This window comes from Salvelinus fontinalis, chromosome 7 (genome assembly GCF_029448725.1).
Source record: "Salvelinus fontinalis isolate EN_2023a chromosome 7, ASM2944872v1, whole genome shotgun sequence".
In the NCBI taxonomy this organism is placed as follows: Eukaryota; Metazoa; Chordata; class Actinopteri; order Salmoniformes; family Salmonidae; genus Salvelinus; species Salvelinus fontinalis.
This window is the reverse complement of record NC_074671.1, coordinates 53182462-53326640: the sequence shown is the minus strand read 5'-3', so window position 1 is coordinate 53326640 and position 144179 is coordinate 53182462. Positions and strand designations below refer to the sequence as shown.

The window sequence follows — 144179 nt, the reverse complement described above, 5'->3', positions numbered from 1 at the left end:
ATAGAGGATGAGTAGTGCACAGATGGAACATAAGCACACCAATGGACCAACACACAAACAGTGCAAACATGCACACATCCATAAACATGCAAACACACAAGAGAGCACTTGAACTCGCATGTGCACACGAGCACAAACACTTCTGTCCACCCAGCCACCCACCCAGCAATCCATTCCCATACGTCATTCTGATTCACCTAGCATACAGTGAGTGTGGAAAGGGAGGGGGGGTCTCTGAGTCCACCATTCTCTCCCCCTCTCCAGGCATCTCTCCTGGATGTGGTTTATCAGGATCCAGCCCTGCTCCCAGCAGCTGCTGCTTCCCCAGCTCTGGACTGCAATGAGCTGTGTTTAATGATCGCAAGCCACCTGCAGACTCAGGCTGCATGCACACAACTCCCCCTTTTATACATACGGTGTATACAGAATGATATTGTATAATACATTATAAGGAGAATGTATACAATATGTCACCAGAATGGTGAAAAGAAATCAACAAGGATTACTGGGCAACAAATTTGGCCTGCATCCCAAATTGCAACCTATTCCCTATTTAGTGCACACCAAATATTTCTAGCCCGGCCTAACGGAGGGAAGGTTGTTTCATTCATATTGCATGTACAAAGGAAAGGGAATGGATGAAAGTGTGTTTGGTTAAATGAAACTGGTATGGACTTATTTATTCTGGAGTATAGGGACACTGATTAGGAACATCAGCCACATGTCTAGATGCTTCTAAGCAGAGGAGGCTTCACGACCCAATTGGTATTCATTTATGCAGGAATGGGGCGGCTGTGGAAAAGAACCAGTCTAGTACATAGAATATTGTTTTTATAGTCTTTCTCCCAATTTCAAACTCTTTCCTCTCTCTCAATACATCTTTGCTGTTTCAGTACACATTTGTGAAGAACAATATATTGTTATAAAACATGTTGTTTGTATCCTGGATGCTGATTGGTTGATAGCAGGGATTTATTAATGACAGTCCCTGGGTAATGCCTGTTAACAGGGCTCCTGAGTGGCGCAGCGGTCTAAGGCACTGCATCTCAGTGTTAGAGGTGTCACTACGGACCCTGGTTTGATTCCAGGCTGTATCACAGCCGGCCACGATTGGGAGTCACATAGGGCGGCGCACAATTGGCCCAGTGTCGTCCGTGTTAGGGTTAGGCCGGATTAGGCAGTCATTGTTCTTAACTGACTTGCCTGGTTAAATAAAATAAAAAAAACAGTTTGAATTATCAATGTACATCCACTGTCCTACAACCCAGCCAAGCAATTCATGAACTTAATTTCCCCTGGAAAAAAGCATCTAGACATTTCCCCATATATCCAAAGAAATTACACTAAAAATCAAGGTAAAACAAACTTTAGTTGGCTAGCTAGCAAAGGAGAAGTATCCAGCTTGCATAGCAACTTTTTTTTAGCCTCGAATGGACGACCAGTCCGCTTGGCGGGAAACCATGCCAATAGAATGGACGACCAGCCTGCCTGGCAAGCAACTTTGAAATCTCCAAACTAACTACTGACTTTTTCACGGACTATATTGTCTAGTGGAAGTTTGAAATAAAACAAATGTATTCATTAAAATAAAGTTTTTAATGTAAACCTGTCTTTAAATCTTTTTTTAATATGTTGGCAACCATTTTATAAAAGCAATAAGGCACTCGAACCCGGGGATTATCGTGAATAACATCCTCGTAAGGGCTGTTTTCCTGGCCCTCAGCTTCAGATCGGCCCCGGGTTCTAATGCCTTATTGCTTAAATAATCTCTTAGTTTCTCTAAATCTCTCTCAAGTTCTCTGCAGTCCTTGTAGATATAGCTGTTTCTGTACAATGTTGTGAAGAACAATATCTTAATACTATTTTTCTTTCAAAATGCTCTCTCTCTCCATCTCTCTCTGTTCTCTGAAATCCCTGTGCATGTTACTGTTTCAGTACAATGTTGTGAGAAACAATAGCCAAACTACCTCCAGCAGCCGCAGCCTGGAGCGAAGCTAAATAGCCTACATTAGTCTAAAACAAGGGCACTAAAATCCCAGAGGGAGGGAGGGATGGGGACCACTCTGGCAGAGTCCTCATTTACTCTAGACTCACAAATTGATGTGCATTATGGGAGTTCTCCCTGTGCCTAGACTGTTCTTGCCTGCTCAATTACGGGTCCCATTTTCAAAGTTGGCTTTGCAAAAGTCCCAAATCACGAACAGCATGGGGACGTCAGAGCAGTTCATCTTAGACAACACAACTATAATGGCTGCACAGCCAGCGCACACATTTTTGCAGCCCACTGTATGCGTGTTTTACTGTTGTATCCGCGGTGTATCATGTGTTGGACTAAATTCGTTAAAACAGTTATATTGCATCTGCTCCGTATACAGCAATAATGATATGTGACCGACTAGCTCAATTCGGTCTTATGTAGCAAATTTTTTATTATTTTTTACGTTGGATAAAAGTAGAGACTCAGAGATAGAAAATGGTATATCATACACTACAGTTGAGGAACAATGTGAAAGTAATTCTGCTTTGAAAGTTGATAAACTTGTAACCTCACTTTTGAGAAAATGGACCTTGAATGATTTGGTACCTACTGGAGAGCTCTTCTTTGTCGACACACATTCAGCATCATTCACACCCTCTTAAGCTTTAGCCCAACCCATCTCTGTTTTTATGTTATCAATAGCGTTGGTGACTGCAACTGTGCTGCTGGCAACAATTTAATTATGCTTTTTCCCAAAGTTTACTGACACCAGCCATATTCAACAGGTGTTGAGTGTTCGTAAATTCATCAGTTATTCTACTTTCTGGCACACTCAGATGAGAGTGCTCTGATATCGGAGTAGATAGCCAGAGTGAATTTACCAGCTACGTCTACCGACAGTGGTTGCAGTGTCATCCTAAACATTCTATTGAAATAGTTACTTGCCTAGTGGAGTCTTTTGTTTACACAAATCATACATGTAACCATAGCTAGTAGCCAGCCAGCTAACGTTAGCTAGCTAGCTAACAGTACAACTTTAACTTGAAATGAAAATAACTTTCTGACAAAATTAGAAACGTGTAATATCTGAAAATGTAGCTAGCTAGACTCTCTTACCCGTATACATAGATGGATGTAATCCAGAGACAGGTGTTTTATACAACAGCCTTCTGTGTGATCTCTTTTCGACTCCGTCTGCATATTGCAATCAAACGCCACAATTCTCCATCTCCATCTCCTTAGCTATCATACTCTAATTCCACTGATTTCAAAACTCGGTCCTCCAGAAAGTGGAGAGCAACACTTATACAGTTCTATTATGTGATATCTTTCAAAAAAGCCGCGTTTGAAAGGATTACCATCTCATATTATAGACAGAAGCGCGCAACATGGCATATCAATCCGAAATCTTCTCTCCGCATGTCCAGCACACTCATTATCTCAGCCAATCATGGCTAGCGGGAAGGTTGCTGACTTTTTGTTGGCTAAACCAACAAGGCTCGTAATTTAACAATTGTATTCGTACTTACAGATGGCATACAAGTTTGTTATTAAGGCACATGAAAGTTCACATGTTCCAGAAGGCATTTCTGCCCCCAAAAAAGCATTTTGATAAAAAATATATGTTTACGTTCAACTGGCGCTCCTGTGAAGTAGTGACGCGCGACATACGCCTAGTTTCCTAAAACATATAGCTAATCCTTTAGGGTTACCCACTTTATAACGGCAGCCCTAGGCACACTTAAACCTAATGAGACCGCCTACATTATTACAGTACAAACCATGCAAGGCTGTGCCAACATATCACTCTTCTCCAGTGCACCTCTGAATCGTTATCCAGAAACACCTCCACTCAGTCTGTGTCCCAAATGGCACCCTATTCCCAATATAGTGCACTGCCTTATGGTCCATGGTCAAAAGTAGTGCACTACATAAGGAATAGGGTGACATTTGGAACACAGCCAGAGACTAGGCACTGGGCCCCTATTCTTCGTGCAGCATGACGCCACGTCGCGAGGCTGAGAAACGTACTAGTCGCTGACAAGTGTTGTTGATCTTCAAATGTTTTGCCCAAGAAGACGTGAAATGAAGACTGAGTAGAACACTGTAGGCGCAGGAACTAAATCCCTATTTTCAAAGACTGGAATACATGCAAATAGGATGCCATTGTCTTGAGGCATCTTTCACAATAGAAACATTGGTATGTTTCTGTGCATTGTATGCAAAGACAAAGTCACTAAGCCAGTGGGTGTTTATCTACCAATGAATCAAGTCAATGTCCAAGGCCTAGGCCAGTAGCAGCCAGCCAGGGAGGATGCAGTACAGTAACGTTCCAATGACATTCAGGAATGGAAATCTCACCACCAGCCCTCCTTCCCCTTGAATATGGAACAGGGCCATAAATGATTAGACCATTTTGAGAATAAATTAGAGAGCTTACAACTGGAATTCTAATGTCCATGTTAACCAGTCAGCCAAAGTCCATTTGACATTCACTTTTTTGAGGGTCCTTGTGTAATTCCACTATAATGCAGCTCAACCTTTGATCATTTCTTACCCTTGTGTTTTGAGTTTTGCCAATCTAATTGGGAGAGGAAACTTCCAGTGGATGAGAAGATTGAAAATCATACTAAAGAAAATTAATGTAATTCAAATCACAGCCCCCCCAACATCAAGGGCTACAGGAGAGTTTTTTTATTTTATTTAACTAGGCAAGTCAGTTAAGAACAAATTCTTACTTACATTGACGGCCTAGAAACAGTAGGTTGACAGTCTTGTTCAGTGGCAGTTAATTTGCCAGCTTGGGGATTTGATCTAGCAACCTTTTGGTTACTGGCTCAAAGCTCTAACCACTAGTCTACCTGCCGCCCCAAAAACTATACCGTTGTCGGCAGGATTCGAACCTGTGCGGGAAGATCCCAATGGATTTCTTGTCCATCGCCTTAACCACTTGGCCAAAGCTGTATCAAAGCTGTCTGAACTCGTGAGTGTGTGTGCGTGTGTGAACAGCGTATGATTAATATGCGATCATCTGATAGCGTCACTGAGGCATGAATTCACATTCACACCATTTCAAAATTCTTCGTGCCGGGGCCCACACATCACCGTTACATCACTACACCACAATTAGTCTTAACTCAATGATTAACAGTCAACGAGCTGCACACCGACACTTCCAAACGACACACTTTTCGTACCGACAGGATGAGACCTCCTCTTCCAAATGCCCTTTTTTTTATTTTTATTTTTTTATTTCACCTTTATTTAACCAGGTAGGCTAGTTGAGAACAAGTTCTCATTTGCAACTGCGACCTGGCCAAGATAAAGCATAGCAGTGTGAACAGACAACAACACAGAGTTACACATGGAGTAAACAATAAACAAGTCAAGTTTAAGTCAATAAACAAGTTTACGAGGCAAACCGTACAGACACCACACACACACAAAGCAGAAACAATCTCAGGAGGGAGATGGACAGAAAAGAAGAAGACAGGAGTGGATAGAGGAGTGGATCCAGCAGCATGTAGGCTGTGTTGTCTGTGCCTCCAGGTGGGTGCTTATCTATTCCAGGGAGATAAGAGAAAAACAAGCGTGCTATCTCCCCCGTGGGCTGGCCTGTGTTGGGTGGTTAACCTCAAGAGCGCCTCGCTGCAACCCACAGCAAATGAAACCTAGAGCAAGAATGATACAGCTGAACGCTCAAACACCTTCCCTTAGCACACCTATCACCTTGAAATTAGACATCTATGCCAATAGAGCAAAATATGTTTTGTAGGAAAAGCCATATCTTTAACACTCCAAGTAGCGAGTGGACGTTTAGCACCTTTCTGCACTGAATAATAATGGTTTACGATGTCGTGGGCTGTAACATTATAGTATGAGGAAATGATGTTTGTGACAACCCGTGGCTGTGTATCTAGGGAGAGAGAGAGAGAGAGAGAGAGAGAGAGAGAGGTAGAGAGGGAGGGAGGTATGGAAAGATTATGTATGAACAGAGGGATGAATCAGTTGAAAGACTGGCATTTTCATACCGCAAGAACATTCCTGGTTGGATGAGGGTTTGATCAAAATAAAAAAAATACATGTAAAACAATGGATTACGCAAGACTAAGAACGACAGTATGGATCTCTTACCAAAGACCATTGTACTATTTCTATATTATTAGCATATCAATTATCGCCTCATTTTACAATGTTTCAAGATACAGTAAGTCCTGTAGCAAGTATTGGGAATAATAGAGTAATTTTTGACCATTCCAGTGCCGTTTAGCTGACAGAAAATGTCAGCCTGGAGAATACCCTGGTGATTCCACTGTGTAGTACTCAGTTCCCCATCCTCAATTCCATTTGGCCTGGACTACAGACAGTAAGTAACTAAATAAAATCATTTTTTACTGAAAAACACTGGGTTTAATGAAATTCTGCCAGCCTGCCCACACATTTCCCTTCTCTAGAGTGTATTTACATAAAAGAGCTGCCCCCCCTCTCCTTCTAAATAGGAGACGCTAGCTACATCAGTGTGAGTTATGGGTTTGATGCTGCCGGCTGCTAGTAGCCCATCGCTCATAATTCCTGTGTTTAGCTATCGTTGGGACTCGCCTACCACTGAGCTCAGACCAGTCTTTGCATGTGTCTTAAATTGTACCATATTCCCTACATAGTGCATTACTTTTCCATATTTAGTGCATGACCTCTGGTCAAAAGTAGTGCACTAAATAGGGAACAGGGTGCCATTTGGGATACATTATCATCGGCTGATATGGGAATCAGTCCAACACCAACGTTGCGGTCTCCCACGTGCCGATACTAGTCGTGGCCAAAAGTTTTGAGAATGACACAAAAATACATTTTCACAAAGTCTGCTGCCTCAATTTGTATGATGGCAATTTGCATATACTCCAGAATGTTATGACGAGTGATCAGATGAATTACAATTAATTGCAAAGTCCCTCTTTGCCATGCAAATGAATTGAATCCCCAAAAAACATTTCCACTGCATTTCAGCCCTGCCACAAAAGGACCAGCTGCCATCATGTCAGTGATTCGCTCGTTAACACAGGTGTGAGTGTTGACGAGGACAAGGCTGGAGATCACTCTGTCATGCTGATTGAGTTCGAATAACAGACTGGAAGCTTCGAAAGGAGGGTGGTGCTTGGAATCATTGTTTTTCCTCTGTCAACCATGGTTACCTGCAAGGAAATACGTGCCGTCATCATTGCTTTGCACAAAAAAGGTTTCGCAGGCAAGGATATTGCTGCCAGTAAGATTGCACCTAAATCAACCATTTATCGGATCATCAAGAACTTCAAGGAGAGCGGTTCAATTGTTGTGAAGAAGGCTTCAGGGCGCCCAAGAAAGTCCAGCAAGTGCCAGGACCGTCTCCTAAAGTTGATTCAGCTGCGAGATCGGGGGACCACCAGTACAGAGATTGCTCAGGAATGGCAGCAGGCAGGTGTGAGTGCATCTGCACGCACAGTGAGACAAAGACTTTTGGAGGATGGCCTAGTGTCAAGAAGGGCAGCAAAGAAGCCACTTCTCTCCTGGAAAAACATCAGGGACAGACTGATATTCTGCAAAAGGTACAGGGATTGGACTGCTGAGGACTGGGGAAAAGTTATTTTCTCTGATGAATCCCCTTTCCGATTGTTTGGAGTATCTGGGAAAAAAGTAAGCGCTACCATCAGTCCTGTCATGCCAACAGTAAAGCATCCTGAGACCATTCATGTGTGGGGTTGCTTCTCAGCCAAGGGAGTGGGCTCACTCACAATTTTACCTAAGAACACATCCATGAATAAAGAATGGTACCAACACATCCTCTGAGAGCAACTTCTCCCAACCATCCAGGAACAGTTTGGTGACAAACAATGCCTTTTCCAGCATGAATGAGCACCTTGCCATAAGACAAAAGTGATAACTAAGTGGCTCGGGGAACAAAAAATCTATATTTTGGGTCCATGGCCAGGAAACTCCCCAGACCTTAATCCCATTGAGAACTTGTGGTCAACCCTCAAGAGGCGGGTGGACAAACAAAAACCCACAAATTCTGACAAACTCCAAGCATTGATTATGCAAGAATGGGCTGCCATCAGTCAGGATGTGGCCCAGAAGTTAATTGACAGCATGCCAGGGCGGATTGCAGAGGTCTTAAAAAATAATGGTCATCACTACAAATATTGACTCTTTGCATCAACATCATGTAATTGTCAATAAAAGCCTTTGACACTTATGAAATGCTTGTAATTATACTTCAGTATTCCATAGTAATTATACTTCAGTATTCCATAGTAACATCTGACAGAAATATCTAAAGACACTGAAGCAGCAAACTTTGTGAAAATTAATATTTGTGTCATTCTCAAAAATTTGGCCACGACTGTATATACAGTTGAAGTGTATATACAGTATATACAGTTCACATACACTTAGATTGGAGTCATTAAAACTCGTTTTTCAACCACTCCACAAATTTCTCAAATTTCTTGCCTTGACACAAGTCATTTTTCCAACAATTGTTTACGGACAGATTATTTCACTTATAATTCACTGTATCACAATTTCAGTGGGTCAGAAGTTTACATACACCAAGTTGACTGTGCCTTTAACTTCTTATTAATAGGGGGCGCTGTTTTCACTTTGGGAAACAATCGTGCCCAAATTAAACAGCCTCGTACTCTGTTCTAGATCATACAATATGCATATTATTATTACTATTGGATAGAAAACACTCTGAAGTTTCTAAAACGGTTATATATATTATAATTATATCTGTGAGTAAAACAGAACTCATTTGGCAGCAAACTTCCAAACAGGAAGTGAAAATTCTGAAAATGGGGCTCTGTGTCAGGGCCTGCCTATTCAACTGTCTTATATTTATGGATCTGTATGCACTTCATACGCCTTCCACTAGATGTCAACAGGCAGTAGAATGTTGAATGTGGTGTCTAGCTTGATCTGAGACCGAATGAGAGCTTTTGGAGTGACAGGTCCGCTCTTTTGTCAGTATTGAACTGCGCACCAGGGAACCTAACATTGTCTTCTGAAATGCGTTACGTATACACGACGAAATGCTCCGGCTCTGATTTTATTGGATACATATGAGAAAAACATCCTAAAGTAGGATTTTCAACCGAGTTTGACCAGTTTATTCAACGTTTATTGGGAATTTTTGAATTTTTCGTTCAGAACTTTTTGGAGAAATGTCCTCTGGTCTGATGAAACAAATATTTAACTTTTTGGCCTTAATGACCATCGTTATGTTTGGAGGAAAAAGGGGGAGGCTTGCTAGCCAAAGAACACCATCCCAACCGTGCTTTGCTGGAGGAGGGACTAGTGCACTTGTGCACACAAAATAGATGGCATCATGAGGCAGGAAAATGATGTGGATATATTGAAGCAACATCTCAAGACATCAGTCAGGAAGTTAAAGCTTGGTCGCAAATGGGTCTTCTAAATGGACAATGACCCCAAGCATACTTCCAAAGTTGTGGCAAAATGGCTTAAGGACAACAAAGTCAAGGTATTGGAGTGGCCATCACAAAGCCCTGAGCTCAATCCTATAAAAGATTTGTGGGCAGAACTGAAAAAGGGTGTGCGAGCAAGGAGGCCTACAAACCTGACTCAGTTACACCAGCTCTGTCAACTTATTGTGGGAAGCTTGTGGAAGGCTACCCGAAACGTTTGACCCAAGTTAAATAATTTAAAGGCAATGCTACCAAATACTAATTGAGTGTATGTAAACTTCTTACTCTCTGGGAATGTGATGAAAGAAATAAAAGCTGAAATAAATCTTTCACTCTTACTATTATTCTGACATTTCCCATTCTTAAAATAAAGTGGTGATCCTAACTGACTTAAGACAGGGAATTTTTACAAGGACTAAATGTCAGGAATTGTGAAAAACTGAGTTTAAATGTATTTGGCTAAGGTGTATGTAAACTTCTGTCTTCAATTGTATGTCCTATCTATAAAAAACAACTGGAAATGGGGAATGCAATGTAAATGAATTCATTGTTATTGGCGAGATAACAGATGGTGGTGAGTGAAGGTATAGGGTGATGTTCTGGCTATAGGGAGCATCTTTGTGAGGTAGGAGTGATGATGTTTGCACCTCTCTCTCTCTCTCTTTATCTCATCTTTGTTCGAGCTTGATGTGCTTCTTATCACTCCCATACCCCACATCTGACAGTCGTTGTAGGCGAAGAAGCATCACATAGCTAATCTTTTTATCAACTGTGTATGATAATTTGTGAAGGCAAAGTCAATACAGCATTGGAATTTAATCTAATTAATCTTCAAAGACAACATCATAAGGGAGTCGGGTATGACCCGGAGGCTATAAAACAAAGTCATAATGTTATTATTTTCCCATGTGAATAATACAATCTACATTTGACAGTCAGGGATGGTTATTACTGTGGCTTTTGCTTGTGAAAAAGACTAAGCATTTTGGATAAAGGAGTATCAAGACGATTACAACACTAATCTATCTCACAACATAATGAAGGAGCTGTCTTAATACAAGCCTTTCGGATCTTATGTATTTGAGTACTGCTGATTGGACAGCAGTGTATTTAACTCTCCGATACAGAATCACATGGAAAAATAATGCCTGCAAATTGCCACGAACTTCCATCCATGTAATTACAGTGTTGAACATTTCCATGCGAAGGCAGCCTCCGCCATAATGTGAAATTAATACATTTCTGAGACGCAGACGAGACACAAAAGATAATGTTCTTCCATGAAATTACCCGTTTGATTGTGTTTTCTGCTGTGATTCAATTCACCTTGTGAAAACAGATGCCTATGTGCCACATCTTCCTTAATTGCTTCTGTGCAATGTGTTTTTCATAGCATCCATTCATAAAACACATTATATCACAATTAGAAGCAACACTAGTGCATTTATATTTTTGTATGAGGAACTTTCCTACCATGACAGACAGCAGCTTAGAGCTGAATTCTGAAAGAGCACCAAGTATGTATTCGCTCATTCCTCACACAGTCAAGTAGTATGATACCTCCAAAACAGGATGGGTTCCATTGGAATAGAAACAGGAAGAAAGACAGGTTTTTTATTGAAGTAACCCCCTCCCATGCAAGGAGAAGGTCTCAGGCTATGGCTGGGTGACCTGTGTCGTGTCTTTGGCTATGCTGGATTAAGTGATATGACATGCTATTCTATAAAATCTTTTTTCTGTAATTAATATGACCTGATTGAGCTAATCATGTAAATGTAATTAACTAGAAAGTCGGGGCACCACGGAAGAATATTTATAGAGCTGTTATCTTCCGAATAAACTCTTAAAGACCTAGTAATATTTTACATCAATAGCAGTCAATATTAATCGTCACCTTATTTCAGTCTCATCTGAAAGTTGTTGGTTATCTTCACGAACCCTGGCTAACAAGTTGAATCAGCAATACAAAATTGGGTTTAATTACTTATTTACTAAATACCTAACTAATCACACAGAATTACATATACACAGAATTAATCATACCTGAATCATATGTCATAAAGGAAAACGTCCCTGGCGGACGGAGCAGATATGACAGCTGGTTACACAAAGGAAAGTGGGTTGGGTTTGAGTGAAAGAGCGGAAAGACTGAAGAACAAAGGGAGAAGCTGTGCTATCGTAAATACAATATCCTATGCATTCTAAATTACCGCCCAGTTGGAAAAGGAAAATGCAATAAATATTTACTCTGAGCTGCGCTTCAATAGGTTGGTGGTAGATGGATGGCCGTGTTACCCAACAGAGTCCTTTGTCCTTTGAAGAGTGTCTCTGGTGGTGAACGGGATACGTTGTAGTGTCGTCGTTGTGTGATAGACGGGATACTCTGTCTGTCCTTTCCTAGCCCACGTTTACAGCTGCTGTTGCTAACTCAACGGCTAGGATGTCTCACTTCTTTAGTGAATAAGAGTTCAAAGTTCATACCATTCACAACCAAAGCTCACGCTGAGGTTGGCTTAGTTCTTTAGTTGCACATGTTAGTCCTTTTTAACGTATACCGTCGTCCTCACGTCCTCGGAACAGAAGGTTACATTTTCGTCAAGGGCTTATATATGTAACAGTATAACTTTAAACCGTCCCCTCGCCCCGACACGGGCGCGAACCAGGGACCCTCTGCACACATCAACAACTGACACCCACGAAGCGTTGTTACCCATCGCTCCACAAAAGCCGCAGCCCTTGCAGAGCAAGGTGCAACACTACTTCTAGGTTTCAGAGCAAGTGACGTAACTGATTGAAACGCTAGTAGCGCATACCCGCTAACTAGCTAGCCATTTCACATCCGTTACACTCACCCCCCTTTCAACCTCCTCCTTTTCCGCAGCAACCAGTGATCCGGGTCAACAGCATCAATGTAACAGTATAACTTTACACCGTCCCCTCGCCCATACCCGGGCACGAACCAGGGACCTTCTGCACACATCAACAACGGTCGCCCACGAAGCATCGTTACCCATCGCGCCACAAAGTCCGCGGCCCTTGCAGAGCAAGGTGCAACACTACTTCTAGGTTTCAGAGCAAGTGACGTAACTGATTGAAACGCTAGTAGCGCGTACCCGCTAAATTGCTAGCCATTTCACATCCGTTACATATAGTGGAGGGAGAAGGGTGTGTTTTCATAGTTTTATACCCCATGTCTCTTCACAGGGGCGGGCCACTGATTGAGCAGAGCCCTAACCTTATGAAAACCCAAATCTCTAATTTGGAAGCTAAAATTACATTTAATCTTTTCACCAATAATTTTATATTCAATCATTTAAATTGCACAACAATTCCATGTGAATCTGATAACTATAATGTGTAGACTTTCCACTGTACCGTTTATGTCATCCTATCATTGATGAGAATGTCTCAGATGACAACCGAACTGACATCATATTCATTAAGTACCAACGCATATGTTCAACTGGTTGGATTCCCAAAATATGGTTCATTTCCCCCCACCTTCTGATGTTCCCAGAATCTCTGTTTAACAAAGGCTATTCAAGAGTCCCTCTGTAGTCAAGAGAGAGGGAAGGGAGAAAGGTATTTATGGGGGGGGTCATAAACCTTACCCACAGGCCAACGTCATGACACCTGTGAGTGACTGTTCTGAAAAGTCCCTTCTTAAGGACAAAAACCACAATACAAAATTAACATTGCTATCTGCTGCTGCACAGCAGCAGTAAATCCAGTCTTTCTCTCAGGCTATTGTTCCATCTATGACATCATAGCCTTAACAAAAGCTCCCAGTATAAAAGAGGCATAGACAAAAACAGAGAAGGAAACAAAACAAAAACATGAAGGGCTTTCTTCTGTGGAATACAATGGGACTGTAACACCCCATTCGTCAATCGTCGCCATCCTCCATATAAAACCCCAACAGCTTTCCCGGCGAGATATCAAGCCGCTTTAAATGAGATCTGTCTGTGTTTTGTGTGGTGTTCAATTTCACAGACCCAGGCTTCTGTGTTTTCTCACAAAATGGACAGACACTCCAAGACTGTCTGTTTAGAGTCCCGTGTGTGTGTGTTTACACGTTGTGCCTGTTAGGGAACACTGCTCCTCCACATTTCTGTCGGCCAGGGTCACCGTGAAAGACAGGAAAGAACTTGTACGGTAACGTCGTCATAACCAGGCCTGGGATCAATTCCAATTCAATTCAAATTGTCATTATGATCACAAGAGGGGAATGGAGGAAAAAAAACGTATTCCATGCTTCAGAAAATGTCACTGTTGGAAACAAGAAGCATTGGAAATATTCAAATGGATGTTTTTGCCTAAGATCGGATTGTCACTCTCTGGAGCAGGGCTGATTTGCTTGGAAAGCAGGGCTATGATTTGCCTGCTGTCTCTGTGCAGGTGAACAGTCTAATAATGATACTGATTGGCCTAAACAGATACAGTCCCTGGACAGGTGGGTTTAGGCAACACAACTCCTTCGATGAGGTCAGAATGCCCTCTGATTATTATCATATCATAATCACAATTAACAACCAATAAAATCATATGAAATTAGGCCTATAGATGATATTCAGCCAGGTTCAATATATTTTTTGTAGCTGTTTACCTTGCATCAGGATCATATAGGCCTACTATTAATGATGATGCCAATAATGGATTGCACATACAGTACCAGTCAAATGTTTGGACACACCTACTCATTCAAGGGTTTTTGTTTATTTTTACTACTTTCTACATTATAGAATATTAGTGAAGGAATCATAACTATGAAATGACACATAAGGATTCATATAGTATCCAAAATAGTGTGGCGTTCCTCATGAGTACTAGTTTCATCATAGCGCTTGATAGTTTGCGACTGCACTTGAAGAAACTTTCAAAGTTCCTGAAATGTTCCGTATTGACTGACCTTCATGTCTTAAAGTAATGATTGACGGCCATTTCGCTTTGCTTATTTGAGCTTTTCTTGACATAATATGGACTTGGTCTTTTACCAAATAGGGCTATCTTCTGTTTACCACCCCTACCTTGTAACAACACGACTGATTGGCTGAAACACATTACGAGGAAAGAAATTCCACACCTGTTAATTGAAATGCATTCCCGGTGACTACCTCATGAAGCTGGTTGAGAGAATGCCAGGAGTGTGCAAAGCTGTCATCAAGGCAAAGAGTGACTACTTTGAAGAATGTCAAATATATTTTGATTTGTTTAACACTTCTTTGGTTACTACATGATTCCACATGAGTTGTTTCATAGTTTTGATATCTTCATTATTATTCTACAATGTAGAACATAGTAAAAATAAAAAAAAACCCTGGATGAGTAGGTGTGTCCAAACTTTTGACTGGTACTGTTTATAGAAAATGTTTGACTATCAAAACGCATGAAATTGTATGGGGTTGCTCACCCCATCCATCATTTATGTGAGTTTCTGAAATATCCTGCGTTTTCCCAGAATCAACCACATTTCTGAGTCCCTGGAATGAAACCATCCTCTCACAACTGTGGATTTATGAAACAATAACCTCAACGCCAGGCTGCTGTACATTCAACAATAATATTTCTCATCTGTTTTTCACCCCCTCATCCCATTGCCCACACTGTCCTCTAATGACACACCCTCTGGCACCTTGTACCAACATAAGGCAACTATATAACAAGGCAACAGTAAACATGTCGCCCTCCATGAATGATGCAGCGCCCCTCTTAGGCCAATCAGTTTGATTTTGTAAATTACAGATCTCTATGTCAAGACGCATCATTCACCCAAGTTTGGTTAAAATCAGGAAAGTGATGTCTGATATATCGTGTTGGTTAGCTATACTCATATCCCTAAGTATATGTGCCAAATTTCATCACGGTGAGTTAAACAGCTTAAGAGATATAAACACCTGCCTGTTATAGCGCCACCGTGTGGTCGATGTTGGGTCTTGACAGTGTTTGCAACGTGTGTACCAAATTTGTTACACACATCCACGTGAATGTTTATTAGCCAATAGCAGCCATGTTGTTGTAGGTATGACGTTTGAAATGTATCATTTTCAATCTCTTGTTATAGCGATACCATCTTGCCAAACAGTGTAATTTTGTAAATGCTGGATCTCTACGGAAAGATGCTTCATTCACCCAGGTTCCGTCAAAATCGGATCAGTACTGTCTAAGATATTGTGTGTGACCATCGTACGAACGTACTAACGGACGGGGACAGATCCACAGTCCCCTCCACGATTTCATCGTTGGGGACAATAATATCACAGTAAAATGATTACAATAATGCAACAGCAGGTCTGGAGGCAGGGTGAAGTACTCTGTACAGTACAAGACACAGGACCTTGGTGAAAACATGTGGGTCAGCCAATTCATGTTGGAATGCAACCTTATCCAGCCTTCTGTTTTGCTGTGAAGAAGTGAGGAGTTCTGCATGGCTACTATTTGCCTCAGAGGGCAAGTGGATATGTACCTAATGTAGGGGGTTAGAGGTAAGAGCAATGACCCGCCTCGGACGGAGATAGGGTGGGGGGCACAAGGAGCAATGGGATGTTCAGGTGAGGAAAGGAAGCCCTATGATTGGTGAGCTGGGTTTCCAGGTGGGTGGGGCCAGGTAGATGGAGCAGGTGGAAGAGCAGCAGCAGGGTCAGCTCAGTTCCACACCACATTGACTGAGCACTGGGTCATCATGCAGAGGAAGAGCAGCTCCACTGGGCTCTTCGTCACTGCTTTGTGTGCAGTGGCCTCTGGGCTGACCAGCAAAACGTACTACCATGTGGATAAAATATTGACCTGGCACGACGCTCAATAGTACTGCCGTGAGCACTATACTGACCTGCCGTTCATCAGCAACCAGGACGAGGCAGAGCTGGTCTTTAACATTAAAGAAATGGAGCAAGTGATGTGGATTGGTCGGTACAGAGATGACAATGACCCAATTGGGTGGAAGTGGTCAGGAGGGGAGGACTCAGAGTTCAGGCTTTGGGGAAAAAAGAACCAAACTAAGGTAAATCTGAGACCTGCGCCAATGTGCTTGATAATGTATGGATTGACACATCATGCGATAATGAGCACACTTTCGTCTGCTATGGAGGGGAGTGTGTGCTGATCCTGGTTCAGGAGAATAAGACGTGGTTGGAGCTTTGAAGCACTGAGGAATCACCACGCAGACCTCCCCAGCCTACTCTCTGTGACAGAGCAGCTCCAGGCCCAGATCAAGATGAAGGGGGCCCAGACGGACCACTTGTGGATGGGCCTGCGCAACATGCCGGCTACTGGCTGTGGGTGAACGGGGATGCTCTGGAGTACGAGGCCGGGCTAGGGACCGGGGGAATGCTGCCCCAGTGCCCAGGCAGTTACCACTGTGGGACCCTGGCCAAAAAGAAGAGTACTGGGGAGTTAGGGACTGTGAGGAGATTATGAACTTCCTCTGCTATAGAAAGTGATTTGACTCCATTTGCCAACTGTCTTATCCAGATGCCTCCAAGTCAAGATTTTGAAGGTTGAGGAGCACATTTGATTGCTGTGTGTACGAAGTTGTAGCTATTACTTATTTACTGTGTGATAAATATACTGAATGTGTATATTCATAAATTAATCAAGCTTTCTTTTACTATCAGAAAATACATAAAAATATAAATATAAATGAGCTCCAATGGTTTCTGTTTGTGCATGCTTCATATTGTAGACTGAATATTATCGTCTTACCGAAGATACAGTAGACTTTGCTTATGCTGTCCTTTTACGAGGCTGGCAACGCTACATTAGAGTTTACTTGATAACTGTGGCCAGAGTTGCCATACATGCAATATGTTATCGGTGTGGGAGATGTGCTATTCCTCTTCACGTAAGCAAATGGTTTCCCTATCTTCTATAGTAGGGATGGGCAACTTTGATGGGGGTGGGGGCCACAAAAAACGGAACTCATCATGTTTACAGTTTTTAATATGATAACTGATGCTCAATGGGCCCCACCCCGGGCGGTAATTGGACCATGCTTACTACGAGTTTAGATAGCTGGCCGCTGACATGGGCTAATTGAGTGACTGCTGACGCGCAACCAAATTTCGAAATTGCAACTTGTGTATTCTATTATTGTAACTCTCAACAGTGAGTTGAGACCCCGACTGAGTTTCAGTTATTTAAACAATGTATTGGTCCACAGGCCTACAAAAGGGGGGCCCAGTTGACCATCCCTGTTCTATAGCATGCACCAGCTGAGACACAGGTAAACATAACCGGCAGGGCTAGCCACCTGCTGTCACCCTTCCTTTCCTACGTCTCATCCTCCATCTCGCTCCGGGGCCAACCCACTCTGTATGGTAGCAGCCTCATCAGCATTCACTCAGGGGAGCACCTGCTGCTGCTGAGGTGGATGCTCCACCGTTATTGGATCGCTAATCTGTTCCTGGGAGGCCTTTCAGACAGGCGAACGCTGGAGGAAACGGAAATAAGCCATCTACAGGGGCCGTAATGATAAACTTTGAGCACGGCAAGGCGTGAGAATACAACAGCGGCCCAGACACGTTTGGGTTTGTGAGGGAAAAAGTGAAAAAGACAGCCGGTTGGTTGTCGGTTGCTTGCCAGCTAGGCCCGGTGCCTTCCGGAAGCACAGAGTTATTGCTTTTATTTGAAGACTGCTCCGGCTTTCACCCCCAATAAATCACAGCACTCGATATTGTAGCGGGGAGATGGTGGAGGAACCTGGCCTGCCAACCATCTCGTCTCTGTGTTTCACAGACTACTATGCCAATCTCCTGGAACATTGATTGCTTGATCACTGGTGATGAATATACTGTAGCCTAGCTACCAGCGGAGAAAAATGTATTTCTCAAATTTGTTTTCACTTTACTGAACCGAGGCTGCTCTGTAAAAACCTCCTACTGTGACTCAAAGCGATTAATTCTTTCAGTGAAAATATTTCTCATTATTTTCTTACAATGCACCTACAAATGACTGACTCTTGGAGATCCATTACATTTCCACCTCTAATATTCATTACAAACCACAAAGGATGATGCCCTTAGTATTTCTCAATTCGGTAACACTTTACTTGACACCCAGCGTCATAGCACGTTATGACATGGTCATAATCATGTCATAATATGTCATAACAGCTGACATAACTTGTCATAATATGGTCATAACGCTGTCATGACATATATTGAGTTGTTTATATGGCTGGTTATGACACATACATAAGAGTGTCAAAACCCAATTTTATTCAAATTGATTTTTTCCCTGCCAAGAAGTTTCCTTTTGTTTTAAAGTTTGTTTCTTAAATCCCTTGTTGTTGTTGTTGTTGTAATGAATTATTTACAGTCATGTTTTCTTCCATTATATTTTAAATAACTTGTAGAAAATACACTTTATAACACTGTCATAAAGCATCACGACCATCCCGTGTCACTTTACTTGGACTAAGAAAATACACTTTATGACAATGTCAAGAAGCATTATGACCATCATAATCATATATGCCAGATAGGCATATCACGTACATGCCCTTATGTCAGTCATCAGTCAAAAAGAGGGTGTCTTGTCCTGCTCCTGAAATCTGCTTCTGCATTCATCCCAGTCATCAGAAACAGAGCATTGGGGTAGGTACATGTCTCACATAAATGTGTGCGCAATTACAATGATAGTTTAATATGGTCAATTTCAGAAAACATTATATGTATATATATGTATAATATTATAAGTAAACTGTGGTGTAATGGAATGTTTTGCTTTGTGTAGTAGGTTTTGTGGGTTTTGACACTCTTATGTAAGTGTCATAATAACCAACAATAGAATAACGCAATATACGTCACAACTAGTCTAAATATATGTGTCATGACAGTGTTATGACCATATTATGACAGGTTATGACACGTTATGTCAGCTGTTATGACATATTACGACATGGTTATGACACGTTATGTCAGCTGTTATGACATATTACGACATGGTTATGACACGTTATGTCAGCTGTTATGACATATTACGACATGGTTATGACCGTGTTATGACGCTAGGTGTCAAGTAAAGTGTTACCCTCAATTCCTTTCTATATTGCTAGCCAGGCAGGTAGTTACTTTGTCTCACTAAACCTCATCAACAGTAATGATGCAGTATAATGAAAAGAAGATGCCCCAAAAAAGATAATAATTCTAGGAGAAAGTTCATAGAGAAAGATACAATCAAACATCTAAGCGTTGAGCACAAAGCAAAAAACTAAATATTGGATAATAAAGCAGATAGCTGTCATTAAACTGATTCTGCTTGGCCTAATGGCTGTATGTTTGGCTTTTAAACAACAGAACCTATTGGTTCAGTTATAAGAATCACAGTGTGCACACCATTTCTTTGATTCAGAGCTGTGATCAACACTGCAGGGCAGACATGGGCTGTAAAGCACTGGTGGTGTGCTTAATGGCTCTCAGTTGATGTTTCGCTGAGAAGAGTGATGCATGGATGGATCCTTGACAGTGTCTTTTTTACGAGACAAAATGATGGCATGTGGCCTCCGTCCTTTTGATCTCTCTCCAACCCCTGCCAGTCTTTAATGCCCCAAACTGAAATGGCCAATAAATTAATAACACTACACTGTTGGCAGAGTACGGGGTCAATAATGGATCATTCATTATTGTTGAACAATGGTGAAGAGTAGCGCAGTGGTAAATGGCTTGTGGTAAAATGTCCAAGACGAACAGATGGTGAATTAAAGTTGAGATAAGTTTCATGATGGTGGATGGAACATTGTCAAAATTTACAGGTTTGGGATACGGATGTACTATTACTCTCAGAACTGGTCATTTAAGCAGGAGTCTAAGTACAGTATGAAAAGAGAGAAATAAGAATTGACAGAAACAATGAATGACCATGAGTAGAGTTGTTGCGGTGACGGTATTACCGCCACACTCGTTTAGTCACGGTAAATAGGATTCTCCAAGCTCTGATGCTGCTGATTGTCATTAGTAGCCTATCAAACTTGCTAGCTGGTACTCAGCACTCTATTGTCCCTCTAATCAATCTGACATCAATGCAAATGTAATCGAAAAACGAATCAAACACATAATGAGAGCCCGTGAGCTTATGTTGCGCAACATTTCTATAGGCATGAAAATGAACCACAGGAAAAGCGTCCTCCATCTGCTATTTACAGTTGAAGTCGGAAGTTTACGTCCACTTAGGTTGGAGTCATTAAAACTCGTTTTTCAACCACTTCACAAATTTCTTGTTAACAAACTGTAGTTTTGTCAAGTCGGTTAGGACATCTACTTTGTGCATGACACAAGTCATTTTTCCAACAATTGTTTACAGACAGATTATTTCACTTATAATTCACTGTATCACAATTCCAGAAAATTATGACATGGCTTTAGAAGCTTCTGATAGGCTAATTGACATCATTTGAGTCAATTGGAGGTGTACCTGTGGGTGTATTTCAAGGCCTACATTCAAACTCAGTGCCTCTTTGCTTGACATCATAGGAAAATCAAAAGAAATCAGCCAAGACTTGGGAGCAATTTCCAAACGCCTGACATGCTGACCAGACCGGACACGTCGCGTGCGCGAGCGTCGCAAAATAAATGTAGAAATCTATGTTATTCAATTATTGCACCCACACTGCTCGCGCGCGCCAACGAGCGTCTAAGATGTCAAGGGCTAAAATAGAACTCCCTTCTATTTCTGACGCAGATCGCACTGAAAGTCCTGCCTCTCCCATCTTCTCATTGGTTTATAGAAGCAGGTACCCACGTGCCATCTCCTCATTGGTTATACCCACGTGGGTGATTGAAAGACGAAATGTTTTGCCGGTTGTCGTGGTAAAAGTGTAGATGCTAATCAACATATACAGTGGGGCAAAAAAGCATTTGGCCAAAATACCAGCAACAGTGTGTGAAAACCTTGTGAAGACTCACAGAAAACGTTTGACCTCTGTCATTGCCAACGAAGGGTATATAACAAAGTATTGAGATATACTTTTGTTATTGACCAAACACTTATTTTCCACCATAATTTGCAAATAAATTCATTCAAAATCCTACAATGTGATTTTCTGGATTTTTTTTCTCATTTTGTCTGTCATAGTTGAAATGTACCTATGATGAAAATTACAGGCCTCTCTCATCTTTTTAAGTGGGAGAACTTGCACAATTGGTGGCTGACTAAATACTTTTTTGCCCCACTGTATGTTCAAATATGAAAAAGCCTGGAAGGAGGAGAGATGACTAGAAACAATTTGGTTGGCCGTTTTATGTGTGGATTAATTGTCGGGAGTAGAAGACATTGTGCATTTCAGGTAAAATAACAACTCAATGTTTATGTCCCAGGACAAATTAGCTAGCAACAGCAGGCTAGCTAAATAGGACAAATTAGCTAGCATGTGCAAGCTAACTAGCTAAATTGCCATACATTTTTAATGCTTTTCGACCTATCCCCAAATGAATGTCATTGGTTCAGTTTGTTTTGATATTTTAACCTGCATGTCATGATCGCGTTTGGTGTAGGGGGACAAAATAAATGTATGCACGATAGCGCACGCGCGAAGCCGGTTTGGGTTTCGTGTGAAGGTACCACGTTCATCTGTACAAACAATAGTACGCAAGTATAAACACCATGGGACCACGCAGCCGTCATACCGCTCAGGAAAGAGACGCGTTCTGTTTCCTAGAGATGCACGTACTTTGAGGAGAAAAGTGCAAATCAATCCCAGAACAACAGCAAAGGACCTTGTGAAGATGCTGGAGTAAACAGGTAGAAAAGTATCTATATCCACATTAAAATGAGTCCTATATCGACATAACCTGAAAGGCCGCTCAGCAAGGAAAAAGCCACTGCTCCAAAACCGCCATAAAAAAAGCCTGACTATGGTTTGCAACTCAATCCTATAGAGAATTTGTGGCCAGAACTGAAAAAGCGTGTGCGAGCAAGGAGGCCTACAAACCTGACTCAGTTACACCAGCTCTGTCAGGAGGAATGGGCCAAAATTCACCCAACTTATTGCGTGAAGCTTGTGGAAGGCTACCTGAAACGTTTGACCCAAGTTAAACAATTTAAAGGCAATGCTACCAAATACTAATTGAGTGTATGTAAACTTCTGATTCACTGGGAATGTGATGAAATAAATAAAAGCTGAAATAAATCATTCTCTCTACTATTAGTCTGACATTTCCCATTCTTAAAATAAAGTGGTGATCCTACCTGACCTAAGACAGAGAATTTTACTAGGATTAAATGTCAGTAATTGTGAAAAACTTCCGACTTCAACTGTAAGTTCATAGATGACATGTATTTTCCCCCGCTGCCCCTATTTCGAGACAGGTGCACGATAGAGGTCCATTCTAAATCAAAACAAATTTCACACATATATTATTTAGTATATGTAAAGACAAGATTAAATGAAGAATAGTCTGATGGGTGACAATATTAGCATATCACTTGTGAATTATATATTATCACTTGTGAATGACGCCCAGCTTAAGAAGTTGCCTTTTTTGCAACTTTTTCAAATCATAGTCACACACCACATATAGCCTAGCCCATAGTCCTATATGTTTTGATAAGGTTTGTATCACAACTAAAGTGGCCAAATAACTTCTTGAAATAAAGCACATTAATCTGCTTTACAAAGAGTTTAGAGCCTAACTGGCATACATAACCAGCGCATGATTTTCAAGTTTGGGGAAGATCATTTTCACCATAAAAATGCACCTTTATAATAAAAGCATTACATGCATAATCGCAATTGCGGTCAATTTTAATCAGTGGTGGAAATTGTACCCAACAGTCATACTTGAGTAAAAGTAAAGATACCTTAAAAGAAAATGACTCAAGTTAAAGTAAAAGTCACCCAGTAAAATTCTACTTGAGTAAAAGTATTTGGTTTGAAATATACTCGTATCTAAAGTAAATGTATAAATCATTTAAAATTCCTTATATCAAACAAACGAGATGGCACTATTTTCAAACCAGATGACACTCCAACATTCAGACATCATTTACAAACGAAGCATGTGTGTTTAGTTAGTCCGAGAGATCAGCGGGATGACCAGGGATGTTCAGTTGATAAACACGTGAATTTGACTATTTTCCTGTCCTGCTAAGCATTCAAAATGTAACGAGTACTTTTGGGTGTCAAGAAAAATGTATGGAGTAAAAAGTGCAATATTTTCTTAAGGAATGTAGTGAAGTAAAAGTAAAAGTAGTCAAAAATTAAAATAGTAAAGTAAAGTACAGATACCCCAAAAACCTAATGGAGTAGTTGTCACTCCCTGACCGACCCGCACCATGTCCCTGTGGTCATCCCCGAAGCTGGTGTCGTCCCGCAGCACGTTGGGTCGGGGGGTGTGGGGGGGGGGGGGGGGCGGGGTGGGGGTACTGCCACGGATCCCCCCGGTACTGCTGCTCATTCCATTCACCAGCTCCGGAGGTCTACGTCACCGGCCTTCTAGGCGTTTATTTTGGGCTTCGTCCCCGTCTTTTTCATGACATACTTGGGTCGAGAAAAAAAATCCCCCCTTACGTATTCCTGCGCCTGTCTCCTATCATTATATAGAGTGACATAATAATCTAAATGGAGACAGTGGGAAAGGCCGAGCTGGCGACCATCGTAGAGACAGTCCAGCACCTCGAGGACTGTCTCTCCAGACTTGGCAGCGCCATGGACAGCGTGCTTTCAACCATCCTGCATTTGGAGGGGAATGGCAGTCCCTCCAGTCTCCAGCACCGGTTCCGGCACCAGACCACACACCACCACTACCTGCCTCCGTCCTATCTGAGCCGGTTTGCTGAATAACCCTGTCCCTCCCGGAGTGCTTTGACGGCGAGCCGAGATGCAAGGGATTCCTTCTGCAATGCGATGCGTACCTCGCTCGCTACGATGGGGCTGTCTCCGGGAGAGACAGAGTTGCCACCGTCATCTCAGCACCGACCGGCGGGCCCTGGACTGGGGTTCTGCGGTCTGGGAACCGGGCGGACCCGAGGTTGAGTCCTACGAGCGCTTCACCGTCCTCTTCCACTCGGTATTTGATCATCCTGTGGAGGGCCGAGAGGGTGGTGAGCACCTACTCCGACTACGCCAGGGATCTAGGACCACCTCGGAGTTGGCTCTGGAGTTCCGGACCATCGTGGCCTCCACCGGATGGAGCGAGTTGGCTCTGGTCACCGTGTTCCGCAGAGGACTGCGGGAGGACGCACAGATGGAGTTAGCCTGCTGTGATGACAACCTGTCACTCGACCAACTCATCAGCATGGCGATCCGGTTGGACAAACTCCTGGGGTCCCGACGAATCCGGAGCCCATGGCTACACCTGCTCCGTGGCCAGAGCCGATGGAGGTGGGCTCTGCACGTTTGCCCGAGGAAGAGCATAGAAGGAGGAATCTGGGCCTATGCTGCTATTGTGGGGAAAGGGGTCATTTCTCCCCGACCTGCCCTATCCACAAATAGGCGAGGAGATGACAAGCCAGAGAATTCGCCTGCTCCAACCCAGGAAGGATGCAAGATCTCCTCTCCTTTTCTGTTAACAACCAGTGTGTTTTCCCACTAAATTCCATGAATACCCTAGCCCCTCACTCCCGTTAGCTCTGATTGATTCCGGAACTGCCGGGAATCTTTTATAAAGAGCACTGGCCACTGCATTATGCATTCCTTTGGTTCCCCTACAGTCACCCATTCCGGTTCGAGCCCTGGATAATCGTCCAATAGGGACATGGCTTGTACATCACATCACAGTTCCCATTTCTCTGCTGACCCTTGACACTCATTTAGAACAGATCACCTTTTTGATTATAGACAACCCCACACACCACGTAATTTTAAATCTCCCTGGTTGAGTTGGCATAACCCTGTTATTTACTGGTCCGAGAGGAGACTGCTGGGCTGGTCGCAAGAGTGTCAGGGGAGGTGTCTCGTGGTGTCTGTCAACACCACTATGTTGGAAAGTCCGGACCACGCCCCTCAAGTGGATTTACCGGAGGAATACCAGGATCTGCACCGGGTTTTCTCTAAGACCCAGGCTACACGCCTGCCTCATCATCGCCCCTGGGACTGTGCCATTGACCTGCTGTCTGACACAGCCCACCTGAGAAGACACGTCTAACCCCTCTCCTATGCGGAGACCGAGGCCATGGAGACCTACGTACAGAAGAGCCTCCAGCAGGGTTTCACGTCACCAGCCTCCTCAAGGTTATTTCTTGTTAAGAAGAAAGATGGGGGACTGCGCCCCTGCATTGATTATTGAACACTGAATAAAGCCACCGTTAAGAGCCGCTATTCTTTACCCCTCATCCCAACCATCATCGAACAAATGCACAGGGTGCAGTACGTCATGAAACTGGACTTGAGGAGCGCCTACAATCTGGTCGGCATTCGTGCAGGCGACAAATGGAAAACGGCCTTTTCCACGACCACGGGCCATTACGAGTATCTCGTTATGCCCTTTGGCCTGTCTAATGCTCCTTCAGTCTTCCAGGCCTTTATTAACGAAGTGTTTCAGCACATGCTGGGACGAGCGTAGTGGTTTATATAGACAGCTTTTTGGTCTATTCTGCTGACTGCCCCCAGCATGTATCGTTAGTCAGGTCTGTGCTGGGAAGACTGTTGGAGCATAATCTATATGAGAGCAGTCGTGCAGTCCAGTGATTCCTGGGGTTCGCCAACTATTTCCAGATGTTCATCCGGGCCTTCAGCACGGTGGTCGCGCCTCTTACCTCCCCACTGAGAGGAGAGGAGGTCTCCAGTGGCTTCGTTGGACGGCGGAGGCGGAGAGGGCGTTCGAGACACTGAAGGCACGCTTCACCACTGCTCCCATGCTGGCACATCCTGACCCCTCAGTCTCCTTCATCGTCAAGGTGGATGCCTCCGAAGAAGAAGTCAGGGCAGTGCTGTCCAAGCGCACTGGAACTCCTCCAAAGCTGCAGCTCTGCGCCTTCTACTACAAGCGTCTGAGCCCCACACAGATGAGCTACGATGTAGGGGACCAGGAAATCTTGGCAGTCAAGAAGGCTCAGAAGGAGTTGAGGCACAGGCCGGAGGGGTCCAAACACCCTTTCCTGGTGTAGACAACCTGGAGTACATCAGGGCAGCGAAGAGGCTAAACCCGAGACAGGCTAGGTGGGCTCTATTCTTCGCCAGGTTCCAATTCACGCTTTCCTATAGGCCAGGCTCGAAGAACGTGAAGGCGAACGCCCTGTCTCGCCTCTATGACGAGGAAAGGCAGGGAGAGGAGACCCCATCATCCCTCCAGTGCGTGTTTTGGTATCATCGCGCCAGTGGTGTGGGACGTGGACGCCGACATACGGCAGGCCCTGCGCACAGAACCTGCATCTGCACAGTGCCCGGAGAACCACGCCTACATTCCCACAGGTGTGCGGGACCGCCTCCTTAACTGGGCGTATATGGCGCCTGTGTCGGGTCATCCTGGGATAAGCCGTACCATCACCTGCCTGACTGAAAAGTACTAGTTGCCCACCTTGGCTACGCCCGAGTTTACATCTCTTCCTGCTCCATCTGTGCCCAGCCAAAGACACCCAGACACCTCCCTTATGGAAAGCTCCTTCCCCTGCCGGTTCCACAACGACCCTGGTCTCACTTTTTGGTTGACTTTGTCACTGACCTCCCCCCCCTTCCAGGGGAACACCACCGTTCTCGTCGTTGTGGACCGGTTTTCCAAAGCTTATCGCCTCCTTGTCAACATATTTTTAATCATCATTAGAGTCTAATCATGCAGCCTTACAATGTATTAAAAATCAAAACATATTGCTCAATGCTTGTAGAACAACTAAAATTACATAAATAACTCTAAATTAAGCATACAGTATAGGAGCACCTACTTTTTTGTTAACCGCTCAACACAGAATAGCCGCATGTGAGCACTCCCTCAAATCTTTTGGAGAAAATATTTATATTTTATTCAGCTTTGTTCAATTGTATTCTTCATAATATAAAATAATGCCATGGAATTATAAGCAAATCATGTCTGCTAAATGAACTAGTGTAGCACACAGCCATATGGCATAGCCACATCAGGACCTAACATAAGGACAACTCAGAGTATGCTATTCTTTTCTTCTGAAATAGACAACATGTTCTTCATATCATGCTTCTTTAGACTTGTAAAATAAATAATGGATTTATTGTGAAGGTGTAGACTCTATTACATGGATTTATTGTGAAGGTGTTGTCACGATCGTCTTGCTGTGAGAGTTTGGACCAAGGCACAGCGTGTGCAAAATACATCTTTTATTTTAGAAGAGAGAAACATACAAGAAACGAACAACTATACACAAACTAACAAAATAACAAACTGACAAACGACCGTGAAGCTAAATAACGTAAGTGCAAAGACAAGCAACAAACGTTCAACATAGACAATTACCCACAAACAACTAAAGCCTATGGCTGCCTTAAATATGGCTCCCAATCAGAGACAACAATAACCAGCTGTCTCTGATTGAGAACCAATTCAGGCAACCATAGACTTTCCTAGACACCTACACTGAACACTAACCCATCTACTCTACTTACCCCCTAAACCATACAACACCCTAGACAATACAAAAACACACAAAGACAACCCACCCCAACTCACGCCCTGACCAACTAAATAAATAAAAGAAAAAGGAACAATAGGTCAGGAACGTGACAGGTGTAGACTCTATTACATGGATTTATTGTGAAGGTGTAGACTATATTACATGGATTTATTGTGAAGGTGTAGACTATTACATGGATTTATTCGAGTTCTAAAAATGTAGATGTTCCAACGGTCTGCATCAGTGGCTTGTAGGCTGTGTGTGGAAGCCAGGAGATGCTAAATGTGTTTATGGTAATTACGGTCAATTACCGTGAGACCGACAGTTATTTGCTTGACAATCACCGGCAGATGAAATTTCGTGACCGCCACAGCCCTAATCATGAGCTCATCTTAATTTAGCTAGAAGGGTCAGGAGACATAAGAAATTGATTGATTGATTGATGATAACTATCACTGACATTAATAAGAGATTGATTATTTGGACACACATCAGTAGATGATTGGGAATATGTCAGGAAAAAATTATTCAGATGGCACAATTTATTTTGATTTTTAAAAAAACGTATTCTTTGCTAAGGCAATGTGATAAGCACAGTGAACAGAAGTATATTTTCCTATAAGTGAATATAAAGAGATCGATGTGATTCTGAAGTGTAACTTGGTTTATTCTCCATCATGTGGAGTTATCAGATCACTCATCATAATCACTCCATCCCTTCCCAATTTTCTGGGTCGCTGGCAGATGCTCCTTAGCACAATGAGATTAAATCAGTATTATATGAAGATAAAGGAGTTTGCTATCAAAGATTTAATCAAAAAGAGGTTCATCACATATTTCAGTTTCCGAAAGACTCAATGGCTTTACTTACTGATGTACAGTGGTGGAAAAAGTACCCAATTGTCATACTCGAGTAAAAGTAGATGTAATTGCAAAATTATACTTAAGTATCAAAAGTTAAAGTAAAAGTATAAATAATTTCAAATTACTTCTATTAGGCATTCCAAACGGTGCAATTTGATTGTTTAAAAAAAAAAAAACGGATAGTCAAGGGCACACTAAAACACTCAGACATCATTTACAAATGAAGCATGTGTATTTAGTGAATCCGCCAGATCAGAGCCAGTAGGGATGACCAGGCATGTTCTCTTGATAAGTGTGCGAATTGGACCATTTCCTGTCCTGTTAAGCGTTCATAATTTAACGAGTACTTTTGGGTGTCACAGAAAATGTATGTAGAAAAACATACATTATTTTCTTTAGGAAAGCTGTGGAGTAAAAGTAAAAATATAAATAGTAAAGTACAGAAACCAACAAAAAAACTACTTCAGTAGTACTTTAAAGTATTTTTACTTAAGTACTTTACACCACTGCTGATTTATTAACTGGTCCTGGTTCAGTTGACAGCAAGGTGAAAGGTGCACAGGACAAAGTAAGAAAGGAAAGGGAAAGGGGGATACCTAGTCAGTTGTACAATTAAATGCATTCAACTGAAATGTGTCTTCCACATTTAACCCAAACCCTCAGAATCAGAGATTGCTGCCTTAATTGACATCCATGTCTTTGGTGCCCGGAAGGGGCCAAGGGAGCATAATATTTGTGTCACAGAAGCAATCCTTGTTGTATTGAACAGATTCAATTGAATTCCTGCTTTCGTAAGGTAATTGATAGCATCTGATATACATCTGAGCAAAATAGCTGGAGCATTACCGACTCGTGGTAATCATAATGTATAATAGGTATACTCAAGACATAATCCAGTATCTTCCCTTGTGTGAGTTCATCCCATCCAAGGCCCTGTGCTTATTAAATACGAACATCATCCAGAAACTGTAATCAACTGCACCTTGAAAAAAGCATGGGAGCAACAAATGAGAAATGATATTGTGTGCAACACATCACAGTGTGTCAGAGCTACTAGGAGTACTGGGTGGATGGAGTCAAACGCAGAGAGCAGGGTTAAGGAACGTGGATTTATTTCCAATGCACAGGGAAAAAGATCATGCCCTAAAACATACGGGCGCATGAGAAAAGGAGTCCAAAAACAACCGGACTAAACTGTACCGAAGAAATACAAAAAATCCACTACACGATCCAACACCAACATAACAGAAAACAAGCCCGCACAACAGCCAGCGGGCTACCTAACCTTAAATAGCCTACCCCCCAAACTAAACTCAAAACAGGTGCACCCAATCAGCCCAAACTAACAGAAACAAAAAGGAAAGAATCGATGGCAGCTAGTAGGCCGGTGACGACGACCGCCGAGCTCCGCCCGAACAGGAAGAGGCACCATCCTCGGCGGGATTCGTGACACAGTGCCCGTATCATGAAGCAATGCCATTTTGTTTAGCCTGCGAATGGAAAATAAGGACTGAAGGAGACAGATGTTTTGCTTAGAAATGGCTAAATCCAAATATCTGGATTACAGTTGAAGTACAAGCCAGGTCGTATTTACTATTTTTGACCGCAACAGAGATGATGTTCTTTAAAACCTTGTTAAACTACAAAATGCAATACATTCAACATCCCTGTTCAAATGCCTACAGTACTGGGGGTCTTGTCAAGAATAAACTGTGACCTCTATATGTACAGTAGCACCACATGATTAAACAAAAACAAACAACTACAAATGAAAAGGACAATAATATAAGTAGTGTACACAATTGATTTCAAATTCCCTTCAGGAGGGATGACAGAGCATTCCTTCATCCTTAAGTCATAGCTTTTCTTTCCCACAATTCCCAGGGTACAGTAAATACACTCCCCTCCATATTTATTTGGACTGTGAAGCAATTATTATTATTTGTTTTACATTTGGCTCTATACTCCAGCATTTTGGATTTGAGATCAAATATTTCATATGAGGTGACAGTACAGAATGTGAATAGAAGATGTTTCTGAACACTTCTACATTAATGTGGATGCTACCATGAATATGGATAATAATGATGAGTGAGAAAGTTACAAAAGAACAAGGATCATACCCCCTCCCAAAAATGCTAACTTCCCCTGGGAGGTTGGATCAGGGCCGGGCTACTGCATTGGGGCTACGGGGCACCGGCCTCCAGCCAATTTCCTGCAATTCTACACATTTTCCTAACATATACAATCTGACCTCCAGGGGTCACTCAACCCCCCGAAACTAAAAAACTAAAACATTACTTGGTTAGGGGCCCCCTGGAGGTCGGGGGTCACAAGTCACGTGCCCTGCATGCCCGTTCGGTAATCCAGCCCTAGATATGATCTCAAATCCAAAATGCTTGGGTATAGAGCGAAATGTACAGTGGCTCCTCCTTTAAAAGTTGCGAGCTTACACCTCGGTTTTTATATGACCAATCATATCGAGTGGTTCCAATGACGAATTTGATGCGAGCCATCCGTCGCTGGTGACTTTCTTCAGAAAAGATGGCTGACAAAACATTACGGTGGAAGCAAATGTAAGTAATTATAACGTCATAACGAGTCAAACAAAAAAATTACAATTGAGTGGAATATGTTAGTTAATATACAGACAAACGGTTGTGCATATTTTTTGGTCATAAAGTTAATTTACGAATATCCCTATTTAGCAAGTTAGCTGACCAGCTAACATTAGCCAGCTAGCTAGCTAGTGTTATGACATGAGTATGAAATTGTAATTCGTGTTGCTTAATGTTTTAGTGACTCCTGAGAAAACACAGCAAACCAGGCTGTCGTGTTGTGAAACAGTGGATATAAAGAATCTAGCTAGCTAAAACATTTACTGGAAATTGAATGTACAATTGTGTAAGCTTGCCATGCTTATATTTGCCATGCAATGCAGCTAAAGTAACATAGCTAGTTAACTATTTATTTGCTTATTGTGTAGTGGAGGATAACAATAACTGTATTCCTATGGATGTGTAGCTAGCTATAGTATGTAGCCGATCTGTCTATGGACCCTAAAACGTATGGTATGAATATTAGTTCAGAACCTATGGACCTCAGCTATCATAGTTGTTGTATTGACTTCAAGTCTGAATGGCATTAATGAAGCCTATGTGTAACGGATGTGAAATGGCTAGCTAGTTAGCGGGTACGCGCTAGTAGCATTTCAATCAGTTACGTCACTTGCTCTGAGACATTAAGTAGGGTTGCCCCTTGCTCTGCAAGGGCCGCGGCTTTTGTGGAGCGATGGGTAACGACGCTTCGTGGGTGTCAGTTGCTGATGTGTGCAGAAGGTCCCTGGTTCGCGCCCGTGTCGGGGCGAGGGGACGGTTTAAAGTTATACTGTTACATTGATGCTGTTGACCCGGATCACTGGTTGCTGCGGAAAAGGAGGAGGTTGAAAGGGGGGTGAGTGTAACGGATGTGAAATGGCTAGCTAGTTAGCGGGTACGCGCTAGTAGCATTTCAATCAGTTACGTCACTTGCTCTGAGACATTAAGTAGGGTTGCCTCTTGCTCTGCAAGGGCCGCGGCCTTTGTGGAGCGATGGGTAACGATGCTTCGTGGGCGACCGTTGTTGATGTGTGCAGAGGGTCCCTGGTTCGCGCCCGTGTCGGGGCGAGGGGACGACATAAAGTTATACTGTTACATATGGAGTGAGTAGAATATAAAAATGTTATTGTGCCAAAGATGCAAGTCCTATATACATGTACTGTAGTTATTACAACACATGAGATCCCCACATTGTAGCCTGTACATTGAATATATTCACTGATCATGTATTCTTCCATGGAAAATAAAGGTGCGGTTCAGGTATGAATCTCTGTGAGACATTCTTTTTCAGTCATATCCAATACCAGGTGTATCAAACTCCATTCTTTGAATGATGCTGTGTCTGCATGTATGTATTACAATTATACACTTCAACATTGTTCACCACTCCTGCTCCTGGGCCATCAATGATTACACATTGTAACTATGCAGTAGACTAGAAACATGATTTAAGTAAGGCTGATTTGTAATTCATATATATATAGAAACAAAACAGTACACTACACTTCCTATGTATATCTAACTCCCTTCATTTGCATTCATCTGAGGACACAGGATAGGTGTAGTATTTCAGTGAGATACTTCATTTCAACCGGTGGAGAATGTGAAACGCTTTATTGACGGTTCATTATCCAGGTGTTATAAATACATAATACATGCATTATAAATATTATAATTGTAATATTATATTATAAATACAAGTTCAATCTGTTCTTTAATGCACATATGGTATCCTTATCCGTCAAGGTATCCTTCTTCTAAGGCAACAGCTGGTGAGGTGTCAGGTTCACCTCTGTACTTAGAGGGAGATTATTCCAACTCTCAGTGAAATGCTGCAGATCTGCCCGCAGACGAGGTAGGAACACATATCCCACACAGAAGAGGTGGATAGAATTTGACAGGTCAAGGTATCCTTCTTGCTCTAAACTGTGCGGCAAGTTGTAGTACTGACATGCCACAGCACTCCAAACATCTCTCCATAAGCGTGAACACTGAGGTGGGGCCGAGGTTATAGAAATGCAAGTTGTGTGTGCCTCTGTAACAGTATAACTTTAGACCGTCCCCTCGCCCTGACCCGGGCGCGAACTAGGGACCCTCGCCCACGAAGCATCGTTACCCATCGCTCCACAAAGGCCACGGCCCTTGCAGAGCAAGGGGCAACACTACATCTAGGTTTCAGAGCAAGTGACGTAACTGATTGAAACGCTACTAGCGCGTACCCGCTAACTAGCTAGCCATTTCACATCCGTTACACCTCTGTGAGTGGTTACTGACTGTACGTGATGCAGACACCTATCTGAGTGTACCTGAAACATTTAAATATAGAGGGCTGTGTGTCTCACCACTTGGTTATTACAAGGCTAACCCCCAGGGAAATCATGACTTGGCAGCAACAGGGGCTTGATAGTCCAGTGAAAATGGCTTAGTGTTTATGTGGTGTAAATCTGAAAATTAGCAGCTGACATCTTAAGGTTTTTTAAATTAAAGCATGTGAGACAGGTTCCATGTACAAGACAGGCAGAGAGGAAGAGAGAAAAAGAACATAAGTTTAATTACCTCTCGTTATGGACACTTTTGCCAGCAATAAAGCTTCCACGGCCTGTTCCTCGGACAGTGAACATACATCTGTCAATATCTACATTTTTTTACCCTACATCAGCTCGCACTCTGATAGTAAAGAAAAAGCTTATTTTTTGTAAACAATAACTGAGATATGACTGTTCAATCTAAAGCAGCAGATGTCATTTTCAGGATACGTCAATACAGCATAGAAAGCTTAACACCAGACTGATATTGTGGTTGTTCATTGGGTGATGGGAAATATGCAATACGCATACAAAATAATATACTTACCTTCCTTGAAAATCGACATATTCCGCCAAAGATGACAATGTTATACCCTGAAAAAAGCATTAGAATTAAAAGTGAAATGTTTAACCTATTAACCTGCTTCATTATTTATGTATTACCGGTTGATGAAGAACAACTTCAATTTCATCATTGAAAATTTGTCTACGAATAACTAAGAACAAAAAAGTTAAAATAACTTATTAGATTTGATGGAGACATTATTCATCTTAGTACCTTATCAATTTATGATTTGTATCAATGTGGACGAGAGACATGGGAGCATGAACAGAGTATTTTTGCTGAGCAATGCAACGAAGCTGGATCATTCTGGCAATGACACCTGCACCATCTACACGCTGCAAAGACTCCCTAACTCTTCGCCATTGTACACGATGGCCCATTGCTTGGAGACTTCCTTTGACCATTCTAAAGCCTGCATGGGGCATCCTTGCCTTAATGGCCCTGACTTTCTGGTCTAACCCTTCATCTGACATATCAGAATAGCATTCCCTGACAGACATATTGTGTTCTTTCATCCTTCTGTAAAAAAAGCTAACCGTTACACTGTCATAAAATATGAATATTTATTGACTATGAAACAAATAGGACATGGCCTGCTTATGAGTTGCCATGAAAGAAAGTTAGATGAATTCAACTGAAAATGGTGAGAACAGGCGTTCATAGCTAAATGTTTTGGTTAGCTTGAGAATAATAATTGCATGATTTATCATTCTACGGTATGTATGTATGTAATATAGTGAATGTTATGAACCGACACTGAATCGTAGGAGCTAACTACTAGCTATGTAGAAGTTGGATGGAAGAATGCCCAGTGCTGCTTACCTGAGATGCCATCACACAGTCCTTCGTAGGTGTCCGCGATGACTTCCTTTGTGTTGGAAAGAAAGGCTGAACAGTATTGGTTGTAGCCAAACTGACATTCAAAAAATGGCCAAAATGGACGGTGGTTGATAGCGAAATTAGTTGTTTTCATATACATTTTTTTTCTCCAAATATTTTATGTGAATAAATGCATAAGGTTTTGCGCTCTATTACAAAATATTTGTTTGCAAAAAAATTTTTTACTTTGAAACCTCGTTTTTGCTTTCAGAACAATTATTTTTGCTTGAAAATAAAAAAAGTTTTGCTCTCGACAAAAAGCCACAAATGTACCTCCATAGCATAAAACAATTTGCCTGTGAATAACCAGACCTTCATACAAACTTGCTATGCAGAATTCTTGATGCACAACCGAAGTGCTGCCATATCCTGCCAGCACGCCCACAAGCGAGCCACTCTGGTGGAGAATGACGTGTGGAAGAGGGCGAAATAATAATAATAGCGGAAAAATATACTATTCAACCTTTACTAAAGAATAGTCTAATAGCCGAGCTAGGTGTGAAACCACCCCTCCTATCACAGACCAGATTTGCCCTAAATACCAAGGGGGAGTTAAATCACTGATTATGCTTTTGGGTCCCAATGCACTACTGTGTCTAACTGACAATGAATGGGCAATATAAACCAAATAATAAACTGATCATTGGGCACGACTTCAAATGAAACAAGCAGGGAGCAGGTTTCGAACCCTCAACTTTCTTGCCCAAAGTCCAGCGTGCTATCGACTGTGCACCAAAAGCATGCTCAAGCCGCTGAGTCGATAGAGCGCGTACACGCGGTAGCTTGCTACTCAATGTAATAAAGTAATGACTTTTCAAATAAGTTACCTTACACATTATGTTGGCTGACAATTTGATAGCTACGCTGTCCTTACAAACCACATAGCATATCATAACAGCAGTATATACTGGTATGTCAGCTATCTACCTAACGTCAAACCTGCCAGTATATGAACTGTAGGCTATGTAACTACCCAACGTGTATTGACTTGATGATTCCTGTCATTCTTAACTTAGCTAAATGGTATAGTCGGTGTGCATTCTCAATGGACATTCGGGTGCTTTCGTAAATTCACTCTGGCTATCTACTCCGATTTCAGAGCGCTCTCGTCTGAGTGTACCAGAGCGCAGAATAATGAATTTACGAGCGCTCAATAGCCGTTGAATATGGCCGGTGTCGGTAAACGTCGGCAAAAAAGCATAATTAAATGGTTTCCAGCAGCACAGTTACAGTCACCAACGCTCTGGTTAACACGAAAACTGCCTAACCAGCTCTGCTAGGGTGAGTAAAATGGTCAGAGTGGTCTCATTTGTGTCTGGAAGTAGCTAGCAAGCTAGCCAACGTTAGCTTGTGTGCTTGACTGCCGTTGTAAGGCCAGAGCGCTCAAATCAACCCTACTCCTCGGCCCGAATGTCCAGTGTGCGCTCCGAGAATAAAACGGTCTGAATTTACAAACTGACAATCTGACAATGCTCTGAATGTATGAGCGCAGGCACTTCAAATTGAATTTAAGAAAACACCCGAAGTCAAAAAATGTCTAACTAGTAATTTGTTATGCTAACTAGCTAGCAAGAGGTTGCATAGCAACAGCATCAACTTCCGGTAGAGAAGTAGAGAAGGCAAAGAGCAAGTACGCTCAACTGAAAGTTTGGTTACACTACAATTAGGGTGTGGAAATGTTATGCCCCTTAGATATTAATTTAGAATCCTCCAATCCTTTTATGGTGTAGCCTACTCCCGACCGTCACATTGTACAGAGCCATATTGTCCATTCCATCCTAATGGAAACCCAGAGGGTTTCGTTTTTCTCGGAATAGAAACACCATAATATGAATCAAATTAATTAAGCCAAATTTCTTCAAATCAATCCCATATACTATGTTATTACAAAAAAGGTTTTAAATTCAAATTCAAACTCAAAGATGCCCTCTTGTGGTCAAACTAGCACTAACTCGCATTAACAGAAAAAATGGCTGACAAATAAATAACGTGCCACAGAATGCTGCAGCAGCCCACAAGGTGTGCTGCAGTATGACAAACATTTTAAAGGAGGAACCACTGTACACATTTTATCTTCACTGTCCCCCAAAAAATAGGGGAATTTAAATCCTTGGTAAAATGAACTACTTGGAAAACAGGCGAAATGAGGCAAGCCAGTACCATGCTGTTATTATATCTTCAGGACAGAGTGGTACCAAAAGAAGACATTTTGGGGTCAAAATTGTAGCTGGGGAGTCTGACTCCCTCCCTTACAGTTTCTCAGTCGCTTTGGTGCATTTTTCACATCATCCCTAACATGTGCAAAATAATAAGAGCATTTCTCAGAACAATTTAGACAAACTGCAATATACAATAGATATGTTTCTAAAGCTAGTCAGTCACTAAAAATCCTTAGTACATCTCTCAAAGTAAATATTCATGCCAATGATCATGTCAGTGTCATCAGAATGATAAGTCATTGGGTCATTGTTCACGAACAAGGTCGTCAAAATGTTTAGGCATGTTGTCAATGTAACTGTGTACTTTGACAGTATTACCTGATGTAAACTTAGGCTACAGTTTGGATGACAGTTACTGTATTGAAAATGCACAAGGCTGCACTTCTATGGCATATATCAATTTCAACAGTACTATTTACATATTACTGTATGTGGGTTATTGATTGAAAGAGACTGGACAACCCAAGGAGCACAAAGAGAAAAAAACTAAATTAGAAAGAAACACAGGAAACCACCCCTAAGGCACAACTTTGCCCGCAGCACTGTTGTGCGGTCTCTACACATCCAGACGTTCCTGTCTGTCGGCCCACATATTCTCATCCACATCGGATATTTTCCCTTCCAATGCAACGTGGAAAGAATCTTTTGGAATGCCTTATCCATCCTCTGCAGGCGTCTACTGTGATGTCCTCACATGCTGCATCCATTGCAGCCAGCAGGGTCATCTGTATGTGTGGCTGATGATCGTACACCTTCCACCTCCATGCTGAAAATAACTCCTCAATTGGGTTAAGGAATGGTGAATAAGGTGGGAGGAATTCTATGAGCATCCTCGGGTGGGTCACAAACCATTGCCTTATGATGTTTGTTCGATGGAAACTCACATTATCACAAATGACCGCATACTTTGGCAAATCCTCTCTAAACAGACCCCTCTCATCATCAGGGATGAGAGCCCTGTAGAGAGTCTCTAAAAAGTTGAGTAGATGCTGGGTGTTGTATGGCCCTATAAGGGGGATATGGGTTAGGACACCATGCTCCGAAATAGCAGCACACATGCTGATATTTCCTCCCCATTGGCCTGGCAAATCCACAGTAGCTCTGTGACCGATGATATTCCGACCCCGCCTTCTGCATTTGGTCAGGTTGAAGCCAGCCTCATCCACGTATACAAAGTTGTGAGAGGGTTCACTTGATTCCAACTCCATTATACGCTATATCCCAGAACACACAGTTGAATTTGTTTTGGTAAGGAAGAGTGACATAAAATGTACATATATTGCATGTTCCTTCCACAGCAATGGAAATGTGTGCAGTTTATGCTTACTGTACTATGTATCACTATAAAATGTTGCTGTAAAGTAGTTACATAGATATATGTTTTACCTGTACATACTGGTACCGTAGCTCCTTAGCTCTGTCCTCATTCCTTTGGAATGGTACATGGTACAGCTATTTCATACTCATCTGGTTTCTATGCAGCACCCTGTCGATGGTTGAGATGCTAACCGTATGGATGTTTTCAAAGACATCGTTGTCTTCTATAATGGTCCTTTGTATTTCCCTGAGTCTCATGGCATTGTTTGCTCGAACCATGGTGCAAATAGCCTCCTCCTGTTGAGGTGTGAAAAGGCGTCCTCTGCCACCGGTTTGAGTTAATCTTGCAGTCCTATGTGGGGAAAAATGCAGTGATGCGTCGCACACTTTCACATCGACAAAAACTATGCAAACACATATTTTACTGTAAAACATACAGGTGGGTGCATGTAAGTTGCAGTATGTATCTGTATAGAGTATATTTCTGTATGCTGTGAAATACAAGTGGACTACTGTAATATGAAGCATTGTAGGAAGTATACAGTATACTGCTTATATACAGTAACACTGCACATTGGTGGACATACCTGTTCTCTCTTCGAAACGTTTGAACTAATGAGGACACGGTTGATCTCCCAATATTCGGCTGCACCCTTCGACCCGCCTCAGCCATTGTAAGGCCATGATTGACAACATGGTCTACAATAGTGGCCCTTATGTCATCAGATATGCGCCTATGTCCTCTTCTGCCTCTTCCTCCGTTTTGCCTTCCACCACGCATCCTTGCTCCTCTTCTTCCTCCTCTTGGCTGTTGACCCTGTTCGTTTCCTGGTCCATCCATTATTGGAAAATTGCAACTCTGTGTTGTGGTCTGTCTATATATGCTTGCCAATTGATTCTTCATGAGATGCACCTTTGAGCAATTTAGACAACTGGTTGATTGTTGGTTGAACTAACACTTTACATTCCTTCATGAGTGAGGGTCAATTTCACCTGCACGATTCATCAATTCATGTTTTTGTACAAAAGGTCTAATAGAAATGTGTAAAACTATGCTTGACAGTTTATGACAAATAGTTCAACAATTTTGCATGTAATGGCTTATGCAAGGAACTAATGCCTAGATGTTTTGAGGGGTAAGACTATTCAACAGAGAACCATCTACTATATTTTGATCAACATGACATGAGCAATTGATAATGTGGAAAAAGCTAACACTTGTACATTATCAATTGCAATTTGTTCGAAGGAATAAGAAATTGCTTTAATGATGTGCACAAGTGACTAGATGATTTGGAATTTGTACAAGTAGTATCAAGAATTGCACTTTTGATCTAAGAAATGCACCAAAGCGACTGAGAAAAAATGTAATATGCTCTGGGAAAAGCGGTGCATTACTTTGCTCATTGGCTTTCTTCCAGTCATTTCATCTCACCTAGCTAACTACGGTAAACAGAGAAAAAAGAGGGGGGGTGATACCCCTTCCCCATACCGATTACACAACAGTAGCTAAGTTGGGGAGAAGTCTGCCCATAATAAAGTGCTTCTCTGCCTTCTTAACAACACTATCAACAAGGCAGGTCCTACAGGTCCTAGTTTTGTCGCACCTGAACGTCTGTTCAGTCGTGTGGTCAGGTGCCACAAAGAGGGAAAATTACAATTGTCTCAGAACAGGGCAGCACGGCTGGCCCTTGAATGTAAACAGGGAGCTAACATTAATGATATGCATGTCAATCTCTCATGGCTCAAAGTGGAGGAGAGATTGACTTCATCACTACTTGTTTTGTAAGAAGTGTTGACAAGCTGAATGGACCGAGCTGTCTGTTTAAACTAGTAGCACACAGCTCGGACATCCATGCATACTCCCCAAGACATGCCACCAGAGGACCCTTCACAATCCCCAAGTCCAGAACAGACTACATGGAACTCTATTCCACATCAGGTAACTGATGCAAGCAGTAGAATCAGATTTTAAAAACACACGTTATGGAACAGCGGGACTGTGAAGAGACACACACACAGGTACAGACACATGCATACGCACACAAACGCAAGCACTCTACACACACGTACCTTGAAATAAAGTTGTATGGTGGTATTATACATTTTGTAGATATGTAATGATGTAATAATGTTATATGATGTACTGTTTTGTATTTTGTTTTATGTGTGATGTAACTGCCTTAATGTGTTTGGACCCCAGGAAGAGTAGCTTCTGGAACTAATGGGGATCCATAATAAACTCCAGGAAGAGTAGCTGCTGCCTTGGCAGGAACTAATGAGGATCCATAATAAACTCCAGGAAGAGTAGCTGCTGCCTTGGCAGGAACTAATGGGGATCCCTAATAAATGTAAATACCTCTCATTTTCTTTTTCATAGAAAACACCTGTCTAGTGGAGCGATGTGTGTTCAATGTGTGTTTTTTCAAAAGTGATCTTCAATTGTTTGGTTCATTTCAGTCAGTCAAAGCCTTTAAAGAGCACCTCTGATTCATAGAGTGTTTAAATCCCCTAGTACTAGTAGGTCATGTGACCATCGGGGATAAGACAGGGTTCAGACAGTTCCATATTAAACCTGCCTCCCTTCAAAATCAATTTGAGAGACATAATTCTGAGCGGAAGGCAAATGTCAAATTGACATGCAGATCTCAGAGGATAACGGAAACTGAAACATGCGTGGGCTGCATCTAACTACTGTTTGCAATAAAAAATACTGTTAGGTCTACTCCATCCTATATGCTGTATAAACAATCAGAATAATGCATCAGTGGAGGCTGCTGAGGGGAGGACGGCTCATAATAATGGCTGGAACGGAGCGAATGGAATGGTATCAAACACATAAAAACCATGTGTTTGATTTTGTTGATACCTTTCCACCTATTCCGCTCCAGCCATTAGCACTTGCCCATCCTCCCCAATTAAGGTGCCACCAACCTCCTGTGTAGTACATAGCCTATTGGAGTGAACAAATGAGTATTCAAATGGAACATTGTAGTCCACTGACTCTGTAATATTGTTTTGTTCACAGACTCACAGCGTGGAAACAGACTAGAATTGACAACGTGCACAAGGCTACCCAATCACATCTAAATGTAGCACGTCCTTCCAACAAGCCATAATCCTTCAATGTGGCATCTGGGGGCTATAGCGGTCTGTACGTGGCTTCAGATACGTAAAGTAACATGTATGGACCACGCCTCCTCTTCCTCATCCTCCCTTTCTCTCAGTCTCTCGACCTCTAACCCAGGCCCATCATGATTTTGGAGCCGTGCTGTGCTCTAGGAGGATTTTAAAAAACAATTATGAGCTTAAATGGTTCTAATGGCGCGCTGAGCCTGACCCTCCCTTTCTAAATGGCACAGGACCAGAGACATAATGTATGTGGTGTGGGTGGGACATATCAGCTTCCACATAATGGAAATATAGGAGCAGATTCAACAACTACTATTGTTGGAAAAAGGGAACTTGCCAAAGTTCAACACAAGGAGGCAGCGAGGGGACCGCTCGTTCCCCTGAAGCCCCTCTCTTGTATGACTACTGCAGCGCAAATCCAATCATCCACTTGACCAGGGGAGCCGTCCTCCTCCAGTGGCCAAGTTGGCAAACCAGCAAAGGCCCTTCAGCAGAACCCAATTATACCCGAGACCCATGAGACACTCTCAGAGCTTGGAGCTCTTCCCTTCCCACAGCTAACAATGGTGCGGTGGCCTATGCTCAGTAGGCTGCTCATGTACTGTAGATCCACACACCAACACCGCACCGCACCGCACGGACCAGAGTCGGTGTTCAGTCCCAGCTGGGTGGAGGCAAGGCTGCAGAAAACAAAGTGGGCTACGGCTGTTGATGCTGCTGATGTGGTGGAATCGTGGTGCTCTTGCCTCCTCTTCATCTCTTGTCCTAGATTGGCTGCCGAACACCGTGATACCAGCTCTACGAGCTCCAAGGATGTGTTAAAGGGGAACCTTTGTCCTAAAGGTCCTCGCACACTGTCTAAAGCACTTAAAGGAAGACTGCAACTGCACGTTTACAGTTTAGATCCCCACATAATCAGCCGTTGGATTATATTGGGAAAGCTAATGGACTGATTTTATGTAGCTGCGTTCATTAGACATCGCATTGCTACCAATTGTTCAGATGGCGGTAACTCACCTCATCAACCTCGGATGTGTTTGTGGTTTTGGCGTGACAGCCGCTTGGCTCCGCTCCGACACGTCCACATCACATCACACGCTATTCAATTGTTTCACAGAAAATGAATGTGGACGTCTGCCATTACAATGCTTACGGAGGATAACAACGCTGTGTTTGCCATTCAGGGCCATTTGCTATTCTTGTAAAAAGAATATGGTAAACAATGCTTGTGTCTATAGGCTGGCTTAGCTTAATCACTGATACAACGACCATTCACATACAGTACAACACAATCAATTTGACTCTGTACCTTCCTAATCACTGGCATTTAATGCACTCTGGTATACAACATGGCTTGCAATGCCAGAATTGTGGGTTTGAATCCCACGGGGGACCAGTACAAAAATGTATGCCTTCACTACTGTAAGTCGCTCTGAATAAGAGCGTCTGCTAAACGTCAACAAATGTAAAATGTGTCTAGCTAGCCTATTTTATGAACGTGTCAAATCAAATAAAACACTAAAATGGTAACACTGTCACTGTGGTTGACTGACTGGGTGCTGCTGTCACATTTGGGCCTTGGAAAGCACAAGCAGGACGGGAGCCATGTGTGACTGTCATAGCTAAAGGGATTATCTAGTGATCCAATAAACTCTGGACGGCAATGACAAAGATGATCACGGCCGAGCATTGAGTGAGACGGATGAAATGTGTATAGAGGAGGACAGCACAGGTCAAATCACATCAGCATGAAAACATCGGAGACGCTTGGAGAATGAAAATCACGAACGGAAATGGGAGGAATTGTATTATAGCTGTACTGTGGTTCATATTAAGACTACACTACACAAGACTTGTGCATTTTATGCATGGTATAACAAACACAAATGACATTACCAGCAGCAACACATAGAGTCCTTTGGTAAAACAAGTGAACCATTGCTTTAGGCAGAATATAGTCCCACATAAATGTGGTCACAAAAAGAATATATAGCCAACAGACTACAGGTACAGTCTTAGAAAAAAAGGTGCTATCTAGAACCATGTAGAACCCTATTGGGAAAGGGTTCTACATGGAACCCAATAGGGTTCAACCTGGAACCAAAAAGGGTTCTACTTGGAACCAAAAAAGGGTTCTCCTATGGGGACAGACGAAGAAGCCTCGTGGAACCCTTTTTTCGAAGAAAAGTAAAATAAATGACACCCTAAGTCATATTAATTCAAATGTAAGGGGTAAACTGTAATAATTGTGTAACGGTAATCCTCCTCCTCTTCATCTTCGGAAGAGGAGGAGTATTGAGGGAACCAAGGCGCAGCGTAGTGAAAAGACATATTTATTTAACGAAAACACAAACTTGATAAACTAACAAAAACAACAAACGGTGTAGACAGACCTAGACGACGTACTTACATAAAACAAGAAAAACGCACGAATAGGAACATAGGCTACACAAACCGAACAAACCGTAAACAGTCCCGCGTGGTGTACAGACACAGACACGGAAGACAATCACCCACCACGAACACTGTGACAACGCCTACCTAAATATGACTCTTAATTAGAGGAACGCCAAACACCTGCCTCTAATTAAGAGCCACACCAGGCAACCCAAAACCAACACAGAAACAGAAAACATAGAATGCCCACCCAACCTCACGTCCTGACCAACTAACACACATAACAAACTAACAGAAATAGGTCAGGAACGTGACATAACCCCCCCCATAAGGTGCGAACTCCGGGCGCACCAGCACAAAGTCTAGGGGAGGGTCTGGGTGGGCATCTGACCACGGTGGTGGCTCAGGCTCCGGGCGAGTTCCCCACCCCACCATAATCCATCCTAGCCTCCATCTCCCCCTAAGAATGTCCACCCTCATTTTACCCCCACAAAATCCCCTTAGTAACATCAATGACAGGGACAGCACCGGGACAGAGAGATAGATCAAGACAGAGGGATAGCACAAGACAGAGGGATAGATCAGAATAAAGAGGTAGATCAAGATAGAGAGGGAGATCATGATAGAGGGGCAACTCCGGACTGAAAGGCAGCTCCGGACAGAGAAACAGCTCTGGACTGAGGGGCAGTTCTGGGTATATAGCCGTTTCTGGCTGAAGGGCAGCTCATGGCTGACTGACGAATCTGGACGCTCATGGCAGGCTGACGGCTCTCGACGCTCATGGCTGGCTGACGGCTCTCGACGCTCATGGCTGGCTGACGGCTCTCGACGCTCATGGCTGGCTGACGGCTCTCGACGCTCATGGCTTGCTGACGGCTCTCGACGCTCATGGCTGGCTGACGGCTCTCGACGCTCATGGCTGGCTGACGGCTCTCGACGCTCATGGCTGGCTGACGGCTCTCGACGCTCATGGCTGGCTGACGGCTCTAGACGCTCATGGCTCTCTGACGGCTCTGGCAGATCCTGTCTGGCTGGCGGCTCTGGCAGATCCTGTCTGGCTGGCGGCTCTGGCAGATCCTGTCTGTCTGGCGGCTCTGGCAGATCCTGTCTGGTTGGCGGCTCTGGCAGATCCTGTCTGGTTGGCGGCTCTGGCAGATCCTGTCTGACGGACGGCTCTAGCGGCTCCTGTCTGGCGGGCGGCTCTAGCGGCTCCTGTCTGGCGGATGGCTCTGTAGGCTCATGGCAGACGGGCGGCTTTGCAGGCTCATGGCAGACGGGCGGCTTTGCAGGCTCATTGCAGACGGATGGCTCAGACGGCGCTGGGGAGACGGATGGCTCAGATGGCGCTGGGGAGACGGATGGCTCAGATGGCGCTGGGGAGACGGATGGCTCAGATGGCGCTGGGGAGACGGATGGCTCAGATGGCGCTGGGGAGACGGATGGCTCTGGCCGGATAAGGCGCACTGTAGACCTGGTGCGTGGTGCCGGAACTGGAGGCACCGGGCTAAGGACACGCACCTTCATACTAGTGCGGGGAGCAGGGACAGGGCACACTGGACTCTCAAAGCCCACTCTATACCTGGTGCGTGGTACCGGCACTGGTGACACCGGGCTGAGGGCAAGCACATCAGGATTAGTAGGGGGAGAAGAAACAGTGTGTACAGGGCTCTGGAGACGCAAAGGAGGCTTAGTGCGTGGTGCCGGAACTGGAGGCACCGAACTGGATACACGCACTACAGGGAGAGTGCGTGGAGGAGGAACAGGGCTCAGGAGACGCACTGGTAGCCTAGTGCGTAGTGTAGGCACTGTAGGTACTAGGCTGGGGCGGGGAGGTGGCGCAGGAAATACCGGACCGTGGAGGCGTACTGGCTCTCTTGAGCATTGAGCCTGCCCAACCTTACCTGGTTGAATGCTCCCGGTCGCCCGACCAGTGCGGGGAGGTGGAATAACCCGCACCGGCCTATGTAGGCGAACCGGGGAAACCATGCATAAGGCAGGTGCCATGTATGCCGGCCCGAGGAGACGCACTGGAGACCAGACGCGTTGAGCCGGCCTCATGACACCTGGCTCAATACCCAATCTAGCCCTACCAGTGCGGGGAGGTGGAATAACTCGCACTGGGCTATGCACTCGTACAGGAGACACCGTGCGCTCTACTGCGTAACACGGCGCCAACCCGTACTCCCGCTCTCCACGGTAAGCCTGGGAAGTGGGCGCAGGTCTCCTACCTGCCCTTGGCCCACTACCTCTTAGCCCCCCCCCAAGAAATTTTTGGGTGTTACTCACGGGCTTTTTGGGCTTCCGTGCAAGACGCGTTCCCTCATAACTCCGGTTCCTCTCTCTCTTTTCCTCCACTCTCCGAGCTGCCTCCAGCTGTTCCCATGGACGGTGATTCACTTTAGCCCATGGTCCTTCTCCGTTAAATATTTGCTCCCAACTCCCCAAGTCCTGTATACTTGCCCGTTGCTCCAAATTACGCTGCTTGGTTCTGGATTCTTGGTGGGTGATTCTGTAACGGTAATCCTCCTCCTCTTCATCTTCGGAAGAGGAGGAGTATTGAGGGAACCAAGGCGCAGCGTAGTGAAAAGACATATTTATTTAACGAAAACACGAACTTGATAAACTAACAAAAACAACAAACGGTGTAGACAGACCTAGACGACGTACTTACATAAAACAAGAAAAACGCACGAATAGGAACATAGGCTACACAAACCGAACAAACCGTAAACAGTCCCGCGTGGTGTACAGACACAGACACGGAAGACAATCACCCACCACGAACACTGTGACAACGCCTACCTAAATATGACTTTTAATTAGAGGAACGCCAAACACCTGCCTCTAATTAAGAGCCATACCAGGCAACCCAAAACCAACACAGAAACAGAAAACATAGAATGCCCACCCAACCTCACGTCCTGACCAACTAACACACATAACAAACTAACAGAAATAGGTCAGGAACGTGACAAATTGTAAACAGCCGAGGACACTTTACAGGGAGTTTATGCTCCTGCTAGGCCCCTTACTAAACCAACCTGCCATATAGCAGGCTTTTAAAAGGCCTTTAACTAAAACAACCTCAAATACTGACCCAACACGCACACATCCACAAGGTGGTAATAAAATGGCAACTGTTTCAAGCTGATTCTGTTTGGACAAAACAACATTGGCATTTGACAAGCTCAGGCCGGCTAGACTTGAAAGAGATAAATATTCCCCTGAGAATATTTTTTTTTTTTTTTTTTACCGTAATAACATGCAACAACACAGATTTTCCTTTTACATTGCTTTGATAAGAAAAACAACAAACTCTGAAGTGCACATGACCTGCGATTCACATTTCTATTCCTCTCGTATCGATGCCATCCACCACTGTCACATAGTGTTTATCTCCTGAATGAACTATTAACCGTGTAGATTCTTATAAATAACATTCCACCACAGCACACACATGTAATTAAGAATATGTAGCTCTTGGCTATTTTATGATCCCTGTGGGTGAAAGAGCATTCAATATTCGATTCCATTACAACTGTGGCAGTATACTGCATTGTTCTGAAATGTATATTTCAAAGGATCAATTTCTCATGTCAAATACATCCTAGATGTAGACCTACATGTTCCCTACACAAATGGAACAACACATAAAATGAATCTTAAGCAAGTAGCAAGTGGAGAGAAGGGCCATAAACACGCAATCAAATGCCCCTCAGAGAGTTAATTCACTAGGGTAGGGGGCACTATTTTCACTTCCGGATGAAAAGCGTACCCAAAGTAAACTGCCTGCTACTCAGGCCCAGAAGCTAGGATATGCATATAATTGGTAGAATTGGTAACTGCATATAATTTGGATAGAAAACACTCTAAAGTTTCCAAAACTGTTAAAATAATGTCTGTGAGTATAAGCGAACTGATTTGGCAGGTGAAAACCTGAGAAAAATCCATCCAGGAAGTGGGATTTTTTATGTGTGTAGTTTTCTATTGAATGCCATTACAGTATCCATTGACTTAGGACTCAAATTGCACTTCCTATGGCTTCCACTAGATGTCAACAGTCTTTAGAAATTGTTTCAGGCTTGTATTCTGAAAAAGGAGAGAGTAAGACCACTCTGAATGAGTGGACCCTACAGTGTCCCAGAGGTTTTTCATGTGCACGACCGAGAGCGCGCCTTTCTGGTTTACCTTTTATATTGACGACGTTATTGTCCGGTTTAAATATTATCGATTATTTCGGCTAAAAACAACCTGAGGATTGATTATAAACATCGTGTGATATGTTTCTACGAACTTTACGGATACTATTTGGATTTTTCATCTGTCTGTTGTGACTGCGTTTGAGGTTTTTGGATATAAACAGGGACTTTATCGAACAAAACTAACATTTATTGAGTAAATGGGAGTCTTGTGAGTGCAACCATATGAAGATCATCAAAGGTAAGTGATTCATTTTATCGCTATTTCTGACTTGTGTAACTCCTCTACTTGGCTGGTAACTGTTTGTAATGATTTGTCTGCTGGGCGCTGTTCTCAGATAATCGCATGGTATGCTTTCGCCGTAAAGCCTTTTTGAAATCTGACACTGTGGTTGGATTAACAAGAAGTTAATCTTTAAACCAATGTATAACACTTGTATGTTCTATGAATTTTTATAATGAGTATTTCTGTTTTTGAATTTGGCGCTCTGCAATTTCACTGGAGGTTGGCCAGGTGGGACGCTAGCCCCACGTACCCTAGTGAGGTTAATACATAGGGTACACTGGTGCTTCTCCTCACCAGTGTCAATGGGACATGGCTTACGGTAAAAGATAAGTAGCTATTTATAGATAAGAGGGGTTGTGATATGACCTAGATCGTTACACGTTCAATATTGCAATACATTTGATGGGAGTCAGTGCTTCTAAAAAACGCACAGGATGTTTCCTAAGGCAAATCGCTGCTTCCCAGTCGACCACCGCTGTTAACGTAAGGGAATGTGCATCCAAGGCTATTACGGGGTTACTATTACACTTGACCGATGCACGGCCTGCTGACAGCACACGGCTACTTCCTGTGTTGACTTACTACTGATCTATATCTAACATAATGCAAAGGTGAACATTGACGCTGTAGGGTACAGCCAGATGAAATATGGCGCTTTCGCTTTGATTATAGCCCATGATTGCTATTGAAGGAACCGTAATCTTTCAATGCAGTAGAAAAGGATAGGCAATTGTGAAACGTATGATATTATTGAGATCAGTCAATATGACAGTGTTTAGATGGATCAAACCAATTCAGCATCTCCATCCCTTGTACATATAAAGACCCCTCCTCTCTCTTCTCTTCCACAACCTTCATTGTTCTCATTTAAAGCTTCCATCTGTCTAAGATACCTATTTTGATATGTCATTGTTCAATTGAGATTCAACTGCTGCCTTTCTTGTCAAATTAGATAAATGGGGCACTGAGGATGTTTGAAATTAAATGGGACATTTTTTTTCACCCGTAAAATATCAGTTACTGGTAGGATGCCAGAATGCAGGCTTAAATGAGGGAATTTTGGCAGGACCGGGGGAATTAACGACCTGACACTGTAAGGTCGAGAGACAGAGAGAGGCCGCGCTTACACAAGATGGACTACGCTTCCTGCTACAGCATTACTGTCTGACAAGCAAGTGTGAAAAGTATTGATGTAGCAACTTCAAACAGCAGTGTAATTCTAAAAGAGGATCAGTGGCACAGTGAAAAAGCCTTTGAGATCTATGGCGTTTCGCCCCACAAAGGCTCTGTTAGAATAAGTCTCTGTCAATAGATTTCCCGAGGTTTAGACACACTGTTCACAGAATGACAAGACGCTGCAGCTTAAATGGTCACTATGCCCTATTTGCTACAATCAACAGTGCTAAAAACGGAGGAGGTTCAGTCTTGCTTTCATTTACTTTGTCATGCTTGTGTATACTACACCTAAATGGTAAACAGTGGTGATACTCTAGTCCTGCACAGTAAACAGATCAACGACCTACTTTTGGCGATGTAACATTCGTTGTCCACATGCAGTTATTGGCTTTGTATGTGCAAGGTCATTGTGGTAGAACAAGTGCGTTGAACCTAGCTACCGCCCGCAAACAGATGCCTCTATCAACACTGTTCGTCCTCTCCTTCCCTCTGATATAATTAAATAAGGCTTTTTCAAGTATAGCAATGACATTTTGTCAAAACATAGATGCTATTACCAAAACGTAAAATGAAAATCAATAAGTAAAAAGTGAATATACTGTAGCCTATGCAAAGTTGATTTTAAGAAACCATTCATAATTCATGTGTTTCTGCTTTGAATATGATGAATCCTTGTCTCCCAGGGCTTATAGGTTCTCACTTGATGAGGGAGATTCTGAGTAAAATATACTGTCAGCGTAGCCTATGTGTGGTATTTAAAACAGTAGTTGTATTGTAATGTATGTCTTTATGCTGAACGCCCTGTAGTATGTGGATGACATACAGTAAGTGCTAGTGGACTTGTTCTTGAGGCATGTGCTCAGTATGATAGCCTCTATCAACAAACAACAATATGACATGAAGTTCAAAATGAGATAAACATGTAGGCTAGCCTCGCGCAATTCACTTCACGCAGGAGCAATACAAGGTTTTCAACTCATAGCTATTTGGTTCGCTTTGCATCAAAGCCGTAGGCTTCATCAAATCTGCCGACAATCCTGGACCACAAAACATCCAAGCATCACTGTTAATGTGAGACGCACTCTTCAATACAGAACATTCCTTTGGAGTCCCGGACGGTCCATCAGAGGGCAAAGCCAATAGGACAACAGCAAACAACGGACGGTGCATTTCTAAACACAAAGCAGCAGCGACCGAATGGTTTGCACTGTCACTATAAAACGATTATAATCTAACCACAAAGTAGACGCATGCACGAAATAAAAAGGCTGAATGACGACGAAAGCTTGTACCAAGTGTTCAGTAAGCTGTTGCGGGCTGTCGCCACTGGACAAACACAAATAGTAGCAATAGGTTTCAGTTTACAAAGAATTTGTACCTACCAGTCTCGTTGTCTACATCCCACCAAGACAAGTGGTGCTGAAACTGTGTCAGTCCTGCGCTGGACTCCGCATCTGATCTCACGGCGAGAAAGCAGTGGGGGAGACTTGATAGGGACTGTATGCAGTACTGCAGCTGACAAGAGAGCTGTCCAATCAGGATCATTTGCGAAATGAATAGTAGCCAATCAATCCGTCTGGAAGTGAGGATTCCACTTTCTTTAGCAAGGTTGACTGACATTGCTGCTAAACACATTTGCAATGCATGACCGATGGTTTCAAGGAATTGCACTGCAAAAGCTGATAAGTTTGAAGTAGGCTAATGTATATTTTTGTAGAGTTTGCATGGATATGATGCTCCTCATAACAGACAATTGGAATTAGACAGTTTTAGGCTAAATTAACTAATGACTCGACTTCACAGTGTGGCCATTTTGCTAGTCTTACTAAATCGGGATAGAAAAAAAACTGCTAGTAAGGGTGACAGAGCCCTGCAGTGCCTTCGGGAAAAGTATTCACACCCCTTGACTTTTTCCACATTTTGTTGTGTTACAGCCTGAATTTAAAATTGATACCCCATAATGTCAAAGTGGAATTTGGTTTGTAGAAATGTTTTGAAATGAATAAAACATGTAAAGCTGAAATGTTAGTCAAGTATTCAACCGCTGTGTTATGAAAAGCCTTTCAGAAGTTAAAATGTGAATAACAAATTGCATAATACGTTGGATGGACTCATTCCGTGTTCAATAATAGTGGGTAACATGATTTTTGAATGACTACCTCATCTCTGTACCCCACACATACAATTATATTAAAGGTCCCTCAATCGAGTAGTGAATTTCAAGCACATATTCAACCACAAAGAGCAGGGAGGTTTTTAAATGCTTCGCAAAGAAGGACACCGATTTGGTAGATGTGTAAACAGACGCTGAATATCCCTTTCTGTATGGTGAAGTTATTAGTCAGGCTTTGGGTGGTGTATCAAGTAGAGGTCGACCGATTATGATTTTTCAACGCCGATACCGATACCGATTAATCGGCTGATTTTTATATATATTTGTAATAATGACAATTACAACAATACTGAATTAGCACTTTTATTTTATCTTAATATAATACATAAATTAAATCAATTTAGTCTCAAATAAATAATAAAACATGCTCAGTTTGGTTTAAATAATGCAAAAACACAGTGGTGGGGAAGAAAGTAAAAGTGCAATATATGCCATGTAAAAAAGCTATCGTTTAAGTTCCTTGCTCAGAACATGAGAACATATGAAAGCTGGTGGTTCCTCTTAACATGAGTCTTCAATATTCCCAGTTAATAAGTTTTAGGTTGTAGTTATTATAGGAATTATAGGACTATTTCTCTCTATACCCTTTGTATTTCATAGACCTTTGACCATTGGATGTTCTAATAGGCACTATAGTATTGCCAGCCTAATCTCGGGAGTTGATAGGCTTGAAGTCATAAACAGCGCTGTGCTTCAAGCATTGCGAAGAGCTGCTGGCAAACGCAGGAAAGTGCTGTTTGAATGAATGCTTATGAGCCTGCTGCTGCCTACTACCGCTCAGTCAGACTGCTCTATCAAATCATATACTTAATTATAATATAATAAACACACAGAAATTCAAGCTTTACCATTAATATGGTAAAATCCGGAAACTGTAATTTCGAAAACAAAACATTTATTCTTTCAGTGAAATATGGAACTGTTCCATATTTTCTTAAATGGGTGGCATCCCTAAGTCTAAATATTGCTGTTACATTGCACAACCTTCAATGTTATGTCATAATTATGTAAAATTCTGGCAAATTAATTACGGTCTTTGTTAGGAAGAAATGGTCTTCACACAACAAGCCAGGCGCAACAGTTCGCAACGAGCCAGGCGGCCCAAACTGCTGCATATACCCTGACTCTACTTGCACAGAACGCAAGAGAAGTGACACAATTTCCCTCGTTAATATTGCCTGCTAACATTAATTTATTTTAACTAAATATGCAGGTTTAAAAATATATATGTAACGGATGTGAAATGGCTAGCTAGTTAGCGGGTATGCGCTAGTAGCATTTCAATCAGTTACGTCACTTGCTCTGAGACTTTAAGTAGGGTTGCCCCTTGCTCTGCAAGGGCCGCGGCTTTTGTGGAGCGATGGGTAACGCTGCTTCGTGGGTGACTGTTGTCGATGTGTGCAGAGGGTCCCTGGTTCGCGCCCGTGGCGGGGCGAGGGGACGCCGTAAAGTTATACTGTTACATATACTTGTGTATTGATTTTAAGAAAGGCATTGATGTTTATGGATAGGTACATTGGTGCAACAACAGTGCTTTTCTCGCGGATGCGCTTGTTAAATCATCACCCGTTTGACGAAGTAGGCTGTGATTCGATGATAAATTAACAGGCACCGCATTGATTATATGCAACGCAAGACAAGCTAGTTAAACTAGTAATATCGTCAACCATGTGTAGTTAACTAGTGATTATGTTAAGATTCATTGTTTTTTAAAAGATAAGTTTAATGCTAGCTTGCAACTTACCATGGCTCCTTGCGGCACTCGCATAACAGGTGGTCAGCCTGCCACATAGTCACCTCATGGAGTGCAATGTAATCGGCCATAATCCATCCAAAAATGCCGATTACCGATTGTTATGAAAACTTAAAAATGGCCCCAATTAATCGGCCATGCCAATTAATCGGTCGACCTCTAGTATCAAGTCATTACACCCAGTCATTACAAAGATACAGGCATCCTTCCTAACTCAGTTGCCAGAGCGGAAGGAAAATGCTCAGGGATTTCACCACGAGACCAATGGTGATTTTAAAACAGTGACAGAGTTTAATGGTTGTGATATGAGAAAACTGAGGATGGATCAACAACATTGTAGTTACTCCACAATACTAACCTAAATGACACAGTGAAAAGAAGGAAGCCTGTACAGAATAAAATATTCCAAAACATGCATCCTGTTTGCAACAAGGCACTTAAGTAATACTGAAAAAACGTGGCAAAGAAATTATGTTTTTGTCCTGAATACAAAGTGCTATGTTTGGGGCAAATCCAACACAACACATATGAACATGTTCTGTTTGGATACTACCACTCTCCATATGTTCAAGCATGCAAGCATGCAGGTGGCTGCATCATGTAATGGGTATGCTTGTCATATGGAAGGACTAAAGAGCTTTTTAGGATAAAAAGAAACAGAATACAGCTATAAGCTCAGGCAAAATCTTAGAGAAAAAACTGGTTCAATCTGCTTTCCAACAGACACTGGGAGACAAATTCACCTTTCAGCAGGACAATAACCTAAAAACCCAAGTCCAGATCTACACTGGAGTTGCTTACCAAGATGTCATTGAATGTTCCTGAGCGGCCTAGTTACAGTTTTGACTTAAATCATCTTGAACATCTATGACGAGACTTGAAAAAGGCTGGTCTAGCAATGATCAGCAATCAACTTGATAGAGCTTGAAGAATTATAAAAAGAATAATGGGGAAAATATTGTACAATCCAGGTGTACAAAGCTCTTAGAGACTTACCCAAAAATACTCACAGTTGTAATCGCTGCCAAAGGTGATTCTAACATTTATTGACTCAGGTGTATGAATACTTATGTAAATGAGATATTTCTGTATTTCATTTTCACTAAATTAGCAAAAATGTCTAAAAACACGTTTTCACTTTGTCATTATGCGGTAGTGTGTGTAGATGAGTGAGAAAAATGTATATATATATTGAATTCAGTCTGTAATACAACAAAATGTGGGATAAATCAAGGGGTATGAATTCTTTCTGAAGGCACTGTACATGTTAAAATCTGTATTCCTCCTACAACCCTCTGGCTCCCTCAATGGAAATAAATATGTCTCTAACTTAAGAGATCTCAGCTGGCCAACCATACAGACCGTAGACCAAACTACACCTCTACACACAATGTTTACCTTAGTATCTCTTCCCCCACTGATTAAAAAGTCATGTACCAGAAACATGTCAAGTCTTTATTAATAACTACATTACTAACGTAGAAACAATAGAATAGGAAAGTAAATCATCTTTAATCAGACTCAGAAGATTAAACCTCATAGGCATTCTTTACAACAAACCAAGCAAATCGAAAACCATTATACTGTAGCAAGAAAGTATAATGAATGTCTTGCAAAATATGAACATGTTCTGTTTGGATGGTTTTAAAATATCAGAAGCAATGTATACAGAAAAACTTGGAACAAAAAAATCCCTTTATACTTTTTAAAAACTGCACACCAGGTGCTTTTAAACAGCAAGATCAAATCTAGATATTGTAATAAAGAGCATCGATATCATTGCTAAAACACAGTACAAAAATAGTTATAGGGAAGTTGTGATATTAACTTGATTGATCTTTCCACAGACAGAAATTAAACGAGGGATTGTATGAGGACAGCATTGACTAATTAAGTGATAGAAAATATGGATTAAATGTTATCAGATTTAGGAGTTGTCACTGTCGTCATCGTCATAATATCTGTTCCTCTTGATTTGTTCCTCCACTGACAGCGAGTCATAATCATCTTTCCACAGCATGTTGCTTATCCCCTGTGCACAGACATCCTTCATGGAAAAGCTGTCAAGCTGTTCATCCCCTTTCCACCCGTCTTTGGTTTTATCTGTGTTCCCTCTTGATTCCATTCCGAAATCCAAAAGGTCGTCCAGCGATGACACCAAGGGCCTCTCACTGACAGACTCACTGAAGATGTCAGACTTGAAATCAGACAGGAGGATGGAACTGTTATCGAGCCCAGCAAAAATGTCCTCCAGGAAGCTAGAGGTGCTAATCTTTGGTTCCGTTTCAAAAGAAAATGTACTTTGAGTCGCCTCTGTGAAGACATGTTTATCTAGACTGTCGTCTGTGGCCTCCATACATTTGGCACCCATTGGCACAAAAGCGTCCTCCCTCTGCGCCATATCTAGAACGTCGGTTGGCATCCATTTTAGTTCTTCATCCCCGAATATGCCCTCCTTAAAATCACTTTCGGCAGCAGCTGGTTCTGTGGACTGAAGTATTACATCTCTTTCTTCCGTTTTGTAGTCATCAAGCACTTTGAACATTGGTTCATGGTTAAATAAGAATTGTCCGTTATTGTTGTTGTTGGAGTTTGCATTTACTGCTGGCTCACCTGATGCCTCACCATCTATCATTGTGACCTTGACCTTATCCTCCTCACTCCCATTTACTTTCTCCATTTTCTCCTTCTCCTCTTTATAAGAGTTCTCTGCCTCAGCCTCCCCGCTATGCCCATTTACTTTCACATCCTCTACCTTCTCTCCACTTTCCTTTTCATCTTTTTCTGTCACATTCACACTTTCCACGGCTCCTTCCTCGTTCACCTCGCTTGTCACTTCCACATCGGGTTCCACTTTCCCAGCTACCTCTATGCCACTGTCTCTTGGGGGTTCATGGGTGGGAGTACTCTCTGTTTCCTCTACTAGGTCTACAGGAGTGGTCAAAGCCTTCTTCTCTGCTGGAGTTTCTACAGTTACAACGGCACTTTCCCATGCAGTTTCTTGAGGACAATTTAGTGTTTTTATAGCAGGGCTATCTTTTAATGAAGGTTCATTGATCTGGCTTTTCTGGGCATCGGTGTCGGTCTGTGGAGAGCTATCCTGGGGGGGCCATGAGGGTTTAACCAGCTTCACCTCGTCCTCCACCGTGAACACTTTCTTGGGAGAATCATTTTGAGGAGGCCATACAACCGCAATCTTACTTGTGGGCTTTTTGTTTTCATCCTGTGATTTGCTCACTTCCTTTTCCTGTGGAGGTGGTACCTCTATCTTTGTCGAACTGACACTGCTCCTGGCTGTGGGATTTCTGGAATCTAGTTTTTCAGGGGACGGGGATTTTAGCTTAGTCTTTTCATTTTCAATGGAATACTCTTGATTTTTAGCACTCCAAAGGTCTTTGTGAGGCTTCTGTCCGAATCCTTCGTCATAATTTCCTTTGGACTTGAACAGTTGTTTGAAGTGTGGCTTGCAGTACATTCGTCCATGGAGAGAGGCGTAGTTGCCAAGGCTGAGAAAGACAAAATGTTGTTGCTACAGTATTCAGACACAACAATTGAAATAAGATAGTTGTGAATTATTTTGACTGGTTATAAGCCCACGTTTGTGATTTACCTTAGTTTGCCACTGCAGTGCTCACAGCGGAAGCAGCTTTTATGGAAATTGTGTTTGTCTGCGATCAGACACTCCATCGGATACACCCTCTTCCGACACACCGTGCACAGTTCGGACTCTGGAACTGGAGTTTTCTGCAAGAGAAAGATAGTGTTAGGTCACTCTTTTATTTACCTTTTCAGTAAAAACAAACAAAGTGACAACAAAGCAAAATAAGTTAACACTAACATATCAACACTATTAGTTAATAATGAGTTATTATCAGTAAACCTACTGGACTGTAAATAATGTATGAAATAAATTAGAGAAAAAAATCTCACTTTAAACGCACTACAAATTATGAAGGCTTTATGTAGCATACATACAGTAACATCTTGCTAAGCACTACACAGATGCTTCACAGATCTGTGTAGTTCATTCCATAAGCTATAACGGGTTTAGAAAAGGTGACATACAGTAGTCTACCATTTCAAAAAAATGTAACTAGTCAAATCAGTTAAGAAAAAAGTACTATTTTACAATGACGGCCTACCCCGGCAAAACCCTCCTCTAACCCAGACGACGCTGTACAAATTGTTGCGCCGCCCTATGGGACTCCTGATCACGGCCGGTTGTGATACAGCCCGGGATTAGTGACGCCTCGATTAGTGACGCCTCGAGCACTGAGATGCAGTGCCTTAGACCACTGCGCCACTCGGGAGCATCTCCCTATGTACTGTATAGTAGGCTGCATTGCCAAATGTGACTTAACCAAGACAGACATAACACACACCCACATACAGATGTTACCAACCTAAGCTAAGCAGGCCTCATAAAGATGGCGTTTGTGCTGATGTTAATCAAAATCAAATCAAATCATATTAGTCACATGGGCCGAATACAACAGGTGTAGCTCTTACATTGAAATGCTTACCGACGAGCCCCTAACCAACAATGCAGTTTTAGAAAATCCAGACAAGAATAAGTGATAAAAGTAACAAGTAATTAAAGAGCAGCAGTAAAATAACAATAGCGAGACTATATACAGGGGGGTACCGATACAGAGTCAATGTGCTGGGGCACCTGTTAGTTGAGGTAGTATGTACATGTAGGTAGAGTTATTAAAGTGACTAATCATAGATGACAACAGAGAGTAGCAGTGGTGTAACGAGGGGGAGGGGGGGGCAATGCAAATAGTCTGGGTAGCCATTTGACTAAATGTTCAGGAGTCTTATGGCTTTGGGGTAGAAGCTGTTTAGAAGCCTCTTGGACCGAGACTTGGTGCTCCGGTACCGCTTGCCGTGCGGTAACAGAGAGAACAGTCTATGACTAGGGTGGCTGGAGTCTTTGACAATATTTAGGGCCTTCCTCTGACACCGCCTGGTATCGAGGTCCTGGATGGCAGGAAACTTGGACCCAGTGATGTACTGGGCCGTTCGCACTACCCTCTGTAGTGCCTTGTGGTCAGAGGCCGAGCAGTTGCCATACCAGGCAGTGATGCAACCAGTCAGGATGCTCTCAATGGTGCAGCTGTAGAAGCTTTTGAGGATCTGAGGACCCATGACAAATCTTTTCAGTCTCCTGAGGGGAAAGAGGTTTTGTCGTGCCCTCTTCACGACTGTTATGGTGTGTTTGGACCATGTTAGTTTGTTGGTGATGTGGACAGCAAGGAACTTGAAGCTCTCAGCCTGCTCCACTGCAGCCCCATCTATGAGAATTGGGGTGTGCTCTGACCTCTTTTTCCTGTAGTCCACAATCATCTCCTTTGTCTTGATCATGTTGAGGGAGAGTTCGTTTTCCTGGCACCACACGGCCAGGTCTCTGACCTCCTCCCTATAGGCTGTCTCGTCGTTGTCGGTGATCAGGCCTACCACTGTTTTGTCATCAGCAAATTTAATGATGCTTTTAGAGTCGTGCCTGGCTGTGCAGTTATGAGTGAACAGGAAGTACAGCAGGGGACTGACCACGCACCCCTGAGAGGCCCCTGTGTTGAGGATCAGCGTGGCGGATGTGTTGTTACCTACCCTTACCACCTGGGGGCAGCCCAGTCAGGAAGTCCAGTATCCAGTAGCAGAAGGAGGTGTTTAGTTCCAGGGTTCTTAGCTTATTTATGAGCTTTGAGGGCACTATGGGGTGGAACGCTGAGCTGTAGTCAATGTATAGCGTTCTCACATAGGTGTTCCCTTTGTCCAGGTGGGAAAGGGCAGTGTGGATTGCAATAGAGATTGCATCATCTGTGGATCTTTTGGGGCGGTATGCAAATCGGAGTGGGTCTAGGGTTTCTGGGATGATAGTGTTGATGTGAGCCATGACCAGCCTTTCAAAGCACTTCATGGCTACAGACGTGAGTGCTACGGGTCGGTAGTCATTTTGGCAGGTTACCTTAGTGTTCTTGAGCACAGGCGCTATTGTGGTCTGCTTAAAACATGTTGGTATTACAGACCCGGACAGGGAAAAGTTGAAAATGTCAGTGAAGACACTTGCCAGTTGGTCAGCGCATGCTCGCAGTACACTTCCTGGTAATCCGTCTGGCCTTGCGGCCTTTTAAAAGTTGACCTTTTTAAAGGTCTTACTCAAATCGGCTGCGGAGAGCGTGATTACACAGTCTTCAGGAACCAAGACAGACAGATACCCATAGTGGGATTGTTTTTTCTTAAAAAAAAAAAATCGTATTTTTTTTTTTTTCCTATTTTTTTTTTGTTGCTCTCATGCTTGTGTCAGTGTTATTTGCCTCGAAGCAAGCATAGAAGTATTTTAGCTCGTCTGGTAGTCTTCTGTCACTGGGAAGCTCGCGGCTGTGCTTCCCTTTGTAGTCTGTAATGGTTTGCAAGCCCTGCCACATCCAACGAGCGTCAGAGCCGGTGTAGTACGAATCAATCTTAGTCCTGTATTGACGCGTTGCCTGTTTGATGGTTCGTCAGAGGGCATAGCTGGATTTCTTATAAGCTTCCGGGTCCCGCTTCTTGAAAGCGGCAGGTCTAGCCTTTAGGTCAGTGCGGATGCTGCCTGTAATCCATGGCTTCTGTTTGGGGTATGTACGTACGGCCACTGTGGGGACGACGTCATCGATGCACTTATTGATGAAGCCAATGACTGATGTGGTGTACTCCTCAATGCCATCGAAGGAATCCCGGAACATATTCCAGTCTGTGCTAGCAAAACAGTCCTGTAACTTAGCAACAGTCCTGTAGCTTAGCAAAACACCGCTGGTGTTTTGCGGGTACTATTTAATGAAGCTACCAGTTCAGGACTTGTGAGGCATCTGTTTCTCAAACTAGACACTCTAATGTACTTGTCCTCTTGCTCAGTTGTGCACCGGGGCCTCCCACTCATCTTTCTATTCTGGTTAGAGACAGTTTGCGCTGTTCTCTGAAGGTAGTAGGACACAGCGTTGTACGAGATCTTCAGTTTCTTGGCAATTTCTCGCATGGAATAGCCTTCATTTCTCAGAACAAGAAAAGACTGACGAGTTTCAGAAGAAAGTTCTTTGTTTTGAGCCTGTAATCTAACCCACAAACACTGATGCTCCAAATACTCAACTAGTCTAAAGAAGGCTAGTTGTATTGCTTCTTTAATTAGACCAACAGTTTTCAGCTGTGCTAACATGATTGCAAAAGGGGTTTCTAATGATCAATTAGCCTTTTAAAATTATAAACTTGGATTAGCTAACACAGCGTGCCTATGTAGATATTCCATTTTAAAAATCTGCCGTTTACAGCTACAATAGTCATTTACAACATTAACAATGTCTGCACTGTATTTCTGATCAATTTCGGGGCAGCAGGTAGCCTTAGTGGTTAGAGCGTTGGACTCGAATCCCGAGCTGACAAGGTAAAAATCTGTCGTTCTGCCCAGTTAACCCACTGTTCTTAGGCCGTCTTTGAAAATAAAATTTGTTCTTAACTGACTTGCCTAGTTAAATATAATAAAAAGGATGTTATTTGAATGGACAAAAGATGTGATTTTCTTTCAAAAACAAGGACATTTCTAAGTGAACGGTAGTGTAAACTTAAGCAATAAGGCCTGAGGAGGTGTGGTATATGGCCAATATACCACGGCTAAGGGCTGTTCTTAAACAGGACACAACGCGGAGTGCCTGGACACAGCCCTTACCCGTGGTATATTGGCCATATATTACAAACCCTGAGGTGCCTTATTGCTATTATAAACTGGTTACCAACGTAATTAGAGCAGTTAAAATAAATGTTTTGTCATACCCGTGGTATACTGTCTGATATACCACAGGTATTACCAATCAGCATGCAGGGCTCAAACCACCCAGTTTATAATTAGAAATATGCAACCACATCCTCACACAAGCATGAAAACATTAATCCATAACTTCCCATCGCTCCTTTTTGCAAAAGCAGCTCTATACAGTATCTTAGGCATCAACAAAACCACCCCCCTGTAGACAAGCATATCATGAGGCACACTCTTGCTGTGTTTTAATGCATTCTAAACAGACTGCCAGTACCCATTAGATTCATTATGCTTCAGAAGTGTTAGTGTCTGTCAGATAAGAATAAAGAAGAAGAACAACAAAGGGGAAATGCATAATTAAAAACAGTGCAGATGCAAAACGTTAATGCTGAATTTGAAGGCACTGTTAATATTTTTTACTTTCACACAAAAATATGTTAAACACACCATCACTCTCTATTAGTCTCCCCTCATGCTCCATGTGTTGGTTTACCCGTCACGACAGTCTCCTGCTGGTGTGTTACAATCTGTGATGTCCTCTGTTCTGAGACACTGAATCCCAGATTCTGGAACACACTCTCTCTTTCGGCCCAGGACTGGTTGAAGCTCTTCAGTAGGTCCTCTGTGGCGGCCTTCACAGGAACTGCCATCTCTTCAACCGTCCCTTTCACCACGTCGGCGTAGGAGGGAGGGAGGGGGCAGGACATGTGGCTCTCAGAGTGCATGCTGGTCTCGCTCCTCACCCCACTTGTTACGTTGCCAAATTCATCCATGCCAGAGAACTCCTCAGTGACGGACTTTGTTTCGGAATGCCCCATCGGTTCGGCAGACTCTGATTCTCTCCTCTCTCTCTCCTCTTGTTTCTCTCTCACTTCTTTGAGAGCATTATGATCACCCAAGTCAAAGGCATTTTTGATGGCCTTGATGTTGAAGGCAGATGTTTCATCAGTTTTTGGCGTTTTGGGGTCTGCCTCTGGATCTTCAGTGTCACTTCCCAGTCTATCTGTGATGATGATGGGATCTTTTCTGATGAACAGCTTTGGTTGTGGCGATTCAAATTGATTGACCAGCTTTGACAGATCAAGCCTAGGGAGATCCTCTTTCATTATGCCTATATTCACACCCTCAGGAACTTCCTCTAGATCCTCTGGACCCAGGCGCTCCGAGATTTCAATGGGGTCCTTCCGCATGTATGTCCTGCTCACCTCTGCCTTCTGAGCTTCCTCAAAGAAGAACTTCTTGTCTCTGACAGTCATCATGGAGTCAACCATATCAGCAACATCCGGAGTCGTCGTCCCAGTCTCCATCTCCTGTGTCTGCATGTGGATCTCAGGTTCAATCAGCGCTGGGGAATCCTCTCTGTCAGAGGCTTGCTCTGTGGTCAGAAACTCAGGCATGGGTGGCGGAGGGGTCATGCCCCGAGAGAGCTTCGCAGTGGTGTCCTTCAACTTGGCTAGCTTCTCTGAGCTGCTCAAGGTGGGAGAGGGTGTGGCCCTACAGAACCGAGAGGTAGGGGTGCGGGAAGGGGGAGGTGGTGGGGTTGGGGTGGCACCAGACCTGTATGACAGAGGAGGTGAGGGGGTCACCATGAGGGGTGAGTCTGTTCTCCTCACTGATTCAATGCTGATGAAGGTAGGTGAAGGTGTTCGCGTTGCAAGCATGGGAGAGGGAACTCTGGGATCAGGACCTTTTACTTCAGTCAGCTCCGTTCTTTTGCTCTCATGAGAGATCTTCTTCTCCTCAACCACTTTCTTATGGGTTTCGACTCTTGATGAGCCAATGCTTGTTTTAGATATCTTGGCTGTTGCTCCTCCAAATAATTTATTTTCAGATGCTGGTGCAGGTGGTGGTGCAGGTGATGATGCAGGTGCCGGTTCTCTATCCTGTTTTGCCATGGCTGCCATTTGTCCTTCTAAGTTTACAAGTTTTGCTTGTGCTAGGTTTCTCACATGGAACATGATTTCTGTGAGCTTCTTCTTATTCTGCTGAACAGCAACCTGTGTTAAATCACGCTTTTCCTCCGCCCTCATCAACCAGACAGGGACCTCACTAAGTATTGCCCTCACTGAGTTTGAATCCATTTTCCCTGGATGAAGCTGCTTAATGTTAAATAGCAGCTTCTGTACCATTACACATTTCTCTGAATCTGTGCTCTCCACCGATTGAGCTGAGCTTTCCACCATTGATTGAGCTGTTTCTGTCTCTGCTGCTGCCTTCCCTGCAATGTTCATGGAGACAGCCTTAGACTCTGCCTTCGACCTCTCTTGATGCTGCTGCATTTTGCTTACTTCTCCTTGTTGTTGGAAAGACTTGACCTGCTGCTTCTTTGTGCGAACCTGCTGTTCCTGCTTCTGGAAGCTCTGTTGAACTACTCTCTCATTAACAATCACTTGCTCGTGCTTCTGAATGTGCTGTTCCTGCATGCTCTGTTGACTATGGGAGACAGATATGTGGCAGTGCCCTGGAGCTTGAGCTACTGGCATGGGAACTAGCTTTGGCTCTTTGGGAAAAGGGACTTTAATGCCTTTCTGCTTAGCCTTTGTCGTCATTTGGATCTCCAGCTTTGTTTCATTGGCAGCTGCAGTTTTCTCAACCTCCTCAGCTTTCTCCTGTGTCACATTCATCGCCACCTTTACTTCATTTTTAGCTGAGCTACTGGTGGCCATCTGCGTGCTCTCCTGAACTACTCTGGTCTCACTCTTAGAAATATTCTCCATACCCATTTGATGTACATGTAATTCGTTTTTCACTGCTCGTTGATCTTTTTCCACCACCTCGCTTTTCTCCTCCTTCTTCTCTGTCGGCAACTTCACTGTTCTCACCTTGAAATTTGGTGTCACTTTTGGAATTTTGATCTTGGTGGGCTGAGATGCAATCTTTTTTACTTCCTGTGTGAGAGAGGGGTTAGTATTCTTTTCCTCCTCTGCTTCGTATGGGACGGCGGATTGGGTTTGAAGATGTACATTTTCCTGGACAATGCTCTGAGTGGAGATGATAGACCGTGAGCTAGCATTCATACCACTCTGCTGCTCAGCTACTGAGGACGAAATCACATTAGAGCCAGATTGGACTTTAATGTTGGACTCATGGTGAGGGTGAGCAGCAGAGACTGAAACAGCCTGATGCTTGCCAGAGGAAACAGACTGATGCTTGCCAGAGGAAACAGACTGATGCTTGCCAGAGGAAACAGACTGATGCTTGCCAGAGGAAACAGACTGATGTTTTCTGGAGGCAACAGACGAGGCGAGTACTTTCCCAGAAGAGACCATAGAGGACTGATCAGTGGTAATGTGTTTCTTATCTGAGGAAATATTTCCAGATTCAGAGGTTGATTTCTTATTTCCCACTGAGATCAAAGGTTTGCTCAGGGGGATATGTGATAGAGCTTTCTTCATGGGCGGCTCTTGTGATGCTGTGCATACTTTGCTTTTAGACTGAGTTTCCTCAGCCTGTGTTACCTCTGAGGTCACTTTTGACTGTTCTGTTTTGTGTGCAGCTGAGTGTTGTTCACTTGCAACATTGGTTGAGCCCATCATTTCCATCAAATTAGTTGGAGGAGAGGTGGGAGATGTGACTCGTGAAGTGGCGGGAGTTGTGTCTTGTGACTTGTTTCTGTCAGCCTCCTCTCTTTGCACACGATACCTTTCCTCTGCCAGCATCAGTGGGGTTTTGAATTTACTGGCATACGGTTTAGGTTTTGCAACTGGGGCAGGTTCTGCAGGTGGGGGTATTTTGATTGGAGGGATGAATACCTTTTTAGGTGGTCGTGGCAACTCTTCCTGTGGTGGTTTTGCCACTGGGATTGGTGAAGGGATTTTAGTAATGGACACTGTAAAATCAGATTGAACCTGTGTGTTGGTAGTATTTGTAGTTTCCACCTGTTCACAACTGTTTTCACTCTTGACTTCCTTGACTACTGCTTCCTCTTTATGTTCTGTCTGAACTGTCATTGGTTGAGGAGGTGGAGGAGGCGGTGGTGGTGCTGCTTGCTTTTTCTGCCATTTTGGTTTGACCAGTATTGGTTTCTTGGGTGGCTCAGATTTGGGGATTTTGAATAAAGGCCTAGCTTTAAATGGCTTTCCAGGTGGTGGTGTAGGCACTTGGTGTGGCATTGAGTTTAGCTCTTGCTGTGAGGGCGGTGGAGGAAGAAAGTCTTGCCCTGCGTCGGAGGGTGGGGGTGGGGGAGAAGGGAAAAAGTCAGGCTCCCCGCATTCTGCTGGGGGTGGAGGAGGTGGAGGCGGAAGGTCACTGTCCTGTCTCATAATCAGGGGACGGGATGTGGGAAACATTGGGCTATGGCATGACAGGGACATTGGGCTGCCTGCCACTGGTGAGGGCGGGGGAGGAAGAGACATCTCAGACTCAGAGGGTGGAGGCGGGGACGTGGGAGGAGGAGGGAAATGAATCTCAGGCGTCCCTTTCTTTATCATACCTTTTCTCTTCATGTCCAGGTTCCGGAAATTTGTATTCAGATTTTTGACGTTGTGTTTTTCTGTAACAGTCTTATGTTCTGTCACAGTTGTTTGCAACCGTTTCATTGTTTTTGTTTCCTGTGTTTGCTTTGAAACAATATTAGTTTGAGATGTGCTTTGTGTTTCTTTCATCACATTTATGTCTGAGGCTGCATCATTCTCAGTCATCTGATTGGTCATGTTTTTCTTCTTTATGAAGATGGGTTTAGGGGGTGGTGGTATTTTCTGTTTCACAGCCTGTTTTTTAACATGTGTCTGCTGTGAGGACTCAGACATATTGACTGTTTTGACCTGTGTTGTCACGTTCATGTCTGAGACTTGTGTTTCTCTCTGTGTTTCTTTCGTCACATTTATGTCTGAGACTGCTTTATTCTCAGTCATATGATTGGCTGATTTATTCACAATCATCTGATTGCCTGCTTTATTCTCAGTCATATGATTGGCTGATTTATTCACACTCATCTGATTGGATGCTTTATTCTCAGTTATATGATTGGCTGATTTATTCACAATCATCTGATTGCCTGCTTTATTCTCAGTCATATGATTGGCTGATTTATTCACACTCATCTGATTGGATGCTTTATTCTCAGTCATGTGATTGGCTGATTTATTTACAATCATCTGATTGGCTGCTTTATTCTCAGTCATGTGATTGGCTGATTTATTCACAATCATCTGATTGGCTGTTTTATTCTCAGTCATCTGATTGGCTGCTTTATTATCAGTCATCTGATTGGCTGCTTTATTCACAGTCATCTGATTGGCTGATTGATTCACAGTCATCTGATTGGCTGCTTTAATCTCTGCCATCTGATTAATTGATGTATTATCGGTCATCTGATTGGTCAGGTTTTTCTTCTTTATGATCATGTGCTTAGGAGGGGGTTGCATTTTCTGTTTCACACTCTGTTGTTTAACATGTGTCTGCTCTTTAACTTGAGTCTGTTCTTTTACATGTTCCTGCTGTGAGTCCTCCAACATATCTACTGTTTGGACCTGTGTTGTCATAGAGTGTTCCTCTTGGGTGAGGGTCTTGCTGCTCTTCACTGATTTGTTCTCGGTGTATTTCTCAGTGTGCTTTTGTGTGGTGTCCTGTGATTTACTGCTCTGACTCTGAGACAGGTTTTTCACAGCAGGGGCTAGATTGACTGTGACGTTCTCATTCTTAGCCACATCTAAGTATTCATGGTCCATCACTTGCTGTGTGGGTAATGGATTTTTCACATGAACTCTGGGAGCTTTCCTGGGAGGATACTTTCGTACTTTGCGATTTGAATATTCTTTCCTCTGCATCAGATTCTTTATGGCTCCTTTAACATCTCCCTTTATCACCTCCTCCTTCTCCATCTGTGATTGCTCCTCATCCTGGTCCTGCCCCTGCCCTTCGTAGAGGCATTTTATGGAGGTCTTCACATCTCCCTCAGTGCTTCCCCTGCGTTGCATTCGTGGGGATGTGGATGGTTCTAGTAACAGCTGTATTGTGCCTCTCACGTCCCCCTGTTCACTCACTTGGTGCTGATAAAGTTTTTTCTCACTCGAGGCCTCATGCAAACCCTTCAGCGCAGTATGAATGTCTCCCTTTACAATCTCCTCCTTTTCCATCTCTTTCACTGCCTGCTTAGCCTCTTCTAGTGATTTCAAGGTGCCTTTGATATCGCCGGGCACTAAATCCTCAACAGTTACCTCAGTCTTGGTGGTCGCCGATTTCTCTAATGATTGGAGGGCTCCTCGGATATCACCTCGGACAATTTCTGGCTTTTCCATTTCCTTGGCTTGGTTTTGAGCCTCCTCCAAAGACCTCAGAGTGGTGTGCAGGTCCCCTTTCACCACTTCCTCTTTCTCTATCACGACTCTCTTGCTAATAGTTTTGGTCAGTGAGTTCAGGGCCGCCCTCAGATCTCCCTTGACAATTTCCTCTTTCTGCAGGTTTTCCAGCAAGAGAGCCGGTTCCATCATGAACACCTTCACTGTGTTGTTGACATCACCAGGGACAATATCGTCCTCAGCTACTGTGCGTTCAATCTGCTGTTGATTCTTCCTTAGTGTCATTTTGGTTTCCATAACGTCGCCGCCAATGATACGTTCCTTCTGCGCCTGTTCTTGTTCCTCATTGGGTTCAAACTGGAGTTGTTTGAGGTAATCCAGAGCCCCAGATTCAATACAGGTGGAGTAAAAGCTAACGTTACCCCTCTCCATGTCTTCCACCTTTATCCTTTTAGATTCCTCTGACCCTGAGTTGGACAAGAGTCTGTGAAGGGTCCTACTGACATTGCCTTTGATGATATCCTCCTTCTCAATGCCATCACCGTCTTCTTTATTTAGGAGGGAGTATATAGTCATTCGCACATCTCCCTTTTCATCTTCTTGAATCAGAATTCCACGTTTTGAGGAGCCCTCCTCCTTCAGTAGGTTGTTGATGGCCTCTTGAATGTCGCCTCTGAGGATTTCCTCCTTCTCAACATTGAATCCCTTTTCTTGGTTGAATAGCTGTTTTACCGTTGTGTTGATGTTGCCTCTCTCGTCCTGGTCTATGACTATCCCTTTCTCTGTCATGTCTCGTCTGTTTAGGAGGTTCATCATGATATTGTTTAGATCCCCTCTGATCACCTCCTCCTTCTGGATTTCTGGAGCATCTTGGTTCATGAGTCTGTATTTGGCCATTCTGACATCTCCTATCTCATCCGTCTCAATGAGAATCCCTTGTGAGTCAACCATTTTCTGACAATAGAGCTCTTCAAGGGTCTCTTTGATGCTCTTCCCCATTATTTCAGTTCTTTCTATACTGTTCTCATTAAATTTGGTTAAAGGAGTGGTTTCAAAAAGCCATGTTGTTGTCTTTACATCTGCTTGTGGGATCTCCTCCCGGGTGACAACAGTCTCTGTTCCGTCTGACTCTTTAATGCTGTCGAGCGGCAGTTTTTCAAAGAGCCACACAGACTGTTTGACATCTCCTTTCATCACTTCTTCTTTTGTCACTGTCTCCATTTCATCATATTCTGAGCCCTCGCCATGGATCTTATCGATGCTGTGTGTTTCAAACATCCACGAGGCCGTCCTGACGTCCCCTTTTTGGATCTCACTCACGCTAACAGTTCTAACATACTTCTGAGACATTTCATCTGTCTCAAAAAGGTGTTTGTTTGTCTTCACATCGCCACCCTGGATATCTTCAACTGTTTTAGTCAACACTTTCATGTCCTCAGCGATTTCATCAAGAGGTTGTGTTTCGAACCTCCACCTGGCCGTGCTGACATCACCTTTCTGGACGTCCTCCTCAGTGACAGATTTGATGACATAGACGTCGTCCGTGTCCCTTATTGAATCCAGAGGTTTTGTCTCAAATAACCACCGGGCCCCCACCACATCTCCGCTCATGATTTCTTCCTTTGTCATAGTGGTAACTTCATGGTAGTGGCCCTCTTTGTCACAGATTGCATACAGTGGCTGATTTTCAAACATCATGGTGTAGCTTTTCACATCCCCTTTCTCTATATCGTCCCTGATGATGCTCTGGAGTTTTGACATCTCAGTCTCGGTGGACTCCTCCTGGATTTTATCGAGAGAGTAAGTCTCGAAAACGAAGCGTCCTTGACCAACGTTTCCTCCCAGCACATCGGTTACGGTGCGAGTGTCCTTGGCTCCCTCTGTATCCTCACAAATAGTGTCTATAGGTTGGTTTTCAAAAAGCCACATGTTGTTCACTACATTTCCTTTCTGAATTTCCTCCGCCGTAAGGGTCTTCAGCTTATGCATTGTTTCAGATGAGGTCGAGGTCATGATGTCTGAAGACCTATTCTGGAAGAGAAACTTCATCCTAGACACATCTCCAGACTGGACATCAATCTTAGTCACCCTCCTGAAGGCACCACTCTCCTCCCCTGTGAGGTTCTCCAGGTTTTCTGTCTCAAAGAGGAAGCGAGCGTGATGCACATCTTTGCCTTGGACGTCCTCTTGTTTGACAGTGCAGGTTTTGAGAACGGTCTCCGATTCGGACTCTGAATGGTCACAGATGTTATCGAGGTTCTGAGTCTCAAAGAGCCATGTGCATGTTTTGACGTCCCCTTTGTTGACCTCCTCAACCTCATTCTCATTCCTGACCTTATCTGCTTTCTCATACAGATTATCCATTGGTTGAGTCTCGAACAGCCACCTGCAGGTTTTCACATCACCTTTCTCAATTTCAACACTCTCCTTTGTCTTAGTTTCGTCATCTTCAGTGTTGCTGAAATGTTTAATACCATCGAGGGGTTGAGTTTCGAATAACCACTTGGCAGTCTTGACATCGCCCGATTCAATCTCCTCCTTTGATATACCTTTTATAATCTGGAATTTATTGATACTTTCCTCAAACTCATCGATAGGATGTGTTTCAAACATCCACCTGCAGCTTCGAACATCTCCTTTTACTATCTCCTCACGTCGCACGGTTTTCACCTCGTGGTAGTGTCCCTCGCTGTCTTGCATGGCGTACATCGGGGTGGATTCAAAAAGAACTTTGTTTGATTTCACAGACCCACTGGTAACACCTTCAACTTGAATTCTCAGTGCCCCCTCACATCTGCTTAAATCCAAGGTTTCAAATCTTTCCTTGTGATTTGTGACGTCACCCTTATCAAGTTCTTCAAGGTTTATAGTGCGTGTCATTTCCTTCTTCTCCTCCCTTATGTTTTCAAGTGGTTGACTTTCAAAAACCCACTTCTGATGTCTAACATCACCCTTCTCCTCCTCGGATGCAACCATCTTCTGAAGTTTCCCTACTTCAGCCAGATCCTTCAGGTTCTCTATTGGCACTGTCTCAAACAGATGTTTTGCTGATCGCACATCACCTCCTACAATCTCCTCTGAGGGTAAAGGTCTGGCATTGGCATTGTCTTTCAGAGTATCCATCTGCTGTGTCTCGAAAACCAGGCAGTGCTTCCGCACATCTGCTCCAATAATCTCCTCCTTTTGCCTGATGCTTTGCCATTCCTCGTCTTTAATGGAGTCCAGTGTCTTTGTCTCGAACAGCCACCTCCCTCGGTTCACGCCTCCCTGGGAGTTGTCCTCCATGGAGACTCCACAGATCAGCTTCACCTTGGCAGGGTCTTTGTTGATCATGTCCAGAGGCTGGGTCTCAAAGAGCCAGCGGGATGTCTTCACGTCTCCTTTCTCCATCTCCTCCCTGCGGATGGCGGTGATCTCCAGTATATTTCCAGAGTCGCCCCTGATGACACACATGGGCTGGGTCTCAAACATCCGCGTGGTTGTCTTCACTTCCCCTTTGATCTCCTCAAGCTCTGACTTCAGGTTCAAGAAGTGGCTCTCCTCAATGGTCTCTGTGTGGCTGAGGGAATCCAAGTGTTGAGTTTCAAACAGATACCTGGCCGTTTTCACGTCCCCTCCTGTAATATCTTTAGTGAAAACAACCTCCAAGGCTTGCTCATCCTCCTGGTAGAACTTATTCAGGCAATCCAGTGGCTGCGTCTCGAAAAGATAGGTGGCCGTTCGTACGTCTCCTCTCGCTAGCTCGGTCAATTTCCCTGTCTGTACAGTGGATTCTGGAGTGTCTACACGCAGCGCATCCATGGGCTGGGTCTCAAACATCCATGCTGTGTATTTGACATCACTTCCTGCAATGATTTCCTGCTGAGCAATGTTCTTCACTTCATCATCCTCATCTGGGGTGTCATCTTTAATGGTATCCAGCGGCTTATTCTCAAACATCCAGCGCATGGACTGCACCTCCCCTTTAAGGATCTCGTCCCACTCCAGGTAATCTCCCTCAGGGCTCATACATTCATCCCCACCACTGTTCTCAAACACATAGCAAGCCTGCTGGACTTCCCCGGTCATCTCATCTTCACTATCCAGCTGTGACTGCTCGATCTCCGTGACGTCGGTGAAGTAGTCCTTCTCCATGGTCCTCCGAACCTCTGGGTGCATGTGCTTGTACAGGCGCTTCAGCTCATTGCGGTTCTTCTGCTTGGAGTACTGCTCCTTGTTGAAGATGTATCTCTGTTGGCCAGCCTGCTCCTGAGGCAGGGGAGAGTCACAGCACTCGGGGACCTCCTGGGGCATTAGTTCAGTGGGTGGAGGAGGGAAGTGCTCCATGGTCTCATAATCCATGGATGAGGCTGAGGCAGCGGTAGAGGAAGAGACAGCCCCTGTTCTCATATTGGATGAGGCTGAGGCAGCGGTAGAGGAAGAGACAGCCCCTGTCCTCATATTGGATGAGGTTGAGGCAGCGGTAGATGAAGAGACAACCCCTGTCCTCATATTGGATGAGGTTGAGGCAGCGGTAGATGAAGAGACAACCCCTGTCCTCATATTGGATGAGGCTGAGGCAGCGGTAGAGGAAGAGACAACCCCTGTCCTCATAGTGGATGAGGTTTCATAGCTCGTTGCTGCTGAAGCCCTGGATGACTGTTTCACAGTGGACAAACGTTCATAGCTATCTGCTGCTGAGGAGGACTGGTTTACCGGTGCCCATTGAAACTGGTTATAATCCAGATCAATCTATGGTTTAATGATTGATGGAAAGAAGGACAGTGGTAGTTGCAGTCAGAATATGAAGCGATAGAGAAATGGAAAAGAGGACAGTATAGCAGAAAAAAACAGAGTAGATTTAAGCAGATAATGACCTCGCTGAATATGTTTGTTTTTACACAAAATAACAACAACTATCATAAGTGTGTGCTTTTTAAGCTCATCACATTCACACGTCATCCAGTGTACTCACTACCCTCAAAGTGAATTCCCCTGCTTTGATGTTGATATCATGGCATCGTCTATAGACACACTATAATGGCCAAGTAGATAAACAGACTGCATCATTACCTTCATTTGCTTGCCCGGCGTGGCCTGTTCTACCGTCTTCTCATACTGCTGCTTCAAAGCCTGAGTGGAGACCTTTGGTAAGTCCTCTCCTCCAATGACCTTAACTGAAATAGAAACAGGAAGCAGTTGTCTCATTAAATGATTCTCAGTTTGAAGCCCAGTTGGTTTGGAGGAAACTAAAATCGTGTCTTTAAAACCTACCGTTTCCATTTCCGAAAGTGGCATCGATTACCCTATTCCCAGTTGCAATATTTTTTACCTTCCTATGCCTTGATTTAATTTGCCGCCATGCACTGAATTTCTAATAGAAAATCATCTGCAATACAATTCAATTCCACACCTCATCTGTAATTTGGCATGGAGAATAATCTCCAGCTTTTCAACCGTCATTACTATACAGCGTACACTCTAGTCTGTGATCAAAAAAGGCCAAAATTTAAATATGAATAGTATTATACTCTACCTGTTTCGTCATAATGCTTTTCATAACTGGAGGCCACGTTGCTTTGTTGAACTCTTTGATCATGAGTCACCTGTAATGAGATGGAGGAAAGCGGTGAGCACAATGGGCAATTCTTCAAATTGATTTTCTTCACACACAGACAACAGAAAGGGTTTGTAAGTGGAATGTTAAATTCACAATGAAAACAGCATTTTTCTTACCACGTAAGGTTAATTTAGCCCTGCATTTTTTTCATAATTTCTTTTTTTTACTTTACTCTGTGTAGGAAAACTTTGGAAAACAAATAAAGTGATATGAGAAACAAAAAGTGTTACAATTATTCACGTACACTTAATTATAGATGTTGGGGCAGGTGCGGGGGCAGCTAACATATTGAGTTTATTGAGTAGATGTGCGCTAAAATGATGGGAAACGACCTAGCAGGCTTCGTAATGGGCTCAATATGCGTTTGTGAGAAATAGGTTTAGTTTGAGATGCACAGTTGCAGGGTTAAGGGTCCAACTGAATATAAAGACTAATAAAAAAAAAAATATATATATATATATATATATGACAGAAAAGTTGAGTAATGATCTGAATTCATTGGTAAATACCAGGTAAGTAATGTATTGGAATAAAGTATAAGTGTATAATACCTCCTGGTCATGGAAGTAGGCCACTTGCTGAGTGGTGGGAATGACCTCCCTGACACTGCTCCTCACTGTCACCTCCTGTGAGCTGGAAACCTCCTGTCAGAGAGACCACACACAGACCGTTCACACACTAGGCCTACATATTTATGATTCACAAACACAAATGTCTCCAGATGCCGGTGGGTGGGGTTTACGCCGGTTCTGCTTTACGGGGGTACTTTACTTGAGGGTGGCATACAGTATTTTGTCACAAACCCACTCGACTAGCGTCTGTTCCTGTCGCTGACAGGTTGCAAGCAACACACTCGCGCACAAACACTTTAACGCACACACATTGTAGCTTGCAGTCACAAACACACAGCAGTATTGTGTTCCCCCTGACAGCAGACCATATTTAGCAGCAGGAGGGGAAATATGAATGTTCAGAGAGCAAAGCTTACTGGAAAATCCATCTGTTATAGATAATACATTATTTCCTGTCAATTGCAGAGCTCTCCCCATGAGAATAGTAATGCCAAAATTATATTAGACAGTAACTTAAGGAGAGAGTGAGTGACGAATAGAGAGAGGTGGAAAATCTCTGAAGTAAAATGACAATACACCAAATGCACCTCAAATAGGTTTTCGAAATTGAATACTTGAATACCTGGCATTGTACCTAGGCTGTCATTGTAAATAAGAATTTGTTCTTAACTGACTTGCCTAGTTAAATAAAGTTTAAATAAAATAAATGTAGAGTGTAGAAGCATACATGTCATAATAGTACTGGCTACATGAGACCCCCTAGGTCTGGTATAACATACGTTGTTGCTGTACAACTTAACATACAGCAAAACAAAACAGCATGTGGACCCATTACCTGAGCTGCATAACCCGAGCTGCATTACCCGAGCTGCATTACCCGAGCTGCATTGCCCGAGCTGCATTGCCCGAGCTGCATTGCCCGAGCTGCATTGCCCGAGCTGCATTACCCGAGCTGCATTACCCGAGCTGCATTACCCGAGCTGCATTACCTGAGCTGCAGAGACGTGTAAAAAGGCTCTTGACGCACAGTAACAATAACACAACAAAATCCACTGCTCCACATCTGACCACAGCCCCAGTGCAATATCAATAAATACGAATAAAGGATTTCTATGTATGGCTTATGCCTTGCCTGTTTAGATGCCAGTACCTGCACGGATCTCTTTTCTAAGTGGACCTGCGTAACGCTGGTCTGGGACTGGGAGGAGGAGGCGTACTCCTGGCTCTCAAACTGCTTCTTCACGCCGGCCAGACCCCCTGGCAGAGAACAGACTTCAGACTCCTCCATAACCTATTAAGAGAAGACATAGGCATCATTAGTTCGAGTCATCTCCATGCAAAGGGTTTTCATAAGAGTATCTTCAGGGGTACAGTGGTAGTTAATGCAGAAGTGATAGTTCCCGGGACGTCCTGAAGGGGGCATAAGTGAGCAGCATATGCCACAGGACTGGACTTCTTCCCTAAATACAGTAGGGAGTTATGACTTGGACCTCATGACGTTTGCAAGAGAAGGATGTCCCCAGTCTCCCCACACGATTGGAGATCCCAGACATCTGTGACATAAAGTCAAATCAAACTAACTAGTACAACACAGCATAACTGTATCAAGCTATGCTTTAGTGGCGTATGCAGACAGTAGCTGTAAAGGTATTGATGGATAATTCTGGTCCAGATTCTGTCTGTTACCTCTCATAGTGTTCAGTAACCCTACAGCCCAGCCTCCCCATGGGCCGTGACACTGGGATCAACGGAGGTCACCGCAGTGGCACCGACAAATGACACTGATGGCCTCAATGCAAATCTACATTGGTCTCATTATTCAGTACTGAATGTAAAAGTAAATGATGCATGGTGAATGTTGATATCCCACTACTTGTCTTCAGAATTGTACATATAACTGTGTGGACAGAGGTTCCTGGAATATGTGGTTGCTGGAAGATTTTTGTAGTGTCCAGGAATATTCAACACTGGGTTTCTTTATGACAAAAGAGGAATTATTTCTATCCATGAGGCTTCTCAGTATAAAAAGGCTTAGAAATATAAAAACCTCTTCTTGACTTCCTTTCAGTTCCAATCAGATAACAGTGACCTGGGTATAGAGAAGCTGAATGGAGTGAATAATAGTGAACCACTAAGTCACGTATAGTAAAAGGTTGCGGCTCCGATGGCTTCAGTCCACAGACTGAGTTGAATTAATGGCCTTGGCTTAATACATGCCCTCGTTTTCAATTACAGGTTGGACAAAGTGTAAGCTGCTTTCAGAGAGGTGTTTCTTTACTCTGATGAACCAGGCATGTAAGCTCTTTTTTGTTTATGTTTTTTTAACACAGCAGATTTGCGTGGTCATGAATGTCTGTGTAGAAAAGTTTTGAGAATGCGTCATATATGGAGATATGTGAAAATGTTCTGTTAATAATATCCATTCAAATGGGATGGACTGGCAATTATACCACACACATTTCAATGTGTGTGTTTGAAGGTATAGTGTCTGTCCTGCTTGCTTATCAGCCTGTCTAGTTATTATCCTTGGAGTGTCTTTCCCTCCATCTCTCTTTACGTCCTTGTGGAAGTATCCTCTTACCGTGGCGGATGAGCTGCTGGCCTCCTTCTTGGACACGGCAGCCTGATACATGGCCATGCGTTCCTTTAGTGACACGGACTCCGGCTCCTCGCTGGTGGGCGCTCCTCCGTCTCCTTTCCTCTGACTCACCACCCCTTCCTTTTCCTCAGGACTTCCTGACCTGGTTCCACCCGCGCTGCCGGCAGCTGCAAAAACGCGACAGACATGGGGTTTACTCTCCAGGACATGAGAATGCAGTTTCGAATCCATTTGTCACACGGATTTCTGCATTCGTTCTTACCATTGATTTACAGGGAATCCATGGTTTACGTAAGAGTCAGATCAGTTATGAGTCAACCTTTCAGCGTTTCAGCCCATTGATGTGCACCATTTTGTGGTGCCAGTAGACTAATGGTCAAATAACATAAAACATGTACAAACAGAATAGATACTTTCAAGAGATACTTGTTGAAATAACCATGGATGACATTTTAACAGGACGTATTGGAAAACAGCTGTGCTAGCTACATCCTATTGTTTCTAAGGACAGGGCCATGATGTAACTGCGACACAGAGAAAACAGTGAGAACCTCTACCAGTGTAGGCTGGTGAGAGGAGGATGGCTCATAATAATGGCTGGAACGGAATCAATGGAATGGTATCAAACACAAACGTGTTTTCCATGTAGTTTCTACCATTCCATCCAGCCATTATTATGAGCAGTCCTTATGAGCCGTCTGGCTTGTTCCAGAACCACGTCCCCTCACATGTTTCGTACATGACCCCTCTATACATAGCCATAGACAAGACAATGGGGATTCACAAAGGATGTTGTCATGAAACTGAAGCGAGTCACACTCATCAATCAAGCAGGACTGCTCTAACGTCACACGCACACAAATGGACGCGCACACTGATTAGCGGTTAGTACAGTACATCCCTATAGATGTCCAATTAGTGTCAAGTATTGATTTATGGTTGACTCCGCTACAAGGCATCGTTAAGCCAGAGAGATGACTCCACTGAGGATCTCCCTAACACCCATACTGGACCTCAAGGCTTTTAGCATGTTGATTCTGCCTGGATTATAATGCATTAAAATCCAAGAGGACACGGATGGAAATGGTCATTGTGTTATGTAGTACACTTTGACGTTCCTATGTTGTGGATTTTCTCTGCTGTTTCACTTACCGGGGGGGATCGTAGCCAAAACAGAAGCACATGGATAGAACACTGGTATATTTTAAGGAACTATTCCAATGGTGTCTCAGCTACTACTATTAGCGATATAAAGCTATTCTTTGCCTGGTACATACCGTACGCATATAACCCAATGGAGACAAGCTAATCATCCTAATGCCCGTCAGAAAGTCCTATGAATACATGTCTTACTATCTGCCGGTTTGATTTCCTATTCCTGGAATTGACTGGTTATCCGACTGGATGACACAAGTCATGCTCCCTACTTCAAGTCTATTAAAACAGGACCAAAGTATATATTTGTCTCATAAACACACATGATTTCTCACAGGAGCCAAGCACTTGGATTGGCTACCATGTGATGAAAGCATGTTCCCTTAAACCACCATTTTTAGATCCTCCTGCTATGGCGGGCGTGTTAGTGTTAACCAATCACCCGGCGCTGCGGAGAGAGATAGCTAGAGGATGACTGACCAGCACAGCAATGTCCAAAAATAAATCTGGGTTTTACCCGCTCTTGACTATAAATACAGGTCAGATACCCTACACCTGAGATCACCTGAAACCTGACACTCGTTTAACACAGCGAACGTGGGATAATGTCCTCATTGATCACTGGGGATAAGTGCGCACCACACGTAAGGCTAAATGAATCGTTAGAAACTTCGTAGGGGCATCGTTAAATCTCAGAGCTGTTTCCCAAAACCATTATTAATGTTGGACTTGAAAACGTTTGTAATCTAACGCCTGCCTCGGACCACTCGTAGAACAGCAAAGTGCATTGTTAGAGGCTTTTTTGCGTTCCCGCATCACTTTATACAGAGCAGATCTCCGGTAATTAGAATAAGCCACCTTAATATTTGTAGCCGTAGGTGGTAATATCTCTCTAGGAGCTGATCCGTCGTCAGTATTGTGGAATAATTATAATGTTAAGAAAGATTTTAATGTAGAAAGCTGATCCGAGAGCAGGGAGCGCTGCTTTCTTTTGATCCTATCAGTATTGACACATGCGCTAACGACGAATTTAGTGACCGTTCTCTCTGCGTGGTGTTTTGGGAAACGCGTGTTACATCTTCAGCCGTTGTTGGGAAACTCGTGTTACATCTGTAGCCGTTGTAGGGAAACGCATGTTACATCTTCAGCCGTTGTAGGGAAACGCGTGTTACATCTTCAGCCGTTGTAGGAAAGATGCATATTTTAAACAATCCTAGTCCTAAATTACAATGCTATCGGGAAACTGGGCCCTGGGCTGTCAGTAAGACAGAAAGACATACAAGCGTTCTGATGCCATAAAAACGCTGACTAAACCAGGCTCCATGAGAGTCGCAAAATAAATCCTCCTTTTTTTGTTTTCCTAGTAAGAGAAAGAGGGATGAAGGGAAGGAGAGAGAGAGAGGTCAAACACAAGGACATCTGAAAAGAGCAACATTTCTCCAGAAGCCTAAAAGCTTTTTCCTCTACATCACTGGCGCGTTCCTCTGTTTAATTAGCGATATCAACCGATTTCAATGATTATAACGTTTACAAATGACTTACTGGGTAAGAAGCCATAAACTTCCAGCAGATTACCATCTGTTTGCGTTTCGACATTGCTATCTTTAAAGCAGAAGTGCTTTCACTCATTTTTTCCCCCTATATTAATTCCCCTTCCATGGAAGGCCACCTACTGTATGATTAGTCAGCAGTGTGTTTTCACCAACTCCACAAGGCAGGGATGGGTGGCTCTTGTTCTCTTCCTTGAGGAGTGTTAACTCTTAATCTCTGATATGCGGGGCAGCGGTGCCTTCATCTGGCTCTAGGGATTGTAGGGGGTGGTTGAAGGTGGCGGGTGGGCGTCAGGAAAGGTCTATGGGGGAGACAGTATGTGTGGGTATGCATGGCTCAGAGGCTATATTGAGCTGAGCCAGGGCCGCAAATGGATCAAAGAGACCACTGGATCAGCCTCAAGCACTTGGTCACAATGTTTCTACTGAGTACGCTCACAGTCGGAGAGCATTCCAGGTGAAATAACTAAGTCATATCAGATCGGAAAAACCAAGCTGACCTCATGCATACTTAATCCCACATCCTCGTGGAATCATGCTTCCTTTCGCAATTTTACATTTTATTAATTTAGCAGACGCTCTTATCCAGAGCATCTTACAGGAGCAACTAGGGTCAAGTGCCTTGCTTAAGGGCACATCGACAGATCCCTCACCTAGATACTTCGGGGATTTGAACCATCGACCCCTCGGTCACCGGCCCAATCAGCTTCATCTGACAACTCTATACTTCTGGAACACGTTTAGAAGACTCTTGCTGTAGTTCCAGTCCTGTTTTACATGGTAAAACAACCTAGTCGTACAGTACACGCAAGCAAAAGCTGTATAAAGCTGAAAAGGCAATCTACTGTCAACATAGTCAATTCACCATTCAGCCTCTCATTCATCCAGTGCATATAGTATCTCTCTCTCTCCACGTCTCTCTAAGTGTCTTTGTGTTCTCACTCAAATCAATCATGTGACAATGAATGTCAGTCCAGCTTTACATATTGTTTAACACTGAAAGGCTATGAAGGTTGTAAAGACTGGCTTACTTACTGTAATGCTCTCTATGCCTTTAGCACGACCGTGTACCTCGGACAATACAATCCCACAGATAATGTTGAAGAGCCTTGAAATCCCCTGGGAGCCAGCAGCAGGGTCCTTTCGCCCAGCCGTTACCAGAGGAAACAAAAAAACAACCTGGGAGGTGATTCAGTGAGGGTTGGAGACCGGCTCCAGCAGTGTGGCGATCAGCTCAGCTCTGTGGGGCCTAGTGGACAGTGACAGCTGATTTTATTTTAGATGCCCCCCTTCCTAAAAGACAGAGCTCAGGAGGGGTAGGGGGCTTTTTTTAGATGAGGTACCCTACATGCCTTTTACCTTAAGTCACACGGACCTAACGGAACAGACGTCCTGCACTGAGGCCTCGAAACCGGACCCGCATCCCTCGTTTCTCCGAGAGGAGGGGAAAAGACGAAGGGGTGGGGGGGTGGGGGGTAATCAACCCAATGAGAGGACCAACCCAAATAACCTCATACAGGTCCCCAAATCCAGAAATATTGACAACGATGATTCACCATTCTTTTAATATCTTTGATGATGAAATGTGTGAAACCACCCTAGGATCCCTTTTAAGAGCCACAGACAGCAGGACTTTTTACATGCCAGAAATGAAAAGTAGAAAGTGAAGGGGACTGAGTAGAGGGCAGACACCTGAGGTTCAGGGATCTCCCTTGGCTGCCCGGGCCCAGATGGGGAACAGGGATACCAGATGGGCAGGAGTCCCCTCTGAGACCACACCAGAGCCGCCTGTCATAGCTCGCCCTGATGCATCAGCCATGATCATGGCATTTACAACAATCCCTCTCATATCTTAGTGTGTGCGTGTGCGTGTGCGTGTGGTACCGGGCCTGTCTAGGTAACTGAGTGACGCTGCTCCCTCTTTGTGCCATCGAAGCTCCCTCCCCTTAAGTTACCGCCCAGCCTTTCTGAACTGCACCTTATCATCTGAAGATGGAAGAACATCGCCCAAGACCTGCCAGATCCCTACATTCGTTTTGTTTTGTTTTCACAGCGTGTTTGAAATTCTCTTTGTAATGAAAAGCGCAATACAAAAATGCATCGATTATTCTTATTCTTATTATTAAAGCCACTTGTGTTCTGGGAATAATTGAAAACATTTCCAGGAACCGTTACATAAGTGCATGCCTTAAAGCTAGAGTCCTTAGTTGCTAGATCCATTTTTGGACTTGAAGAATATCTTATAAATGCCTCATGAGCTTAGTTCAACTGTCACACTCCATCAGAACTCAAAATAGCTTGCTTAACTCCAAAACTGTCACGCCCTGGCCTTAGTATTCTTTGTTTTCTTTATTATTTTAGTTAGGTCAGGGTGTGACATGGGGAATGTTTGTGTTTTGTTGGTTTTGGGTGTTTCTATGGTAAAGGGGTTATTGGGTGTAGTATATGTGTTTGTGTTGAGTTCAGGTGTCTAGCGTTGTCTATGTATGTTTAGTTATCTAGGAGAGTCTATGGTTACCTGAATGAGTTCCCAATTAGAGACAGCTGATTTCGGTTGTCTCTGATTGGGAGCCTTATTTAGGGTAGCCATAGGCTCTCATTGGTTGTGGGTAATTGTCTATGTCAGAACGTTTGTAGCCTGTGTGTGTAAGTGCACAACGTTATTTAGCTTCACGGTCGTTTGTTGTTTTGTTCGTTTTGTTAAAGTGTTTCGTGTCGTGTTTATTTTTCGTCATCTTTAAAAATAAAAGAAGATGGCTTACTTTCCAAAAGCTGCGTTTTGGTCCATCAATCCTCCACACGATCGTGACAGAGGATTGATGGACCAAAACGCAGCTTTTGGAAAGTAAGCCATCTTCTTTTATTTTTAAAGATGACGAAAAATAAACACGACACGAAACACTTTAACAAAACGAACAAAACAACAAACGACCGTGAAGCTAAATAACGTTGTGCACTTACACACACACACACACACACACACACACACACACACACACACACACACACACACACACACACACACACACACACACACACACACACACACACACACACACACACACACACACACACACACACACACACACAGGCTACAAACGTTCTGACATAGACAATTACCCACAACCAATGAGAGCCTATGGCTACCCTAAATAAGGCTCCCAATCAGAGACAACCGAAATCAGCTGTCTCTAATTGGGAACTCATTCAGGTAACCATAGACTCTCCTAGATAACTAAACATACATAGACAACGCTAGACACCTGAACTCAACACAAACACATATACTACACCCAATAACCCCTTTACCATAGAAACACCCAAAACCAACAAAACACAAACATTCCCCATGTCACACCCTGACCTAACTAAAATAATAAAGAAAACAAAGAATACTAAGGCCAGGGCGTGACAAAAACAACATAAACGTAAACAAACACTGTAGAGCAGGGGTGTCAAACTCATTCCACGGAGGGCCTTGTGTCTGCAGGTTTTTGGTTTTTCCTTTCAATAAAGCCCTAGACAACCAGGTGTGGGGAGTTCCTAACTAATTAGTGATGTTAATTCATCAATCAAGTACAAGGGAGGAACGAAAACCCGCAGACACTCGGCCCTCCGTGGAATGAGTTTGACACCTGTGCTGTAGAGATTTAAAACATAGTTAAAACTAAACATTTGCTATCATGAATTTGAGAGTGGTTAAATTTCTCCAGCCCCATTTACTTAGCTTTTTAGCTAAACAGGGACGGGGAGTGTGTTTTGTTATTATTTCAATTAAAGGATTCTATCTTAAGAACACACATAAATGAAATACAAGATTTGGTGACTGGAAACTTGGCCCTTTACGTGACATACAAGAAGTATCATTCAATAATTTATCATTGAACTGACATCATGTCGCAGTTAAAAGGCAATTCCGCCACTTTTCAACCTCATATTCATCATCTCCAGCACCAAACCAGTGTTTACGTACAGTGGGGTCCAAAATGATACCCTCGATAAAGATGAGCAATAATGACTGTATAAAATAAATAATTAAAATACTGAGCTATGTTGTATGCTCCAAAATATGAAGGTAGAGGTCAAAATGATTGACACCATTGAAGATTCTTATCAATAAGGAAGTGAAAAGTGTAGTATTTGGGCCCATGTTCCTAGCACACAATGACTCTACAAACTTTTGGACGCATTTGCGTTTCGTTTTGTTTGTGTTTCAGATTATTATGTGTCCAATAGAAATGCATGGTAAATAATGTATTGTTTCATTTTGAAGTCCCTTTTAATTGTAAATACGAATATAATATGTTTCTAAACACTACTACATTAATGCGGATGCTACAATGACTACGGATCATCCTGAATGAATTGTGAACAATGATGAGTGAGAAAGTTACAGAGTGTCAAAGGTCATACCCCCAACACATGCTAACCTTCCCTGTTATTGGTAATGGTGAAGAGGTTAGCATGTCTTGGGGATATGGTCTTTGACCCTCTGTAACGTTCTCACTAACCCGCAGAAAGAGAAAGGGAGACAGCATGAAAGAGGGGAGTAAACTTTGCCCAACAAGAGCGAGCCATTAAGCCATTGTGACCTTGTGAGAGTAGCTTCACCACGCTAACTTCTCTCATTCAGGCCTTTTATCAAAGACGGATTAGCATTAGCTCGCTCAAGGCACCAATGTGCAGACCCTGACGTATCTTGACATTCTACCCAGGGTACTCCTGGTTCTGCTCAGAAAACCTCCAGGTATTGTATAGTCCACTAAATTCAAATAGATAGCCGTGATTGTTGTTTTCTGCCCATGCAGTGTGTACCAGAGGAGGCTATTGGGAGGAGCTATAGGAGGATGGGCTCATTGTAATGGCTGGAAAGGAATTCATGGAACCGTATCAAACTCATGGAAAACACATTTGACACCATTCCATAAACTCCATTCCAGCCGTTACAATGATCCCTTCCTCCTATAGCTCCTCCCACCAGCCTCCTCTGGTGCATAATGTACCCCCAGAGTCAGACATAGCAGTGCATCAACTAAAGAAAAGCCTGGTTATCTCTGCTGTAGGAACCTGTTCCGTGCTGATAATCCCTCTGAAATTGCACATGGATTTCCTGTTCCTGGCGTGTCTGATGTCATAGACAACATCCCCTGGCGCTTTATCAGCTAGCTAACGCCTGCAGGCCTTCAAAGGGTTAATAATAAACGCATTTCACAAATCCTGGAAACTTTTTTTGATAAATCATAGTGGAAGTGTATGCAAATTCTCTGGCAAGGCTTATTTTCAGGTCACTGTTTAGACAATAGATAATCACAGTTTATTTTGTGTGCTGCCTGTCTAGGTAGAGACTGTTGTCCCTCAAAGCACCCTAGCCCTCTGGTTCTGTTTGAGTATTGTGCTTAATGGAAGTTAATGGGAGGAAGTTAACTTTTGCCATTTAGAGAAGCCCTAAGAGGAACACTGTGGATCGATACGTGGCAATCTGAGTGACTGGAGTTTCGATTTTCCTGAGGCTAACAAGAATTTTTCGTTTAACAAAAATGAAGTGGTGCTTTTCTCAACGGAGCGTATCCCCTGATATTATAAAATAATATCACTACAACTGTGAATATGTTGTTTGGACCCACAGGTGTGGGCTATATAAACCAGACCCAGAATCCAGTGGGATATACAAAAGGGAGATATTGTAACCAAGGTTGTCTATTTACAAGACAAAAGCATGCTGGTTGGGAGGTGAGGTGAGTACTTGTTTAAAGCACAAAGCGCAGTGTGTCGTTCACAGGTCTTTATTTATCACGGTGGCTTTGGGCAAACAGCTCCTTTACCTCCTCCGTCACTCACTGTGAGCTGTAAATCACATGATGCTGTCACTGACATGGCACTGTCAATCGGTCAGCTCTCACAAACCCTCATCACTTACACCAACACCGGTCCGCAAAGGCCACAGTGTCTTCTAACTTTAGCCACCACAGTGATTTAGGGCTGGTTAACCATTTCACATGACCGACATGTGACATTTGAGAATAAAGAAAAAAAATCTGGAGATTGAACTGCTGTGTATAGGTTGTTACTGAAACCACTACAACAACTAGGAGTAATGACGCGTGTGTGTGTGTGTGTGTGTGTGTGTGTGTGTGTGTGTGTGTGTGTGTGTGTGTGTGTGTGTGTGTGTGTGTGAGTGAGTGAGTGAGTGATGGAGTAAAACACACAGTGAGCTTTCAACATGTCCATCATTCCACTGAGCCTTTCCCCACCCACTGTCTCTCTCTCGCTTTCTGTCTGTCCCTCACACACACACACACACACACACACACACACACACACACACACACACACACACACACACACACACACACACACACACACACACACACACACACACACACACACACACACACACACACACACACACACACACACACACACACACACACACACACACACACAGAGAAGCACCTCAACATGACCCCAATGTCACACACTCAAGCACTATCTCACTCAGGTCATGTCCTCTGCCTTCACATGTGTAAATCATTTAAATGGATTGAAACAGGGAAATGGATATTTGTGGATGATTTACCATTACAGAAACAGACATCTGAGAACCTTTTTAAATACTGCACCTTTTTAGATGGAGAATACTGCACATTGCCCACGACTACTCTGTACAGCCAGTGTTACCAGTTTCAGTGGAAAAGAGAAACCCCACAATGCAGCCACTCAGCAACTTCTCCTATCACAGTAATGGAAACACTGTTTGTGTGTCTAGGGTTGTTCATTTTCTGCCTCGGATGATACTCAATTTCCAGAGTTGATGTGATCCCACACAGGACAATACAGTACATTCTCAACACACAAGCTCGTCTTCGGATTTCTCTCTCAAATACACGTAACCAATATCACATTCTGTAGCTACTATGTGGATTTGAAGAAATTCTTTGAAAGTTGTGAAACCTGATTTCTGATGGAACAAAAGTCCTGGAGGAGGAAGTAAGGCAGTGCGTAATACTACAGTCATGGACTACTTACAGAGGCTGGGGTCTTGAGTTGAAGCCATGTTCTCACCAGGTGATGGGTCGCTCTTCTGGTCCAGCTGGTAGCTACTGGCTGGGGCTCTTCTGGATGTGCTGGACTGTACGGCTCTCACTTCCTGGTTAGGGAAAGAGAGGGAGGGAGGGAGGAGAGAGAGAGGAGGGGGAGGTGAGCGTATTATCAGAGGAAGCACCTGTGCTTTCCCAGAAGGGGGTGGAGATTGAGGTACAGGTCATAGCTCAATCGGCACACACACACAGGCTGGTATGCACACACACACACATGCCTATACACACACACACACACACACACACACACACACAGCACCAGTCTGAAAAATGATCCACCCAGTGAGTGTTAGGTGTCATTGAACCCCTGGACACCAGTGGAACATTATCGATGGTAGCGAGGATGTCTGTGTCTGTTGACTGGATGGCAAACAAACCTCTGAACTTACAGCGCAAACACTGATGACCTTGCCTGGAATGTGCAAAACAGGCATCGACTGGAAAGTTACAGCAAACATAACACTCCAGTGAATTTTAATTGGCAAATTCGTAGTGTGTGTAGCAGCTTAAGGCTCCACCCTTCAACAGAATTGTAGGTTACACAACTACCGTGTTAGACAAAATGCTATATTTTAATGCCAAACGTGTCTCGTTGTTAGTGGCATATCCTTGAGGCATATAATCTTGTGTTTTTTTTAATCAAATGTAGAAACTAGTAGACGAAGCACGCCTAGTTTTCTTGCAAATCAGTACTGTCTCGAACAAACACACCTATGTGTTGTTTTCCAAGAACTATTTGCAAATCAAATGTGTTCCCTGTGGTATTTAATCTACAGATTCCCAGCGGGACCTGGGGAAGAGTGACAACAAGGAAACAACAACACAAGGACACAACAGACAATGCTCCAAAACACACTGCCACAATCAGAGAAACGCACCTCAGACAATTCTAGGGGACACACACACACAAAGACACAATGTATTTGAAGGGCATGTCCATGAGAGGAACAGCTTGTGAGGTGTGTCGAGGTTACAGGTCCAAAACAGCGTGAACAGAGTTAACCTGTGGTCTGGGTTCTTCGATTGACTGAATGTGGGATTTAGGCCCTCACACTTCAAGCTTTGTCAACACCAGTACAGTAGTAAACACCATGGAGCTGAACGCTCCGTTCTGACACTGCAAAGCTCGAACCACTCCTCTCCTCGGGAACGAGCTCCCAGCATCCCACTGGATCGTGATACCATTTCTGTTGACGTCTCCCGTTATTCTCCTGGCTGTGTGTTGCTGCGGAGATGTTTAAGAGCGTCGTTAGCGGCAACAGAACTGATGTTTGAACAGCATTTGTGTCTGTGAAGGTATAGAGAGGACTGTGTGCTAATCTCGAGACGAGGGTTCATTCAATCTAATCCACAAGGGGATTTTGGCCTTAAATCTCCTGTAAATAATAATGCTCCACTGCAAACATGTTGGCACAGTGAGTTTATTTCACTGTTTAAAAGAATCCAGTTGCACATTGTATCACAGCAAGCAAGTGGTGTATTCTAATTGATTTCATTGGATAGGGCCCGCAGTCATGTTACCGGGCAGACTGGGCTCGAGCCCCTCTGTGGCTATTCAGCTCTGAGGTCAGATGTCAACAAACAGGGCAGGATGTAGAACATCTTTATCAGCGGAGTGAGCATTTACATCACATAATATAGGCAGCAATTATATGACACATTTCTATACAAAACATGTCATATCTCTACTGTGTATACGTGTACACGTACAGTATATGGTCATTCAGCAATATCCTCATGTATTTCCTCACCCCTTCCCATTAAAATAGATCAAATGTTTTCTGCTTTTCTCCACTATCATGCCACAGCATTTCTATTTCTGTAGAGGAATGGGGTCAGAGAAGACACAGGCAGGAGGCCATTTCCCAGGGATCCAAGTTAGCCAGATCTTATCCTCCATATGTCCCCGTTGGCCCTGCCACAGCTTCTCCGTCATCCTTCCCGTCCCCTTGACAGACTGACATCATTAATAAGGTACGTGCTTCAGGAAATTTACCAGCCTCAGAGACAATCCTCAGGAAAAATAAATAACCCTTTTAAGGGTGTCTCACTAATGACATCAATGCCACCCGTCCATGACATTAATGCTGATGTGACAGCGTGCACAGTAAAACGCTGCGGCCGGTCTGACACGTGTCAGGGGAAACCATGGCGATGACGTCAGTTTATTACATGGAGCTGCAGATTAGGAAGTGACATCGCGACCTGTTGTTTTCTGTCACCCGGGTGTGCACTCATGCACAACCATGCCTATTAAAATCTAGTAAAGTACATCATACAGCAACTATAGGAGATCTCTCTCTCGCGCTCTGTGTCTGTATAGAAAAAGGAGTTCTGGCTGAGATGACGGACTAGAAGGGGTTGCTGAGGGAAGTGGCAGCTCATATGTGACTGACACACCACTTGGAGGGATGCTTTGTTTCAAATGATGCGCACACAGACGCACAAATACGCACCACCAAATCTGATTGCTCCTGGCTAGGAGGTCTAATGTTGTGAAAGCTGCCTTATTGCTTTCCTGGCACAACATGAAGTGACATGAAGATGACTCATCGGGATCCACAGTTGATAGTCAAGACAGAGACATACCATTAGGCTGTAGGAGGCATCTGCCTTGCTGCTGGTGGAGAACATCTCATTTTTCTTCACTCGTCTTAAGTCAATACAATAGTTTGTTAATCGATCCGATGTTTTGAGTTACAGCGTCACAAAACTTGCTTCACCTGAGCACGCACTGTGCCTGAACAAGTTGGATTTCACGTTCTCCTCCTCTTAGTGAAATAACAAAGATTTAGTTTCTGGTTTGGAAGCTTTTACTGAAACAGCAGATACTTCCTGTCTTTGAAGGTCACCCAGAGGCTCTTAACAGACTCCAGAGTGTCTCATCCAAACCTTGGCAATAGCTCCTCTTTCCATCGGTTGTTTGTTTGTTTGCATCCAATGCCATAAGCTCTCCTCACGATCCAAAAAGTTTGCCCGTGAAAAATATTGTACAGTACAATTCTCTGTTGACTCTCACCATTATTAGGAAACACAGGCCACTGAGATCCACCCACTTATCTTTCACTCTCAAGCCAACACAGTCACAAAAGAGTTGCAGCGAGGATAGAAAGATAGAGATGAGAGCGGGGAGAGCAAGAGATAAAGGGGGATACCTAGCCAGTTGTACAACTGAATGCATTCAACTGTAAGAGATAGTGAAGATAGCTGGCAGTAGAAAGCCTAAATAGTCTATTTGACCTTTCAGCTTCCCTATCAAATCTAAACATTTCAAGCAGACAATTAACAACAATGACAAATGGTTTGATGCAAAAATCTAAGAAAGAAATTGGGAAACATGTCCAACCAAAAACATAGAGATCCAGAAAACCAGAGCCTACGCTTTCACTATGGTGAATCACCAAAACAATACAGAAATACACTATGTAAAAAGAAGGAACAGCACGTCAGAATTCAGCTCAATGTAATTGAAGAATCCATAGAATCTAACCACTTCTGGTAAAATTGGAACACACTAAACAAACAACATCACAAATAGTTATCTATGCAAACAGAGATGTATGGATAAACCACTTATCCAATCTTTTTGACCCCATAACAAAGAACAAACAGCAAAGACATATACATGATCAATTCTTTGAATCAGCTATTAAAGACTACCGGAACCCACTGGATTCTCCAATTACATTGAATGAACTACAGGACAAAATACAAATCCTCCAACCCAAAAAGGCCTGAGGTGTTGATGTTATCCTAAATTAAGTGATAAAAAATACAGACCACAAATTCCAATTGACTATACTTCAACTTGTTAACATCCTCACCTCTGGCATCTTACACAATATTTGGAACCAAGGACTGATCGCCTCAATCCACAAAAGTGGAGACAAATTCAACCCAATAACTACCATGGGATATGCGTCAACAGCAACGTTGGGAAAATCCTATGCATTATCATTCACAGCAGACTCGTACATTTCCTCAGTGAAAACAATGTACTGAGCAAATGTCAAATGGGCTTTTTCCTAAATTACCGTACGACAGAACATGTATTCACCCTGCATACCCTGATTGACAAACAAACAAACCAAAACAAAGACAAAGTCTTCTCATGCTTTGTTTATTTCCCAAAATCTTTTGACTCAATTTGGCATGAAGGTCCGCTATACAATTACAAACAATCTGCTATATAATAATAAAACAGTCTTGGGGGGGAAACATCATAAAATCCGTGTACACAAACAACAAATGTGAAAAAACACACACATTTCTTTCCAAAGGGTGTTGGGGTGAGACAGGGATGCAACTTGAGCCCCTCCGTCTTCAACACACACATATATATATATATATATATATCAATCAACGAATTGGCAAGGGCACTAGAACAGACTGGAGCACCCCTCCTCACCCTACTAGAATCTGAAGTCAAATGTCTACTGTTTGCTGATGATCTAGTGCTTCTGTCCCCAACCAAGGAGGGCCTACAGCAGCACCTATATCTTCTGCACAGATTCTCTCAGACCTGGGCCCTGACAGTAAACCTCAGTAAGACCAAAATAATGGTGTTCCAAAAATTGTCCAGTTGCCAGGACCATAAATACAAATTTCAATTAGATGCTGTTGCCCTGAGCACACAAAAAATGATACATACCTCGGCACCACAGGTAACTTCCACAAAGCTGTGAACGATCTGAGAGGCAAAAAGGGCCTTCTATGCCATCAAAAGGAACACAAAATTCAGCATCCCAATTAGGATCTGGCTAAAAATACTGGAATCAGTTAAAGAACCCATTGCCATTTATGGTTGTGAGGTTATCAAAATGGGACAAACACCAAATTAAGACTCTGCATGCAGAATTCTATACAAGTATAATCTGTGTACAACGTAAAACATCAAATAATGCTTGCACAGCAGAATTAGGCCAATACTAGCTAATTATCACAATCCAGAAAAGAGACGTTAAATTCTGCAACCTTCTAAAAGGAAGCGATTCCCAAACCTTCCATAACAAAGACATCACCTACAGAAGGATTAACCTAGAGAAGAGTTCCCTAAGCAAGCTGGTCCTGGGGCTCCGTTCACAAACATAAACAGACCCCACAGAGCCCCAGGACATCAACAGCAACACAATTTGACCCTACCAAATCACGAGAAAACATAATTACTTGACACATTTGAAAGAATTAACCACAAATTAACAGAGCAAACTGGAATGCTATTTTGACTATGTACAGACTCAGTGAGCATACCTGCTATTGAGACAGGAACTCCCATAGGCAGAGCTGGCTCTCAAGAGAATATGGGCTATGTGCAGACTGCCCCAGAATGTGATGGAAACTGAGCTGCATTTCCTAACCTCCTGCCAAATGTGTGATACACACTTTTCTCTCAGATTACACAGATCCACAAAGAATTTGAAAAGAAATCCAATTTTGATAAACTCCCATATCTATTGGGTGAAATACGACAGTGTGCCGTCACAGCAGCAATATTTGTGACCTGTTGCCACAAGAAAAGGGCGACCAGTGAAAAACATAAATATGGGTTGTATTTACAATGGTGTTTGTTCATTTATTTTCCATTTTGTACTTTAACTATTTGAACATCGTTATAACACTGTACGTTGCCCTACTATGATATTTGAGATGTCTCTATTCTTTTGAAACTTTTGGGAGTGTAATGTTTACTGTTAATTTCTAATTCTATTCAACTTTTGTTCATTGTCTATTTAACATATGTTTCCCATGCCAATATAGCCATTTGAATTGAACTGAGCGAGAGGTAGAGAGAGGGATACAGAGAGTGAGAGAGGAGACATACAGACAGACACATAGTGGAGAGAAAGAGAGAGGCTGAGTAGAGAGAGCGTGTTGTGACGGAGTGGGCCCAGCTTGGCTGTGGCGTCTCCAAGCAGGTTTGAGATGATTAGGAGCCTCTGTCTCGCTGGGCCAGCTGACACACACAGAGGAGCTAAACAGTACTGTGTGCCAGACGGCCAGACGGCCAGACGGCCAGACAGACAGGCTGTAGAAGTGTCATATGTTGTATGGGTGGAGAGCATTATTCTAGGTACCAGGCTTTATTGTTGGTAACACCTCTCACTCTAACACTCATCACAACACAGCACATCAAACCCAGAAAAGCCGCAGCTACAGTGGTGGGTTAGTGATGATGTAACACTCCTCTGAGTGTAGGCTACTTTGCACTGGATTTATGGAGGGTGTAGGAAGTACTCTGAAAAAATTGTTAATGTTGATATAACATGCATAATCATTTTTTCCACTGAACATTTCTGAGAGAGACAGAGAGTCGGAAACTACAGAGAGTCAACTTGAAAAATAGAGTGTGGTTCTGAAATGTGCTCATCATGCTTCACCATAGATGGGACTTGTTTATGAAGTACAGTGGCCTGCTTGTTAAGTCCCCAGAACCAGCATCACTCTCTGTGTGTCTCTCTGTGTGTCTCTCTGTGTGTCTCTCTGTCTCTCTCTCTCTCTCTCTCTCTCTCTCTCTCTCACTCACTCTCTCACTCTTTCTCTCACTCTCTCTCTCTCTCACACACTCGCTCTTGCTCTCTCACTCTCGCTCACTCTTTCTCTCTCACTCGCTCACTCTCTCTCTCTCTCAATTTCAATTGGGAAACATGGGAAACATATGTTAACATTGCCAAAGCAAGGGATCTAGATAATAAACAAAAGTGAAATAAACAATAAAAATGAACAGTAAACATTACACTCACAAAAGTTCCAAAAGAATAAAGACATTACAAATGTCATATTATGTGCAAATAGTTCAAGTACAAAAGGCAAAATAAAATAAAACATAAATATGAGTTGTATTTACAATGGTGTTTGTTCTTCTTCACTGGTTGCACCTTTCTTATGGCAACAGGTCACACATCTTGCTGCTGTGACGGCACACTGTGGTATTTCACCCAATAGATATGGGAGTTTAACAAAATTGGGTTTGTTTTCTAATTCTTTGTGTATCTGTGTATTCTGAGGGAAATATGTGTCTCTAATATCATACATTGGGCAGAAGTTTAGGAAGTGCAGCTCAGTTTCCACCTCATTTTGTGGGCAGTGTGCACACAGCCTGTCTTCTCTTGAGAGCCAGGTCTGCCTACGGCGGCCTTTCTCAATAGCAAGGATATGCTCACTGAGTCTGTACATAGTCAAAGCTTTCCTCAAGTTTAGGTCAGTTACAGTGGTCAGGCATTCTGCCACTGTGTACTCACTGTTAAGGGCCAAATAGCATTCTAGTTCTGCTCTGTTTTTTTGTTCATTCTCTCCAATATGTCTCTCTCTCTCTCATTCTCTCTCGTTCTTGCTCTCTCTCTCTTCCTAGGCCATTCTCTCTGTCTCATCCCCCTGGGCCTATGCGTAATGAATGCAAATCATGTTTCACTCCCTTGTATCAGGCTCCTCTGCCTCCTAATGTTTGCTGAGCGCTGCCAAACACCAACTCCATCCGATGCTATTTATACGTACGAGTGATGGATCTAAACCGGTATATCCAGAACCTTCTCCATTTCCAGACAGTGACTTTGGACATAATCAGGGGGGCCCTTGTTCATCAATGCTGATACAATGTTCTGGGGATATAGGCCTAGTCTATCTTTGTGTATATGGATATAGACAGGTGGAAGCAAAATAAACTAGCTGCGAGTGTGTGCTCAGTTTGACCAACAGTGTTGCTGTTAATGATTAAGCCATCACTCCGAATACCGTTCGTCATCCAGTTATAAATAAAGCTTTAACAGGTTTGAAAAAAAACTAACATTTAATCTATTTCACCATGGCAACCATCACAGTAGCAGCCAGGTCTGTGTGAGGGGACGTTATGAATTACAGTGCTGTCTTTGTCTCAGAGCAATATCTACATAAATGATTAAACTGTAAGCCCTGTGGGTCGGGTAGTAATCCGTTGGCATGCACGCTCCGGTGCCGTTCTGGGTGTCGTCATAATACTGTTGTAAAAAAGAGAAAAGGGCCCTGAAACACAGAATCATGCTGGTGGTGAAGACGGGCTATGACGATAAGGAAGCTGATTGGTAAACAATAGGAAAGGAATTCTCATATGCACATAACAGATATGTACAAGATGAAGGCTTTAGAAAGGGAAGCCCCCAAATCAAATTCCCTACCTGTAGAGTATCTAGAATAGAACCTGTTTTAGGTCAAGTCAATGGAAATGAAAAGCCAGGTGACGACGTGACCTGGCCATTGGTTTAACTGTACAACAGAAAAGTGCTGGTAATAATTGGAATGTCTAGCGTTCAGAGACCAACTCCTTTGTCATCTGGCCGTGTGGTTGGACTCATACAGCCGTGACTCCATTAAATGATTTGAATCAGTGAAACTGAGACGAGGTGGAAGTGTCTCATAGAGCTAATGGAATTTTACAAGTGAGCCATTGAGCCACTTTGGGTCGGGCTGGGCTGGACAAGAGAGGGCTGGAAGAATGGGTCAGAATGAAGGGGCTTTGGTATGGGTGTTAGTAAACTGTAGCCTCAATGTCAACATAACATTAACCATTTGGAGCTTTAAAAGAGGCTCTCAAACCTGTTTGCCAAATACCACTTCCTGTCAACCAGGGCACCCAATGAAATGACAGTAAACACAATTGACTAACCCCTAAATATAACACGCAAGCATACACATGATGTTGTGTCAAGTGTCAAGTTACCAAGCTGAAAATTCTGCATATGGGACACATTACATCATGTTCAAAGCCTCCATAAAAATGAAAGGATAATCATGCTCCCGAGTGGCACAGCGGTCTAAGGCACTGCATCTCAGTGCTAGAGGCGTTACTACAGACCCTAGTTCGATTCCAGACTGTATCACCATGATTGGGAGTCACTTGGGCGGCGCACAATTGGCCCAGTGTCGTCCGGGTTTGGCCGGGGTAGGCCGTCATTGTATATAAGAATTTGTTCTTAACTAACTTGCCTACTTAAATAAAGGTAAAAAAAAATAAATGCTGTTGTACATCCAACAGTACAGAGGTACGGTAGCTACTCAAGCTGTGAAAATCAACCCAAGCTCCCATGTACATTCCCAACCGCACGTGCCACCATCTGAATGTGTGCAGCTGGCCTTCAGGATATGTCACATTTAAAGCCACCCATGACATCAAGCTTCATAAGTCACAGTGGGCTGTATATTTAGAGACTGGGTGTCCCTTGAAGTGGTGAAGTGAGGATGGGGAGTGGGCTATCTATCTCAGAAGCCCCCTAGGACCTCCAAAAATAAAACTACCCGAGATGAACTCCCTGGTGAAATAACAGGACAATGACACAGAACGTGCCATGGTGTAGTGACATAGAATCTATCTCTGTGACATGGTGTGGTGACATAGATTCTATCGCTGTGCCATGCTGTGGTGACATAGATCCTATGTGTGTGCCATGCTGTGGTGACATAGATCCTATCTCTGTGCCATGCTGTGGTGACATAGCTCCTATCTCTGTGCCATGCTGTGGTGACATGGATCCTATCTCTGTGCCATGCTGTGGTGACATAGATCCTATCTCTGTGCCATGCTGCACTGAAACCCCGGCTGCCTAAGTATGATTCTCAAACAGGGACAACGATTGACAGCTGCCTCTGATTGAGAATCATACCAGGCCGAACACACAAAACCCCAACATAGAAAACAACACATAGACAACCCACCGAACTCTCGCCCTGACCATACTAAATAAATACAAAACAAGGGAAAACAGGTCAGGAACGTGACAACAATGTAGAAAATAGTACAAATATATACAAACCCTTGAATGTCCAAACCTTTGACTGGTACTGTATATATGTATTCACAAGTCATATACACATTTAATGTGAATATAGAGACATCTCCATATTGCCTCTTCTTAATAATTAGTGCTGTTTTAATGTGTTGTTTTAATGCACATCATAGAGGAGCAATATCAACGTTTCCATTGTCATCTGATATTCAGATTTGAATTAAACATGACATTTGTTATAGATGAGAAACAATAGCGCTAAACACTAAAGTGTTTATAAATGTCATAGCTGTTTAATCAAATCAAAGTTTATTGGTCACGTACTGTACATAGTTCAGCAGATGTTATAGCGGGTTCAGCGAAAGGCTTGTGTTACTAGCGCCTAACAGTGCAGCCAAAATGTCAAATAATAATCAAAAAACAGAAATCACGAATGTCAGAACGAAACCAGTTAACAACCCAGATAACACTGTAATCCAAATGCAATCGGAAGCCATCCTTAAAAGTTGCATACCTGAACAGGTAGGTCTATAATGAAGAAATAGAACCAAAGTCATACAGCATGTATCACTCCACAGAGATAGGATCCATGTCACCACAGCATGGCACACAGATAGGATCTATGTCACCACAGCATGGCACAGAGATAGGATCTATGTCACCACAGCATGGCACACAGATAGGATCTATGTCACCACAGCATGGCACAGAGATAGGATCCATGTCACCACAGCATGGCACACAGATAGGATCTATGTCACCACAGCATGGCACAGAGATAGGATCTATGTCACTACACCATGGCACGTTCTGTGTCATTGTCCTGTTATTTCACCAGGGAGTTCATCTCGGGTAGTTTTATTTTTGGAGGTCCTAGGGGGCTTCTGAGATAGATAGCCCGCCTGCCCAGCGCCGTCTGAGCCGCCCGCCTGCCCAGCGCCGTCTGAGCCGCCCGTCTGAGCCGCCCGCCGTCTGAGCCGCCCGCCTGTCCCGAGCCGTCAGAGCCGCCCGTCTGTCCCGAGCCGCCAGAGCCGTCTGCCAGACAGGAGCAGCCAGAGCCGTCCGCCAGACATGACCAGCCAGAGCCGTCCGCCAGACAGGAGCAGCCAGAGCAGTCCGCCAGACATGACCAGCCAGAGCCGTCAGCCAGCCTTGACCAGCCAGAGCCGTCAGCCAGCCATGACCAGCCAGAGCCGTCAGCCAGCCATAACTAGCCAGAGCCGTCAGCCAGCCATGACCAGCCAGAGCCGTCAGCCAGCCAGGACCAGCCAGAGCCGCCAGCCAGCCAGGAGCTGCCAGAGCCGCCCGCCGGCCAGGATCTGCCAGAGCCGTCTGCCAGTCATGAGCTGCCCTTCAGTCCGGAGCTGCCCCTCAGTCCGGTGCTGCCCCTCAGTCCGGTGCTGCCCCTCAGTCCGGTGCTGCCCCTCAGTCCGGTGCTGCCCCTTAGTCCGGTGCTGCCCCTTGGTCCAGTGGGGTTGATATGGAGTGTGGTTGTTAGGAGGAGGCCACGGGGGCGATTAAGGAGGTGGACAAAAACATTGTTTAAGTGGTGTCCATGTCCCGCGCCAGAGCCGCCACCGCGGACAGACGCCCACCCAGACCCTCCCCTAGAGTTTTAGGTGGTGCGCCCCGAGTTCGCACCTTGAGGGGGGGGTTCTGTCACGTTCCTGACCTGTTTTCCCTTGTTTTGTATTTATTTTGTATGGTCAGGGCGTGAGTTGGGTGGGTTGTCTATGTGTTGTTTTCTATGTTGGGGTTTTGTGTGTTCGGCCTAGGTATGATTCTTAATCAGAGGCAGCTGTCAATCGTTGTCCTTGATTGAGAATCATACTTAGGCAGCCGGGGTTTCACTTGTGTTTTGTGGGTGTTTGTTCCTTGTTAGTGTTTCGCCACACGGGACTGTCACGGTAGTTTCATTTTGTTATTTTGTATCGCATATTGTTTTCGTGTTATTAAATTTCCATGGAAACTAACCAATCTGCATATTGGTCCGATCCTTCTCGCCTCTCCTCGTCTTATGAGGAGAACGACATAGACTATCGTTACAATTGTAGAATAATAATGAAGACACCAAAACTATGAAATAACACATCTGGAATCATGTAGTAACCAAAATAGTAGCGACCCTTTGCAGTGATGGCAGCTTTTACACACTCTTGGCATTCTCTCAACCAGCTTCACCTGGAATGCTTTTCCAACAGTCTTGAAGGAGTTCCCACACGTGCTGAGCACTTGTTGGCTGCTTTTCCTTCACTCTGCGGTCCAACTCATCCCAAACCATCTCAATTGGGTTGAGGTCGGCTGATTGTGGAGGCCAGGTCATCTGACACATCACTCCATCACTCTCCTTCTTGGTCAAATAGCCCTTTTTATTTTATTGACATTTTCATTTCACCTTTATTTACCAGGTAGGCTAGTTAAGAACAAGTTCTCATTTACAACTGCGACCTGGCCAAGATAAAGCAAAGCAGTGCGACACAAACAACAACACAGAGTTACACATGGAATAAAGAAGCGTACAGTCAATAACACAAATAGCCCTTACACAGCCTGGAGGTGTGTTGGGTCATTGTCCTGTTGAAAAACAAATGATAGTCCCACTAAGCGCAAACCAGATGGGATGGCGTTTCGCTGCAGAATGTTGTGGTAGCCATGCTGGTTAAGTGTGCCTTGAATTCTAAATAAATCACTGACAGTGTCACCAGCAAAGCACCATCACACCTCCTCCTCCAGGCTTCACAGTGGGAACCACATGCAGAGATTTGTATTTTATTTAACTAGACCAGTCAGTTAAGAACAAATTCTTATTTACAATGACTGTCTACTGGGAAACAGTGGGTTAACTGCCTTGTTCAGGGGCAGAACGACAGATTTTTACCTTGTCAGCTCGGGGATTCAATCCAGCAACCTTTCGGTTACTGGCCCAATGCGCTAACCACTAGGTTACTTGTTGCCCCTGCTGTTCACCTACTCCGCATCTCACAAAGACACGACGGTTGGAACCAAAATCTCAAATTTGCACTCATCAGACCAAAGGACCAATTTCCACCGGTCTAATGTTCATTGCTCATGTTTCTTGACCCAAGCAAGTCTCTTCTTATTATTGGTGTCCTTTAGTAGGGGTATATTTGCAGCAATATGACCATGAAGGCCTGATTCACGCAGTCTCCTCTGAACAGTTGATGTTGAGATGTGTCAGTTACTTGAACTCCGTGAAGCATTTATTTGGGCTGCAATGTCTGAGGCTGGTAACTCTAAGGAACTTGTCCTCTGCAGCAGAGGTAAATCTGGGTCGTCCTTTCCTGTGGCGGCCCTCATGAGAGCCAGTTTCATCATAGCGCTTGATGTTTTTTGCGACTGCACTTGAAGCAACTTTAAAAGTTCCTTAAATATTCCGGATTGACTGACCTTCATGTTTTAAAATAGTGATGGACTGTCGTTTCTCTTTACTTATTAGAGCTGTTCTTGCCATAATATGGACTTTGTCTTTTACCAAATAGGGCTATCTTTTGTATACCATCCCTACCTTGTCACAACGCAACTGATTGACTCATACTCATTAAGAAGGAAAGAAATTCCACAAATTCACTTTTAACAAGGCAGACATGTTATTTTAAGTGCATTCCAGGTGACTACCTCATGAAGCTGGTTCAGAGAATGCCAAGAGTGTGCAAAGCTGTCATCAAGGCAAAGGGTGGCTACTTTGAAGAATCTCAAATATAAATATATATATTTTGATTTGTTTAACACTTTTTTGGTTACTACATGATTCCATATGTATTGTTTAATAGTATTGATGTCTTCACAATTATTCTACTATGTAGAAAATAGTTTAAAAAAAAAGAAAAACCCTTGAATGAGTAGGTGTGTCAAAACTTTTGACTGGTACTGTATATATATACATATATATACAGTATATATATATATATATATATATATATATATATATATATATATATATATATATATATATATATATATATTCACACGTAAATCCCTGAGGTCATCTCATTAGGATAGCATGGTGATTAAGCTGAAGCAGGACTAATTGGTGTGTCTCCCAGACATTTGATTGCCCCCCTCTGGTTGGGACTGGTAACGACATCTGATTCCACTGTCAACCAGTACAGGGAACCCGTGTGTATGTGAGTGTGTGCATGTGTGTGCGGGCGTGCGCATGAGTGTTACACAACCAGGGTCAGACAGACCATGTAAACATAAGCAGAAGGGGGTCGGCTAGTCAGCTAGTCCACTCGAGCAAAAAAGGAGCTCTTCGCTCTGAACATAAACTATTGCATCACTCCACATCTGTGGATAATGGAAACATAGCCTGTCCTCCTCTACAGTGGAATCAGTGAAGTTATGGCACTACTTATAAGACCACCCGGCGATGATCCATCCTCCATTGTTATGTCTAACCTCTCAATGACATCCCAGGCATTCCACTGTATAAATATTAAAATATCCCACCAAAGCTGACATTTGATTAAATATGCATTGCAACCCTACAGATAAGGCTAGACACAGAGTCATGTTTTATAGTGAGCTGCAAACCTTTTTTTCTGTGATCTGTGAACACTGGCTCTGTGTTGAACTGACACAGGCTTTTGTTAGACGACTAAATCAGAGAGAAGAAGGTGACCTTCCCGTTGCCTGCGAATACTGTGTGGCTGAGAATGTTATTAGAAACCAGAGTGAAACAGAGACAAAATAACAGTCAGATTATTGTGCTTCATTCAAGGTCTCCTTTAATTAAGTGTTCTAAAGGGGTATTAATCAAATATTAATATTCTGCTTTATTGTTTCTCAAGTCACCTTGCCCCAAAAGGGGACAGAATGAATCTGATTTGGGGGAACAAAAAGCACTTTAACACCACGGGCACACAGAACGAAAATTAAAAACGAGAATTAAATCTTCTGCAGAGGAAATTGAAAGGAAACGGCAAATCGGATTAACATTCATTAAGAATCAAACGTCAAATAGAAAAGTAAGGTTATATATGATTCAAAGGAAGAATTAGACAGTGACAAGTATCCGTGTTCTCAAAATTAAGATTCAAGATGACAGAAAGATCGGTTTCTTTACATAATTTTGGTCACGCAAAAGGAAGGATGTATTCCAAATGGGTGTCGTAGAGTAAAAGTAAGGCTTTATCCCTCTTTCCTTGACTTGAATGAGGAAATAGAAGAAGGCTTGAGAGTCATCATATTGGATCCCTATAGAAATACAAGCAGTTCAGCGTTAGTATATCACAACGTTACAGTAGATAAACCACCATTGTATGGGGATTGGGGGCGGCAGGTAGCCTATGCGGTTAAGAGCATTGGGCCAGTAACCGAAAAGTTGCCTGTTCAAATTCTCGAGCTGACTGAGGGAAAAGTCTGTCAATGTGCACTTGGGCAAGGCTCTTAACCCTAATTGCTTCTGTAAGTCGCTCTGGGTGAGAGCATCTGCTAAATGACACAAATGGGAAATGAAAGTTAGCCTCTTAGCCTAACCTACATCATCTCAGTCTCATCATGAATGTCAGTCAGCTCATGTCAAGGGAATCAAATAATTCATCTTTGAACTGTGTTAGAAGCAAATGTATCCTAAATGTATTATAGTACAAGGTCCATTGGGGAATAGCCAAACTCTGTTCTTATCAGGATGTTTTTGGTTTATTATGGCTCCGTTCCACTCTGTCTCGCCACACTAGTCTAAATATACTTAACAAGGCTTAACTTTCCCGAAAATACTACATTTCACTCAGTACCAGATGAAGTTTTTACTGTGCATTTGAGACATGGCCAGTTATTCTGAGCCCAAGAATGTCTGTGAAAGATTGCATCTTTTGGACCTTTCACATCAGTGGTTCAGTATTGTGGTCGCTTGCAAACTACAGTACAGTCATCTGAGAAACCTCTCACATTTCCTTTCACATCTTTAGTCACTCTCCTCTCCCCAAACACAACCTCCTCTTCCTTCCCACCTCATTTCCTCTCTCTCTCTCTGCCTGCCTGCCTGCCGCGCCCCACCAGCGGCCAGTAACCAGCCCTCTCTCTCTCTCTCTCTCTCTCTCTCTCTCTCTCTCTCTCTCTCTCTCTCTCTCTCTCTCTCTCTCTCTCTCTCTCTCTCTCTCTCTCTCTCTCTCTCTCTCTCTCTCTCTCTCTCTCTCTCTCTCTCTCTCTCTCTCTCTCTCTCTCTCTCTCTCTCTCTCTCTCTCTCTCTCTCTCTCTCTCTCTCCTCTCTCTCTCTCTCTCTCTCTCTCTCTCTCTCTCTCTCTCTCTCTCTCTCTCTCTCTCTCTCTCTCTCTCTCTCTCTCTCTCTCTCTCTCTCTCTCTCTCTCTCTCTCTCTCTCTCTCTCTCTCTCTCATAATGTAATCTTGTCGGTGAGGTCGCTTACACTTATTAATTAAAGAACAGTAAAGATAAAAAAACTCACAAAACAACGACCCCCTCAGAAGAACAACAACCCCCTCACAAAAGAACAACTATTTTGTTTTTGACATTTCTGCTCTTGTGGTTAAACTACTAAGAATGACGCTTCTCGGCCTTTAATCAGTTTAGCTGACTTTACCTTCCTCTTTGTGATCTGAAGCAACACCAGAACCCACAGATCCACATAAGAAGACAGACAGCAGGACCCAGTCCAGAACTCTGACTACGACAGGCATGATCCAGTTCTCTATAGATCCACGTCTCCACTCTGCCTGCGCTCCCATCCGATCTGAGACAGGCTGGCAATATCTAAAGGCCCTCCACTCCCGCGCTGTCAGCCACAGCCAACATACCAATTACAGGGTTATTTTTAAAATACAGCTTAACCATACAACCCCAGGAATAGGCCTTAAATAGCACAGTGTGGAATAAGCCCCGTCGCCTGTGCATGGCACTGCACTGCACAGACGAGAGCATGTGCCACCTACAGGTTTCAGCCCACAGTCGGCAGACTAGAGAGACACCATACTGCAGCTGTGCTGCCGCCTCAAGACCTCTAAAACACACAGAGCTGGGACTACTGTATGCTTCTTATGAGTAGGGCTCAGAGTTTTCCCTGACCATGAGCTAATTATGAACAGCTTTGGGACCCTGTTAAGGCCATATGGTCAGGAACAAATCTAGAACCTAGTTATGGACTAGTCAGAGCTACTATGAGTCCCACAACTAAGCAATCAAAGCCAGTGAGCTTACTGAATTGATAAGTAAGAAGTTAGTCAGTAGCAGAATGGGTGATTGATTACACACTGGTCTTAAATACATATAAAACTAAAAGCATTGTATTTGGTTAAAAACTCAACTGGAGTTGTGCATTAAGTGTGTGACCATTGAGCAAGTTGCGGAAGCTAAACTCCAAGGTATCACATTGGATGGTCAATTATCATGGTCAAGTCATAATGAAAAATGTGTTGTGAAGATGGGGAGGGGTATGTCTGTTCTGAAAATATGGCATGCGTTTTTGACACAAAAATCAACTGTACAAGTTGTTCAGGCTCTGGTCTTGTCCCATCTTGATTACTGTCCGGTAATATGGTCAAGTGCAGCAAAGAAAGACCAAGCAAAGTTGAAGCTGGCTCAAAACAGATCAGCACACCTTGCCCTTAACTGCACATACAGAACTAACATCAACAACATGCATGATAGTCTTTCCTGGTTGAGGGTTGATGAGAGATGAACTGCTTCTCTTCTTGTTTTCATGAGAGGTATTACTGTAATGGAAATTCCAGATTGTCTCGCATAATCAAAGAACATTCAGCACAGACACCCATACATAGCTCACAAGACATGCCACCAGGGATCTCTTCACATTCCCTCAAGTCCAAAACGAATTCACGACAACACACAGTATTATACAGAGCCATGATCGCATGGAACTCCCTTCCATCTCCAATTACTCAAGCAAACAGCAAAAACGACCTTAACAAAAGTGGATAAAACAACGTCCCATGGCAAAATAAGGACTCTGAAATGACGCACACATGCACGCACAGACACATTCTAACACTCACAATCTACACACACATGATTCTTTAGTTGTTTTGCTTGTATATCGTTGTATTCTACACTTGTGTGACTCTTCTTGTCTATCAGTGTATCAGTGCTTTGTTACTCGTCATGTTTTGTGTTTCGTGTGGACTCCAGGAAGAGTAGCTGCTGCTTCGGCAAAAGCTAATGGGGATCTGAACAAACCAATAAACTCCGTCAGTGTATTGATCTAGTTTATAAATAACTAAAGCTACCTTCAGGTGGTTGACACTGAGACATGGCCATGTCCTTTGTTTACAGCATGATTACGTTCCGTTTACAACTCTCAAGAGGACAGCAATAACATGGCCGGGGCTGAGAAATATCAGTTGTGTACTTAGGCTACACTTCATAGACAAGAGGATGGACTAGAGATCGATACAGATCTCTCGGTGCAGCTAATGGGGAGAGTTCACTCATTTCTTTCACTTTTGCTGTGCTCTTCATGCTATCTGCTGGTACCTTATAGATTCACTAAGGATGTTATGATGATGTTTGTATTATAGTTTTGATTAAACCAATAGAATCGACTAACTAAGAGAATAACTAGGTCAGATGGACCATTCGTTACTCAACGGTAGACATTTGGCTGTGGGATGCTTTCCCCAAAATGACCCACTTTGCTTCCAAGTGTCTGAGATTTTCCTCTGAGAGCAGCCAGCTGTAATGTGATGGAAAACCAGGCGGTGAGGCGGTGAAACAATCGCACTCGACTTCAGCGAAATAATTAGACGTAAGCACTTTTACCAGAGTCAAAAAAAAATTGGTAAACCCTTTGCCAAAGGCTGAGTCCTGTTTCTCTGGCTTTTCAGTATATTTTTTAAAGATACCTTTTAAAACACTATTTGTCTAGAGAGAAGACGCTCCAAGTATCAGAGCATCATCATTCCTGTTCATGTCTTTGTAACAATACTCCTAAACCCTAGACCGTAGTATCCACTGCTCTTTGTAACAACACTCCTAATCCCTAGACCGTAGTATCCACTGCTCTTTGTAACAACACTCCTAACCCCTAGACCGTAGTATCCACTGCTCTTTGTAACAATACTCCTAATCCCTAGACCGTAGTATCCACTGCTCTTTGTAACAACACTCCTAATCCCTAGACCGTAGTATCCACTGCTCTTTGTAACAACACTCCTAACCCCTAGACAGTGGTGTCCACTGCTCTTTGTAACAACACTCCTAACCCCTAGACAGTGGTGTCCACTGCTCTTTGTAACAACACTCCTAACCCCTAGACAGTGGTATCCACTGCTCTTTGAAACATACTTCTATCCCTGGTCATCTTGTTCTATCTTGACATTTAAACCATCATTCTTCCTAAACAGAGCATTTTCTTACTGTGTAAAAAACAAATGCAATAAAATGAGGGGGCAAACTAGTGAAACCAGATGCTACACCAGGGGTTTTGTATGTCAGTGATCACACGGACGTCTTTCACAGGATCCCACATAGCCACCCTGAAACTAGAATAGACGTATTTATGGAATTAAGCGAGAGACACAACAAGAACACAAAAATGAGCAGCAGAGCTGATGTTTTTTTTAAAAGTGTGATGCCATTGGTCACCGGACCTCCCTCTATCTACACGGATACTCTGCTCACTGTCGTTCAGACACTAGAGACAGATACATTACAACTGTGACAAAATCTGCAATGAACCTACTTCACTCAACTTACTTTTTTGAACTTTCCACAAAAGTTTGATTCAGTTTCTCACAGAAAATGTAGCACATGATTGCCCATCAGTTGGTTCCCTCCTAAACAGTCCATGGACAGAGCGCTTTGGGCCACAGTAAGTTAGGACACTGTTTGGCTAAAACATTCAATTCACATTAAGCTGTACTGCATAATAAACAAAGAAGTGTACTTACGGTGTTTGTTGCTCCTGGGGGCTTCTCAAACATCCTCTTCAAGCTACTCAGAGGGATGTCAAATCTTTCAATGGTCTTGGCAGCCTGGAGGTCTTCCCGGAGTACTTGGTCATCCGTACCGTCTGCTTGAGGGCCAGAGAGATACGGCGAGGAGGAAACGGACCCCGAGGTCGCTAATGACTCGCCACTCACCACCTCCAACTCCTCTCCATTTCCTGATTGAATTTCCATTGTTGTGGAAACCGTTTCCCCCCGTTCTTTCCTCTGGGCAGGAGTGTACAGGGGACGTCTATTGTATGACAAGGAGGTAAAGGGGCGAGATAGGAAGAGAGAGAAAAAGAGGGAGTATTGTGAGTGAGAGAAAGAGGAGTAGATGGGGCGCCGGTGCCTTTCACTGCTCTGTTCGGACCCTGTGGCTGCTCTAGACACACCAGGCTGATAGACGGCACAGAGAGGCTGGCCTTCAGAGGAGGAGAGAGGGAGAGGAGAGAGGAAAGGGTTTTCCCAGTGACACACCGTTTTTGGTCTTGGACGCAGCTCACAGTAACGTCAGCTACATAGCTATGAGAAATAAATATTCACTTTAGAGAGAGAGACAGAGGGAGACACACACAGAGAGAGAGAGAGTGACAGAGAGAGACAGAGGGAGACAAAGGGTGACACACAGAGGGAGACAGAGGGAGACACAGAGAGAGAGAAAGAGTGACAGAGAGAGAGAGAGACAGAGGGAGACAAAGGGAGACACACAGAGAGAGAGAGAGAGAGAGAGAGAGTGACAGAGAGAGAGAGAGAGACAGACAGACAGACAGACAGACAGACAGACAGACATAAGGCCTAATTTATAAATGTAATATTACACTAATAGAAGTATTATAGCCTACCTTTCAGCTTAATCCTGAAGCAAGGAACTCCAGAACCCAGTTTAGACTGAACAGACCCCTTTCTCCCTCCCTCTGTCAGTACCACCCAGGCCAGGCTGACAGGAAACAGTTGAGACCCAGGGTTGACAACGTCTCCACCCTCACACCGCCCAACCCCAGCCCTATCCTTGTCTGGCTCCAATCCTATTATTCCTGAACAAATCATGGAAGTTCTGTCACAATTAACCTCCCACCCCATGCCACCAGTGTGATGGTTGTTTTATTGTTCATTTCTTTAACACTTATTGCCCTTCCTTTCCTTGGGAGGGTGTAACTGCACTGGGCACGGCTAACGATTTGTTTGACGGTTTAAACAAATGTTTTCCTCTACTTACACCATTGGATCACAACTGTTCTACTATTTTCCTTTGTACCCCTGTAACATTAATGGTATCTTTGCTTTGTGTTGAATGTTTTTTTTGTGTCAAGACAAGGGCCTTCAGTGTGGGGACTTCGTGCTGTGTGAGCATATGCTAACTGTGCTGTAAGGTTTTGCTGGGTTTTCTGAATGAGTTTATTAAGCACTGAATCGTCAACCATGTGAAATGAATGGAATTACTTATGCATAGATTGTGAAATCCGCCAAGGCAACTCTGTGGTCCTCTCAGGTACGTCAAAAGGACTTTTTTAAGCAATAGGATTTCAAAGAGTACCTTGGCAACAGTCTCAGGTAGTAGTTGAATAGTTGAACACACTCCCATGCATTTGAAAATAGTATTTGAAATAATTATTTGAAAATACTTTCAAACATTAGGCTATTTATAGCATAGCAAATTATTATAGCAAATTACTTCCAATAGAAGTATTTGATTCGGGACACATTATTAGAAAATAGTCAAATCGTAAAACGTTGTTCAGCTCAGGGAATAAAGAGAGGGATACAATGGGATAGAGAGAGGGATACAACGGGATAGAGAGAGGGATACAGCGGGATAGAGAGAGGGATACAACAGGATAGAGAGAGGGATACAACGGGATAGAGAGAGGGATACAACGGGATAGAGAGAGGGATACAACGGAATAGAGAGAGGGATACAACGGGATAGAGAGAGGGATACAACGGGATAGAGAGAGGGATAAAACGGGATAGAGAGAGGGATACAACGGGATAGAGAGAGGGATACAACGGGATAGAGAGAGGGATACAACGGGATAGAGAGAGGGATACAACGGGATAGAGAGAGGGATACAACGGGATAGAGAGAGGGATAAAGATTGAGCGAGAGATCAGATCAACTTAATGAGTGCGAGGCCAATGACAGATGCATCTGACAGTACTGTGGGGATACAGTATGCAGCTTCATTTGAACCTGTGGCACATACATTATTTAGTGGAGGCCAAAGGTATGTGTGTCACTTTCAGATGGATCCTGTATCCGCGTGGCACACTCATCTTTCAGGAGTTACAACGCGCACACAAACACATGCACGGACGTACGCACACACACTGCCCTCTCCCACTCAAAGTGGATCAGAAGTTTAAAAAAATGGGGCCTCATACTCTCCCGTCCTAAAGTCCTCTTCATTCCCATGGAAAACCCTTCAAATACAAAGACATAACTCAACATCTACATACCAGCCATGTCATGACAAGTAGGAATATCATTTATCACGGAATGCAAAAAGAAGGGTGGGGGTGTATTTCGCTACAGAGAAGTTCTCCATTAAAAAAAAAACACTGTATTGTTTATTTTGTATCCAAATAAAAGCTCTTATTTCTAAGCTTTCATTAGATTAAGATGGGCTTTTCCCAGCAGACGGAGAATTGTTGCATGCAGTACTAGACATGTGGGTAGGTATGAGCCATTCGTGGCTTTCTAGTCACACATAGTCATTCAGTATCAGGTCTCTGTCTCGCATACTCCAGTTACTGAGGTTTACTGCAGAGCTTGGTTTTCACACGTCGCCGATACGGCAGGTGAGAAGGGACACTCTATCTAGTGAATAGTAGCATATGTTTACATAATGCTTAATGGGGTGGTCGAGTAGTTCAACAGCTACAACAGAGATGCATGGCACTCGATGCTTTGGATATTAAGTGACATTATCAAACATTTCCTTTTATATTATTTAGTTGTGTTTGTTTATAGTTGTTTTTTATAATTGTTAAACAGTGTATTGACATTTCTTTTTATTGACTATACATCTTTAAACAAACGGCCATTTGATTGAACTTCTAACAACGCTTGACCAAAAGAACGTCACACTGCTTCCCCCGTTCAATCTTACGTCATGTTCTCTTGACATCCGGATGGAACAGTATAACGAATGACTTCCCAGAAACCAGACTGAAGAGACAGATTGCAACATAGACAGTTGAGAGTTCAACATTTTAGTGAGGGAAAGCTTCATCTTGAAGTTTTGGAGGGGGATGACTAGGTTACAAGCGAAGAGCTATTAAACTTATCTTAAGCTTTAGGCCATAGTTAGCTTGTTTGGCTTGGTACTCCGCCCAGACCAGACCGTTCTTTAAACACAAACCCAGATGGTATCTGGACATTTCTCAGCCACCTCTCTCTCTCCTGCAGCTGCTGCTGGAAAAAGTGACTCCATCTCATTTAGCTCTCATTACAATGCAGCTAGAGTCAACAGGGGATAAGGGTCTCATAGATTCTATTTTTCCCAGGTACTAAGCAAGACTTTCTGTTACAAAGACATATTGAAGACGATGAATGTGCAAGACAATCAACATGAGTTACCTTTGTGTATGTAGAGTGCATTAATACAGATGTAGGATCTTAATTTGAGCCAGTTTGCTAATGCAGGACAGGACATTTTAATTATTATTATGTGGATTACAATTAATGAATATTTTTGTAAGGGTTGATACATTTTTCATTAGGGTAAATTAAGTTTTGAAATTTCAAAGTGGAAATTACAAACTTTAGAAGCTTTTTTAAAACTCAATCACACTACAAGTTTGCATTTCCTGTTGCGCAAGAACATTCTCAGCAGCAAAAGAGTGATCAAATACATCTGTAAAACCACAGAGAATGGAAATGGAACAACGGATCCAGTGTAGTATGTGGGCTGTCAGCGCCCTCTACTGTCTCTTGGCTCTAATATCACGCTCTCCAGTACCTGTACCCATTGATAATAAAACATTTAGGCCAATGATGCAAATGTCCCCAAGTAGTTGCTATTAAGTAATCTATTCAAATACACGGTGTGCTATACCCAAATACAACACTCGAATTAAGCAGATTAAATTAAATATCAAATGATAATCATACAGAATATACTATAAATATTAGTTATTATACAACTATAACAACTTGTGGACACGTCCTGGCAGGGTGTTTCTGTACCTCAGCTACGACATTCAAATATAATACTTATTCTTGACAGCTCAATACATAAAACAATACATGAAGTATTTAAATACCCTGGTGAGAGTCTAGCCAAGCTTTCCACTGGATGGCAGCAAAACATTTCCACCGCAAAAAAAATCCATAGCTGAGCCACACACACACACACACACACACACACACACACACACACACACACACACACACACACACACACACACACACACACACACACACACACACATACACACACACACACACACACACACACACACACACCAAAACACAACTTCTTATCTGAAGAACAAAGACCACAATTATTTTTGTTGGAGTTGGCAAAAATATTGTTTTATGTTTCCAAAGATAAGGTTACAATGTTGCAAAAACACGTATAATTATTTGCTATAGTAGCTAACACTTTGGTAGTCCACGTATAATTCCATTCACCTGGGAATGATTGGCTAACCTTAGTCACGTTGCCTGTAGGGCTCGTGTCAACTCCTTTCTCTCCACCATTGTCAGCGCGCGCAGCCGAAAAATCCTCCACGGATCTGTCGTGCTGCAAAACCTACTTCAAACCTAATGAATTTACGACATAATCAATTACAGCACCATGTCACTCTGTTATGCGTTTGTGTGTATGGTGCGCAAATATCATTTCAGCAGCATTTATAATTAGCCTTTCATTTAACAGTTGTCATTTAGACTACTCATTCGTTTATTTTAGCCAATACCGGACGTCATCTTATACAGTTACCAGTTTTCCGTGATGGTTTGACAACATGATTGGTAAGTCACTGTTTTTGACTGTATTAGTCTTTCCCGCTAGCCTTTTCAATTCCTATATAGCACTGTATACCGCAATACCCTGAGCGCAGTACTGTGCTTTTTCACTATCTGAATTTTAAACAAGCTGAGTGAGTGCATGATTTGAGAGATGTTACACCAACAATGCACATATTATGCAAATATAAAGTGTTTTGGAATAGAATAGTACATTTTGTTGTAGGATACGTGGTTTGTGATAGAGGCCTCATAGCCTTCAGGGTTTCTTGCTTTGTCACAGGCATAACTACATTATGTTTTCATTCAATAGGTTTCACCACTATGTTTTATTATTAGAACAATTTGACATTGGTTTTATATAAGCTGTAGTTTATATGCTAGTACCCCCCAAAAATGTATAGTTAATGACATCATAGTTGAACCTTTTCTGTTTAACTTATTCAGAAGTTACGCTTAGTTACAACAGATTGATTAAACTGTATTTGCATGTCTTATCATAAAACAATCTATGCTTTTGTAAACACACACACACACGCACACGCACACGCACACGTCAGTGCTGCAGAGAGGAGGCCACAGCCCCAGTCAGTCTGTTGAGAAAGGACATCTGTGTGTGTAGAGCCCCACTCCTGAGTCCCCTGGGAACCAATTATTCATCACCAGAAGAGACGGGGGAGAACGAGAGGGACGAGGGGGGTGGGGCAGCAACACCTGCTTTCCACTTCCCCAAGCCAAACTCTCACTATAAGCTGTGTCTCACTGCATGAGTAGTTTCTATGAGAACCCAATCCACGCTATCAGTGGATTGTGTCTCGCTATATTTCAGCCAATGTCAACTAAGAGTACATTAGCTCGTCACTCCTCACCAGTGCTCATTTCCTTACAGGCCAGCGACTTCTCGTGCCAACAACCTAACCTGATCTCTCAGCATCTAAGGTAGGTTGGCTTTAACTTGTCCAAGCATTGTTATTTCAGTGTGTATAGACTGATTTTAAACATAAGCATTAAAACACATTAAAACATTAAACATTAAACATAAAAGCTGGCCAAGACATACCGTCTGGAGATGCATAAACAAGTGCCTGTTTTTGTCTTTGTGTGTACGTGTCTATGTCTTTGCATTGCATTGTGTAATAACTTCCCCATACTTCTCCAGCTCTATTTGCTCTCCCCTGCTATCTCCTGTAGAGAGCACGATGTATAAGGTATAAGGTCTAATGTATAAGGTCTGTCCAACTAGCAGCCCTGTTAGCTGTCTGTGGCGTTTCCTAAAAGGTTCCTGATGGGACAAGCCATCATGTCGTGAGTGGGGAAGCTAAGTGCCAGTGCAGGCTGAATGATACTTGATATATCTGGGAAGAGCCTCTCTTTGTCCACCACCCCATGGTTATTATCTCTACAGGAGACATCAGGGGAGAGCAAATAGAGTTGGAGAAGTATGGGGTGTTATTACACAATACAATGCAAAGACATAGACACGTACACACAAAGACATAAACAGGCATTTGTTTATGCGTCTCCAGACTGTATGTCTTGGCCAGCTTTGAGAGAGTGCTTGTCCGGTGTACACACACACACACACACACACACACACACACACACACACACACACACACACACACACACACACACACTCTCTGTACAGGTCACGCTGATTCTCCGGCTGTCAACATCTGTCTATCAAATCCATCATCAAGCAATTCCCAATGCGTGAACTATATTACTAGAGGTCATGCCATGTTTTCCTCAGGCTTTGACTGTATATTATTAAGGTGAAGGATACATTGTTACAATTTCATAGCGAGGGAGGGAGAGAGAGAGAGAGACAGAGAGAGAGAGAGACAGAGACAGAGAGAAAGAGGTTGCATCATTGTCTGTTAAAAATATTATCCTAGTTACACTTCCAATGAATGCTTCATAATGCTTAGTAATAATATGATAGTCTATACTGTATTTTAAATGTAGAATTGTATTACTATTCTATATTTCAATGGATCATTCTGTATTGTCATTGATACAGCTCCATAACTATTGTGTGTAGGGATGCACGATATATCGGTGAGAATATCGGAATCGGCCGATATTAGCCAAAAATGCCAACATCTGTAGTTTAACGGCGATGTCGAAAACCGATGTCAAAGCTGAAGTGCATACCTATATAACGTAGGTAGGGGACGTAATGGCGTCACGAAAAATACAGTATTCCTAACCTGGCCCACAATGTCTGCTGTGTGGATCTATTTCAACGTTTTCAAAGGAAGATAACAAAAAGACCATCTGCAACGTTTGTGCTGCTGTTATTTCCCGAGAAGGGGAGAAAGTGAAATCGTTCAATACCACAAACCGAATTACTCATTTGAAAGTGCATCACCCCCAGAAGTTCAGCGACTACTACTAGAACACCAGCATCCCGTAGTTGCCTCTTCACTGTTGACGTTGAGACTGGTGTTTTGCGGGTACTATTTACTGAAGCTGCCAGTTGAGGACTTGTGAGGCATCTGTTTCTCAAACTAGACACTCTTAATGTACTCTTCCTCTTGATCATTTTTGTATTTCCTAAATTAAAGATGAGATGATGTGTTGTAAATTTGCTCTCATTTTACTAGTCTGGTCAGTTGAGCACATTTGAAAAGTTTAAGTTGTACCATTTATAGAAGTTTATGACCGCCTTGAGGCAGTCATTTTTTCAAGCAGTTAAACCTAAAATGATTGACTGCATTTTAGTTTGAACCAATATTTCTTTCAAAGCATTTAAGTTTCTCCATACGGTTAAGATTGGATAGTAAGAAGAGCCACCAGCAACTTAACAATCTTTGTAATGCGGGGCAGCTAAAATATTTGTGTCATGAATACCGGTTGTGTCGATAAAATACATTCATGGATGTATCATTTTTCTAATTTACAAGTTATTGAACAATCTGTTCCTAACTGAACAAATGAACATATGACACTTTGTTTCAACTATTTAACTGTACTAGAATGTTTAAAAGTCTGTTAAAATGTTAAATATCAGTTATCGGTATCCGTATCTGTTTTTTTGTCAAGGAAAATATTGGATATCTGTATTGGCCAAAAATGTCATATCGGTGCATCCCTAATTGTGTGCAGCCACACTGTATATTGTATCTATAGTCCTCTCCTCTCCTGGCTAGCATCCATAACAGTTCTTCTTTGTGAGATGTGGTATACTTCCCAGTCCAACTCATGCTTCAGCATAGTGCTCTCCCCTCGCCTCCACCCCCCTCTCCTCACTCCCCCTCCTCCTCGTGGCTGGTTGCCATGGCAGCTGATTGGAATGTTCACTCAGTCTCCAGCAGCATATTGCTGTTCACCCCCTAGGAGAGGACAAGCCGCTTACAAAAGGTAACATCTAGGACTTAACCAGGGTGCTGAGGGCAGCTGAAAGTGGGATTAATTCATTTCACACGTTCATTACTTGTAAGAGATGGTCATTATTTGGGATTATTTAGTATTATAAAAAAATATATATTATAACCTAGCAAACCATTGTAAATGTATTGTATTCTTTATATTTGCCCGGGTTTAGTGGACACATTTTAATCAGGGTTTTATTTGCAGCTTTAGTCAACTTATTCTCCAATCATAGCCAACCATTCTCACACCTCTTTAAGGCTTCTGTCTGGAGACTTTCCATGAAATAAACTAGCAGACAGAATGCAGACAGGAGATACACAGCACCGCTCACCTTCCACTTTCGTCTAGATAATTACTTTGCATCTCCTTGCTCCACGTTTGATTGGAGAGAGAGGATATGAGAGGGAGAAAGAGCAAGGGGGAGAGAAAGAAATAGATATGGATAAAGAGAGAGGGAGAGGAGAGAAAGAGAGAGAGAGAGGGATGTTGAGAGAGAAAGAGATAGATAGAAACAGATAGAGAGAGAAACAGACAGAGAGAAACACAGAAAGAGAGAGAGAGAGGGATGTTGAGAGAGAAACATATAGAGAGAGAGAGAGAGAGAGAGAGAGAGAGAGAGAGAGAGAGAGAGAGAGAGAGAGAAACAGACAGAGATAGAAACAGATAGAGATAGAAACAGATAGAGATAGAAACAGATAGAGATAGAAACATAGAGAGAGACACAGATAGAGATAGAAACATAGAGAGAGACACAGATAGAGATAGAAACATAGAGAGAGACACAGATAGAGAGAAACAGATCGAGTAAGAGAGAGACACAGATAGAGAGAAACAGATCGAGTAAGAGAGAGACACAGATAGAGAGAAACAGATAGAGTAAGAGAGAGACACAGATAGAGAGAAACAGATCGAGTAAGAGAGAGACACAGATAGAGAGAAACAGATAGAGTAAGAGAGAGACACAGATAGAGAGAAACAGATCGAGTAAGAGAGAGACACAGATAGAGAGAAACAGATCGAGTAAGAGAGAGACACAGATAGAGAGAAACAGATAGAGTAAGAGAGAGACACAGATAGAGAGAAACAGATAGAGTAAGAGAGAGACACAGATAGAGAGAAACAGATAGAGTAAGAGAGAGACACAGATAGAGAGAAACAGATCGAGTAAGAGAGAGACACAGATAGAGAGAAACAGATCGAGTAAGAGAGAGACACAGATAGAGAGAAACAGATCGAGTAAGAGAGAGACACAGATAGAGAGAAACAGATAGAGTAAGAGAGAGACACAGATAGAGAAACGGGTATATAGAGAGAAACAGATAGAGAAACGGGTATATAGAGAGAAACAGATATATACACTGCTCAAAAAAATAAAGGGAACACTTAAACAACACAATGTAACTCCAAGTCAATCACACTTCTGTGAAATCAAACTGTCCACTTAGGAAGCAACACTGATTGACAATAAATTTCACATGCTGTTGTGCAAATGGAATAGACAAAAGGTGGAAATTATAGGCAATTAGCAAGACACCCCCCAAAACAGGAGTGATTCTGCAGGTGGTGACCACAGACCACTTCACAGTTCCTATGCTTCCTGGCTGATGTTTTGGTCACTTTTGAATGCTGGCGGTGCTCTCACTCTAGTGGTAGCATGAGACGGAGTCTACAACCCAGGTCATTTTGCAGGGCGCTGGTAGTGCTCCTCCTTGCACAAAGGCGGAGGTAGCGGTCCTGCTGCTGGGTTGTTGCCCTCCTACAACCTCCTCCACGTCTCCTGATGTACTGGCCTGTCTCCTGGTAGCGCCTCCATGCTCTGGACACTACGCTGACAGACACAGCAAACTTTTTTGCCACAGCTCGCATTGATGTGCCATCCTAGATGAACTGCACTACCTGAGCCACTTGTGTGGGTTGTAGACTCCGTCTCATGCTACCACTAGAGTGAGAGCACCACCAGCATTCAAAAGTGACCAAAACATCAGCCAGGAAGCATAGGAACTGAGAAGTGGTCTGTGGTCACCACCTGCAGAATCACTCCTGTTTTGGGGGGTGTCTTGCTAATTGCCTATAATTTCCACCTTTTGTCTATTCCATTTGCACAACAGCATGTGTAATTTATTGTCAATCAGTGTTGCTTCCTAAGTGGACAGTTTGATTTCACAGAAGTGTGATTGACTTGGAGTTACATTGTGTTGTTTAAGTGTTCCCTTTATTTTTTTGAGCAGTGTATATAAAGAAGCAGATAGAGAAACAGAGAAAGATAGAGAAACAGATATATAGAGAGAAACCGATGTAGGGAGAAACAGATATATAGAGAGAAACAGATATAGAGTGAGAGAAACAGATCGAGAGATAAACAGATATAAAGAGAGAATCAGATAGAGGGAGAGAAACAGATGTAGAAAGAGAGAGAAACAGAGAAACAGAGAGAGAGAGAGAGAGAGAGAGAGAGAGAGAGAGAGAGAGAGAGAGAGAGAGAGAGAGAGAGAGAGAGAGAGAGGAGAGAGAGAGAGAGAGAGAGAGAGAGAGAGAGAGAGAGAGAGAGAGAGAGAGAGAGAGAGAGAGAGAGAGAGAGAGAGAGAGAGAGAGAGAGAGAGAGAGAGAGAGAGAGAGAGAGAGAGAGAGAGAGAGAGAGAGAGAGAGAGAGAGAGAGAGAGAGAAACAGAAAGAGAGGAAAAGGGAGAGAGAAGTTGAAACGAGAAAGAGAGAGAGAAATAGACAGAAAGCGGGAGTGTGGGTGAGAGAGAGAGGAGAGAAAGAGAGAGAGCAGTGGCAGATTTGAAATGCAGCACAATTAGTTTCCCCAGTCACTAGGAGAAGAGAGGGCGAAGAGAGCAGTGAAAAGGGCTCACTAACTCGCTGTAGGAAACATACAGTAGTAATTGGACGTCTCCACTATCTCCTCTTATCGTGCTTCCGACAGCTAGACCATATTTTGTGCAGTGGTAAAGGTGACTGTTTATTCAGTCAGTGGGAAATACATATATGTTATACCTCCCATTAGTGTGCATTTGTTTAACATTTTCTAGAGACTGAATTTGATTTCCAGTGACGTGTTAGCCCATGAGACAATCGATCAACTTTGCAAATAGCTCATGATCTTACGTTGGTCTTTGTTCTCCAAAAGCTTTAGACTGACAGAATGTCAACCCTCCCCAATACTATATCATCCTAACAAGCCATTCTATTCTGTCATGTCTAGGTAGAATTTAGAAGTAGAACGGAAGTAGAATGGCCCTTATAGGATTTGAGTGGTGCGCTGGTTTAAGATGAAAGGGTACTCCTTCTCTCGTTAGGCTGTGGGATTTGGGATGTTTGTCTGGGTGCTATATGTCTGGTATTGCTATAGCAACCAGTTTTCATTAATGTATGGGAAACTGTAGCTGCTGCACACACGCACGCACGCACACACACACGCGCAGGACAGTCAGAATAGTCGTAGAGGGACTGACGTTGTAACACCTTTCTGTCACCTTCCATCTTAAAGCAGATGTTTCTCTTGTTATTTTCAACCAAGGCACCTTTATATGCACCAGATACAGCTCTCTGAATAAGGGAGATACAGCTCTCTGAATAAGGGAGATACAGCTCTCTGAATAAGGGAGATACAGCTATCTGAATAAGGGAGATACAGCTCTCTGAATAAGGGAGATACAGCTCACTGAATAAGGGAGATACAGCTCTCTGAATAAGGGAGATACAGCTCTCTGAATAAGGGAGCTACAGCTCTCTGAATAAGGGAGATACAGCTCTCTGAATAAGGGAGATACAGCTCACTGAATAAGGGAGATACAGCTCACTGAATAAGGGAGCTACAGCTCTCTGAATAAGGGAGATACAGCTCTCTGAATAAGGGAGATACAGCTCTCTGAATAAGGGAGATACAGCTCTCTGAATAAGGGAGATACAGCTCACTGAATAAGGGAGATACAGCTCACTGAATAAGGGAGCTACAGCTCACTGAATAAGGGAGATACAGCTCACTGAATAAGGGAGCTACAGCTCTCTGAATAAGGGAGATACAGCTCTCTGAATAAGGGAGATACAGCTCACTGAATAAGGGAGATACAGCTCTCTGAATAAGGGAGATACAGCTCTCCGAATAAGGGAGATACAGCTCTCTGAATAAGGGAGATACAGCTCTCTGAATAAGGGAGATACAGCTCTCTGAATAAGGGAGCTACAGCGCTCTGTCTGGTATTGCTCATGACTCATGTCTATTTGGAATATAATGGCAGAACATATGAATGGCATGGAGTCATCGTTTCGTGATTTGTTCGATGGCGCCTAGTCTAATTTGAGATTTTTCTCTTAGTCTTTGTCTGTCCACTTCTTTCTCACTCTCTCTAAATGCTGTCAATCCAGCAACATTTTCAACTCAAACTGAAAGAAAGAGCACATTTCTGTGAGTGGGTGGATAGGAAGAGGAGACATTGTTGCCTGCCTGCCTGCGTGCGTGCGTGCGTGCGTGCGTGCGTGCGTGTGCGTGTCTGCGGCAATAGGCTTCTTCAGCGCCAGATGACATTAGGGTCTGTCCCATTTAACTGACCCTCTCTGTGAGGTCATTCTAGAATCTAGAGAGGGCTTCCTTTCTCAACCTCCCTGCCTGGAGGCTGGCTAGCTAGCCTAGTGCTAATTCAACCAGTCTCACTGCAGTGAGTGAGTCAGGGCTCCTCTCTGCTGTGTGACACACACACACCATTAACCCAATGAATCCAAACATGAATGGAGGAGGAGGAGGAGTAGAGAGGAAAGGGGAAGTAGAGAGAGATGCAGGAGGGTATTTTAGGGCAGTGAGTGAAGTTGAGTTGACAGTTGGCCCGTATTCATCATCGAGACTGAGTGTCTGTGGACAGGGTCAGCACAGGGGCTGGCATCGGTGCTTCCCACTAAGCTTTGTCACTCATCTCCATGCTATTTGTGGCAACCTGAGCCTGTAAAGTGACACCGTGGTGTTGTGTCTGCCTGTTATACAGGGGCAGTGCAGGGTTTGGGATTATAAAAGGGAGATTTAGTATTGCCGATCTGTCTCCTTGCCCTTTTTGCTATTTTGTCAAAATTGTCTGAGTACACCAGCCCTCTCTCTTTCCCTTCTCTCTCTCCCATCTCTCTCTCTCTCCTCTTCTTCTCTAATTCTATCCTCTCTCTTTACGTGAATTCCAAGGACTTCCTCCTCTACCTCAGTCAGGCTTCAGCACTTCAGCCAGCACAAGCCAACGAGTCTTTGTGTGGAAAGGGAGAGAGTGCGAGCGAGAGCAAGAGAAACAGAGGGTGAGAGAAAGAGAGATAGAGAGAGAGAGAAAAAGAGAGAGAGAGCTAGAGAGGAGAGAGAAGCTGGCTGAGAGAGCTGACAGCAAGCAACACCAGAGGGAGAGGCAGAGAGGGAGTAGAGAGAGAAAGATAGTGAACGCTAGACAGACTCCCGGGCGCTAAACAATAGCGTAAGAGGGTAGCAGCAAGGTCTGTTCTTCTGGGAGCCCTGTCGATGTGGACGTTTATGTAGTGAATACTGTGGGGATGCACTAGAGAATTCCTGGAGTTTGCAAGGCGATACGACACAGGTCAGTCAGTGGTAATATGCATTATTGAAGTGTAGTGGTAATAGTTTCTCACCTTTGGTACTTTTACATTTTATGGGGGAAACTCACGAGTGGGATCCATTCAGCACAGGACACTATCTGTAGCATCTGGTGCGGAGGGAGCTTATGCAGCGTTGTGTTCCCAGTGAATATCATGCTGCAGGGCTTACTGTTCTTCCTGGAAAGAGAGAGAGAGGGGGGGGGGGGGGGGATGGTTAGCAAAAGGGAGGGAAGGAAGGGGAGGGGAGGCTCCCTACACCTATTCTCTCACTGCAATTGCAGGGTAGCTTGCTCCTGTGTTCTGTTCTGTTCTGCTCTGGTGCATGATGTCATCCGGTACCAGTTCACAGAGGGAGAAGCTCCCAGCCTCAGGTCCTGTTTTGTGGCCATCAGTAAGGAGGCATTTATAATGAGATTGTGATTTGTGTGGACAGTAATCCACAGTTTTAAGTGGTATTGTTTTGCACAGAGTATCCACAATGTCTATATATCAGGCGATGACTGTCTGAATTAAAAATGTCTCTCAATAAGATGCATGTATACGATGACACTGTTGTCATGGCAACCACTGCATGGTTTTCAAGGAATAGGTAGCACGGAGCGCTGGAATCTGAGGATGGGAATGAGAATACATGACTGAAATGAATTGTAGGAAGTCGGTACATGATGTTAGATATAGCCATGGAAACCCTTACCCAGTTCCCACCATCTCCCCATACTGTCACTGTGGGGGGTTGTGTTTGCATTTTAGATTTGTTTACTCATTCAACCTTTTTTACAAACAAGCACACATAAAACTTGTAAAGCCATACATGCGCATGAGTAAAATCATGGAGGATAACACACAATAACATCTGGGACTTTCCATTGTGGTCCTCTTGAAACAAGATGGCTAGGCAAGATGCAACACGTTTCAACACAGTATAACAGCGAGCTGTCCTGTACTGTGTGCACGCAGAGTGCAGGTGATTACATGTGTGTGCATTCCTTGATGCGTGTTCCCTTTCAGTCAGTCAACTTCGGTACAACATACTATGGTGAGTCGCACCCTAGCGAAAACACAATTGGAAGACGAGACAGTCTGACGTCGTGCCATCTCAACTGTCCCGTAGTGGTAGAGAGTGTTCACCCCCTGGATGGTATGTGCTGAAGTTTGTATGGATCTCATACGTTTCCTTAATCACGAACAATTAGTTATTCTTCGAATTGCTTGGCCTGGCTATAGCAATAAGTAAGCTGGCTTACACGACCGAAACGACAAAGGCTGACAAGCCGGGTTTGGATTCGCGACCATGCCCCAATGAGATACTCATGTTAGTTGTCTTGTATGTCTCGGCTCGGTGCGTGCTCAGGTTTCGGGCTCGGTGCGTGCTCAGGTTTCGACTCGGTGCGTGCTCAGGTTTCGGCTCGGTGCGTGCTCAGGTTTCGGCTCGGTGCGTGCTCAGGTTTCGGCTCGGTGCGTGCTCAGGTTTCGGCTCGGTGCGTGCTCAGGTTTCGGCTCGGTGCGTGCTCAGGTTTCGGCTCGGTGCGTGCTGAGGTTTCGGCTCGGTGCGTGCTCAGGCTGCCCTCACTTGAATGGGTTCGTGTGCGAGATTAGGGGATGGCTGACACTGATTTCCTACTAATCTGTGGCACAGGTTCTCTCGACAATCGTCTAGCATTCTTTAGGGGGCTTGGTGTTTCCGATAGTGACTTCCTCTCCCGGGTGCTCGTAACTCAGCTGATGGTTTGGGTTGTTGGTCGGGTAGAACGTCTCCCGACTCCTGTGCGCACTGTCGCCGGTTACGGGAGGCTACTCGAAGAGAGAGGGCGACCAGGTTCTGTGGGTATCCCCGCCGCCTGTGTCTGCAGGGGTTACGCACCGCTTGCTCCTCTTCCCAGAAGGGTCCGGGTCCCACCTCAGTGATCCGATCCTACGTATACTTTCGAGACCAGGTTAGTGAACAAGCGCTGCATAGCGTGCTAGCCAGATTAGCTAACTCGCCGAGGCGAGCTAGCTACTACTAGCTATTCCTGCCTCCCCACAGTGGAGTTGCTGGTGTAGCTCTCTTGTTTAGTATACGTAGCGTTAAGTCGCTTGGTTATTGTAAACGAACAATGCCGCAATCAAAGAGGCTAGCTAGCCTAGTTTAGACTAAAGAGCCTCCTGGCTAAGGTCAGCCAGCATGCATAACTTCCGGTGAATGAAGCTTACTAGTGTTCCCCAAAGCGCTATGGCAACTCTACTCTTATTTTCAATTCCTGGAGTTGGAGGGAGTAGAGAACGTGTCTTGCATGTTCCTCCGATGGGGAAGTAGCCCCCGAGCAGCTGTCCCGCTGCACTAAAAACAGTGCTGTGATGACAGTGCCCCAGATTTTGATACAGCAAACGGGGTACTACGGGGTACTACATCAGCCATTGCCGGAGCCCTCTGTGCCCATAAGACATCCGCATTGCTTGCTGTTTGGGGTTTTAGGCTGGATTTCTGTATACACACTTTGTGACATCTGCTGATGTAAAAAGGGCTTTATAAATACATTTGATTTGATTTCAAGGCCGTTAGTTTATTATGATCAATCGTGATCCATTCTGACTGCTACATTTGTCGCGGGCAGGCAGGATACGTGGAGGCTCCCGGTTGACTCTCTCAGGCAGGATGAAAAAAAACGACTACATCAACCATGATCTTTTGCTAGTTACGGCCACTTTCACCATGATCCTTAGCAATTTCTTTGTGCCATTCAGACCCATTTAGCAACATGGCATGCTTCAAATTCAAATACTTCCGGCTTCATACGCCATTTGGGAGTTTTCATAGGAGTACGTGCATGACGTCAGCACTATCACTATCTACTGGTTTTAATGGCTATGTGTCACGTCTACTCCCACTCCTCCACTTCGGCATTTGACGTCACCAGTATACTAACCACCGGTCCTGGGATCCATCATTACACACACCTGGCATCGATCATTGCGCGCACCTGCACGTCATCATGAGGTACACCTGGACTCCATTACCTCACTTATTACCTTCCCTATATCTGGCACTCCCTTAGGTTCTTTCCCCAGCCAGTATTATCCCTGTGTTTATGCATAGACCCTACAGTTATGTTGTCTCGGTTCATGTTTGTTGTTTTATTAAACGTTTCACCTGCTTCTCGACTCTCAGTGTCTCCGTTACAGAATACTGACTCCAACAATGGAAGCAGCAGGTAAAACAGAATAGCGCCCATACGATCGACGAGCAGGGATAACTTCTACGTCAACACCATGACCAGCTGGCACAACTGGGGACCGCTATGGAAGAGGTTCTTCACAGTGTGCAATATCTCGAACATGCCCGGAGGCGTTGCCGTCAACTAGCGGAGGATACTTTAAAACCAGTCGAACCAGCGAGCCAGCTCAACAGCCCATTCAGCAACTCGCTCAGGTCAGCAATGCCTGTTTGTCCCTACCGGATAAATATGACGGCACCCCATCTAAATACGCTGAATGTACTTCAGTGTTCCCTCTACTTTACGCACCAGATGGGAGCCCCCACCACCGAGAGGTCCAAGGTTGCCACGGTTATTTCTCTGCAGACTGGGCGGGCATTGGAATGGGCCACAGCCATCTGGGAGAGAGGAGAGGAGGAGCTAGATTCATATGATGGGTTCATGGCTCTGTTCAAATGCATCTTCGATCATCCCCCGTAGGGCAGAGAGGGAGGCTGCCGTGTATGCGCTCACCTTCCGGACAGTAGCAGCATCCAGCGGATGGAATGAGCCGGCACTTGGTACGCTATTCAGAAGAGGTCTGCGCGAGGAGGTCCAGACGGAACAGGCCTGTCGAGACAACAACGTCTGCTTGGACGCACTCATTGCGATGGCCATCTGGATATCCTACTTCGGGAGCGTCGATACTTTCATTGCTTCTCCCTCCCTCAGTCAACACTCTGGATCAGAGCCTAAACCCATGGAGGTAGGGGGTCACACGCCTCCCCGTGGCAGAGCGATACAGACAGAGACAGATGGGGCTCTGTCTGTACTGTGGTCAAAGAGGGCACCAGCTCCAGCGGTGTACGGCACTTCCTAATCCGGGATCCACAAGAGCAGAGGGATGGTCACGTGATCTTCCACCTCCTGGGGCAGGAGTGAGTATTCCATCTTCATCACTTTCTGCTAAACTATTTTTGGTGTCCATCATACTAAACTCAGCAAAAAAAAGAAACGTCCCTTTTTCAGGACCCTGTCTTTCAAAGATAATTTGTAAAAATCCAAATAACTTCACAGATCTTCATTGTAAAGGGTTTAAACACTGTTTCCCATGCTTGTTCAGTGAACCATAAACAATTAATGAACAGGCACCTGTGGAACGGTCGTTAAGACACTAACAGCTTACAGACGATAGGCAATTAAGGTCACAGTTATGAAAACTTAGGACACTAAAGAGACCTATCTACTGACTCTGAAAAACACCAAAAGAAAGATGCCCAGGGTCCCTGCTCATCTGCGTGAACGTGCCTTAGGCATGCTGCGAGGAGGTATGAGGACTGCAGATGTGGCCAGGGCAATAAATTGCAATACTGTGAGACGCGTAAGACAGCGCTACAGGGAGATAGGACGTCCTCGCAGTGGCAGACCACATGTAACAACACCTGCACAGGATTGGTACATCCGAACATCACACATGCGGGACAGGCACAGGATGGCAACAACAACTGCCTGAGTTACACCAGGAACACACAATCCCTTCATCAGTGCTTGTCTGCAATAGGCCGAGAGAGTCTGGACTGAGGGCTTGTAGACCTGTTGTAAGGCAGGTCCTCACCAGACATCACCGGCAACAACGTCGCCTATGGGCACAAACCCACCGTCGCTGTACCAGACAGGATTGGCAAAAAGTGCTCTTCACTGACGAGTCGCGGTTTTGTCTCACCAGGGGTGATGGTCGGATTCGCGTTTATCGATGAGGGAATGAGCAATCTCAATGTTGTGCGTTACAGGGGAGACATCCTCCTCCCATATGTGGTACCCTTCCTACAGGCCTATCCTGACATGACCCTCCAGCATGACAATGCCATCAGCCATACTGTTCATTTTGTTTGTGATTTCCTGCAAGACAGGAATGTCAGTGTTCTGCCATGGCCAGCGAAGAGCCCGGATCTCAATCCCATTGAACACGTCTGGGACCTGTTGGATCGGAGGCTGAGGGCTAGGGCCATTCCCCCCAGAAATGTCTGAGAACTTGCAGGTGCCTTGGTGGAAGAGTGGGGTAACATCTCACAGCAAGAACTGGCAAATCTTGTGCAGTCCATGAGGAGGAGATGCACTGCAGTACTTAATCAAGCTGGTGGCCGCACCAGATACTGACTTACTTTTGATTTTTGAATGCCCCTTTGTTCAGGGACACATTATTCAATTTCTGTTAGTCACATGTCTGTGGAACTTGTTCAGTTTGTCTCAGTTGTTGAATCTTGTTATGTTCATACAAATATTTACACATCTTAAGTTTGCTGAAAATAAACTCACTTGACAGTGAGAGGACCTTTCTTTTTTTGCCGAGTTTATTTGACTGTCCCTCATGTACTGTGTCTACAGCGTTAGTGGATTCCGGTGCCACAGGGAACTTTATTGACCAGACCCTTGCCTCATCTCTTAACATCTCATACCCTCTCTCCTCTCCTTTCCGGGTTCAAGCCCTTGATAGTCGGCCACTAGGATCCAGAACCATTACACACATCACCCAACCCCTTGCCCTCACCGTAGAGTCCATTCATCAGGAGAACATCCCCTTCTTTCTTCATCACGAGGGCACCAGTTCACAAGATGTTCCTCGGCCTCCCTTGGCTTCAACGCCATAATCCCACCATCTCATGGTGGAGGATGAGAATCACAGACTGGTCACCCGAATGTCGGAGGACCTGCTTCCTCATCCCCTGTTCTACGTCGGTTGAGAGTCCTGTGGTTGCCCTTCAGCCCAACAACCCAGATATATACCTCCCGCTGGTCTCCAAGACCCGCGCCACCTGACCCAGACCATGGAGGATTACATCCAAGAGGCGCTCCAACAAGGTTTCATCCGCACATCCTCTTCTCCTGCGTTGGCTGGTTTCATCTTCGTGGCCAAGACGGATGGAGGGTTACATCCATGTATTGATTACAGAGGACTCAATGAAATCACCACGAAGTACCGTTACCCTCTCCCTTTGTTGCAGGCAGTCATCGAACAGCTCCGCGGTGCCCAGTTCTTTACCAAACTGGACCTGCGGAGTGCACACAATCACATCCGCATCCAGGAGAGGGATGAATGGAAGACAGCGTTTAGCACGATGTCTGGCCACTAAGAGTACATGGTGATGCCAATGCTCCATCAGTGTTCCAGGCATTTGTTAACGAGGTGTTCAGGACATGCTCGGATGCCAGGTGGTCGTGTACTCTGGAGGATCACATCACTCACGTTCGAGCAGTCCTGGAACACCTTCTGGTTAATCACTAGTTTGTCAAGGCTGAAAAGTGCCAATATCTTCAGAAGGCTGTCTCCTTAGGCTACCAATTCAGCCCGCAGGGAGTGAGGATGGATGACAAGAAGGTAGATGCAGTCAGGTCATGGTCAGTCCCAACCATCATAATGGGGTTACAACGGTTTTTGGGGTTTGCCAACTTCTACTGCCATTTAATCAGGAACTTCAGCTCTGTCTCCGCCCCTCTCACCTCTCTCTTCAAGGTTGGTCCCTGTAGGTTGGTGTGGAGCCCAGCAGCCGATGAGGCCTTCCGTCTACTCAAGGGACGTTTCACCTTCGCCCCATTCCTCAGATATCCTTTGTGGGGGAGGTGGATGCTTCAGAGGTGGGCGTGGGGTCCAGTTATGTCTCAATGACAGGGTAATACACAGAAATTGTATCCATGTGCATATTACTCAAGAAACTGTCCCCTGCAGAGAAGATTTACGACGTCGGTGATCGAGAGCTCCGTTTCATACCGTTTCTGGGTCTGGAGCTAGACTCACTCGCATATCGCTCTTTTCTATCCCTGCAGAGGGTATTCAGGTTCCGGCTCTGCTTAGCCAAATTTCGTCTGGGCTACGCCCACTGGGGATGATGGCTTCTGTGATGGAAGTCGTTCCCGTGGGGCTATTGTTGCTGCGGCCTTTCCAACGCAGTGTGCTAGCCACTCACCTGGACGCATCTCGCAGCCTAACAGTCGCTTCGGGTGTCCTTGTCAGGCCTTCGGGCCCTGGCCCAGTGGTGGGACCCTCTGCTATTGTTAGGGGGCTCCCATGGACTGAGTTATATCTGGCAAGGTGATCACGACAGACGCAACCCCCCTTCCAAGGGGTGTACGGTGGCAACTCGATTCGGGAGGGATGGATACTGGTGCGGAGTGCACCATATCAATTACCCAGAGCTCCTAATGGTATATCGGCGCTCAGACACTCCCTGCTTTTGTCGGGCTGGCTTGTGTTGGTCAGAACCAACAATATGCCAGTGGTGGTGTGCATCAACAGATGGGGAGAGACTCTCTCTTCCTCCTAACCTTGGCTTGCTCCCTATTTCTGGGAAGCAGTGTGCACATGCTCTCGCTTTGGGCTACTGTTCCCTGAAGGAGGGAAACGAGGTACAACACCTGTTTGGCCCCACGCCGCCCATTCCTGGGCTCGGTGAAGAGCGGTATTAAATTGAAGGAATGAATCCGAGCCTCACGCTTATCACCTGTGGAAGGCGGGGCTTCCAGCGAGGCGTGGCCTTATCAGGTGTGATTGTAGATCCTTCAACCGAAGTCGCAAGAGTGCGACTCCCCATAGTATGTTGTACCTCGTTTCCCTCCTTCAGAGAACAGTAGTTATAGTCATAATGTTACGCTTACTTTTATGCACTCGATGTGCATACACTCATCACATATACCTATTGAGAGAGATCAAGGCCCACTATGCCATGAACTGAGCAACCATGTACAGTAGAATGGGTTTGCTCATCGACCATGTACACACTTGTGCAATAACGGCAATGACAACATTCTTTCTCTCTCTCAGGGCCAGACGTTGGGTGGTAGACCTACGGCAGGATGAGTGGGATCCTGAAGAGGAAGTTTGAGGAGGTGGAGGTAGACAGCCCCTCCCCCTGCCTCTCTCTCCGGGGGTCCGATGACGAGGTCTCTGCTGGCAGCGACAGTGGGAACAGCAGCGACAGCGTCAACCCCGGCCCCTCCACCCCCGTCGCCCGTGAGTTGCTTACCCAGCATGCATATACTTGACTGCTTAACTTACACAGCCAGCTTTGCCAACTTCAGACAACACTGTCAACTATTTGACACAAAGTGAATGAAATAGCGTTGTGCTAGTGAGTAGCCATCCATCTTTTCAGTGGAAAAAAACTCCCAGTTAATAGAGCCACTTCCTCACCTACTGCTTTTCAAATCAGATGGGATTCCCTCAAGCACCACCAGCATAGAGAGCCTCAGCGGGATTAGAATGATAGAGAGAAACAGGAAGTAACTCTTGGGAGTAGTGTGATTTCATCTCTAGCTGGTGATCTCCCCTAGCTCCTGCTCCCTGTGGGTTTTTAGATGACAGGGAGGATGTTAGGGATGCTAGAACTCAAGGGGTCCATAGGGATATCAATAGCAGCAATACTCACTTAAGGGCTCCCGAGTGGCGTAGCGGTCTAAGGCACTGCAACTCAGTGCAAGAGGTGCCACTACAGTCCCTGGTTTGAACCCAGACTGTATCACATCTGGCCGTGATTGGGAGTCCCATAATGCGGCGCATAATTGGCCCAGCGTCGTCCAGGTTTGGCCGGGGGTAGGCTGTCATTGTAAATAAGAATTTGACTTGCCAAGTTAAATAAAGGTAAAATAAAAAATTGTCTCTAAATGCTCCCTTTCTCTCCATCCCTTCTTCTATCAGCCTGTTCTATCTTGAGGTGTGAGAAGCGCCTGCTGGTGCGCAATGTGCACTTTGAGAGCGTGACGGTGTACTACTTCAGCCGGCGCCAGGGCTTCACCAGCGTGCCCACGCAGGGTGGCAGCACCCTGGGCATGTCCACACGCCACAGCTGGGTGCAGCGCTACACCCTGGGGGATTTCGCTGTGGAGCAGGAGAGAAGCCACAGAGACATGCTGCGAGACCACCTCAAAGAGGAGAAACTCAACGCCATCAAACTCAAGGTAGTCAACTTTAGTCAACGCCATCAAACTCAAGGTAGTCAACTTTAGTCAACGCCATCAAACTCAAGGTAGTCAACTTTAGTCAACGCCATCAAACTCAAGGTAGTGTCATAACTCTCCTGTGACGATCTGGGTCCGCTTTACAGCATGCTCCTTCTCATAGAGAGGGAGAGCGGGAAGTCGACTGTTTTATGGTCGGTCATAAAATACGCTGCCCCTATGCTCTGTAGTGTTCGAGATTGGAATGTAAACTGTGGAACACAGAGAGACCCTCGAACATCAAAATTTTGAATAATTAAACAATATTTCTACTTTTGAGAATGTGGGAATGGTCCGTGGACACTTAAGGGACAGTCATGAAGAGTATGGTTCAATTGGTGATCTCATGAAGGACAGGAAACACACATAACTATCCCTTAAAGTGTACTTTTCCCAGCTGTCAGGAACACATCTAAATATTGTGAAACATATGTAATTAAACTATTTGTGAAAAGTAATGTTAACCTTCTAAATGAGACAATATGGGTTTTCATATAAAGTTAACCAAATCAGTGGTCACGCCCACGTAAGCGTAGGCATTATGTCGGTGTCATGGACTCGCGCCTTTTACCACAGAGTATAAAACCCACTTCCTACAAAATTTACATCAAGTCAGAGAACGCTGGGACTCCCCACGTTGGAATGGCTAGAATTCTATAGATCATTCGGTCATACAACTGTAGTTTTGGCTACACGGCTTGAAATGGTTAAACTACGAGACTATCGATCACTACAGAATAAGAGCAAATCTTAGACGTATAATTACTAGTCTGTCTCTAGAAATTCCGTAAGTCTAGTACGAGAATACCGACAATCGCCGAAACATCTATTCTAAGAACATTGTACGCCTGACGTATCGATTACAACAGACACTATCCAGAGCAGCGGAGGAAGCTACAACCACGAAGGACATTGTGACTTCTGAGGAAGTTAACCAGAAACTCTCTGATGAACTGACTCTCCAGCAGACGGACAGGCGATTCCAACAGAGAAGACAACAACGACATACGGACGTAAATATATACATTGAAATTATTCTCGAATGAGCGGCCGCTCATGTGCAAAGGATTAGCATTTCAATGAATATAATTATCAACTGTCTGTAGTGAATCCATTTCGTCTTTCCCGCTTTTTCTCAGTCCCCACCCCTTACATTTGTCCTACAAGCCGTCATATCGGCTTTGTCCGCTGGTGTAAAGGCAGTCAATGTTGTTCTCCTCCTCAAACGAGGAGGAGCATGGATAGGACCAAGATGCGGATTGAGGGAAATAAGCCATCTTTTAATGGAAACAGCAAAACAAGACACTACAAAAACTACAAAACAACAAACGTGACTAACCTTCAACTGTCCTGTGTGGACACAGGAACAAACACCCACAAAACACCAGTGAAACCCTGGCTGCCTTTGTATGACTCTCAATTAGAGACAAACAATACACACCTGTCTCTAATTGAGAATCATACCAGGCCGAACACAAAACCCCACATAGAAATACAAACATAGACAAACCCACCCAACTCACACCCTGACCAACTAAAATGAATACAAAACAAAGGAAAACAGGTCAGGAACGTGACAGAACCCCCCCCTTAAGGTGCGAACTCCGGGCGCACCAGCACAAAGTCTAGGGGAGGGTCTGGGTGGGCGTCTGTCCACGGTGGCGGCTCTGGCGGTGGACGAGGTCCCCACCCCACCATAATCAATCCCCGCTTCTTTATCCCCCTCCCAATGACCACCCTCCCACTAACCCCACCTAAATGAAGGGGCAGCACCGGGATAAGGGGCAGCACCGGGATAAGGGGCAGCACCGGGACAAGGGGCAGCACCGGGACAAGGGGCAGCACCGGGACAAGGGGCAGCACCGGGACAAGGGGCAACACCGGGACAAGGGGCAACACCGGGACAAGGGGCAGCACCGGGACAAGGGGCAGCACCGGGACAAGGGGCAGCACCGGGACAAGGGGCAGCACCGGGACAAGGGGCAGCACCGGGACAAGGGGCAGCACCGGGACAAGGGGCAGCACCGGGATAAGGACCAGCACCGGGATAAGGACCGGCAGGTCCTGGCTGAGGGACTCCGGCAGGTCCTGGCTGAGTGGCAGCTCCGGACTGTAGGGCAGCTCCGGACTGTAGGGCAGCTCCGGACTGTACGGCAGCTCCGGACTGTAGGGCAGCTCCGGACTGTAGGGCAGCTCCGGACTGTCGGACGTCTCTGGCAGCTCCTGACTGGCGGGCGTCTCTGGCAGCTCCTGACTGGCGGGCGTCTCTGGCAGCTCCTGACTGGCGGGCGTCTCTGGCAGCTCCTGACTGGCGGGCGTCTCTGGCAGCTCCTGACTGGCGGGCGTCTCTGGCAGCTCCTGACTGGCGGGCGTCTCTGGCAGCTCCTGACTGACGGACGGCTCTAGCGGCTCCTGACTGACGGACGGCTCTACTGGCTCGGGACAGACGGGCGGCTCTAATGGCTCGTGGCAGACGGATGACTCAGATGGCGCTGGGCAGACAGATGGCTCAGACGGCGCTGGGCAGACAGATGGCTCAGACGGCGCTGGGCAGACAGATGGCTCAGACGGAGCTGGGCAGACGGGCCGTTCAGGCACCGCTGGGCAGACGGCAGACTCTGGCCGGCTGAGACGCACTATAGGCCTGGTGCGTGGTACCGGAACTGGAGGTACCGGGCTGAGGGCACGCACCTCAGGGCGAGTGCGGGGAACAGGAACAGGGCACACTGGACTCTCGTGGCGCACTCTAGGCCTGGTGCGTGGTACCGGAACTGGAGGTACCGGGCTGAGGGCACGCACCTCAGGGCGAGTGCGGGGAGAAGGAACAGTACGTCCAGGGCTCTGGAGACGCACAGGAGGCTTGGTGCGTGGTGCCGGAACTGGAGGTACCGGGCTGGAGACACGCACCATAGGGAGAGTACGTGGAAGAGGAACAGGGCTCTGGAGATGCACTGGAAGCCTGGTGCGTGGTGTAGGCACTGGTGGTACTGAGCTGGGGTGGGAAGGTGGCGCCGGATATACCGGACCGTGAAGGAGGACACGTGCTCTTGAGCACCGAGCCTCCCCAACCTTACCAGGTTGAATGGACCCCGTAGCCCTGCCAGTGCGGCGAGGTGGAATAGCCCGCACTGGGCTATGAAGGCGAACCGGGGACACCACCTGTAAGGCTGGTGCCATGTACACCGGCCCGAGGAGACGTACTGGAGACCAGATACGTTGGGCCGGCTTCATGGCACTCGGCTCGATGCCCAACCTAGCCCTCCCAGTGCGGCAAGGTGGAATAGCCCGCACTGGGCTAAGCACGCGTACTGGGGACACCGTGCGCTTTACCGCATAACACGGTGTCTGACCAGTACGACGCCCTCTTACTCCACGGCAAGCCCGGGGAGTTGGCTCAGGTATCCAACCCGGCTTCGCCACACTCCCCTTTAGCCCCCCCCCAAGAAATTCTTGGGTGAGCCTCTCGGGCTTCCAGCCTCTCATCCGTGCTGCCTCCTCAATCCACCGCTCCTGGGCTGTGGCTGCCTTCTTCACCTCCCGAGAGCGATTCTCTCCAACCCTTCCCCAGGGTCCTTTTCCGTCCATGATCTCCCAAGACCATTCCTCCTGTGTCCAGTGCCTTATTTCTTTCTCTCTCTCCTCAATCCGCTTGGTCCTGTTGTGGTGGGTGTTTCTGTAAAGGCAGTCAATGTTGTTCTCCTCCTCAAACGAGGAGGAGCATGGATAGGACCAAGATGCGGATTGAGGGAAATAAGCCATCTTTTAATGGAAACAGCAAAACAAGACACTACAAAAACTACAAAACAACAAACGTGACTAACCTTCAACTGTCCTGTGTGGACACAGGAACAAACACCCACAAAACACCAGTGAAACCCTGGCTGCCTTTGTATGACTCTCAATTAGAGACAAACAATACACACCTGTCTCTAATTGAGAATCATACCAGGCCGAACACAAAACCCCACATAGAAATACAAACATAGACAAACCCACCCAACTCACACCCTGACCAACTAAAATGAATACAAAACAAAGGAAAACAGGTCAGGAACGTGACAGCTGGGGACTTTTTCTTTGTATCATGTAGTAACCCACATATCTACAGTTTGTTTTATTTAATTCGGTGTGGTTAGATAGTAAATAAATAATTAAGCCAATTTGTATATCGACACTCTAAAATTGACACTCTATGAACAACATTTTTCGTGGTGCCCCGACTTCCTAGTTTAAAGTTACATGATTAGTTTAATTGCGTAATTAAATTACAAATAGAGCATTGCTTTGATAATATACAGTCTTCACATTTAATGATAGTCCAGACACAACAGTAGTCAACTCCATCAAACTCAAGGTAGTCAACTTCATCTAACATAGGGGTTCCTAAACTTTTTTGGCCCACAACCCCATTTTGAATTCTGAAAATTCTTGCGACCATCACATACTTTTAATGTGGGCTATGACAGTCCATTGCAAATTAGTCTGACAAAGATGCATTATCTCACCACCTCTAATCTGATGGGTGTGCTTGAGGCATGTCGCGTCAGACATTCTCAAAGTCAGGGGGCGTGGTCGACAGTGTGCACCTCATCTCTGCTGTCACATCCAACCTGGATCGATATTTATTTTTAATGTAGACGAGAGCATTGAATCCAGCTTTACACAGATATGAGCTGGTGAAGGGTATACCATGAGTTTCATGGTGCTTTCAAGACAACTAGGAAAATATGAGGTCAAATCAAAACGTCAGTGATCTTCAGGTCGGAAAGTCTGAGCTCTAGAAAGGAGCTTGAGATTCCGAGTTGAATGACCGTTCAAAACACATTTTCCCAGTCTTGAGATTTCCAAGTTCCCAGTTCTGAGTTCCCAATTGTTTTGAACTCGGCAATAATTCTTAGAGGTAGACGGCAGGGTATTCGCTTCGAGTCAGGAACCAAAACTCCTCCATAGTGACACGTAAATGCATTCCATCACATGACAGCTTGATCAGCTGTTCGATTTCACTTACCGGCATGTCAACTGAGCCAGGATCACAGTCAAATGGATTGGGAAGTAGGTCCCAAAGTGCTCTTCCAAGAGTTGGAGGTGAACAGTCATCACTCGTGTGGGACACTTACTGATGCTGTTTTCTGTTAGAAACATGCACAGCCGAGGGAAGTGGGCATGGTTCACTTTTGAAAGACTCTCCAATAATAATTATTTCCTCTGAATCCACTGATTCGGTCACTCATCTGTAGAATGTTTTTGTATTTCCCCTGCATGCTTGCGTTCAGATAGTTTAGTTACCCAAATATTTCTGTTACATAGGCTGTGATGTATTGTTGTCTCTACCTTCTTGCCCTTTGTGCTGTTGTCTGTGCCCAATAATGTTTGTACCATGTTTTGTGCTGCTGCCATGTTGTGTTGCTACCATGTTGTTGCCATGTTGTGTTGCTACCATGCTGTGTTGTCTTAGGTCGCTCTTTATGTAGTGTTTTCTCTCGTCATGTGTGTTTTGTCATATATATATTACATACTAATCAGGGGGAATGGGAACCAGGTGTGCGTAACAAAAGTCAATGCATGGGCATCTCGGCACACACAGCTAACGTTTATTTGTTGTTCAGTCAGTTTCCTCTTGATTGCTAGCAATAGCATAGCAATAGCATAGCACTAGCAATAGCATAGCAATAGCATAGCAATAGCACTAGCAATAGCATCAATTATTTGTTTAACAGTGTTATCTGCAAAGGTACTGATGTGAGTTTCTGTGCCCCTGCCTCCCCACACATTGTTTTCACCATAGAAATTGCTTCCAGTAATATCAAAGTCTCTGCAATAGTGTGTGGTTTCATACTGTAGCGTAGCAGGCCTAGCCATTCACCATGGGAATGATTCAAGTGCAACGGTCAAGTGTGCCCTTTTTCCATGATGTAAGGGCGCTCTCTGGTTGAATTTTATCTTTTCGATTTGAATCATTTCCATTTCAATTTTTAAGGTTAACCACATTACAATGATTTTGAGACACAAAGACGATGTTATAATATATTTTTTGGTATATATTTTTTTAATATTTTTTTCTTCAGGTTTTTGGAAATTCTCCCGTGACCCCCATTTTCATATTAGGCGACCCGTCCCCCCCTACGGAGTCACAACCCCTAGTTTGGGAACCACTAGTCTAACTGAAGGCAGCCGAGTCTGTCTAACGGAAGGCAGCCGAGTCTGTCTAACGGAAGGCAGCCGAGTCTGTCTAACGGAAGGCAGCCGAGTCTGTCTAACGGAAGGCAGCCGAGTCTGTCTAACGGAAGGCAGCCGAGTCTGTCTAACGGAAGGCAGCCGAGTCTGTCTAACTGAAAGTTTGGACTATGCCTTTGTGTTAAAGTATCCAGCAGTGCAGTGGCACATTCAGTGTATTAATAATAGATTGCATAAAGCACACACAGTGGCACATCTCCAAGTTCCTAAAGTGCATTACATTGTACACCAATGTGTAGCATGGCAACTATTTTTGTGCTAGAAATCAGCTAACAGCAGAGAGATGAGGAAGGAATGTTTGCCCATTTGTAAGCCGGGGATAAGCAGGAAAGCAGGATAGCACTAGGACTAGGTTATGAGTTCAAGGTTAATGACAAATGACATTAAAAACCTGAGTGGCACAGTCCTTTCCAGTCAAAATGACCTTTACATTCCTTATAATGTATTTCTTCAGTGTATTCACGAGCACTTTCAGCTGCTTTATCGCAGAGATTCTAATTCAACGCAAGGGGATGCGCTAACACAAGCAGTCAGCCATGTAGTTATTATCAATAATAATCCCCCTCATTGGTTTATGCCGATTCCTCTCACCTCGCTGTGACCTCGGACTTTCTTTGAACAACCTGTGTAAACCACTTGTGTTGAATTGATTTACATCACCACCCAAGGTATTATAAACAGGAGATGAGCATTTATTTCATAGATACAAGGATACACATATAAGCCCCTACAGCAGTCTATATGGCAGGACTTTACAAGAGCCTTGATACATTATACACTGAGTATACAAAACATTAAGAACACCTGCTCTTTCCATGACACAGACTGACCATGTAAATCCAGGTGAAAGCTGTGATCCCTTATTGATGTCACTTGTTATATCCACTTCAATCAGTGTAGATGAAGGGGAGGAAAAAGGTTAAACAAATATTTTTAAGCGTTGAGAATTTAGACGTGGATTGTGTGTGCCATTCAGAGCTTGAATGGGCAAGACAACAGATTTAAGTGCCTTTGAACGGGGTATTGTAGTAGGTGCCAGGCGCACTGGTTTGTGTCAAGAACTGCAACGCTGCTGGGTTTTCCACGCTCAACAGTTTCCTGTGTGTATCAACAATGGTCCACCACCTAAAGGACATGCAGCCAACTTGACATAACTGTTTGTAAGCATTGGAGGCATCATGGGCCAGCATCCCTGTGGAACACTTTTGACACCTTGTAGAGTCCATTCCCTGATGAATTGAGACTGTTCTGAGAGCAAAATGGGTTGCAACTCAATATTAGGAAGGTGTTCGGTTTACTCAATGTACATCACTAGAGAGCATCACCATCTACTCGTGTTATTTTCTTCCAGCTGACCAATAATGGCACTGTGGAGTCAGACGAGGCCGAGTCACTGACCCTGGACGACATCTCAGAGGACGACATCGACCTGGACAACACGGAGGTGGACGAGTACTTCTTCCTGCAGCCGATGACCACCAGGCGGCGCCGCGCTGTCCTCCGGGCGTCCGGGGTGCGACGCATCGACGTGGAGGAGAAGCACGAGCTGCGGGCCATCCGGGCGTCCCGGGAGGAGTGCGGCTGTGACTGCAGGGGGCTGTGCAACCCCGCGACCTGCGCTTGCAGCCTGGCCGGCATCAAGTGCCAGGTAAATGGAGCTGTGGTGAGGGTCTCCTGAATTACCTCTGTCAGTATGTTTGCCTGTTAAATGATGGCTGGCTGGCTGGCCCGCTATTGGCTAGCTGGCTGTTTGCCTGGCTGTTTGCCTGTCTCTTTGTCTGACCGTCTTGCTATGCTTATGCATCTGTCTATGTGTTCGTTATTCATTGGAAACGGAACCGTCCAGTATTGGAGGCTAACTGAGGCGTTGGTTGTCTGTCTGTACAGGTAGATCGCATGTCATTCCCGTGCGGCTGCAGCAAGGAGGGCTGCAGTAACAGCACAGGCCGCGTCGAGTTCAACCCCATCCGTGTTCGCACCCACTTTCTGCACACCATCATGAAGCTGGAGCTGGAAAAGAGCCACGAGCAACAACAACCGCAGGTCACCAATGGCTACCACGAAGAACTAACAGTCAATGTCCCTGTCCAGCGTGCTCTGCAGTACCCCCTGATGTCTGACAACATCCCAGTCCCGCAGGCTCCCATCATGCACCTGCCGACTGCCAGCGACGCTGAGCAGCATCTAGAAGAGGAAGTGGATGAAGATGAGGAAGATGATGAGGAGGAGGATGAGGACGATGGTAGTAGTTTATGTAGTGGCCTGTCGGACTGCAGCACCGACAGCCTGCACAGTAGTGACTCTGAGGAGGAAGAGGAGGAGGAAGATGACTGTGAGTCTATGGAGGAGGGGGTGAGTGGACCCCCAGTCTCTCACACAGAGGTGGTTCCTCTCTCCTCTGTGTTGGGTTACACTGATGGCACACACACCAACACCAACCGCGCTAACCCCATCTCATACTACCACAACCCTTCATCAGGGTACTACCAGATGGACAACTCAGCCAACCTGAACCCCACACCCAAAGCCCCTAGTGAAGCTCCCTCACTCCCCAACAGGGAGGGGGCCACCGATGGCCCCACGGTCGTGTCACAGGAACAGCCTAAAACCACCTCCGAGCCGCACACAGACCACCTCAGCCAGATAGAGGGACTGTATATGCATTTTCCCCACACTGACAAAGCACCAGCAGCCAACGCCTGTTCCTCAGCCCCGCAGCAGAGCAACACTCCCCACAGTGGGGAGACTAGTACACTACACCATGAGCAGCCCTTTCAGACACAGGTTAGCGTTTTTCATCATGAATCTTGTTCTAGTGGCAGCTCTGCGGAGTGGTCACTAGCTGGCACAGCCACAAAGTCATAAAATCAGATTTTAAACCTAACCTTAACCCTGAACCTAACCACACTGCTAACCCTAATGCCTAACCCTTAAGTTAAGACCAAAAGCACATTTTAGAATTTTTACAATATAACCAATTTTGACTCAGTAGCTGGCCTATCTAAGGGGAAATCGCTCAGTTCTGCCTCCAGGACAAGACTCATGACAATAATTGTCAATCAGCCTTTCAGACAGACATGGACGGTAATGATTTTATACTGTCACTGAAGAAAAGCACACGGTCTGAGGTATCTGTGGGGACTGAGGAGCAGCAAAGCCAAGGGTCTTTCAACGGGCTGGCTGAGGCGTCCTCTCTCCTACCTGAGAATAAAAGGGATCCACCAATTCTAGAGACTAACACTAGTCACTAGCAGTGTCAGGTAGACTTGAGGCAAGTTCAATGAAACTGGTTAGTGTGATAAGTCAAATAAGCATTCCTTTGCAGTAAGTATGCACATTTGAATTCATGTGCTGACCAACTTAAAGGGTTAAAGGGATACTTCAGAATGTTGACAATAAAGCCCTTTATCGCCTTCTCCAGATCCAGATGAACTCGTGGATACCGTTTGTATGTCTCTGCATGTAGTTTGAAAGAAGTTGCTAACTAGCGTTAGCGCAATTGCTAACTAGAGTTAGCGCAATGACTGGAAGTCTATGGAAACCAGATGCTAGCTGTGACCATAGACTACCAGTCATTGCACTACCACTAGTTAGCATTGGCTTGCAAAACTACCTCTAACTTCCTTTGTACTGGATGAAGGATGCAGGGACAAAAAGATGTATCCATGAGTTCATCGGACTAGGACTGGAGAAGTAGATAATGGGCTTCATGGCCAAAATCCTGAAGTATCCCTTTACTAGTGAAACTACATGATGTCAGTATCAATTCATTTTCTGTACAGGAATAATGCTGTTTTTGACCTATCCTAGAAACTGGGTTGTCAGTTTGATTGAATAGAACCTGAAGGACAGTGTTTGTTGTTTTTCACTCCTGATGAATGTACCTTTTTAAAGCGAACGATTAGGTTTCAAAGGCAAGTTGTGGGGTTTTGCCTCAGAAGGATCTTTGCACATTATTGCACACACACAGTTTCCATGTCCTGGATCTGAATGTCTAACAGCTATTGGACAATGACTGTGAAATAGTTAGAATTAAACAAAACGATTCCTTATTTCAACAATATAACCATGTTGAATGGGAAAATGAAAAGATAATCTAATTTTAGTTAAACGAATGAACTAAGATAGACAGTAGGGCTCGGACGATATCAGTAACGCGATACTTGTTAGTAGCGTGTCAATGAAACAAAACACGAAGCGGATTTAACTTCTTTAGGAAAACAGCCCTAATGTTGGAAATAAACATTGCTGTCGGCCAGAGTCACATGTCTTTATTTTCCATGTTATAGCTCACAGCATTTATATATAGCAGGTTTTTAAAAGACCTGGAGCGTTTTGTCTGCTTCGTGTTTCAATTTTTGCAGTACTGGTATAGTCACAGCCTTAGTAGATTGAGCTTTTATATGGAGTCAAGTGGAAAATGTATATAGCTGCAGTTTATTTATGGCTATACAAAGTTTATGTAATATTATGTGCGTTTTGATAATGAGAGCATGCTGTGGATTTTGAGGTACTACAATTATTAAGCGTCGGTCTCTGATTTGTGTTGTCTCATAGATGTTGAATACTTTGCATGTGTTTTGTTGAAAGGAAAACGCCCCGTTTAAAAATGAAAGTCGTTTTTTAAAATTGTATATGCAGTGAGAATGTCAAAAGGAAACACATGAAAGAACATCTATACTTTACATTAGATTGGACAATCCTCCAAGATACTGTCGTTAGAGACACAGACTTATAATCGTCTCTAGTCTTACCACTACATTTAGGTCCATTTTCAATTGGACCATGAAACTTGGAAAATGTACGTCATTTGAAATCGTTTTAAACGTCTTGCTCAATTTCATGAGACCAGCTATATTTTCAGTGCTGCTATTATGATTTGTTATAACGTTTTATTGTCACATGCACAGGATACAGCAGGTGTAAAACAGTACAGAGAGAACCTTAACTTGCGAGCTCTTTCCCAAAAATGCACAATAACGGTAGTAATACAGATAAGAAATAAAACGCGTGAAATGCGACAGAAGAAAAACAGAAGAGTAGAGTTATATAACGTTCTTCTATACAGGTCAGTACGGTGCCAGTACTGTTATTTCAATGTGCAGGGGTACTGGAGTGATTGAGGAAGGAATGGACCTACTCAATCAAAACATGTTCTTTGTCTCCACTCTCTTTTCTCTATGTATCCAGTCTCTTCATCTAGCCCTTTTATGGTTCTCCTCGCTCTCTTTCGCTCTCTCTCTCACGCTCTCTTTCTCTTGCTCTCATGACCTCTCTCTCCTCTCACCCAGCCTGTGACATCATATCACGTCAGCCAATGAGGTGGTGTGTAGCGTAAGGGTGCCAAAGCGTTCATGTTCAGGTAATCTATAGTGAAGTAAGCTACGTCTGTACCAGTCTCTGATATTCTGCTGTAGATATGATTTGGTAGTCTATATTGTGGTCAATGTGGAAATGGGTATTTATTGTGGTTTATTCTCGCAGCAGTCTGTTGTGTCATGAAGGCCTTGAAGTGCACAGAGCTCATGTTGTTTTTGGCTTTGTCCCAAATGGCACCTTATTCCCTTTATAGTGCACTTTTTTTGAACAAGGAAGCAGTACGATTATAGGGTATTTGGGACATAGACTTCCTGTTCTGTTTAGTTTTGTTACAGAATGTCTCTTTGTTTATCAAGACTGCCTAGAACTGGGGGCCAAAAATAGATTTTCTCTGTCTCTTCTTTTTTGCATCACCATTTGTTCCTTTTTCCACAAACATCAGACTTAGAGAATAAATAACCAATGGAACAATTGTGTCCCTTGTCAATCATTTTGGTTACGGATTATTATGACCTTGAGATTTTGTCAAGATGAATCATACATATCAGTAATGTATTGTTGTAATTATTAGGAAGACAAAATGTACACCCTAAACATAAAATATGTCTGTTTCAGTTTATTTTGAAAAAGTCTTTGTCAACACCCATTTTCCAGTTCCAAATGTAGCCTCTGAAATCCCCAGAGAAAACCAGTGCCATGTTGACTGTCTCGCCCCACAGAGTCAGAGTGAGATGGATTCTCCGGAATGTGTCTGTTTCCCAGGGTAACACATAGCTAAGACTGCTGTCTTGCGCTCAAGACCTCTACATTATGTAAGGAATTTGAGGAGTTCTTTCAGTAATGTCTCAGCAACTGATTATTCCAGGATATACAGTGCCTTCGAAAAGTATTCAGACGCCTTGACTCTACATTTTGTTAGGTTACAGCCTTATTCTAAAATGTATTAAACTGTTTTCCCCATCAACCTACACACAATACCCCATATGACAAAGAAAAAACAGTTCTTTAGGCTCCGTCTGGGCCACTCAAGAACATTCAGAGAGTTGTCTCGAAGTCACTCCTGCGTTGTCTTGGCTGTGTGCTTAGGGTTGTTGTCCTGTTGGAAGCTGAACCTTTGCCCCCAGTCTGAGGTCCTGAGCGCTCTGGAGCAAGTTTTCATCTTTTTTCACCGTTCATCTTTCCCTCGATCCTGACTAGTCTCCCAGTCCCTGCCACTGAAAAACATCCCCACAGCATGACCTTCACCGTAGGGATGGTGCCAGGTCTTCTCCAGACGTGATGCTTGGCATTCAGGCCAAAGAGTTGAATCTTGGTTTCATCAGACTTGAGAATCTTATTTCTCATTGTTTGAGAGTCTTCAGGTGCATTTTGGCAAACTCCAAGTGGGCTGTCATGTGCCTTTTACTTTCGAGTGGCTTCTGTCTGGCCACTCTACCATAAAGGCGTGATAGAACTGACAGAACTCTAGAGCTCTGTCAGTGACCATCAGGTTCTTAGTCACCTCCCTGACCAAGGCCTTTCTCCACGATTGCTCAGTTTGGCCGGGCGGCCAGCTCTAGGAAGTCTTGGTGGTACCACACTTCTTCCATTTAAGAATGATGGATGCCACTGTGTTGTTGGAGACCTTCAATGCTGCAGAAATTGTTTGGTACCCTTCCTCAGATCTGTGCTGAACATAATCCTGTCTCGGAGGTCTACTGACAATTCCTTCGACCTCATGGCTTGGTTTTACTCTGACATGCACTGTCAACTGTGGGACCTTATATAGACAGGTGTGTACCTTTCCAAATCAAGCCCAGTCAATTGAATTTACCACAGGTGGACTCCAGTCAAGTGTAGAAACATCTCAAGGATGATCAATGGAAACAGGAGTCTCATAGCAAAGGGTCTGAATACTTATGTAAATAAGGTATTTCAGTTTGTTTAATATATTTCAATATATAAACATTTCTATGAACCTTTATCATTATGGGGTATTGTGTGTAGATAGCTGAGGATTTTTTGTTTGATTAATCCATTTTAGAATAAGGCTGTATGTGGAAAAAGTCAAGGGGTCCGAATACTTTCTGAAGGCACTGTATGTATTGTTATTTAGTATAAAGTCAGTTATAGCTAATACAATTCTATTCTTGTTGATACCTTCAAAAGTAGTGATTGTAATGAATTGAGAAATATTCCGAAAATACATTAGGAACAAGGTCTTAGTTTTGAACTGACTGTCAGATCAGTCAGTCTACACTGGTGTTCTTGAGATGTCAGCCCTGTGCTATACCTCTACACCTGGATAGTTGACAACAGATTTAATCATGTCTAAATCATGGCTTAATGAGGAGTTCAGTAACAACATTGAAATGATCATTATTACATTAATGAAAATATTATTAAAATTACATAATACAAATACAATAAATGATAATAGGTTATACGGTTTGACTCAATGGAACTTGATGACAAAACCAAAATTCCCTTGCTATGGGGGGGATGTTTATTGCCCCTTTGTGCTGTTGCTGAGCAACTATTTCTAGGTAATTATGGAAATTATTCTCAAGAGTTTAGACATAATAACCTACTATAATGACATAATTTGAGTACTTAATTGAGCGCATAAGTTCAGCCTACTGCGTGATTTGAGCCAGTCAACAAGCACTCATGGAACATGTTTACTGAAAATCTCCTTGAAATCAGCCAGAAGTGCTACCCAGACTGGTCATGCGTCTCCCCACCTCTAGGTGGAGCCACTGACCTTATTTTGCAGGGAGTCCTCTCTTTGGTGGCAGGCAGGTTAGGGTATAAAGTGGTCCTGTCTTCCCACCTCACACAGGCTAATCTGTTTCTGTATGGGGACCTTGTCATGGCTTATTGCCTATGGGTGTGTATTAAACTAACATTTACTCAAACAGACCCCCACTACAGCAGGTGCTGAGCACACAAGGGACTTGTATGGATTAAAGCACAGGGATATGAAGGCAGTTCATCGATACGATGCATATACTGTAATATTGTACAGTTCAACAAGTGTATTCCATGGCTTCTGATCATGGTGTTTTTTTCTGATGCAGGGAAGGAGGGAAGGACAGGGGTTGGGAAGGGTATGCCTGCTCGCAGTAAGGTATTGTGGGTAGGCAGTTGGGAGACACTACTGATCAATCAAAAGCGGGGGAGCTGTGATGTAAGGTTGCCAAGCAACAGCAGGGGAGTATCTGGCGGCAGGTTCAGCAAAGTGTTTTGAGGCGGTAAGGGTGGGGGTAATCTCAATCTCTCCCCCTCTGTATACAGCTGATATATGTCTCCCTGCTGCCTATTGACCATTCAACATTCTAACAATAGATTGCATAACGCAACAGTTTAATCTGATTGAAAATATTCTGTGTACAAAGTATGCTTTCCAAAATCGGTTTTATTTTGGAAATCTTGATTTTGTGTTTTGTGGTCACATCTTTGGTTC

The 144179-nt window shown here is 44.0% G+C and overlaps 3 protein-coding genes across 5 annotated transcripts in view; 1 reads left to right on the top strand and 2 right to left on the bottom strand.

The window, feature by feature from the left end:
* LOC129859676 (beta-1,3-galactosyltransferase 1-like) overlaps positions 1–51374 on the bottom strand; it is a 138221-nt gene extending 86847 nt beyond the window's left edge. Inside the window, exon 1 of the mRNA XM_055929738.1 lies at positions 51268–51374. The gene's annotated coding sequence lies outside the window, so the exon portion shown is untranslated. The remainder of the gene's footprint in view (positions 1–51267) is intronic.
* Positions 51375–57227: 5853 nt separating this feature from the next.
* Positions 57228–106483, bottom strand: LOC129859675 (xin actin-binding repeat-containing protein 2-like). Its single transcript, XM_055929737.1, has 10 exons — positions 106049–106483; positions 86344–86464; positions 76595–76779; positions 75164–75304; positions 73993–74085; positions 73358–73427; positions 72895–72998; positions 62097–72573; positions 57422–57555; positions 57228–57317 (listed from the first exon to the last, which is right to left on the bottom strand). The coding sequence occupies exons 1-9, from the start codon at positions 106277–106279 to the stop codon at positions 57461–57463; spliced, it is 11517 nt and encodes a 3838-aa protein (XP_055785712.1). The 5' UTR covers positions 106280–106483; the 3' UTR covers positions 57228–57317; positions 57422–57460.
* Positions 106484–110766: 4283 nt separating this feature from the next.
* Positions 110767–141205, top strand: LOC129859674 (cysteine/serine-rich nuclear protein 3-like). Of its 3 annotated transcripts, none has more exons than XM_055929734.1 (6): positions 110767–111065; positions 111949–111998; positions 128010–128198; positions 128883–129142; positions 136767–137078; positions 137303–141205. In XM_055929734.1, exons 3-6 carry the CDS (start codon positions 128042–128044, stop codon positions 138278–138280), a joined length of 1707 nt encoding a protein of 568 aa, XP_055785709.1. In that variant the 5' UTR covers positions 110767–111065; positions 111949–111998; positions 128010–128041; the 3' UTR covers positions 138281–141205. The 3 variants fall into 3 exon arrangements, with proteins under 3 accessions (XP_055785709.1, XP_055785711.1, XP_055785710.1); XM_055929736.1 differs by having other exon boundaries at positions 110768–111065; positions 136767–137063; XM_055929735.1 differs by lacking the exons at positions 110767–111065; positions 111949–111998 and adding an exon at positions 118496–120001.
* The last annotated feature ends 2974 nt before the right edge of the window (positions 141206–144179 follow it).

Excerpts from the sequence above, each read along its gene's own strand:
- LOC129859674 (XM_055929734.1), top strand. The coding sequence starts at position 128,042 with ATGAGTGGGATCCTGAAGAGGAAGTTTGAGGAGGTGGAGGTAGACAGC. Across the intron at positions 129,143-136,766 it reads TCAACGCCATCAAACTCAAG|CTGACCAATAATGGCACTGT; the intron begins GTAGTCAACTTT and ends ATTTTCTTCCAG. Across the intron at positions 137,079-137,302 it reads GCCAGGTAAATGGAGCTGTG|GTAGATCGCATGTCATTCCC; the intron begins GTGAGGGTCTCC and ends CTGTCTGTACAG.
- LOC129859675 (XM_055929737.1), bottom strand. The coding sequence starts at position 106,279 with ATGGAAATTCAATCAGGAAATGGAGAGGAGTTGGAGGTGGTGAGTGGC. Across the intron at positions 75,305-76,594 it reads CCAGCAGCTCATCCGCCACG|GTTATGGAGGAGTCTGAAGT; the intron begins GTAAGAGGATAC and ends TTCTCTTAATAG. Across the intron at positions 74,086-75,163 it reads TAGAAAAGAGATCCGTGCAG|GAGGTTTCCAGCTCACAGGA; the intron begins GTACTGGCATCT and ends TCTCTCTGACAG.